This window comes from Mus musculus, chromosome 2 (genome assembly GCF_000001635.26).
Source record: "Mus musculus strain C57BL/6J chromosome 2, GRCm38.p6 C57BL/6J".
NCBI lineage: Eukaryota > Metazoa > Chordata > Mammalia > Rodentia > Muridae > Mus > Mus musculus.
Window position 1 is genome coordinate 127,424,399 of NC_000068.7, and position 140,030 is coordinate 127,564,428.

A 140,030-nucleotide genomic window follows, 5' to 3' on the forward strand; every position below is an offset into this window, starting at 1 on the left:
GCTGGGAAAGCATGGCAGAGGACCATGAGGCTGCTGACCACATCATAGCTTGGCAGGAAGCAGAAAACAGATAAGTGCTGGTGCTCAGCTCAGGTTCTCCTTTAAAAAAACACACGTCTTTATTTTGTGTATACAAGTGAGGAGGTCAAAGGATAGCTTGGGGTAATTGGTTCTCACCTTCTGCTATGGGTCTTTAGTTCCCGGGACTCGTGAGGGACCACTGCGCTCTTGTTAACTCCAATTCCAGATCCAAGCCCTCTTCTGACCACACATGTGCATACCCCCACAAAGCCACACATGCACATATATAGATCACACACACACACACACACACACACACACACACGTAATTTATTTTGAGACAGAGTCTCACTATGTAGTTCTGGGTGACCTGGAACTTGCTATGTAGATCAGGCTAGACTCGAACTCACAAAGATCCATCCGCCTTTGCCTCTCGTGTGCTGGGATGAGAGGTGTACACTATCCTCCCCACATCCTTTTTAAGACTCCCCTCCTTGGGTCCTTTGCATTCCACACTTCCAGATTAGGACAAGCAGGTTCCTAAGCCAGAATGTCCTCTCCCCAACAAACTCTCAACACTTGCAGCGAGTTGTGGGTGATGGGCGTGGAGGGAGCAGTGATCATGTGGTACAGGCAGCAAGTCCAGCAGAGCATATAGGGTGTCAAGGGATGGGGCTTCGAGCCTAGAGCGCGTTCTGATTGGCTGGCCCCTCAGCTGCTGAGGCGCATGCGCAGAGCCCAGTTTCCGGCTTCGTCGGCTCAGTCACACGGCTGTTTGGCGGGAGTTGGCGGCTGGTGTGAGGTGAGCTTCCTGAGACTCGTGTGCCGGATTGGACCAGGCTGGGTTGGGCTGGGCTGGGCTTGGCTTTGGGTCAGGCAGGGACTGATGTGGAACTCGGGCTGGTGGGCGTGTCTCACAGACAAACAGTCAGAGGCAAGCTGGTGGCCCTGGAGAGCCCCACTTTGCCCTTTGCTTGGCTTGTGGCACCTGAGACTCAGAGAGCAGGCAAGGATGGACTTCCGGTGCCGCCTCGGAGACAGGCCCTGCCCTCCATCTTGGTTTTGGCGAGAACCTTCCTTGCAGGCGTAGGGGTATTTGCTGCAGCTGAGAACTTTTTAAAGTTAAGTTCTGTGATGGTTAGTAGGGCAGGAACATTGGGGATGTGTGTGTTGCATTTTAGCCTTTGGTGAAGAGCTACATAAGAGCCAGGCACCAAGTGCCACCTGTGTAGTGCGGGTGGGAGGACTCAGAGTGGAAGGGACGTGGCTTCTGGGCGCCCCCGAGCCGAGGCCCTGTTGGGTATCTGCTCAGATACCACATCTCAAAGTTATTTTTACAGCAGCAGCTGGAAACCCCCGCTCTTTATATAACAAGCTCTCTGCTTTTAAACGTTGGCCTTAATTCCTAATGTTTAAGCACGTCATATAGTCAGCGAGAAGATGCCTGTGAACTGTACTGGCCCTCGGGGAAGAGTGTGCATCTACACAGACTGCCAGTGGCCCTCACTTAGGGATCTTGCTTGCCAGATGTGTCTGTAATAGTGGTGTTTGAGAAACAGAGGGAGGAGGATGGAGAATTCAAAGCTGGTCGGGGCAAAATAGCAAGACAGTGTCTTAAAAAGCGTGAGTGAGCTGTCCCCAACTGACCTGGATTTCATGAGCTAGGTAGTTGGCTTAATTGGCTCATGAGAATGCTCCATGCCTTGTCTTTTAATCTGTTATTTTAGGGCCAGCATTGGTCGGTGGGGTTAGATTTTGAGGTTAGGAGTCTCAAGCTGAGGAGTGTCAAACGTCTTCCTTGCAAAGGAGGCAGGCCTCCTTACATTGCAGCCTTGACCTTGGGCTTCTCTGTGCTTAGGGTCTGAATGGGGCTGTGAGAACATTTTTTAAAGTAGGGGATGCATCTGAAATGAGATCTCCAGGGCCTGTGTATACATCAATCAGGATCCGGTTACTGCTTGGCTTCATGGTGCTAAATAGCACCAAGGGGCAGAGGAGGAGCACCAGAGGAACCCTGGAAACTAAGCCACAGGCATCTGGCTCTCCTGGGCCCTTTCCATACCACTTAATTGCTGGGTCTACACATGAATTATTTGCAATTCTTACCCTCAGGACGACTTTCAGATGATGTGAGGGAAGTGAGATGGGAACCCCGAGGGCTCCACAAGGCTGCTTTTCTGGCTGCCTTGGGCCCTGGAACTCATGGAGAAAGAAGAATCTAGATGTATCATGAACTAACAATTTGTGGTCTCAAAACTCAAAAAGGCACTCTCAGGCTAGCGTGCAGTTAATGTGATTGAGTTGGGGAATAAAAAGAATATAAATAATTAGGCCAGTCTGTTCACCATGGACATGGTGGAAGATCAGGGTAGGGGACCCTTTTGGGCAGGAGTCTCTCTTCCACAGAAGCATAATGGATCCGAGGTTCTGCAAGAGGGCTGCTCAGCAGGACTTAGGTTTATGGAGAGAGTATCCTTTTCCTTGTATCCTCTTCTTGCTGGTATAATCCAGCCCAGCCTAGGCTTTTCCTTCTACACGGAGAGCCTTACGTTGCCATTACAATCACAGTTGCTGTTAGAACACATTGGGGCATGTGGATGGAAGATAGCCACTCATGTTGCCTGAGGGAGCCCCTGACTTTTCAAGTACAGCTCACTTCCTGGAGGGACCACTTGGGTCAGTGACAGGGATTTGATCAGACTGCCTCCAGTCTCCTGGCAATTGTCCTCATTGCTGATGGCTTAAGTGTTGTCTGTCTTGGGGTAGACTCTGGCATCACCCCACAAAACCTTGGATTATGGATCAGATTCCATTCTTTTAGTTTTTTTTCTAGGTCAGGTCTGTGTGGAGAGAGACACAGTGCTTGATTCACTGATCTTACAGACCTTCATGGATACCATGTTGAAATCCAACCCCCAAACCCAGCAGAGGAGTAACCACAATGGTCAAGAGGTAGTGTGGAATTCTTACACCCTTGCCCTCCCACTTGCCCTCTGTGACCTCCACTCCAGATGTGCTCCTCATTCTGTCAAAGACCCTGAGTTCGATCACCTCTCTTGTGGCCCTTTTCCAGACCAGCCTTTGGTCCTCAAGCTTTGGGATGAAGATGGAGGCCATCACTCCATTCCTGGGAAAGTATCGCCCCTTTATGGGCCGCTGCTGCCAGACCTGTACTCCTAAGAGCTGGGTAAGTGATGGTAGGGATGGGCCTCCCTTGGAAATCTTAGGCTGGCTTGGTCCTGGGAGTGAGGATCCTGGGCAGCTGCCTCCCTCTCGTCTTCCCAAGCCTCATCTTTCACTGCTGCATGCCTTTGCCTGTTAGAGGAATGGATATAGTGGGGTCTGTTGTTGGGATGGGGCTTAGGAGAGTTGGGTAGGAGGCCTCAGGAGAGCTAGGCTATGCCCACAAGGCTGGAATATAACTGACTCTGTTCAGTTTGGGAACAGTGCCCACTCAGACTCCCATAGCACTCAGCATCTCTTGCATGTCTGTATCATATGCTGGTACCAAGAAGGCTCAGCATTCTAATGGAGATTCAAGATGCACATTTTCTTCTCCAGATGAGGTAATACCCCTACTCAGGGCCTTAATGTGCTTAGCTCTAAGAGGGCAACTCCACACAAGGGGACAGTGGTGTCATTTTAAGCATGGAGCCCTTTTCTTTCTGAGCCAACATTATGATCTGGGGTAGACAGCTCATGGGAAATGTACTCTATACCTTCTTCTGGTATACTCAAAAGGCCACCAGGCAGAGGCTAGATGGATAGGGTACAGATGTGACTTGCAAAAGCACCCTAGGACATGCTGTCCTTCCCTCTTGGACAGGAGTCCCTCTTCCACAGAAGCATAATGGACCTGGGCTTCTGCAACGTGATCCTTGTGAAGGAGGAGAACACCAGGTAGTTGGAGCTGTTGGGGCAGGCAGTGGGTTGCAAGGGCCTTCTGTGGCATCACTTTCTTCCTACAATGGACAAAAGGAGATCCATAGCAAATGGAGGCAAGCTTTACTCCCCTGCAGTTCCTTCTATGGGCTGCCTGTAAGGTGTAGAGCCACTGTGCCCCCTCAGTGGGGAAGCAGGGTGGGACTAAGGCCTATATAGGCAAGTGAGTAGTTTGTTTGTTTGTTTGTTTTGGTTTTTTTGTTTGTTGTTGTTCCATGGTCGAGCTTGGTCCTGGGATATGAGACTGGGGTGCAAACCCTTCCTGATGAATAGACAGACCTCTGTGGGCTCTGGGGAGCACTTTCTGAACTGTCTTCCCCCAGGTTCCGGGGCTGGCTGGTTCGCAGGCTCTGCTATTTCCTGTGGTCCCTGGAGCAGCACATACCCACCAGTTTTGATGCCTCCCAGAAGATCATGGAAAACACTGGGTGAGGAGGCAGATCAGAGTCTGGCATTTGTGGGATACTTAAAGGGGTGACAAAGGCTATAGGTCAGGATGGCCAGGGCTGGCTGGGCAAGACTTCTGGAATGTTATCTCTGTTTGGGCCCATATCAGACTTTTCTGGCTGTGCACTGGAGGACTGACTAGGGAGACTATTGGTATTTAGCCCAACGCTGTCCCCTGACCTCAACAGGGTGCAGAACCTCCTCTCGGGGAGGGTTCCGGGAGCGGCTGGAGAAGGCCAGGCGCCTGAATTAGTGAAGAAAGAGGTACAGCGTATCCTGGGCCACATTCAGACCACACCCCGCCCCTTCTTGCTCAGGTAACTATGGTGAGGGGCATGCATCCTTAGGTTGAGGCCTCTGCCCCTTCTGGAGAGTGGATGCCGGCTGGGCTTGGACAATCACCAGATGTTCTTCCCGAGTATTTGGATGATGGTTACAGAATGGGCTACAGCCGACTGCAGCCCTTCCCTGGGTTCCTACAGAGCAGATCTGCATGCTTAGATGCTGGGGATTAAAGAGGTGGACAGTGATACAGCTGGTCAAAGGAAGGGACAAGGAAAGAGCCAGAATATCCAGGAGGGCGGACATTGTAGTTAGAGCCAGGAGGGAAGAAAGCCAGCCCTGGAGGCATAGGAGTAAAAGTTGAGGAAATGGTCTCTTTAGAGGGAAAGGCCTGAGTCAGGGCCTTGAGCAGGAAAGGGCCAGGCTCACTGAAGATGTAACAAGGTTGGGAGCTGTGGAAGCTGGTGAGTGAAGATGAGAGCAGCTGGAGAATCTGAGACGTGAAAGGAACCAGATCAGAGCCAAATAAGTAGAGGCTACTCTAAGGGTAGTCAGAACGGCTCAACAGTTTTAAGTGGAAAGTGGCAGAATGATGGGCTTGGCAACAAGAGTAGAAACCAGAGCATCTGCAGAGCTGACTGACAGGCTGGAAAGACTAGATTGAGAAGTTAAGGTGGTAACTCAGGGGACTCACAGATGGACCAAAAGTGCTGAGAGGAAACGGGAAAGTAGTGAGATAGGAAATCCGTTTCTGGCCTAGTACCCAGTGTGTATACAAGAGGGTCAGGCTTCATGAGAAGGGAGGTGGCCTTGGATGGATGTTTGGATTCAAAGAGTTCCAGTAACTGACTTAATGACTTGGTTGTCTGTATAGGCCTGGGAGCTCAGAAGAAGGGACATATATTTGCAGAGCTGTAATATACAGTTTATGGTTAAAGCCGGAGCATGAGTTAAGGTGCTGAAGGAAAAGGGCTCGGGGTTGGGTGTCAGGCTCAGCTGTCTTAAGTGAAAAGGAAGCACAGGCTGTTGGTGACCTGGACCAATCCTCCACTGTAACAGTTCTTCCCTCGATTGAGGTTTTCAGGCCCTAGGACTCATGCCCTTGTGTAGGAGCTCCCAAGCGCAATTCTAGTGGGCTTCCTACCTCCTCTGTACACCTAAGTAGTAAGGTAGGTTTTTTTTTTACAGTACAGCATTTACAGGGGCACGACATTCTCCTGTGTCCCCACATATTGCTGCTTCTCAGAATTGCCCCATTTAATGCTTCCATCAGATGTGGACTTGCTGCTTGTCCACCAGTTTTTCTGTTAACTTCTTTGGTAAGATGGTCCCCCTACCGGGCATATGAGCAAGTGCAGCATGCCTTGCCCTCCTTGTATCATTTCCCTTTTGCTCCACTTTTCCTGGTAGTTGGTAAATATAGGCTGACTGGGTTCTGTGTGGAAAGGGTCTGGTTCTTTGGTCCCCCTTTAGATAATGGAGGCAGAATTCGTGTCTGATGTGAGCCAGCTGCAGCATGAGGTCTTAGAAGAGTCTACCTCACAAGTGTACTCTGTGGCATGAGGACTTTATAGCTCTAGCACCCCCTTAGCAATGCCTACTGCTCAGCAGGTTGTAACCGCTCCACTCACTTTCCTCTTCTGTTCAATGTGGGCAATGATGTTGCTTGTCTTAGAGGAGTTCTGAGCAACCTTTTGGGGTGCTACGGGGATGAGCCTTGTAGAAGGTGGCCCTGCTGCACCTCAAGCTGGCATTGCTTCCAAGGCTGTTCAGCTGGGCACTGCTGTGGTTCCTGAACCGCCTCTTCCTGAATGTACAACTTCACAAGGGACAGATGAAGATGGTTCAGAAGGCTGTGCAGGAGGTAAGCCAGACCATACTGAATGGGCTTGGATGGCCAGAGTGTAGGTGAATCTAGGCTGCATCAGCTGTTAGAGAATCCACATTTCCTAAATAACCTTGCTGCCATGTTAGCCCTGCTGCTACAGGGTCTCCTGCTCAACCTTCAGTTTCAACAGCCATTGAAACAAGCCACTGTATTTCCTTTTAAAGTTGTGGAAAGGCTGCTTTACCTTAGGGAAGTTTACCTTGCAGAGGAGAAGCCCTTCCTCCCTCAGTGCTGCCCTGGGACTTCAGGTGCTGAAGTTTGGCTGTGTTTTTAGGATGGGCATTTCCTTCTGTCTCTGGAGCAGGGCTCTCCACTTGTCTTCCTTTCTACACACAAGTCCCTCTTGGATGGATTCCTGCTGCCTTTTGTACTGTTCTCCCAAGGCCTCGGTGTGGTCCGTGTGGCTTTAGACTCCCGCACATGTTCCCCTGCTCTCAGGTATGATGATGGGAGAGGGAGGCCCTAGCTGGAGAAGTGGGATGGAGGTTATTTTGTTTTCTCAGCCTATTTTCAGCTATGGCAGCCCAGCTTACAGACTCAAATGGAAGGGTGGCTACAGGTCGCTTGGGCCATGGCTACTTCAAGTTTCTAAACAGACAGGTGTGGAAGAATCAAGGCCTTTGCAGGCCTCTGGGCCCGGCCTCTCCTTCAGAGCCCCTTTTCATTACTGTCCTGTGCTCACAGAGCTCTATTGAGGAAACTTGGGGGACTTTTCCTGCCCCCAGAGGTCAACCTCTCCTTGGACAACTCAGAGGGCATCCTTGCAAGGGCTGTGGTCCGTGCAGTGAGTGTTCCCAGTGGTTATGCGTGGGGTGGGCCAAGGGTGTAGGGTCTGCTGCTGAGCTGGCCTTGATGTCCACCCTTCCTCTCCTCTTCTAGACTGTGGAGGAGCTGCTTACTAGTGGTCAGCCTCTGCTCATCTTCCTGGAAGAGCCCCCTGGGTCCCCAGGGCCCAGGCTTTCTGCCCTGGGCCAGGCCTGGCTAGGAGTGGTAATCCAGGCGGTCCAGGCAGGCATTATCTCAGATGCCACACTGGTACCAGTTGCCATTGCCTATGACCTGGTTCCAGATGCACCATGTAACATGAACCATGTGAGACCTGGGATCCGAGTAGATTATCAACCAGTTCTGGGTGGCACAATGTTCTGTGGCTGGGTTCCTTTAGGGCTGAAGTCAGATTGGGATGTGAAGTGTTTAAGAACTGTCCCTATAGTCACTATCCTAAAGGGTCTCCCATCTTTGCTATCACCATCTTTCAAAAGACCCCACAGTACAGACTGTAGGTGGAAAGACAGGACTCAGTGAAGAGCCGTGAACAGTGTGGAGGGCGGAAAGGGTGGCAGCCCCGAGACTTGCCCAAGAAAATACATGTGCAGCCTCTCATTCCCTGCAGGATTTGGCTCCCCTGGGGCTATGGACAGGAGCCTTGGCTGTCTTTCGGAGACTGTGTAACTGCTGGGGCTGCAACCGTAGAGTCTGTGTTCGGGTGCACCTTGCCCAGCCATTTTCCCTCCAGGTATGAAACCAGTTGGGAAAGGCTGGGATTAACCTTTGTGGTGGTTTGGCCTTCAAAGCATTGTAAGGATAGTATTTTCTCTTAGATGGTTTGTGTACAGGTTTCTTGGGGGTGGGGTGTGGCAAGGGCAGACCTCACATCTTTATCCTGGGCAGGAATACACCATCAATGCTAGAAGTTGCTGGGATAGCAGGCAGACCCTGGAACACTTGTTGCAGCCCATTGTGCTAGGTGAATGGTAAGGAGCACAGATGTATGGGTCTCAGAGGGAGGCAGGCGGCTCTTCAACTCTGACTATCCCAGAACATCAACACCAGATGTCCGTATAGTCCAAATGTAGGGTGGCACATAGGCCTGGAAGTGGGGAGGGTTATATGAATTCTCCTAGGACTTGGGAAAACAGCTGTAGCTTTGAAAAGCTTTTGACTCTTACAACATTTTAGGCCCGCTTCATTCTTTGATCTGTCTGTATCCCAGTAGTGTTGTTCCGGACACTGAGAAGGAGCAGGAGTGGACCCCACCAACTGGCCTCCTCCTGGCCCTTAAAGAGGAGGACCAGCTCCTGGTCAGAAGACTGAGCCGGCATGTTCTGAGTGGTAAGGGAAACGCAGAGCTGCACCTTTGGAGTGTGACTTGAACAGCACTTTCTCTGTGTAGATAATAAAGGGCTAGTTATCAGGACCCCATGGATGCCCGTACCTGACCCCCACCCCCTTCACAGCACACAGGGATACTGGAAGAGCGGGGCATCCAGGGAAGTGGGGAGCAGATGAGCTCAGTATCTGAGCCAAAGGCAGCTGTGCAGATCTCTGTGAGATCCCCCCAACCTCACCCTAAAGGTCCTTTTAACAGTGTCCTTAGCTGTGAGGATGACTGAGTGGAGGAGCAACATGTGCCTACAGAAGGCACGTGCTGACTGGATGTCCCTCTGGCATGCTGTTGGGGTGGCTCTGGCTCACAATGCACGTGATCCTGCTCTCCCCTGCTAGGGTAGAGTTTGGGTTGTGTGTCTGGGAACATCTGTCAAATGATGGAGGAGAGATCAAGGCTCTCTAGGCCCCTCCCATCAGCACCTTCCCCTCTCTCCCCAGCCAGTGTGGCCAGCTCCGCAGTGATGAGCACAGCCATCATGGCCACACTGCTTTTGCTGAAGCACCAAAAGGTAAGGCACTGCATGGTGGGTGGGGCCAGGGAAGGGCCAGGCGTGGCACTCTGCTCAGGCCTGTTTTGCCTCCAGGGTGTGGTCCTGTCACAGCTCCTGGGAGAATTCTCCTGGCTGACAGAGGAGACACTGCTCCGAGGTTTTGATGTGGGCTTCTCAGGGCAGCTGCGGTGCCTGGCCCAACATACACTGAGCCTATTGAGGGCACATGTGGTTCTGCTGCGTGTCCACCAAGGGGACTTGGTGGTGGTACCTCGGCCTGGCCCAGGCCTCACACACCTGGCACGCTTGAGTATGGAATTGCTGCCAACCTTCCTGAGTGAGGCTGTGGGTGGTGAGTCAGTGGGTCAGCAGGATTGGGATGCATGTGCAGGGGAGAGGGAGGGAGCAGGTCCCCTTCTTATGCCATCTTCTCTGCCAGCCTGTGCAGTGCGGGGGTTGCTGGCAGGCAGAGTACCACCTGAGGGGCCCTGGGAGCTGCAGGGCATAGAGCTACTGAGTCAGAATGAACTGTACCGCCAGATCCTACTGCTGCTGCACCTGCTACCTCAAGACCTACTGCTGCCCCAGGTCAGACCCCCTCCTGTAGCTCAGCAGGACCTTGGGCCTTGTCCTTATGACCTCCTGTGATAGTGACTTTGGCCTCCAAACACCTCTGGTCAGGATTCTGCCAGCAGCCCCTTCCCCCCATGGGTGTTCTCTGAAGGGCATTGGTGCTTCTCTTCCTACAGCCCTGCCAGTCTTCCTACTGCTACTGTCAGGAAGTGCTAGACCGGCTCATCCAGTGTGGACTCCTAGTTGCTGAGGAGGTAGGCTCCCACTCCAAGTGCCAGTGTCCTGGACTGTTTCTCTGACCCAGGTGTGCTCTGGGAGTGTACTGCCAGTGGCTGGGCACATGGAAGCCTGCCTGCACTGGGCATGTGTCTCATGCCACCTTGGCATGTGTAGCTCTAAGGTTCTCTCCATACTGTCTGCTTCCACATTTCTTAGTGAGCTTGGGTATTTGGCCCAAGTAGCTCTGAACAGCCTTTTGGGCTTCCCAGACCTGCTTTGACCTGCCAAGGCCAGGTATGAGGGCTATAGTGCTGCTTCCTGCCCAGCCTTACCAGGGACCAGACCAATAACTCTCCCCCAGACTCCAGGCTCCCGGCCAGCCTGTGACACAGGAAGACAGCATCTGAGTGCAAAGCTGCTGTGGAAGCCGAGTGGGGACTTTACTGACAGTGAGAGTGATGACTTTGAGGAGCCAGGAGGCCGCTGCTTCAGGGTGTGTGGGGAGGAGCTACCTGGGGAGGCAGGTGGAGGTGAGGTGCATGGGAACCTACCTTGCTCACTCTGGTCTCTCTCCAGCTTAGCCAGCAATCCCGCTGCCCTGACTTCTTCCTCTTCCTCTGCCGCTTGCTCAGTCCCATACTCAAGGCCTTCGCACAGGCGGCCACCTTCCTCCACTTAGGGCAGCTGCCAGATTCAGGTAAGGTTCTGAACACTCCCCTAGCAGTGTTGAGTGTGGGGCTCAGTCCCAAAGCTGAGGTATAGGTCTAATCTCTCCTGCAGAGGTGGCCTACTCAGAGAAGTTGTTCCAGTTTTTACAGGCCTGTGCCCAAGAAGAAGGGATCTTTGGTGAGTTCCAAGCCCCATCCCAGGCTCCCCAGGGGTAGGCTTGCTGGTGACTGCTGCCCCCTGCTGGGAAGTGGCTGCCTGACTTCAGGGAAGGGTCTTTGGCTCCAAGTAGGCCCGAGTTGGTCTTCCTCTTAAAGGAAGTCCTGCCTAGTGGCTCCCTGCCTGCCTCAGAGCTTTTACTGCCTTTCTTCCCTCCAGAGTGTGCAGACCCAAACCTTGCTATCAGTGCAGTCTGGACGTTCAAAGATCTGGGGGTAAGAGGCCATATCACCATCCTGTCTCTGACCTCACCCTCAGCCCCATGGGCTGCTAGAACTGCTCAAGGGAACCATCTTGTTCCCTTACCCAATGGGCAGGGAGGGGGTAGTGGTGGAGGCTCTAACATCCTAATGAATGATAGAATGGATAGTTTTTCTGCCTTCCTAATTCACAAAGGAATGTGTGTTATCAAGTAGTAACACACTATATCAAGTAGTAACACACTTAGGCACTGTGAGATATCTATAGGTTTTGGGGGACAAGCTTGTTCCCCTCAGCAGGGGTGCTTACAGTCCATCTTGTGGTTCAGGTACTTCAGGAGATGCCTAGCCCTACAGGACCCCAGCTCCACCTGTCCCCTACATTTGCCACCCGGGACAATCAGGACAAGCTGGAACAATTTATCCGACAGTTCATCTGCAGTTAGTACCAGGTGGAGCCTGATGGGACTTGTCAGCTTAAACTCAAGTGTGTGTCTCTGCTCAGGACACAGCTAACCTGAACCTGTGTTTGCTCATCATTTGGTGTAATAAATAGACTAGGTTAGTTTCTTCCTAAGTCTGAAGTACATGTCCAATATCTGCTCCCTCCTTAGCCCCGTGAAACGGCCCACCTTCAGGGACAGGGGAGGTGGGGGAGAAGTGTGTGGCTGTATGACTAAAAGACAGTGGAAGCTAAACTGCAACTCTGAGAGAAAATTTATTTCCAAGGCCTACCTAAGAGCAGCCTCAAGTGGACAGGGCCAGCAGTTAGCTGGGTGGGAGCAGAAGTCCCGCCTTGTGTCAAGTCCAGTGCTAACAGGGACACCATCACACCACCTTGTTGATGATGACACCAAGTTCTTCAATCTCACACTGGACTTCATCGCCCTTCTGTAACACAGTATGCCACAAGGCTTTTAGCCTTTGGCTCCTGAACACGCTTTCCCCTTTAAAGCCCCCAGGCTGCTTCAAGCTTTACAGGCCACCTAGCTTTCATCTTTCCACCATTTCCTCTTCTAAACTAACTTACCTTGAGGAAGACAGGAGGCTTCCTAAACATGCCAACACCTGGAGGCGTCCCAGTCAGGAGGAGGTCCCCTGGGTAAAGAGTGACAAACCTAGGGGAGTAGAGGGGTCAAGTCAGACAGTCGGCTGAGAGTGGGCTTAGTTCCCAGGTGTGCCAGCGGGTGGGGCTGGCTCTGACAGGTTCCATCCACTTACTGGGAGACCCAGGCTATCAGATATTCAGTCTTGAACACCATCTGGTTGGTGTTGCTGCTCTGGACTACCTCTCCATTCACTCGACAGCAGATCTTTAAATTGTGTGGATCTGGAATTCAAAATCAACACTGGGATTATCTACACCCAACCCCCAGCCCTAAAAGAAAGGAAACTTAGGGAGCATGTCTGCCCAGCCTGATTAGCACTTTACCCTGGGACTTCCTGTAAAGACTGGTCCCCTGAATTCCTGCATCAAGTGAGGAAAGGAGTAGTCTCCTGTAGTCTCTGAACTGGGAGAAAAACAGCTGATTTGCCTTTAAAAAATGGGCATGCAGGCCAGGCAAGATGGGTCACAGGTAGTCACTTACTGCCAAGCCTTGGGGCCTGAGTTTAATTCCTGGGACCCATATGAACCCAGGAAGAGAATCAACTCTTGCAAATTGACCTCTGACTTCCATCCATGGGCCATGGTGTGCACATATGCATATATAAAAATAGTGTTTTAAAAAGAGTACATTCAGGGGGCTAGAGAGATGGCTCAGTAGCAATGGCTGCTCTTCCAGGGGTCCCGAGTTCAATTCTCAATATACACATGGTGGCTCACAACCATCTGTAATGGGATCTGATGCCCTCTTCTGGTGTGTCTGAGGACAGAGTACTCACATAAAACTTTAAAAAATAGTACATTCACTTAGTTATGAACTACACTAATTCTCTATATATTTAACATATTTCACAGTAAAATAAAAATAATAGAAAAATAAAATAGGAAAAAACAGGCATCAATCCACAGCAGAGGCTGGTAATTGTAGATCTAAAATGACTCAGTATCTCCAAAGTGACAGAGACACAGCAGCAGATAATGGGGTTACCCAAGCTATCCTTCCCACCTGACAGCAGTTGGAATACAGCTTCTGAGGCACTGCTATCTTGAGGGGCTCACCCACGAGCCATGACAGACCCCATGGATGCATGCATAGAGGATGTGTGAGATCCTATTGATGCTCCGACTCCCTTGCAGAAATGAACAGGTTTCATCATGGCCATTCTCCAGCATGCTAAACAGTCTTACTCCTTCCAGCCTAAGGACTATTCCAGATGGAGGTGGGTGGAGGAAGCCCCTTCTCCCACGTGCAGTGTTGGCTGTAGTTCACACTATGGATGTAGTTTCACAGCAGTTGCAGCTGTGTTCCCTCTAAGAGGCTCATGGAAGGAAGTTGTACTGAGAGCTGGCTCATAGCTGAGGCTGGGAACAGCAGTGACACTGCAGCTCTGTGGATAGCTGTAACCAGAGTCCTTGCTAGAGCACCGCTTTGTCCCGACACTCAAAGGTATTGCACATGGAAGGGCATAATCGGCAAAGACCAGTGACCTACCTGCTATGGTATCCTTGGTAACCAAGGCAGGGCCCAGGGGGCAGAAAGTATCAAAAGTTTTTCCCAGTAACCACTGCTTTCCATTTCTCATTTGCCAGTCCCGAGCACTCACATCATGAGCCACAGTGAAGCCAGCCACGTGAGCCATGACATCTGTGGCCTATTGGGGCAGGAGATTTGGCCAGATAAGGTTACATCACAGGTGACACAACCTCTAAAACAAAGAATCTCAAAGCCATTATCACACATTAGCACCAAGGGTAGCTAAAGGTGGTATGTGAAAGCCCAGTGTGTTCCAGTGTAGAACAGTACCAGTGTGGGGGGTATGGTCAGGACTAGCAGAGGCGGGATCCAGGACTGCTGCTCCTCCCTGGTCTGGGACCCCCTTCCACCTCACCTTGATGTGTTTGCCTTTCTTCCCAATGACCACGGCCATCTCGACCTCCCAGTCAACTTCCTGCAAAGTGGGAGAGGATAGGTGAGCTGCAGAGGCTGTGAGGTAGACCTTAGCTTCTAGAACCAGGGTGAAGGGAACGACGTGTGGGCACGGCTTGCAGACCATAAGCTCTGGGCAGTGGTAAGCAGCAGCACTGGAAGTGACTAGGAGATGAACACATGTCTGGGGCCCTGAATTTACACTCACTCCTGACACCTGCAGTGAAGAGTGAGGCCAGTAAACACTGAGAAATGTGTAACTACTGTGTGCCTGACACTGTATGTACTATAATGCATTTACTCATTTTAATAGACTGAGATACTGGAATAAATGTATTTAAGGGGCTTAAGCCACAATAGGCCACAGAACTCACAAGAAGAAATGCACATGGCTACAAAATGTCTGCAAATGCCAGGCTCTGCAAGAGAGCAAAATGCAACCAGAAAGAACTTACAATTTACTCTTCCCTGGCTGTTTTTCATGATAATGAGAACTGGCAGAAGTTCACCTGAACCGGGGTGCTAGCCTGTGCTACCCATGCAACTAAAGGAAGAAGGCTCCTCAGGGAAATGGCTGACTCATGCAGGAGAAAGCACAAAGGAGCCTTCAGTGAAGGCCAGAAAGTAAAGATGTGTTCAAAAGTGAATAGAAGTCCACAGGATGGGTCCACTGGCCAAACTGAGTAAGAGGAAAAATGAGAACTCCAAGTAAATCCTAAGAGCACAGAGGGAAGGATAGGAGGTGGTGATGCAGGTGAAGGTGCTGGCCACAGAAGCTGATGACCCAGATCCAAAAGCTGGATGCAGCAGCACACATCTGCAATCCCAGCAGAGACAATCACAGCTTAGGAACCAGCCAGCCTGGGGTATGCACAAAATCAGGAGACCCTGCCTGCCTAAACAAGGTAGATGGGGAGAGTCCATAGAGTGGGGGTGGGGAGAACACCACAAACTAGAGACTAAAGAGACTCTCTTTAGGAGAGTTTCCTAGTACCCATATCAGGTGTTCACATTGTGTGTAACTCCAGCTCCAGGGTCCTCACCCACTCCAGCCTCACGGGCAGTCATGGCAGAGAGTAAACAAATGGTCACACTTGACAACCCTGGCATGGGAGCCCCCTGACGGGCTGCTGTGGGAAACAGGTCATTCCTGTGCAGGATGCCTCAGAAAACTGCCTCAGCTGAGTCTCATCACAGAGAAGGAAGGCAGAACTGAGCAAAGGGCACTCTGAGGAAACAGTTCTTCACAAACTGTCAGGAAAGGAAACCATTTAGCAACCTCAAACGTGTTAGGGAGAAGTCTGAGTGGGATGAGAGATGCTCTTGAAGGAATCTGGACAAGGTGCACGTGTGGCAGAGACACAGCTGGACAAGCACCACTGGGAGAATGCGAAGCAAAATGTGCATACCAAAGTGTGCCCAGCAGGGATGCTGGTGGCTTTATCTAGATTATTAATATACTTTCACTGTAGAAAGTTACTTTTGTAATTGGGAAAGATGAAAGTTAATTCCTCCTGTCACCTATACCTGAGGCTGTATTAGTACAGCGCAATCTTCTCTAGTATAGTATATTACTGAGTGACAGAGTCCCTTAAGACAACTGTTTTCAACCCTTGGGTCACCACCACCACTGGGGTTACATATAGGATATTCTTGCATATCAGAAGATATTTACAATTTATAACAGCAAAATAAGCAGCAACCAAATAATGTTCTGGCTGGAGGTCACTACAACCATATATGAAAGTGTTGCAGTACTAGGAAGAGTGAGAACCACTGCTCTAAGGAAACGACGCCTATGCTGGAGCCCGGTGACCTGGGTGGTAAGGAGCACAAACCTTGCTCTCTGGTGGGAGGATGATCTCATCGTAGGGCCCCACGATAGAGCTGGAGAACTTGCTGAAGATGATGGGGCTCTTGGGCACCCGCACATTCTGTTCTTGGCAGTGGTCTGCATAATTCAAGCCCACACATATCACCTTGTCTGGCCGGGTGACAGGGGCCAAGAAGGTCACCTGTGACCGAGGGATGACAGGCAGCTGGGTAGCCAGGGCTCTGTAGTGATCAAGCAGGAGAAGGGCTAGCTCGACCAGGTTGGGAATCCCAGAGCAGGCTGGGGCGATCCCTCAGCAGTTATGACTTTTGCTTTTTGCATTTTCTAGATCTTTCACCTATCAGTGTAAAGGACTCAGTCCTTTTATAGCAAACATGGTGGTATTCATCAAGTGCTCATTTCGTCCCCACTTGGGTAATTGTTGCACATGTGAAGGGTACACTTGGGAGTGAGTGGAAAGGTTTCCCTCACCTCTTCTAAGTCACCGTGTCCCTCCCTGGAGACAACTCCTGTGTCCTGCATAGCTCATACCAGCTGCAGTGGAACACCCTTCTCATCTCATGGTTTTGTATATGAATGATAGAGTATATTATGCATTTTAACTTTCTCTAGAACACAAAGTCCTTCCCCTCCCCACCCCACTTTGTTTTCTCTATATAGCCTGGAACTCATTGTAGACCAGGCTGGCCTTGGACTCAAGAGAGCCACATGCCTTTGCCTCCTGAGTATGGGGATTAACAGCATCCTCCTCCTTATGGCTGCTATTCTACACTGTCAACACATACTGGCTTCCTAATAACAGGAAAGGAAGTGGTTTCTAACTTTTAAGAAAATGACCATTTGGGGTCACAGTGCTCTGGGTCACTGTGCTGTCAAACATTTCTATTTCTGCCACTCTGCTGAGTGAAAACGCCTTCTTAAATGGCTTCTAAACTACTGCTTGACCCTTTAGACGGATTATTCCATGACTGGCTGCAGGGTCACTCCCAGTTAATGTAGCACAAACTTGAGGAATCTCTTTAATAGTCTAAACCACACCTACATCTTCCCAAGAGGGTTCTTTAGGGCCTTGTGCCAGGCTCCTCCAGTGGGAGGGACTTAGCCTCTTGACAGCCAATATAATGAGGTAAGGTCCTGACTACACAATCAAATAAATTAATCACCTCCTCTGAACCTCAGTTTCCCTCTCTTTAAATTGAAAGTGTTGTTTTATAAGGTCGTATACACCTCTAATTCAGTCCCAGCATTCAAGGGGTTAAGGCAGAAAGCTCTCCAGTTCAAAGCCCGCCTGGGCTACAGAGCAAGACCCTGTCTCAAAAATGCAAAGATTTATATTTCTATTAGCTCTTTACTAAAAGGACAAATGAAAGACAGACAGTGGGATCCCCTGCTCCTTTGCAGGGGAGCTAGCTACCTTCTGGTTCTGATTCTCGGGGCAGGAGAAGGGGATGGGAGGAGGGAGGAACTAGGGCAAGACTGCCTGCTTACTTACCTTCTTGCCACTGAAAGGGTGGTCTCTCCTTGCTCCAGGAACTGCACCATTGTCTTAGGGAGTGTTGAGTCAAAAGCATTTAAGTCTACAACTCCCCCACCAACCCCTGACTCCAGACCCAGGTGAGGCTCTTCCAGGTGAGGTGCCTGGAACTGTACCAGTCTCATGTTTCTGGAGGGTTGACAGGGCCTCTTCTGAACCTGCAGCAGAGCTGAGAACAGCCTCCTCCTCCCAAAGCCCAGCATCAAAGCCTAAAAGGAGAGAAGCAGCCACAGGAGACAGAGGACTATAGAACTGTCATGAAGATCCCTTCATGAAGGAAAGAAGCAGCCACAGGAGACAGAAGACTATAAACCGTCATGAAGATCCCTTCGCTCCTTTGCCCCAGCAAGCAGTCCCAGCATGCCACTTGGGAAGTGCTCGCACAGGTCATTTCACCCTGTCATACTTCAAAAAGCCAGAGTACAGATGACTAGGCCAGGCTTTAAGCTAGCTCCGGGGATCCCAGCCTTGCCTCAACCAGTGTTTCCTGAAAGTTCCCACCACTGCAGGCAAGTGGGAAACACAGCAGGCTAACTCGGACCTGCCGTCTTGCATGTGGGGTAACAGATATGAGCGACTGATGTACACAGGCCTCAGATGTTGAGATGATGTTATGAAGATGGCCAGGCCGCTACCTCTAGCTTTTAGAGGATGTCCCCCTTCACTGGGGAAGGCTAAGGTGTGCAGGACTAGGACTCAGCCCCAAGTTAGGCAAATGGCTATTGCTAGAAATGGCTTCCCAGCTACCTCATGCAACTTTTAAAAATACTTGGTCCTGTTGCCTTTTGAGTTAAACACTTTCTTCTGCTCACATGCTCAAGCTAGAACCCCAGCCAGCTTGGCTTAGGAGCTACCCTCCATCACCTCTAGTAGGTACCAGTTTCTGCTGCTGGTGAACAGGGAGACTCAGGGCACCAAGAGCCCAGATACTTGGCTTCACACATTGCTTAGCTATCTCCCTGGGTTCAGTAGCAATGTCTGTCTCTTTAACTACTGAGCCTACACTGTTGCTGCTGTGTATGGAACACAGGCTTGCACTGCCTCTGTCCACTGAACAGATGGAAGGTGCAAGGGACTTGACTTTTCACTTCTTGGAAAAGCCTAGTGATGATCAACTTTGGGACGTGGCCCATGTCTTCCTTCTTCAGATCCAGACCTCTTGGATACCATTGAAAAGGTTCAGGGCCTGCTATGAGTTCCAGGCTCCACCCAAAGTTAAGCTTCATTATCGTGCTGCCTTTGTTTTTAATGGTACAGGTGCCGGCCTGGAAGGCACATGCTAGCTTGAGCTATTCCCCAGATAATCTGCACTCTATATCCTCACTCATTCCCTTTCTTTGTCTTAATCTAGGTCTGGTCTTCATTCCCTGTCAGAGTCCTCTCCCTTCTGGATAGCTTTCTTTTAAAACCAGTGTGGGGCTAGGAAGACAGCATGGCTGGTAAAATGTTTCCACTGAAAGCCTGAAGATCAGTTAAATCCCCAGAACCCACATAAAAAAGTTTGTACACAGTGGTCTATGCTTGTAATCCCAGTGCCGGATAGGTGGAGACAGGTAGATTCCTGGGGCTTGCTAGCCAGCCAGTCTAGCCTAATTGTTGAGTTTCAGGCCAATGAAAAACTCTGTCTCAAAGACTAAAGTACGCGTACGCGCACACGCACACGCACACACACACACACACACACACACACACGTCTTTATACTAAAAATGAGAGAGACTGCTAGACGTAGCTCCGTCAGTTCAGGGCTCTTGGTCCTCACCTGGTTGAGCCAACCTACCCTGTTCAGGATCACCAGAGTGCCAGCTTGCAAGTCTGGCCAGAAAACCAAAGGCTTTCCATCTCCTGCTCTGTCGTTTTACACAAGTACCGCCATGCCACAGTCCAAAGGCTGGTCCAGCATATGTGACCAGTCACACCATACACTAAAACAGTACTGTCCCAGGGAAAGCCAAGTGTCTCACTTGTGAGGTCTACTATAATTCTCTTGACGGTGGCTTGGCAGGTGCTGCTGGTCCAGTTTTACAGATGAACAAGCCAAGGCTTGGATAGGGTAAGAGGGGTTTGGTTTGCCTAAGGTTCAAGGGTCTTACAGCTAAAAGAAAATTGGCATTTGAATCCATGTCTAGATGACATTGAAGTTCTTAATTCAAAAGCAAGATACTTCTCAAGCAAGATAATCTAGTTTCAATCCTGCCTACTCCTCTCAGGTCCTAACTGCTACCAGCCCATGGTCATGGCCGTGGAGGTAAGGCAGAACACCTGCTCTCTGATAACTCTAAGCCCCGCTGATGATGAATCTGTGACGGGCGCTCACAGGTTATTTCATTCTCTCGAATCACTATGACTCGCAGCACAAAGGTCCCTTAGCAAACAGCACAGCAATGGGCAGCTTGAGGCGCTGCGCCGTGCGTGTGACCCTGCTGATCTGGGAACCGAGGTCAGCCACTCGGCTCCCAACGTCCGGTTCAACTCCCTCTGAGTTGGCCTAGCCTCAGTTTACCTGGTCGTTGCAGCCGGACTTGTCCGGCTTCCTGCGCTGTCAGCGGACGCCTGCGGAGCCGCAGGACAAGAGGGGAGGGCGGAGAAGCCACAGCCAGTACCGCTGCAAGCACTTAACTCTTCTCCAAGGAATATAGGGACCGCCCCTTCGCAGTCGCGATATGGTGACGTCACGAAGCTGTCGCCACCAGGAGGACACCTGCTTCCTCCCGGAAGTCCGCCCTCCTGCTGTTAGGTACTTCTTTTAGCCACAGAACTTCCAGCAGGTGCCTAGTGTGTGCATTTGGGGAGACCGTGGCTGGCTCCAGGGTGACCCTGGGATACCCAGGCTCGGAGAGAGCGCATCCGACCTTTGAGCTTCTAATTCTGGCCAGGCGCTGCTTCTGGGCCAGGCACCTACTCATAGTTGTCCAGGAAGCACTCTGGTAGACAGTAACAAGTAGTTTTGTGCTCTAATGTTGACCCACCAAGGACAGGGATGTCTATATGTGTTGTATTCGTGGAGAAAACATAAAGGCTAGGAGTGATTTTGCCCATGATGGCTCCTGAGCCAGTAAGGGCTCGTCCAACCACTTATTTAGTTGTCTTGGCAGGTATGAAGCGATTCTGAAGGCAAAAGACACTTGTGTCCTTCCTTCAGCTACTGGGCTTTCCCCCATGAATCTTGTGTGCTGGGGGAAAGAAAAGACTGAAGCTTGTGTGTGCCAGCTAGAGGAGGAGTTTTGTCACCCAGTAAGCTATATCACAGATTTGGCAACTGGTCAGACTATCTTGTGGGATAGACTGGAACTGAGATAATGGTGGATCAATAACCGGCAAGACCACACCTTGACCAAGACTGCTTAGTTATGTACACCACTTGCTTTCTATTTGAGAATCTGAACCTCATGTCGGGACTCCAAAGATGGACTTTGGGGAGTCACTGAACCTTTTCCCCTTTCCTTTCTTGTCTTTTCTCTTTTCTTTCCAGTGTGACCACATTGGCAAAGTCGTAGCCAGCTTTTCACCATTTTTTCTTTAATGCACACAGTGAAGACAGATGGTGGCCTGTCTACTTTTTAGGCTTGTCAGGGCTCACCAACTTCACCTACTTGTAGCAGCACCCTGTTCTTCACGAACCTTATTTTAGGGGGAAAAGGGTGTGTGTGGGGTGATGGGCAAGTCCAGGCAGCAGGCATTCGGGTGGAAACATCCTCTACAACCACACCCCGAGTCCTCTGGCCTATGAAAATGTAAAGGGGACTCTGAGAAGGAGCCTCCTAAGTGAATCAAGGTCCAGACAGAGCATCCGAGGCTTCCATTGCCCCAGGAAGAAGCACAGGCTTTTATTAGATTCCTCTTATTTTTTCCCAGTGAGGCTTTTTTTTTTTTTTTTTTTTTTTTTTTTTTTTTTTTGGTTTTGGTTTTTTGAGACAGGGTTTCTCTGTGTAGCCCTGGCTGTCCTGGAACTCACTCTGTAGACCAGGCTGGCCTCGAACTCAGAAATCCGCCTGCCTCTGCCTCCTGAGTGCTGGGATTAAAGGCATGCACCACCACACCTGACTTCTTTTTTCTTTTAACACCAATGTTTTCAATCCTAGAAAAAGACCAGGGCTTTCCTTCCTGTGTGATTTTGTTTTTCTTCTTCATAGTTCATGATGTCAGCTGAGGTTGACAGCACAATGAAACCAAACCGATGTGACAGGAGCAGGCGATTTTGCTATGCTCTAGGTCTTGGAGCTGCACATCAAACCTGGGACTCATCACTCCATGGTTGCTTAGCCTGCTTGTGGGGTTGACAACATTCTTCCTAGCTCTGATATCAACGATTACAAATTCTCAGGTAAAATCAGGCTTCATCCTCACAGTTAGAAACTGGACAATAACTTCAGAGCATGCCAATAAGGGACTGACATCTGCTTCTTTCTTCAGTGTTGTTGATTGTCTTGAGAGTTCAGCCAGGACATTCATGTGTACTGTTGATGGTGGCATGGACGGCTGGCAGAAAGAGAGGAGGTGGGCTGGAGAGATGGCTCAGTGGTTGAGAGCACCTGCTGCTCTTTCAGAAGACCTGGTTTGAGTTTCAGGACCTACATGGTGCCTCACAACGAGCTGTAACTCTAGTTCTGAGATATCTGACACCCTCTCTGGCCCATATAGGTACTGAGCATGCATGTAGTAAACAGACATGCATGCAGACAAAACACTCATACACATAAAAATTATAAAAACTTGTAGAGAGAGAATAGGAGGGGCTGGCTCCTTGAATTCCCCACATACTTTTCTTGCTGCTGTAACAAAACAGCTGGCATAAAACTTAAGGAAGAAGAGGGACATTTTGGATCACAATTTGATCCAAATAGATCACCATGCAGGGAAGAGTGGTGACAGACACCAGAGAAAGCTGGCTATACCATGGTAGCAATCAAGAAGCGAAGAGATGAATGCTGGTGCTCATCTTTCTTTGTTTTTCTGCAGCCCAGGGCCTTAGGCCACAGCATGGCATCACCCAAAGTTAGAGTGGGTTTAACTAAACTTGATCTTGATAATTCCTGACAAACATGCCCAGAAGTTTTTGTCTTTTCAGCGACCCTAGAGCTGTCAAGCAGACTATCAGTACCACCCAGGCCTTATCTAAATGCACACAAAGCCTTTGGAAGGAACTCAGCTGAGGTCCCAGGGCCAGGCTTGCATTTGAGAAATCTAAATCAAGGAAGTTTGTCTGGGGAGGAGGAGTAGAGCAGATGAGAGCCACGGGCTGTGCTTCATGGTGGAGATGTCAAGTGCTCAGGAGTGTTCAGGAGGAAGAACTGGCTGTCCCCCACGACAAGAGGAAGGCTCAAGAGGGAAGGACATGCCACTCTGACTCTTTAGCCGTGGAGCCTCTGCCACCCGTGGAAATGCATCTTCTGTGGGGGGGGGGGTTGGGCTTGGGAGAGGATGACTAGCCTGGTTTTGGATAAGCTGCAGGTCACATACCTTAGGGACACCCAAAGGCACTTCAGGATCCTGGTCGGAGACGGGAATCCAGAGTGAGGCTTCGGCCTAGCTTAAAGAAGCTACGCCTAATTATAAAGGGGAGCCATGGAGGTAGCTGAGATGACGGCGTGAACTCAATCTCATACCAACCTTCCTCTAAGTCTCGGCCAGAAAAAATCTGAAAATCTAAGATGGGGAGTAGAAGGAAATCTTTACAACTCAGACAAATGGCTTGCCTTCTGCCTCCACAGAGAATGCTCAAAAGTTGGTAAGTGAAAATAGTCACACTGAATGGATCATTGGACAAGAGATTTATACAGATGATGTCACAGAAGAGACACCCAGAACGTTAGGATGGAAAAGATACTAAAACACGTGATCATCATGAAAATGCAAAGCACAGTCACAGCGTGACACCCCGTGCACCTACTAAAGTGACCAAAAATCCCTCTTAAGTATCCACAGCATTGGGAAGTACGGGAACTCGTGTGTACTGCTGACAGCATTAGAAACTCATACAAAAACTGTTTGCTTGCTTGTTTGCTTAAGACACGATTTTTCCACGTTGCCCTGGCTATCCTCAGACTCAGGGAGACAAGTTACCTGAAACTTCCTGTGCTGTGGTTAAAGGCACGCACACACCACCACCACATCGTCTTGCCATTTCTCTCCTGTGTATCAATGATATTGAATCTCACCTTTGCTCTGTGCTCCTAGAAATCGGGTCAGTAACCCTAGGGTTGGAGAAATAACTCAGCAATGAAGAACTCTTGCCGATCTTGCAAGGCTGGAGTTCAGGTTCCCACACTCACATCAGACAGTTCACAGCTGCCTGTAACTCCAGCTCCAGGATATCTAATGCCTTTTGCTGCTTCGACATGCACCAGCACGCACACACACATAAACACATTTAAACACATAAAAAAAAAAACTCTCCATTTCCTGTATTTCACAAAATAGCTTACTAGAAAGACTTCCATGCTCTTGTTTGCCCAAAACAAGGGCAGACCCACACCTTCCAAGTTCCCATTGCTGGCTCATGGATGATCTGCCTTGCTTGCTCTGACTGACAGTCATCAATAAAGCATCTGGCAAGCCTTGGGCCATCACCCCTCCTTCCCCAAGCGCCCAGGACCCTCCCTTCATTTGGTCCAAACCATCACACAGTTCTCAGCCAGGGAGGCCCGATGCTTCTACTCCTAGGCCAGTGCACCATTTGTAATCCTTTGCATTAAGCCAGTACTATGCATTTCTCAAGTCTGTGAGCCAGTCATGAAATTAATCAAATACAGGGAGGGGACTGAGGAACCAGAGTCCTTTGGTCCAATGCTTAAGTAAAATGAGCTTGGGCTCAGGATTAGCATGGGAAGTTAGGTGAGATTCTGAGGAACCAAGACCCCCATCCTCTGGGGTCCAGTGCTATCTTCAGATAGAATTGAATTGAATTGAATTGAATTGAATTGAATTGAATTGAATTGAATTGAGTGAGGATACCCCAGACAATGTTCCCTTCTGTAAAAACTGCGTGCTTGTTTGGTGTGTGAGATGACCCTCCATGGACCAGAAGAGATCTGTGTTGTGAACTCACAGCAGGAGAAGCCGAGTGAGAGTTGCTTTGCTCACGACAGCGTCGGTCCCCAGAATAGTGTGCTGCCAAAAAATGTTCCCTGAGGTCACAACAGCTTTCATATACAACGGAACTGGGATGAAGAGAAGAAGCAAATGGTGTCAGATCCAAATAAACCCACAAACAATGCTGCCTCTGCCTTCCAGCCACTGGGATCAGAGGTGCACACCGCCACACCGGGCTTATGTCAGGCTGGTGACCAAACACTTTGTACACACTAGGCACACACTCTACCAACTGAGCTACATTCCAAGCCCAGAGATAGTTTTTTTTTCTTGCAATCCATGAATGAAGTGGTGTGCTAGAGTGGGACCTGGGGTGATGGGCCCTGCAGTGAAGATATCTCCTGCTCAGCCAGTGTCTTGCTGCTTTTCCTACATCCACAGGAACAGAGAGTGGACAGAGAAAGAGGCTTGAGGCCAGCACCCCTTCCCTCTGAGCCACATTTGCTCTACCCAGAAGAAACTTCTCCTCAGAGCTAGGAAAGTTTGTCAACAAAGCAAGCAACTCCAGACCTTTTGAACTTGGTTGGCTGTCGGGAGCTGAATGTCGGCCTGCTCTTTGGGGGCCTTATTTTTAGTTTCTGTATGTTTTACTGTAGTGATTTTTTTTTCAAAACTAGGAAAAAGTGATGTCTCGTGAGTGTGCTGTGCACTGGAGAGGAAGGGCAGGGAGGAGGGCAGGGAGAAGGGAGGAGGGCTGGGTTGGGCTGGGCTTCCAGGAGAGGGGGCTGAGGCAGATAGGCCTTTCAGACTTGACTCTGCAGGTCCCCAGAGCTAGCTCTATGACCCAACACGGGAGCATCTCAGCCTCACCCTGGAACTCTGCCCAGGCTCCCTGGACCCTGGGGGCAGAGTGCTGCCCCTCCCCCAGCTTCAGGTGCGCTGCCTCTGGGGAATGCCTCGGACACCCTGGCGGTCCTAGACCCCCTCCCACTTGCAAGGCATTCCACAAACAGAACAGTTGGCTGGGCTCCCCCACCCCACCCCCTTCAGCTGGGCCACAGGAATCTAGAAAGCACACTGACCTTGACATTAGCAGTTAAAAATCTTCCAGCTAAGCGCGCTGGACATCCAGTCCCAACAGGCCGTGTCAGAGGGTGGGTACTGGAATACCCTTAGGGGCTTTTAGAAGTGAAAAAGTCCAGCCACTGAGAGCATTTACGATACAGTCAGAACTTTACCTCAGAGGGTTAGGCACCCCCTTTCCTTCCTTCCCTCCACTCCTGCTCCCTGGGATAGGACCTGCTCCCCCACCCCCGATCTGCTCCCACTTGTGGAATGGTGAAATGGCTCTGTCCACTACTGTGACAGCTTCCTTCCCCAGCATTCCAGCTAAGGGCTACCTGGGCCTCAGCTGTAATCACTTCAAGCGCCCCCCCCCCCAGCCAATCACAACCATCCAGGAGAGTACACCGACCAGTACTGTCAGGAGGCTTTTCCTTGTCCCCACTAGAGAGGGACAGGGGAGACACTCCTAGAGGATTATGAAGAAGCAGCATCTACAGAGACTGACTCAGTACGCAGCAGTACTGTGGAGGGATCGGTGTTACAGGTTCAGGGGCTAATTACTTTATCTTGGACTAGCTTTACCCCTCAGAATAGATGTGGATTTTGGATTGATAGTTCCATGGTGCTCATAGTTGCTCAAAGGAGTTGAACAGTGGAGGCCCCGAGCAGAGTCATGTGAGGCTGGGGCAGGTGAGAAGTAAGCTTGGTTACGGGAAGAGGACACAACAAAGGTGTCTAGCCATGGCCTGGGAGCCAAGTCTGAAGACTGACACCCTCAGCAGGTCTGGCAGCAGATGGAGAAAGGTGTGGGTTGTATGGTCCACTTGTGGTACCACCACCTCCAAGAAGAGGGCATCAGGCAGGGGCTGCTCAACACTTGTCCTTCGTTAGATTCTGGGGTAGTGGGTGAGTGTGGGGTAGGCTATGGGAAGGAGATTCCTTTGCATTTTGGTCCTCCTCAGACACAGGTTACTTCTGGCCACGCTGGCTCTGGATCTAGACCACACCCTCTCTGAGTGTTGGTGGCCATTCTCCTCTCTGTGAACCACAGGCTCTCCCTCTGCAGGCGAATAGACTCGCAGGGTCTATGTTTGATTGCACAGAAAGGATAATATTGTTTCCCATACTTTACACACAGGCACCATCAAATGAGTCGGTGTTCAGGCCACTGCAGAAGTGACGTGAGAACTACTCAGGGCTTTCAGCTTTCATGGTTCCCATGCTGCACCTGAAGCACACACACGACACACCACCCCTGTCACTGTAATTAAACAAATCTGTATTCAGACAAACTCTCTCACTGATGTAAGTGATGCAGTTTTAGAGACCTAAGTTCTGAGCCTCACAGACATTTGCAATTTTTAAATTATTCTCCTCTTCTTCCTCCCCCCTCCCTCCTCCCCCCCCCTCCTCCTTCCTCTGTGAGAAAGCATGATCCTAGTGATCTCTTCCCAGAGATGCTTCGATGGAGAGGAGGGACAGTCAGAACTTGGTGCAGTTAATTATTCTAGGATTTAGTTGACCCATCAGGAAACACACATTTCCTGTCATTTCTGACTTTTAGAACTGTTCATGAGGAACAGTTAATTATAAAACTGTGATGCAGTCTCCATTCCGAGACGTTCATCCTCAGTGGAAGACAAAGACAACTCAGTCTTAAGTGTCACTTAAGATGTGTCCCCTTTTTTCTGAAGCTATTGTAGTATAATTAAGGGTCCCACGCATGGACGTGCTGACGGGACAGTTACTCAGAGATTGCCCTCTGATGGTGGAGGGCATGTGAATTAGCAACAGACAGGACACACGTTTCCTGGGACATCACAGTGAAGCTGAATGACGGCTGAAGACGTAAGATAAGGCAGACGTAAAAGTATCTTTTACTCTCCTGCCCTAATTGTCACCTCTGGGGCTCACTGCCTCTGTCTGAGATAACCCAGTCCCCGTCCTTGAAGCTTCCTTCTAACCTCCATGCCATCTAATCTACGCCTGGAATGTTTCCAGCCTCTGAGACTTTCTGCTGAATAAACTTGTTCTTTCTGAGCTCTGGCTGGTTCAACTCAGCTATTCTGGCTCAAACTCTTCTCCAAAGCTGACTAATTTAATCTGGCTTCTCTCTTAGCTGCTCCTGAATTGCTCTACTTGGCCTTAAACTAACTTTAGCAATATGTTCTAACCTTCTGACTTCTCATTCTCTGGCTCATTCTGTCTTTACCTGTGTCTGGTTTGTTCTCTCTTCAACCCATCTCCATAAAACACACTTGATAAAAACGATCTCCTTCCCTTTCCTCTCTCTCTCTCTCTCTTTTTTTTTCCATGAGAGTTGGGCATATCCTATTCTCTCAAATCTTTCTCTGATTCGTCACTTTGTCTGCAACTCAATTAGACATCACTTTTAAACATGGGTACGTCCTTCTACAAACTAACCTTACCTTCATTGTTTGGGATTAAGGGAGTGTTCTACGGGTATGTCTGTATTCCAGCCAGAAAGATTAAAGATGTGTGCTAAGGGCTGAGCCACACCATAACTAGAAACAGTTTTTTTTTCCCAGTAAATAACACAATCTTGAGATTCACAGTGTGATCAAATATCCGGCAACCAGCAGCTGTCATGGTAATGGAGGGAAATTTAAAATAAATACTTATGAGTTAGTTTTGAATATCTAGAATTTTGTTGGAAATTACAGTTTCTAGGTAACTTGATTAAGTGACACACTGACCACATGAGTTTTTATAAAGTGACAGTTCCTGAGGCTAAGGTTGGGAGTCTGCTTTAGTTTTTTGAGACAGGATCTCTCACTGAACCTGATCTCACTGATTGGCTCTTCTGGCTGGCCAGTGAGCTCTCAATATCCTCCTGAACTGGCGTCCATGTGCGCCACGACACTCAGCTTTTTACGTGGATGCTGGGATCCGAACCCATGTCTTCACGCTTACACAGCCAGCTCTTTCCCCGCAGTACCATCTCTCTGGTGCCTGCTCTTGCCTAGACATGGCTCTTTGGGAAAGGCAGGTTCTTCTTACATCATCCCTGACAAGTGTGGTCTCCCAACCTGTGGCCCGGGTGTGTTCCTCAGAGCTCCACACAGCCTTGGACTTCCTTCACTGCCCTCTGGTGTCTGTCCAGCAGAGACTGTAGCCCACTCACCCACATCAGCTCAGTGTCCCCCTTCACTTAGGTTCAGGAACTGCGACTTGACAGGCAGGGTAGGAAGAGCTGGGTAGGAAGGATGTGGAAGCCCAGGCAGAACGGATGAGCGGATGAGCGGTGTTGAGACTGCGGAGGAGCACGTGGCCCTGCAATTGGCCTGCGGCTGTGTAGCCTCTGAGGGTGGTCATGGGACCTCTGTGAACTGGTGCTGCTGATGTTCCTGAAGGTTCCAGATCACTGAACAAAGGTCAGACTCAAGAGTCCTGAGACTGTGTAAAGAACTCTGCCTCTAAGGGGAAGGGTGCAGATGCTTTGAAGCTCAGTCCTGTGAGAACTACCTCTCTGCTCAGTGACACTTCTTCCTAAGGTCCCCGTAGACCGCTGTCTTCTTCCTGTCTCCTGGAGCTTATAGAGGCCCTGCTGGCAGACATAGCGGGAGTTCTCAAAATGTTTTTCCCCCAAGATTAGAAAAGGCCAAGTGGTTATGTGTGTGTGAGAAGTTCTCTGTGTCTTAGCTAATAAAACAGGAGGACACAGTATGGGTCCCCTATCCCCAACACCCACTTTGGTCTCCTGTGGATGCATTTATGGAATTGCTTCTTCATACACTCTATGCATGGTGCTTTTTTTTTTAAACCCCGATGAAGATGAGGCAGAAATAGGAAAATGTCTTTGGGACTTTGAAGGAAATGACAGATACTTTCTTTTCCATGTGTTCCCCTGGGACCTTGAGTCAGAGATGATGAAACAAGAAGCGGTGCTGTCTCCCCCTGGTGGTCAATACGGGGAGCGCAACCAGATTGTAGACTGGGAAATGAATGCCCTCTAAAATCAGGTCCCCAGTGGTCAGAATCTCTTTCTGTTTTGGTCAGATGGTGAGGTGAGTGGTACAAGGGGTGGGGCATACGGATATTAGGTCACTTGCTGTGGCCTGACTGGTGTGGACTGTCCCACCTTAGCAGGCCAGTTCCCACACTTGCTTTTGGAGTGACCAAGGAAATTGGAGGCCATCACACATGTCCTTTTATCTGATGGCTTATCAGTGTGAATTGTGTTTCTATACATGAAATGCTACTGCACAGGAAGGACAAAAACATCTGTTAAGAGGACACAGAGGGGGAGGCCATCCTGAGCTACATAGTGAAACCCAATTATCAAAAATTATCAAGGTTTTTTTTTTTTTTTCCTAGTCAAGGAAATTGAAGTTCCAGTCTGTGTGGCCCAGACTGTCCTCAAACTCATAGATTAATCCTCCTGCCTCAGCATCCTAGGGGCCAAGATGACATGTGTGACTAGCACACTCAGAGCAAGTGGTCAGAGCTGTCAGTTCTTCTGGGGCATGTGCCCTTGAGAGATGAAGAAGACCCTTTGGGAGAAGAAAGATGCTGCTCATGACAGAGGGGAGAGGGAGGCAAAGGAGCCACGGTTCACAGAAGCAGCCTTTGGAGCCCTGTGTTCTGGAATACAGAAGGGCCTGACCCCAGTTGTCAGGTTGTATGCTCAAGTAAATACGGACTCTGCAGTACAGTCTCTCCGTCTCCCTCCCCTCTCTCCCTGTGTCTCTCTGCCTGTCTCCCTCCCTGTGTCTCTCTGTCTCTCTCTCTCCCTGTATCTCTGTCTGTCTCCCTCTCTCTCCCTGTGTCTCTCTTTCTGCCTCCCTCTCTCCCTGTGTCTCTCTGTCTCTCTCTCTCTCTCTCCCCCTCTGTCTCTCTGTCTCCCCTCTCTCCCTGTGCCTCTGTCTCCCTCTCTCTCCCTGTGTTTCTGTCTCTCTCTCTCCCCCTCTGTCTCTCTGTCTCCCTCTCTCCCTGTGTCTCTGTCTCTCTCCCTCTGTCTCTCTGTCTCCCCTCTCTCCCTGTGTCTCTGTCTGTCTCCCCTCTCTCCCTGTGTCTCTCTGTCTCTCTCTCCCTGTGTCTCTGTCTCCCTCTCTCTCCCTGTGTCTCTCTTTCTGCCTCCCCTCTCTCCCTGTGTCTCTCTGTCTCTCTCCCTGTGTCTCTCTGTCTCTCTCTCTCTCTCCCTCTGTCTCTCTGTCTCCCCTCTCTCCCTGTGTCTCTGTCTGTCTCCCCTCTCTCCCTGTGTCTCTCTGTCTCTCTGTCTCTCTCCCTCTGTCTCTCTGTCTCCCCTCTCTCCCTGTGTCTCTCTGTCTCTCTCCCTGTGTCTCTCTGTCTCTCTCTCTCCCCCTCTGTCTCTCTGTCTCCCTCTCTCCCTGTGTCTCTGTCTCTCTCCCTCTGTCTCCCCTCTCTCCCTGTGTCTCTGTCTGTCTCCCTCTCTCTCCCTGTGTCTCTCTTTCTGTCTCCCTCTCTCTCTCTCCCTGTCTCTCTGTCTCCCCTCTCTTCCTGTGTCTGTCTCCCTCCCCCTCTCTCCCCATGTCTCTCTGTCTCTCTCTGTCTTGTTTTACCACAGAGAAAAGTGAAGCAGTGAGATCATGTGGCTTGTCTGGGTCACACAGCCAACTGGCACAATAGGCTTTGTACCCAACGACTGTCATGGAGTAGCATGCGGTGCTACTGACTGCCCTGTGTGCTTAAGGCTGGCTCACAACCCCCTGGGATTGCCTCACAGTACTTGCCTTGTTCTATTATCCACTCATCAATCTGCTGTCCAGTGGGGCCACTGACAAGGTACCACAACACCCCATCACCTCCCTGCTCCAAGCATCTATCTGTTCAGCCACAAACAACCTCCTGCCCACCATCCTCCAACCACTCCCTGGGCAGAAGTGAGCCCTCTCTCTCCTGTGCTACACATGCAGATCCATACACAAAGTCTCATGTAGCCCAGGCTGGACTCAAACTGGCCATGTAGCCAAGGATGACCTTGATCCTTCTGCCTCTACCTCCCAAGTGCTGGGATGAGAGGCACATGGTGCTTTAAGTCCCTACCCCCACACAAACTGGTCCCCAAACTCAGGGCTTTATGAATGCCGGGTAAGCATGCTACCAACACAGCTATGCTGGCATCTCTTCTCTGCTTCCTTTTCCATACGGCCTGCCTTCCCTTGCCCAAAGGACACCCAGAAGTGAATTTCTGGAATTGGGAAGAAAACTGATCTGGCAATGAAATATAAATGACATCTCAGAAAGCCACTGTGTCCCACAGCCTTATGTGTTTATGGCTCCAGCACTAGAATATCTACTGGAGGTCCCTAAGGCCCATGATGTGTGACATTTTTTCCCCTCAGTGATGTCACACTAGGATCCTGGAAATTTCTGGACATTTGTTTCCTCAAAGCCACCTGTCAACGTTCACCTCCAAGCCACCGGTGGGTCGGGAGTCATGGCTAACAGCAGCAGGGAGGGAATGGCCGACTGACTGTTCAGATGAAGCTGGAGAGAGTCCATCTCCTTTGTCAAGTTTCTTTTATTAAAATATATAGGACTGAATATTGGTGGGCGCTGAGACAGGAACCACCCTTCCAGGCTGCACCCAAGGGAGACGCTTCTGCCATGCGGACATGCGGCCAGTCTGTGTCCCTGCAAAGGGGACAGACCCCTCCAGGTTGGGCGTGCAGCCAGAGGCTAAGGGATGCAGCAGGTTAGAGTGGTGGCCTTTTCCCGTGGCCTTGGCTTTTCACAAGACAGGGACCTCGATGGGAAGAGTCAGACTGGGGGACAGGGGGTCCCTGAGCCAGGGAGAACTGGTGGTCTGTAGATCGGGTAAAGGAAGGCCCCGGTCAGGATGGAGATGGGGTCAGTACAGCCCTCAGAGGGGGGGGGGGTCCACCTGTGTATAGGGGTGTTGTCACCCTGTCCTTCCTCTAAGGACCTCCCTTATCTTGGGGCTGGCCTTCTGGGGAACACACGTGGACTTTCAGAGGCAGGCCTGAGCAGAGACCGGGCTTCAGATGATGGAATGTACTTTTGTGGGGATGTTCCTCCAGGAAACATGCTTCTTGGGACACTGTTCCTTCTGGGCGAGGCCTGGGGAGGCAGGAACAGCTCTCTCTCCTCCTGAGGGTCTGCTGACCTGTTGCCTGGTCACAGGTCCCCAGCCCTCAGGGCTAGCTCCAGCTTAGGGTTAACAGTGGCCTTCAATCCCCAGGGCGCAGCCCAAGCAAGCAGAATCCGCAGGTTTGTGCTTTAGAATGTTGGCGAGCTGGGCTGGGAAAGGGCTGTGAGACCCCCAAGGCTCCGAGGTACAGGATGGATGTCTGAGCGTCTTCCTCGGCCACTGAATCAGGGCTGCAGGGACCCAGGCCTTCCCTTGTGGGCTTGGCCTGAGCTGCTAGGAGTTTGTGCTTTTTTGTCTTGGTCGGGATGAGTCTGTTCAAGGGCAGCCACAGAGGTGTGGCCGATCCACTGTGTTAAGGAACTGGGTGGCAAGTGGCCAGGGAAAAGGAGGGGGATGCCCCCTACCAGACCTCCCATTTCAGCCCAGTTCCCTGGTTGTCAGTCTATGAGCCAGGTGATCTCCCCAGGGAATCAAAGAGGACCTTGGAGAGGCCATCCTGGTGCTGGAAGTTGGGAAATCTCCACCAGCCACATTCCCACTGGCCAGCAGTCTTCACCCAGTGGTATGGACAAATTGTTTCCTCAGTTTCTCCAAAAACCTCAATCCTGCCCCACTCTTACAGGAGGTCTTAGTCCAATGGCCCCTCACTATCTAAGCTCACGGCATAGTAGGTAGCCTGGCACTCAGGTTCCAGGACCCCAGGTGATCATTAGCATAAGGCTGCAAGCCCAGCTTCCAAAACCATTTCTTCCTATAGACCTCTCCCCTCTTTGTCCCCTTGGAGTTTCTGGGAGCTTCCTAAGAGCATGGGTCCATAGGCAGGGAGTAGTTTGATCTCCCGAGTGGTAGAAAAGACACAGGGACCTTAGCTTTGTAGACCTGGTCCTCTCGATCTCTGAGTTCCTTGTGGGTAACATCTAGCCAGGGCTGGCCATCCCAGAGGCAGCCTTTTTTATTGACCTAGGAATAGGCGGGGGTGCCTTCTGGCTGCCACTTCCTTGGCCAAGCCAGAGGAACCATGTGTGTGTGTGTGTGTGTGTGTGTGTGTGTGTGTGTGTGTGTGTCTGTATGTCTGTGTCTGTGTCTGTGTGTGATGGTGGCTGTGTCTTGGAAGTAAACTGCTCACTTTTTGCAAATATATTAGAAAAATGTTTCTCATAGAGGCTTCTCCTGTCAGGATTGAGGCTTCTCTGGGTTGAGAAGCAATGACCACCGGGGTCCCCTCCCACATGTCCTAGATGACGTTCTCAAACAGCTGCATGGAGTTCATGATGTTCTCATCCTGTATGGAGAAAAGGAAAGGTCGGTCAGGAGCTGGTTCCCCAATGCTGACTAACTGCGGATTCCTGTCAGAGACTCTCACTGGGTAGATGGGACACTGAGGAGCAGAGGTATGAAGTAGAAGGTAGCCCCAGAGCCCAAGTGGCAAGGTGCAACCTATCATTCCTAGGGATGGAGCAGGGTCCGGCCACCACTGATGCACACACACAGACACACACACACAGACACACAGACACACAGACACACACACACACACAGACATACACACATACACACACACACACACACACACACACAGACACACACACACAGACACACACAGACACACACACACACACAGACACACACACACACAGACACACACACACACACAGACATACACACATACACACACACACACACACACACACACACACACACACACCGGCTACGAGTCAGGTCAGAGACCAGGAGTGGTTCAGAGGTGGGAGACAGAGGAATACATTTCTTGTCCCCACGGACTCTGAGAGGAGACCTGCAGTAGTGCCAGGGAAGCTCTGGGGACCTTTCCTGTTGTGCGATTCTGTGTGTGGGGGGTGGGGTGGGGGGTGGGATACTGGGCTAATCACCCTCCTGCTGACCCCATGTCTTCTCTCCAGAGATACCATGAGCAGAGCTGAGCAGAGTTCTGGGGGTGGGGACTGGGAGAATGAGGGAGATGGCTCATTCAGGGGACATCGGGGAGATGGACTCAGGAAAGACGAAAGCTTCCCAGTAGGTGGGACCTGGGACCTGAGGACGGCTTAGGGCATCCTCCATACGCCCTAAGGAATAGAGCCCTGTGTGCGAGGGGGGGAGGGGGAAGAAGAGAGAGAGAAACACAGACAGACAGACAGAGACAGCGAGAGAAAGACAGAGAGACACTACAGAGGGCCCCAAGTCCAGTCCTCTAATGCCGCCTACCTTCTGACAAGTCTCCAGAAATTCATCAATGGTCACCACTCCATCCTGGTTCCTGTCCATTTTCTGCAACCCAAACCATAGCCAAGGTGAGCCTTCCCCTTAGGACCTTCCCCTGCTCCAGCCTGAAGATGCTGTGGGGTGGAGGTGGGGCGTTCCTCCAGTTCAGCTGGTCCCTCTATTTCCCACCCTTCCCTGCCAACCTTGCCCTTGGCATCTCCTCAGCTGGCCTTGCTTAGTGAGCTCCCTGCTGGCTTACCTCAGCTTAGCTTCCCAGCATTCTCTTTGACAGAAGCCAGAGCGTATGAGGGATGGAATGACAGGGTAAAATCTAAACCATTGGTTCCTTCAGCCCCTCCAGAATGGAGACAGCTTCAATACCAGGTAGGGTGGAAGGAGGGAGCTTGTTCCAAATATGTCCCAGAAGGCACAAAAACACTGGTCCCTTCCCTGGGCAAGTGCCAGCTGCCTCTGCATCTAGGCACTCAGGATGCTTTATTCCCAAAAAAGTTCACTGGGACAGGGCCTGGGTCTCCTCGAGGGGCTCTGACCATCAGCTAGGGCAGGAGGGAAGCCTAGTTGCATCTCCTCACTGGCACTGGTTGAAGACTCACTAGGGCTGTCCCCTCCCCTCAGCAAGGTCAGGGCTCACACACCTGAAAGAACCTCTCCACATGCTCCAGGGGTGCATCCTCCCGCAGGATGGGGTAGGTGTGGCGGCCCATCATGTCGTAGATGGACTTCATGATGGCCAGCATCTCCTAGGGAACAGAGAGCTGCATGAGTCTGCTTCCACCGCAGGGATGCCTGGGCCTTTGAGTGTTACCTCTAGGGGCCAAAGCTTTCTGCCAGGGCAGTGGTGAGTGAGTCTGAGGGGCCTAGAGAGAGTGAGCTGGGGCCTATCCAATGACTCCCAAGAGAAACTGGAAATGGATTTATGAACCTGCCTCCGAAACAAGAAGTTATGACTGTTTCAGATAAAAATGTTTGGGTCAAACCAACCACTTGTGAGGCTGTGTGGCAAGGCTGCAAGGCAGGGCTGAGAATCACCAGGTTAGTGGCTTCAGGAGAGAGAGGAGGGGCAGGCAGGCCTGCCAGCCCAGTACCTCCTTGGTGATGCAACCATCCTTGTTAATGTCATAGAGATTGAAGGCCCACTTGAGCTTCTCATGGACCGTCCCTCGAAGCAGGATGGAGAGCCCAACCACAAAGTCCTGCAGAGGAGAGGGAGAGTGAGGAGGGGCAGCCACAGCTGGGGTTCCCTTCCCAACCCACCATGTGACATGGGACTCCCACTGAGATTCATCCACACTCCTTCAAATGAAGTCCTCCTTCGTGGTGTGGTAGATGTGTCCGCTTAAGTGGTCAGCATGTGGGGTTGTGTACATTGCAATGTGTGTGTGTGCGTGTGTATGCACGTGTGTGTGTGTGCGCGCTCACACATGCTCGTGTGCATGTGTGCATGGTAGTCTATTCTGAGTCAAGCAAAGAGACTAAACTGTTAGTTTGACGTCCTGTGCTCATTTTGTACATTTCTGCTGTCTGGGATGGTCTTTCAATATACAGGGGTGTTCTATTTCAGTCTACTAAGCATCTACACGTCCAAGGTCCTTTGGCTGTACATGAATCCCAGCTGTTAATTAAAGCACCTGAAGGAAAGGTGCTTCCCCCACCTCCTGGAAGGTGTGAGAGGTAAGCCCTACCCCCACCCCCACCCTCAACCCTACCCCCACCCCCACCCCGGCTCGAGGATGCTCTTGGCTATTCTGAGAGGAAGGGGATGCCCTGTGGACTGCAGTTGGAGGCTGCAGAGGGACAGAGTAGATCCTCGAGGACTCAGTCCCTACTCCCAAGGAGCCGTACCACAAGAAGGAGGGACCACGAGAAACAGAAAAGCAATCTGGAAGGAACAGAACAGTCTAGAAGGGGAAAAACATAACAGAAACACAGACACCCCAGAGGTTAGACCCTAGCATGCCTTACAATAAAAATAGGATGCTGTTTAAAGAGAAGAGAGAGAAATAACCCAAAACCAGAGAGAACTGGTTGTTAGGGATCAAAAACAACAACCGCAAGAAAAAAAAAACGGTTTGGAGGAGCAAGGAACTGAAGAGAGACGGGGTGGGAAGGGGAGAGGTCGAGAGAGATACCTCCCAAGGGACAGTGCTGCCAGGACAGAAACTCCAGGCGGAACTAGAGAAAACGCAGCAAAGTGAGTCAGAGAAATAGAAAGAGTTCCCAGGCCCCACCCCCTCCCCGGGACTGCGAGATCAGCTCCAGCCGAGCCCATGGGCACAGGTCCTGGTGAGGCTGAGCAAAACTGGCTGCCAAGAGAGTGTTTCCAGAGATAAACACAAAGTCAACTGGGAAAACCAATCAATATCAATCATCCATCCATCCATCATCCATCCTTGTCAATAAGGTCCCCACACTCCTGATTAGAATCATCTGTTGACAAGCTGCCCTAGAGGGATGAGGCCTGAGAAACAGCTTCCCTGGAAGGTCTAGTCCATGTAACATACAGACGGGGGTGGGGGGTGGGGGTGAGGGTAAAGATGGCGTTACCCAGAGATACCCAGAGGCTCAAAAGTCCCTTCTCACATACGATTTCCAAGGTGCTGCTGGACTATGCACACTTGATAAGAGAGTCAGGAAGAAGGAGATAAAGGGATCCCCCAGTCTAGGGGACTTGACAGGAGGTCCAAGAGGGCCTGAGGGAGCTGGAACTCTCTCTCTGCGTCATATTACAATCCTGCAGTCAGTTGGCTAGAGGGGGATGGGAAAGGTGTGTTCCCCATGGAGGCTCGTGACATCACATCTAAACAGGATGGACCAGGAGAGTCATGGAAACGGTAAAAGGAGACTTGGCGCCTAAAACTTTGGTGTAGGGGTCACCGGATCTTCCCAAAGTCTGCCTCTGGTCTTGGAAATCATGAAAACATTTCAAAGGAAAAGCAAGGTGACATTTCTTACCCTCTTAAGCTTGAGGAATGATCACCAAAGTGTGGGTGTGGTTTACCCAAGCAGAGAAGATTCAAAGTCACCCCGAAAGCATGACCTCCACCCTGCCCATTCCACAGGCTTTCCCCGTGAGAGGCTGAGGGGTGCGGTGTCTACCTTGGGCTGGCTCTTTCTCAAGTAGACCACAAGAGGGCGGTAGCACCCTCCTAGTGTCACAGGAGGATTTAGCCACACAGCCTGCAGCTAACAGAGGACTGACTGTCCCTGCGAGGCCTCTGGAGGACCTCATTTGTCAAGGGAAGCAGCACAATTTCACGTGTGACCATCACTAGTCTTAACTTCGGGCACCCAGGCTTCAAAGGCAAAATCCCAAAGGATGAACGCAATGAAGCTGCCAAGGGTGACTGATGGGCTGCAGGCCAACCTGTGATAGCAGTGTTAACACCAACGGTAGGGAGGCCAACTCGGTCAGTGTCACAGAAGCCACCATAGGCTTAGGGTTCGGCATACAGTACAAGGAAGTGGCCACACCTCTAGACATTCTATGGCTTCACTCTCCCAATGAGCAGCTTGTCCAGTGCTACTTCCAAGCTGGGAACCCGGGAGGCATCCACAGTTACTGAAGTGTTTGGGAAGCAATGTGCCTCTCTCATAAGTTGCACTAGCTGAATTAGAAAGGGACTTTGTGTCATGGACCGGGAGGCTCATCCACGTCCAGCACTGCCTGCGGGAGGGACCTGGGACCACATCCACTTGGCTCTACCGGGGTTCGACAGTTTTTTGTTTTGTTTTGTTTTGGTTTGGTTGGTTTTGGTTTTTTTCAAGACAGGGTTTCTCTGTATAGCCCTGGCTGTCCTAGAACTCACTTTGTAGACCAGGTTGGCCTCAAACTCAGAAATCTGCCTGCCTCTGCCTCCAAAGTGCAGGGATTAAAAGTGTGTACCACCACCGCCCGGCAGGGGTTCGACAGTTTTAATGTTGCCATCCTCATTTTGTCAAGGGATGGGATGTTGTGATTTTTTTTTCCTGTAAGGTTCTAAGGCATGATGCTGAGTTGTGCCCTTCCCTTCCTGCAGCAAACTTCTTAGAGGAGAACGTCACAGCCAGAAAGTTCCTCAGGAGACTGGGATGTGTTTCGCACACAGAGGAGCGTGTGGAAGACTGGAAGATAGCAGTACTGGGTGACCTAGAAGGTGCCAGAGGCTCCGCTTCAGCCACAAACATACCCTGCTTCCCAGACATATCACCTACCCCAAGATCCCCTCTGTGTCATATGGGAAGGGTCCACAGGCAAGTGACAGTCATAGGAGGCGGTAGGCACTATGCCCTTCCTGGTCCATGGACACATCAAGGAATCCTTGGAAACTGACTGAAGGGCTCACTGATGGCTAAGTAAAGCTCTCCCATGTAGTCATGGCTGGATTCCTCACTGGATTCCTGTCCATGCTTGCTCCAGAACTCTGTGTGGTCTCGGGGGGGGGGGGAACCCCAGGAACAGGTCACAGGGGAAGCCTGGGAGGCCACACAGCTCCCCACTAGCTCCCTGTTCTTATTGTCTTTTCTGTCTACAATAACTTTGGTGTTTGAGGCATTAATGAAAATAAGCAGCAACAACACCCAACACCGTGTGTATACAGAGGAGATGGCTCTTCTGGTTGGGGCGGGGGCTGTGGTCATAGAGCCAAGCCCGGGCTCCCGGGCCCATCCAGTGTATCAGTGTGGCTGGAGCTGTGTAAAAATAACCCAGCGGCATTATTGACGAGTTATTATTACCCCAGCCTGGCGGTCCATGGCATTTCTGAGCTGTGTGCTTGCTAGACCGCTTTCCCGCTGGCCGCCCTTGGCCTTGGAAGCCAAGCTGGGGCACTTATCGATCAGGCTAGCTCTCAGTGAGGTCTCTCTCTGAAGAGGTTTCAGCTTTTCTCCTGCAGCTATTTTTAGGGGCCCGGGCTCCACAGATGGAGCCCTTCTCAAATGACTGCATGTGGCCAGGCCTGGGAGGAACCCATGATAACCACTGCTTGTGGGGAGCCCAGGCAGTCTGGAGTGATGTGAAGTGGCTGGCTTCTCCTTCCTCACCCTGAGCAACACTGGCCTTCACTCATGGTGTCTTGCTGGGATGGCAACTGCTTAGTAATAGGGTCATAGATCAAAGGTTTGAAACTCTGCTATTAAACCTTGATCCATTTGCGAGCCAAGCATGATAGCACATGGCTGTAATCCTAGCACTTGGGAGGCTAAGACAGGAGGATTATGAGTTTGAGGCCAGTCTGGATTATATAGAGAGACCTGGTCTCAAAAATCAAAGATAAAGGCTGATGACACATTAAAGGCACTTGTCACCATGCCCAACAGCCTGAGTTCAACCCTGGACCCACGTGGTAGAAAAGAATTGGCTTCTGCAAGCTGTCCTCGGACCTCCACGCACTTGCTATGGCATGTACCCCTCCCCAAATTCATAATAAACACTTTTTTTAATCCTTGGCCTCCTTAAAAATGTATATTCATGTTGGCAGCTTCCCCGGCTGGCTAGGTTGGATACAAACTCCCAGAATGGAAGAGATAGCTGAGACTGGGCCGTTGGTCCCCTACCCTTGCTAGCCAAGTGTCAACAGTGCACTTGTGTCCTGAGTGACACGTGGAAGGCTTTACCCCAGGACTGAGCCTGACTCTCTCAACAGCCCTAAGAAGTTGATCCTGGGGTGAGGAGACCAGTCTGGAGACCACAGGGGCAGGACATATGGGTCAGCAGGGACCTACCTCAAAGTGGATGGCCCCGTTCCCATCAGCATCGAAGGCATTGAAGAGGAAGTGTGCATAGGTGGTGGCATCTGGGGGGAGAAAAGGCAAGGCTGGAGTTGGGAGGGCTGCCTGGAAGACTGTTCCAAAATCTCACAGTCCCACCTGGAGCTTTGTGCTTAGTGGGAGTTCCTCTCTGGTAGGTCAGAGGCAACATCAGACCCTCCAAAAAGGAAGGTAGGAACGGTCATAGGGCACTCTCCACAGAAGAGGGGTGTAGTCAGGGCTTGGGGCTGGTGGGGGAGCCTGGCCTTGGACTTACCTCCCTGAGGGAAGAACTGGGAATAAATGAGTTTGAAGGTGTCTTCATCCACCAGGCCTGTGGGACACTCCTGCAGGGGGAAGTCATACCTCTCAGTGGCCTTGGCCACTCCTGGCTCCATGCCTCACCCCACAGGGCTGACCCCTCTCCACTCTCTTGAGGAATACTCACTACCTGAGGTACAGTTGTGAGCCCCAGGCTAGGGAAACTTTTTGTGGGGCAGGCAGAAGGCAGTGTAGACAGGGTTGTGGAGGCTGCCTGCTACATGCCAATGCTGTCCCAACTGATACAGCATCCATGGCTCCGACAGAAGAGCAGAGTGTCCTTCACAATATCCATACTGATGCCCTACCCCCCACCCCCAATAGCTCTCCCACAAATATGAGCCCTGCAAAGACCCTCTATGGTATTTACTGTACTCTGGAGAAATTTCTAGATCTCCTGGGTAGGAGACAGGAAGGTGATCAGTCTTTCCATGGACTCCAATGGGGACATGGGGACTCACATTCTTGAAGCCTCGGTAAAGGGACTGCAGCTCCTTCTTGGTGAACTTGGTCTGAGCTTGTAGCTGGTCCAAGCCCTCTGGCTGATGGCGCACCGTGGATAACTCCAGTTCACTGTCACTGCTGTCTGAGGAGGACACACCCAGCAGGGAGAGAGACATGTGGTGTGGGCAAGAACCAGGACACGGGCAGAGAGAAAGGGCACAGGGACTCTGCTTGTGTGACTGACTACCCAGTACAGCCAAGCCGGCTGTGCACGGCCCAGATGAAGAGGCTGTGATGGAATGGAATCCTTAGGAGTTGTCTTGTGGCTATTTTAGGTCTCTCTTCCTGTCACCCTGAGCATATCCACTCCTCAGACACATGGGGAAGGGGAGCAGGAGGGAGACACTGAACAGGGGAGACACAAGAGAAAGACCTCACGGCAAGATACTACTTTTAGACAATCTCTCCCATGCAGCCCTCCTTGACCTCCTGAGGAGTGGGGAAGGCAACCGCATTGGTCTATCCCAGTCTGATTGATAAACTTGCTGTTTAGCTGGGTAGGGGCAAGGTCTATTCTCATTTCTATTATTCCCACTTCTGTTAAAACAAAACAAAGCCGGGTGTTGGTGACACACGCCTTTAATCCCAGCACTTAGGAGGCAGAGGCAGGAGGATTTCTGAGTTCGAGGCCAGTCTGGCCTACAAAGTGAGTTCCAGGACAGCCAGGGCTATACAGAGAAACCCTGTCTCGAAAAACAAAAACAAAACAAAAAACAAAACAAAAACAAAAACAAACAAACAAACAAACAAACAAACAAAAAGCAGCATACCAGAATGTGAGCCAGAGCTGCCTTGGGGTGAAACGAGACTCTTGGTGAGCTTTCCTGATTATCAGACTCCACCCCCCACCCCCCCCACAACAGACGCACACACATACACACACACACACACACACACACACACACACACACACACACAAACGCATGCACGCTTTGTTAGGAATGCTTCATGTTCACAATGCAAAGCCAAAGGTGTGGACAAGAGACCTGCAAGTGCCTACCCCTTGTGGGTGACATGTTCTCAAAATGCTACGCTTTCCACTGACCCAGGAGACCCTTTTATCACAACTATGTTTCTACCAACCAAGTAGGTTACGGACTGCACAGCCATGCCTGCCAGGCCTTGGGGCAGCCTTCACACATGGCTCTGCCTGGTATCAGAAGCACCTGATGTTTCCCCGGCTAATTACATACCCTGGTTCCTCAATGAAGACATTATCTCTTCCTTCTCTTATGTGTCTGGTACTGTGTTCCTGCTTCATTTAGAATGATGCCATGTCCCAGACCTGTATGCTTCCCCTCCTGCTCCATGATGTGCCCCTGTCCCTAGTGAAGCTGAATTCTCCCATGAGGGTGGTGGGCACTGGTCTTTAAGCCCATGGCTCCTTCTAGTTCTTTTCTCCATGTCTTTCTCCTTCTCTTTGACAATTCCCAGCTTCATATGGACGCAGTGGGCTTTAAAGAATGTTTGTGGTACAGAATTTGAATGCAGCACTTTATGCAGGATGGACGAGCGCTCTACCACTAATCTCCAGCCAAGCCCTGGACACTGTTAAACATGGCTACCTATCAAGTAAAGCCTTGGTCAGCCACATGAGAGCTAGCAAGGCCATTCTGGTTGGGGTCCCATAGGGTTTGTCCCCAGATGGGGCCACTTGTACCAGGATGCTCAGGGCAACAGTGAAGCTCTTGTTTGTTTGTCTCACTTGGTTATCAGGTGGGGAGCCTTCAGTGTGATCTGCACAGAGCAGCATGGATGCCAGAAGGAACAGTGTTGCCTTGGATAAGAGGCAGACTTTTCAGACTGGGTGATAAAAAAAAAAAAAAAAAAACCAAACCAATCAAACAACAACAATTAAATGCTGTCAGGAACAACAGCCTGAATACAAAGGCACAGGCTGGGATGGAATAAAAGGGTAAAGGAAGAATGAGATGGTCAGAAATTTCATGATGAAAGGACTATTTCATCCAGAAGACACAACAATACAAAAATACACTGTACCACTTACACACAGCTGCTAAATACCTAAATCAAAATAAATAAGTATAAAATCAGAACTACAGGAAGGAACGGCCCAACCATAGTTGAAGATATGAACATTCTTTTTCAGCAAATGGCACAAGTAGATATAAAAAATTCAGAAGCCACTATCAAACAATTTGATCTAATTAATATTTATAGAACACTATATAGAGATTGTAGAATACACATTCTTTTCAAAAGCCTATCCTGTGGTTGCCAGGATATACCAGATGCTGGTACATAAAAACGGATTTGGCCGCAGTGGTAATAAGTTAAAATTCAAATAAATGCTTAGAAAAAAATCTTAAGTGTTTGGAAATGAAACAATACACTTGTACTAAGCCCACAGGTTGGAGAAGAAAAATTGCAAGGTAAAGTCTGAACTAAGCAATTGTGAAGACACAGAGAGAATGCCATATGCTTTAGATTCTTCTATCAGAAAAGAAGACAGGTACCCAGGCACAGTAGCCCATGTCTGTAATTCTAGCATTCTGGGGACTGAGGCAGGAGGATTGCTATGAGTTCCAGGCCATCCAGGGTTACAGACTAAAACTGTATCTCAAGAAGAAGAGGAGAAGGACAAGGAGGAGGACGGAGAGGAGGAGGAAGAAGGAGGAGGAAGGAGGAAGGAGGAGGAAGGAGGAGGAAGGAGGAGGAGGAGATGAAAACCAATGATTAAAGCTTCTACATCTAAGCTTTTTAGCATCTAAGGAAAATCTTAGTTGGTAAAGTACTTGCCATGAGAGCACGGGGACCTGAGTTTAGTCACGCATGCACCCCGTGAGGCAGCTCCACGAGTAAGGAGGCTTTGCAATGCAAGCCTAGTGACTTAAGCTCAGCTCTCGGGAACCCACATGTAAAGTCAGATGTGGCATAACACTCTTCTGTAGTTCTACTACTCGTATGATGAGGTTGGGGAGGGGACAGAAGAATTGCCTGGAAGCCACGAAGCTAGCTATCCTGAAGTCCACAGAGCATCAGAAAAAACAAGAGAAACTCTGCCCCAAAACAGGGTGGAGGATGAGAACTGACTCCTTCAAACTGACTTCTATACAGGCACCATGGCATGTGTACCCACAAGAACACCCACAGACACACACACACCCACAGAAAATAGTGACATAAATTATAAATTCAAGGTAAATAGAAGAAAGGCAATAAATAAATATATAGTGGTACTTGAGTTGAGCCAGGTATAGTGACTCATACCCTGTAAATCCAACATTCAGGAGCCTGAGGCAGGGGGATATCCCCCAGTACAAAACTAGACTAGGCTACAGTTCCAGACCCTGTCTCAAAAAACTCACTCACTCTCTCTCTCTCTCTCTCTCTCTCTCTCTCTCTCTCTCTCACACACACACACAAACCCCCCAAAATACAAAAAAACAAAAAATAAACAAAACAAAAATAAAAACAACAAAGACACAATGAGAAGAGAAAAACAAAGATTAGAGCCCAAGAAACAACAAATAATAACAAATAATAGAAAAAATAACAAGTAAACAGTGAAAGGCTAATAAAAACTGTCCAGTAGGAAGTCCTAGACTAGGAAGACATATTTCTAGTGCATATGAGGATTCATGTCCAGCACATGTAATGAACTTCGGTAAACCAACAATAATATACCTGATAACTCCATCTTGCCCAGGAGATCTGTAAGTGTTCAGTACAGCTGCCCTCAGCATCAGACCATCAGTCAAAAGATGCAAAGGAGCCGATGTAAACTGCAAGCCTCCCAATCATCTGCCATGCCCATGCAATGGGCACCACTGAATGTCGCTGAGGGTGTGACTCTCCTGGGAGCTCACGTTCTGAGACGCCAAGTACAAACCAGTGTACATAATGGACCACTGCTTGGTGGTTTCTTAGGAAACAGTTATCAAACTTGTGACAACAATCACGTGGGATAAACAGGATACACCAGGTCCACAGGAAGACGTGCGCAAGGATAGTCAAAGAAGCCTGGTTCTTACTGGCATATCCAGTGACAGCACTGAAAGCCGCCTGGTCAACAGAAGCATGGAAGTGTGGCCTGTTCATTATAAAGGAACAATCAACCTTCTCTATTAAAGACAAACAAGGGGGGAGTGGCTGGAGAAATGGCTTAGTGGTTAAGGGCACTGACTGCTCTTCCAGGGGTTCCGGGGTTCCAAGTTCAATTCCCAGCAACTACATGGTGGCTCACAACCATCTGTAATGAAATCTGATGCCCTCTTCTGGTGTGTCTGAGGACAGTGACAGTGTACTTACATAAAACAAATAAATAAATCTTAAAAATAATAAACAAGGATCCATCCATCCATGGCAACACAAAGCCATCTCACAAAGTTATAAAGAGATGGTTTTTTCACAGCCTCACTGTTCAGTAACATGACCCCATCTGGCCCCAGTTTAAGACAATTTGTTCTAGACCTAAGGGGAAGTAAACACAGATGTACTTGGACAAAGCCGAACAATAAGTCCTTCCATGAAGATCAAACGGGTCTGCCAGGAAAGAACTATCTGCCCTGTGTCTGTGCGCGTGTACCATGTGTGTGCAAGTGCCTACAGAAGACAGAAAGGGCCTGGAGCTAAAGTCATAGGTGGTTGTTAGAAGGAGGGAAGGGGGAATTGAAAATAATTTAATGACAACAGCCAGGTGTGGTGCTGTGTGCACGATATTGTGGAGGCGGAGGTGGAAGTGTTGTGAAGGCTAACTAGGGAGGCAGAGTCAGTCTGAGGCTAACCTAGGCTACCCAACAAGACTGTGTCTAGGGAGACAACAGAGAACAGTAATGCTTCTGAAAACCAAGTTCTCAAAAGATCGTCAGGATCATCACACCACCGATCCACACGGGAATTATGGTCTCAAAGTCTCATGACAGCAACATTACGAGGGAAGACAGACGGCGTTTCAGTGTAGAAGCGAGACACAAAATCTTGACCCAAGATCATGTTAGCCAGCTGTGCCCAGCTGTGCTTTTATTTTGTTGCTTTTTTTTTTAAAAATATGGTGATTTAAAATAGGATCTGGAAGACTGCGAGAGGGAAAATCGTATGAAGGTCTTGCTGATAACCAGATGTGGTGTTGCCCATGTGTGATCTAGCACTTGGGAGGCAGAGTCGGGAGGATGGAAGCTCAAGGTCACCCCTGGCTACACAGCAAGTCGAGGCCAACCTGAAGTGTGTCAGCCTGTGTCAAAAGAAGAACTAAGGAGAATGAGGTGGGGTGGGGGAGAGGAGGGGAGGGGGAGACTAATTCACGGAAAATCAATGGCAGCTCTCTGCACCAGTAATAGCCACCTAGAAAACGCACTAAAAATAACAAGTGACACTCGCACGAGGAGGAAAACTAAAAGGCATTGAAGTAGCCAGGAAAACTCAAAGGACCTCTACACAGACAGATAAACTTCCGTGCTACACCGGGCCACGTGACAATAACAAAATATTATAAAGTTGGATATCGTTACAAATATACCACTTCTCCTTGAGGTCATACATACGCACAGTCAATGCAGTCTCAGTCAACGTCCGGGCTGGGCTCAGGGGAGATGGGTCAGCTGGTGCGGGGATTGCAGCATCCCCAGCAGCCACACAAAAAGCCAAGTCAGGCAGCTCATGCTTGTAATCTCAGCACTTAGAGGGGAGACAGTGTGATCCCTGGGGCTCTCTGTCCAGCTAGTCTAGCCTACTTAGCTGGTAAGAGGCCCCATCTTAAAAAAACCAGGTGGCTGGTCCCTGAGGACTAACACCTGAGGTTGATCTCTGGTCCCCAGGTATACCTACACAGATACACACTGATACACACAGGTACACACACACAGATACACACACAAATACACAGGTACACACACACAGATACACACACACTGAAATCCGGTTAGATTTTTCTAGACCCTTGATAAACTTAGTCTGAGTAAGGCATTTTCCCACTAGGAATGCATCCTATCAGTCTACTGCACAGCTACCAAAGAGAACACTGCACAGCTGGAACCAGGACAAACCCACTCACCAGCCACCCAGGGAGCTCCTGGAGACAGACGTGTTAAGGTGGATTCCACAGTTTGTTTAGTAGGGAGTGTTAGGAACTCAACATCCATATGCAGAGAGCAAAGCTAAATCTCTTCCTTGTAGTGCACACGGCCAGATAACCAATGATCACCCAGGAGTAAAGGGAAGTGACGAGTTAACATCAGAAGATGGAAACGGACCCTGAGACCAGCACTAGTGGGGATGAGGCCTGGACCCATGTAATCCAAAGAAAACTCCTCCCGCAGTTTCCTCTTCCCAGGATGCTAGGGGAAGCAAACATGGTTGCCCCTTAACCTGCCATGTCTACTACAAAACCCAAAGTGATCAGACAGTGTTCCACCCCTGGCTCAGGCTTCACCTCTGACATCTCTCCCTTCCCTTTCTCCACTCAGCTCTACTGCCCCATGTCCCCCCCAAACCTACAGGCATCCTGTCTCTGCTGTGCCTCTGCTCACATGTCAGTCACCTTCTAAGAGATGATGACCACACTGCTAATCTACCCCCATCCTGGTTTTACTCCTTGGCTGTGACTTTTTAGCATACGCCCTATTTCTGGTTTTTTTTTTTTTTTTTTTTTTTGTGCTACGGATTGGATGCCCCACCCCCAAGTCCTAATGCTCTGTGTGGCCAGATTTGGAGATAGGGTATACTGCAGGGCATTGCTGTGATCTTGGTGAGTGTTGCCCCCAAAGGTTTGGCCCCAACGAGAGATGTCAAGAATGAAGCAGCCCCCAGCAACAAAATGGGCCAGAGTAGAGGAGGAAGAGTATTGGTTAGGATTCCTCAGAAGGGCAACAGAGCAGGCAGGTAGCTATATGGCTTTCCAATGTCACTTAAACTCCAGGGTGTTCCCAAATCTACGACTCCAGCAGAGCACTGGGACATGGGGAACCCTCTACCTCTGCCTGGAGGGCCCCAGCAACCCTCAAGAATCTCCCTGCTCTGGCCCCAGCAGTGGGACTCTTGCTCCTATGCTGAGCTTTGTGGATTAGAGGCCTGAATTCAGGCCCTCATGTTTTCAAGCCAAATGCTTTCCCAGTTTCCCCGACCTTGAAGCTTTTTTTTTTTTTTTTTTTTTTAATGTTTTAAGAAGTCTCAAGCCCCATGGTGTCTGAGACGTTACAGGCTAGGCTTTTTTGTTTTTGTTTTGAATTCTTTCTGAGAGTTTGCTTAGGGGTTCAAGAGAGCAACATAGTTATGTGTGTGCCCTTGACTTAAGATGGCTCCTTCTCTATTTGGTTTGAGGCCAAAACATGCAGGAGGGACACATATAAAATTGTGAGGGAGGAAAGGGACCCCAGCCTAGCCAGCCAGGTCAGCCTAATCAATGCTGGTGATCAGTAGGTGGCAGACATTGCCGCCAAATCACCCTCAAATTCAAGCTGGGATTCCTTATCAGTGAGTGCATAAGCAGTACTGACCGGGGTCCTGCCCTGCCCCCGTGTGGCTCTCTCTGTGTACCACCCACTTGTAGGGGCTTGGGAAATGTGGGTCTTGGATTCGCTGCGTGGACAAACCCAAGGGTCCAGGGAAGGGATTTTCTTGTTCTTAGCTGAAGCCATCCAAGCCTCCTTGGACAGTTCCTGAGACCTTAGAGCAACAGCCCTGGAGACTCCTGCAACTTGCCACAGTAGGAAAGAAGACAGAAACAAGAGCAGAGCCTTCCTCAAACCTCCTCTTGAGTCATCAGAGGATCCCAAAGTTACTTCTTTATAGGAAGCTCCAGAGGTGCTACCAGACCCACTGGCTTCAATCTTTCCCATAGTCTGTTGTGCCCTCCTCCCCAGTGCTGTTGAATCAGGGCCCCTCAGAGTTCAGAGCACACTCATCATCCCACAGAGACCTGTGTCAGCCTGTGTCAGCACCAGGGGCAGGCAGAGCTGGCACAGACAACAGACTTCCTTACATCACCATGAGACATGGTATAGTTAGGTGGTTAAGAATCTGGTGCCGCACGCCTTTAATCCCAGCACTTGGGAGGCCGAGGCAGGCAGATTTCTGAGTTCGAGGCCAGCCTGGTCTACAAAGTGAGTTCCAGGACAGCCAGGGCTATACAGAGAAACCCTGTCTTGGGAAAAAAAAATAATCTGGTAGTTAACAAGATCTCAGTGACCCCCAAGGGAGAGCCCATGAGCTCTTCACACGATGCCTTTGGATACAAAGTTTAATTTCACTTATTTTGGGATGTCACAGAACCATTCAAGTCCTTAATATGGTCCCCACACCAGTGACTTACATCATCCCACACTGTGGGAAACAGGAAAACTGGAGGCTCTGAGATAAACCCAATAAGGACTCTTGTTAATAGACAAGAAAGCGGTCCTAATTACAGCCTGGGCTTCACGCAATGGCTTCTCAGGGTCACCATGCAGGGACTCTTCTGTCACATGCTTGGCTTCTGCAGCTCTCCTTAACAGCGGAGGAAGAGCCCACAACCCCCTTTCTCACATATCCTTCTTGTCTCTGTAGCTAGAACTACAAGACAACATTGCCAAGTATGGCTGTCCACTTGGGGTACAGCCTGGTCCCCTAAATTTGCAGCAGCTTTCCTTTGTTTATTTGTTTTAGGAGCAGAAAATTCCTCAGATTTTTTTTTTTTCTTTGCACAAGTTGGAAGCTTAGCTGGGCGGGGTCGTTCCCTGAAGGCACTGCCCCCCCCCCACCCATTCCATTTTGGAACAAACCTTTTTAAATCTTATCTCTTTCAGGACAAGCCTTGGCTCGGATGTTAAATTTTCCTAAGTTCTTTTTCATTTAAAACTGTATGTTTTATATTTGGTTTTGCCTTGCTTGCTCTTTTTCACTGTAGAACTTTATAACAGTAATCACTAATAACAACATGGCAAAGTCAACATTAGGCTGTACTGAAATCTCTGTTGGAGGAAATCAATCCTTTTTAACTTAGCCTCAGGCAGACTCTTAGGACAAGGACGGAAAGCAGCCACATTCTTTACCAAAATATCCTGAGAATAGTCTCTATTCCAACTGCTAATATTGTTCTAAAACCTCTTGAGCTGGGCCTCCACAGACCACAATCTTGAGTTTCTACTAAGATAGCCTAGTAAGGCCTGCGCACATCGTCCAACAGCTTTCCAAAGTCCCAAAGCATTCCTCCACTTCCTAGTGACAACTCTTCTGTCTTAGTTACTTTTCTATTGCTGTGGTAAGACACCATGACCAAGACATCATATGGAAGAGTTTATTGGGGGCTTATGATATCTAAGTCTATATTTGGCTTTGGTTTTATATATATATGTGTGTGTATATATCATATATATACATACACACACACTGTAGCTGTCTTTAGATACACCAGAAGAGGATGTCAGATCCCATTACATATAGTTATGAGCCACCATATAGTTGCTGGGAATTGAACTTAGGACCTCTGGAAGAGCAGTCAATGCTCTTAAACCACTGAGCCATCTCTCCAGCCCATCTTTGTGGATTTGTAAGAGACCATAAATGAAACTCATGTAACTCATGAAACTCATTCCTAGAGAATGCTTCCAGTAAGAACCTATCACCAGACAGTCCTCAACCTGGAAAGCGTTGGAACAGAAGGTAAAGTCAACTTCCTGTCTTTATAACTTTCCCAGTCTGTGGGACTGTGATATAGACGAGACTAGATAGTCTAGTCTAATGGATACTAGACTAATCCATGGGACACCAGCTGTTTGCCAGGTAGTTCTGAGCCTGCTGAGGCCCTTAGTAATAAGCCCACAGTGGGGCGTGGACAGGCACGTAGAGACTTTGACGGTAGTACCCTTTTAAGTACAGACCTTGGTATCCTGTGATAGAAGGGCCCTGGGCCATGGAGGCAGACAAAGGGCTGAGAGTATGGATCTCTCAACCTTGCACTCAAGCTGCAGGGATCCTGGCTCTGAGTTGCCATCTCTACTTTCTCAAGCTTTATTATTTATATATTATATGTTACCCCAGAACCACACGGGGGGAAGAATCTGCTGTGATTCTTATTTCAAACACCAGCAAAGTGAGCCCTGAGGTCATAGTCACAAAGCAAGCTCTTGGCTAAACTAGGTAAGAAGGGCCTGGAGCCTTGGAGAGGCATGCTCTCTCTCTCTCTCTTTCTCTTTCTCTTTCTCTTTCTCTCTCTCTCTCTCTCTCTCTCTCTCTCTCTCTCTCTCTCTCTCTCTCTCTTTCTCTCTCTCTCTCTCTCTCTCTCTCTCTCTGTGTGTGTGTGTGTGTGTGTGTATGGGGAGGGCCACCTGAGTATAATACCTCCCTTCTCTTGAGTTCATACCTGGCCAGAAAGACTTTCTGTGGAGCAGGTGTGTGTACACTAACTAGGCCACAGCAGTGTCCACCCAGAGCTTCTGTTTCTCTGGGACATGTCAGGCTCCAGATTCTGGGGAAATTGCCCCTTCCCCTCTTCATGGGAGGGGCCTCCTCAAGGCATCTGTAGCTTTGCCCTTCTGTTGTCTTGATCACAGCATTTTCATTTTATCTCCAAGACTTAACTGTTGGCTAGAATACACTTCATATCCTAGCAAGACCTCAAGCCCTCTGGGAGGCTCCCCAGACACTTCCAGGACCTCACCACTGACCCAGGGTCCTTGATGACCCAAGTCACAGGGTCCTTGATGGAGGAGGTCTAGCTCCAGGCAACAGACTGCTGGAGATCTCCAAATCACAGAATGGACACACCACACCCCTCTTCAGTCAGGGATCTCCTGTGAGGTGCCTAGGCTGCCTCAGCTCCACACTGGGAAGCCTAGTGTCCTGGACAGGTCTGAGCAGTAGTCATGACATCCACTGAGTCAGAGTTCTCAGGCCAGGCCAGACAAGGCCAACTGGCAACAGGACGGCCAGGACTGAAAGGCAAGGGAGGCAGGGCTGGAGGACACAGGGATGTTGGGAGGGGCTCCATGAGGTGTTGGGTGTCATTCCCCAGATGACAGAGAACCTCAGATGAACGTGGGGCTCATAACCACCATGCCAGCAGCATCCAGCCTACCTGCCTGCTCCCTTGCCCTGATCACGATTTTCCTGTCATCTGTTAATGATAGCACCAGCCCAGTCCCTGAGCCTGGTTCCTTATTACCTCACATCCTTGGTGATGCCTTAATCTCATGCCTCACCGTGTGCCAATAGCAAAGCTCCCTTCAGGCCACACTGTAGGTGGGTACAACCTCTACCTCCTTCATGATTCCACGTGAGTCAGTCTTTTTCACTAGACCCCTGTGCTAGGCAGAATAATGGCTCCCCAAATAGGTCCAAGACTGATGCCTGATTCCAGCTGCAGATGCAGTTCATTAAGTTTGCAGTTCAGTTGACCTTAAAACAGGGATGCAACCTGGATCATGTGGATGTCTCAGAGTGAAGCAGAAGAAGCTGAGACAGAAGGCTCTGACCGATGATGTTGAGATGGAAGAAGAGGCCATGAGCCAAAGAGCCACCTCAAGAGACAGGAAAAGCCAAGGGAGTGTTATTCCCAAGTGCCTCCAGGAGGAGAGCCCCTATGTAGCAGGGAGATCTTCGCACTGACTTACAGAACTGTAGAGGGTTAAATAACTTTATGAGGGTTTGAGGTATCACATTTGCAGTAAAAATGCTTTTTTTCCCAAAGCTACCAGGTCTGGTTGGAACCACAGGTCATTCCTACAAACCAGCAGCCTCCTCCCTGTATCTCCCCAGTGGCAGCCCTCCCCCACCATGCCCCAATGGCAGCCCTCCCCCACCATGCTCCAGTGGCAACCATATCTCACCATGCCCCAGTGGCAGCCCTCCTCCTCCATGCCCCAGTGGCAGCCCTCTCCCCACCATATCCCAGTGGCAGCCCCCCCACCATGCCCCAGTGGCAGCCCTCCCCCACCATGCCCCAGTGGCAACCATATCTCACCATGCCCCAGTGGCAGCCCTCCTCCTCTATGCCCCAGTGGCAGCTCTTCCCCTCCATGCCCCAATGGCAGCCCTCCTCCCCCATGTCCCAGTGGCAGCCCTCCCCCACCATGCTCCAGTGGCAACCATATCTCACCATGCCCCAGTGGCAGCCCTCCTCCTCTATGCCCCAGTGGCAGCTCTTCCCCTCCATGCCCCAGTGGCAGCCCTCCCCCACCATGCCCCAGTGGCAGCCCTCCCCCACCATGCCCCAGTGGCAGCCCTCTCCCTCCATGCCCCAGTGGCAGCCCTCCCCCACCATGCCCCAGTGGCAGCCCTCTCCCTCCATGCCCCAGTGGCAGCCCTCCCCCACCATGTTCCAGTGACAGCCCTCCCCCACTATGCCCCAATGGCAAACCTCCCCCACCATGCTCCAGTGGTGGACCTCCTTTCTACCCCTTGACCATCTTTCATAGCAAGCTCTAGCTGTTCTTCCTTGGATTCAGAGCCTACCCACTTGCTGCATCCCTCCAGGATGGCTGCAAATGCCTCCAGTAGGACCTGGTACTGACCCCGTGGCCCCACATACACTAGTCAAAATGCTCTCCTACTGAGCTATATCCTCAGTCTGTTTTTAACTTTTTATTTTGAGACAGGGTCTCACCAAGTTGCCCGGCCTGGCTTTCAACCAACAATAACCTAGGGAGTCACTGATGTTCCAACCAAACTTTGCCTCACCTGAAGCTGGGTTTGTAAGTCTGACTGACTAGGCCTAACTGGATGTTCATGTCTAACAACCCTGGGGGATGTTCCTGCCACTGACATGGGACACACTGAGAAACCATGACTGCTTATCCTTGAAGGTCTTGTACCTGTGAGGTTAACCTTGCCTGCCTCTGAGAGTCCAACGTTGGTGCTCCACACAGAGATTCCAGACCTCTCTAAGAATAAAAGGCAGTGTTCCTAGAGGGGAATGTGCCTAGAGACCTCAGGCATTGAATGCCTGTGGTGGACATACTAAGCCTGCTTTTAAGAGCCCCCTCAGATATTACACTGAACGACCCTGTCCCATCCAGGCATAGTGGACAACACGTCTACAATCCCAGAATGGAGTGGGGAGGCAGGAAGAGGCAGGAAGATCACAAATTTGGGGCCAGTTTGGGCCACCTAGTGAGACCCTATTTAACACTTTTTCTCCAAAATACCAACCAGTGCCCCAATAACCTGGCCATCCCCCCCCTCACACACACACATCATGTTCCTTGCTCACCATTCAGTCACACGCACCCCCACTGACACTGAACACACACCATCTCCCAGCGTCTGTACACTCAGCAGCAGACCCCACCCTTGCCACTTAGAAGCCCCTTCACGACCCAGTTGGATCAGTGTCTCTCCTAGAATCCAGCCTCAGGCTCGGTGGGCAGCAGGGGCTGGAGGCAGAAAGAAGGCCCCAGTTTCTCTCTGTGTTGGGGAGATTCCCTCATGGAGTCAACAAGTCCTCACTAAGCAGCTGTCTGGTTCCAGGGACTCTAGTGGGTAGCACACGGCCACGCCCCCACACTGTTGGTGCCGAGCAGAGCCGAGTTAAAAAAATGACAAAGGAACTCAGGAAGCTGCCTTATGTGAGTGTGGATCTGTGAGGAAGCCCAGGTGTATGGGAGTTGAGGCTTCTGTGTGGGGGAGGCCAAGAAGTGCCTCACCAGTTCCTCAAAGACACCAGGGATGCAGCAACTGGGACACCCTCTACCAGTGCCTCAAGCAAGGCTCAGGGAGGAATCTCAGAGAGAGACTTGGGACTCCCTGTAGAACTGAATGTCAGCCAGCCAGGGAAAGCTACCAACCCGGAGATGCTGCTTTAAATTCAGGGCTTTTATGGACTCGCCAGGCCCAGAACCCACATGCCAGACACCACTTACACAAATTCTAGCCCCTCAGTCCAGTCTGTGCTGGGTCCTGGTCCCAGGGCCTAAATAGAGTCCCCTTCATGACCTTCTGAAAAGCTCCAGGCTCTTCAGTTCCTACCAGTCCCGAAGGACTTGTAATTCTGGTTTCTTACAGATGAAAACCACGGAGGCTCAGAGAAGTGAAGAGCTATGGCCCATTGCACATGCGCACATATGTCCCGGCCACGGACCTGGCACCTTTCACCCCAGCAGCATGCAGAACAGCTCCTACCCAGTCAGATGGCTGGCCTCGGGCTCTTCACAGCACATCGGATGCTCCCTTAGCTGCGGCTGGCCACTAGGTGCTTCAGGCTCTCAGCTGGCACCACTCCCCATCAACACAGAACATCTAGAACTTACAACTCCCCCGTTCTGACCCAAGCAGCGGGGAGGGGAAAGCTGTCTCCACTGAAGAAATGTGTTAAACCCTGAATCACTTCTGTCCTTACTAGTAACCACCCCTTTGCTGGTGGTGATAGCATAATACTGATCAAACAGGGTACTGACCATGGAAACCTGACAATGGACTTGGGGGGATGGCAGGGAGCAGGAGTTAAGTCATTAGGCCCATTTACAGATGGTGCAGTAGAGTCTTGGCACAGTTAAGGGGCTTTAGAGTTTGTAAGGATGACACAATCCCTCCCAGCCCTCACTGACTCAGGCTGTGTGTTCCCTCACCTGCATCAAGACTCCAGTACTCCCAAAGGCACGTGTGGGATAGAAAAGTGGGGTGTTCTGAGCTTGAAGGGGGCTGGCTAGCAGGTCAAACACACCATACACTGTCTTAGGAATACTGTCCACCTTGTAAAGACAGCTCTCCTGAGAACTCACAAAGTCAAACTTCAGACTGCCCCACACCTCAGCAGAAGTGACCTTTGCAGTGTTAGGGAAACGAGGCTGACTGGTGTTTCTGGGCATGGGCAGGGATGAAGGTCCAAGAAGGCCTGGGAAGCAGGGATTTGCAATGGAATGGTCATGGCTTCCTGGCCATCACACTACATACTCTCCAGGCTTCCAAAGGAGATGGCAGAAGATGACAGATACAGGAAGTCTTCTGGAGGCATGCAAACCCCTCTCCACCCATGCTACAACCCCAAGCACCCTCACATTGGTCCCCAACAAACTCAGTGCCAGAGTTTATTGCCAGCCAGGCAAGTTTGAGCAACTCTCCTGCTCACTAGAGCCTAAGTGCCCAAGGTGGTGGTGATTTAAGCAACTTTTTCTCTCTGGTCCTCATTTGCAGATTTAGAAAAGAGGAATGAGGGAGCCCATGGCTTCTGTGGGGCCCATGTGGTGATAGGTTTCTAGGAAAGGCCCAACTCTGCCCCTCAGGAACAGAGTAGGGCTATGCCTTGCATCCTGGACTGCCCTTTTCGGCCCTCATCAGCCCTTTGCATGGGGTTGGGACCCATTCGGGTGTCCAAGAGGATGCCAGGCAGCTCAGAGACAGGAGCAACCTCCCTCCCCCAGCCTCTGGGTTCCATGCTGAAGAACTGGGGCCTGGCAAGGTCGTGAGAGTGCTGAACCAGCAGGATACTCATCCTCTCATAAAGCAGTCAAGGCACCTAGGTGACCTGAAGCCAGCCCCCTTCTCTCAGTTCTGAGGAGCAGGACTACGCCTGAACCTTTGGCACAGCTGGAGAAGTTATATATCTGGTGTTCTTAGCCCAACTATTTGTCCAGAGACGGTCCCTCCTCCTAACCTCCCCAGATGTGGTAGAGTCCTGCAGTTGGCATTCATGTCGGAGGATATTTGTTAGGGGTCTCAAAGAGATGGTCAGGACTGATTTAGAGTAGTCTGTTTTCTCTGTTAATATTTTATTAGGACAGAAATGTGGCTGCGGATTTGGTTACTGATCTTAGGGACAGGAGCTCTGCGTGGAGACAGGGAACTGGACACCAGATGGAGGGCGAAAGGGACAGTTTCACCACTGGCAAAGGTCTCAAACCATTTTTTTACTGGTACATTAAATCCTGGGTCTTTCCTAGCCCTTACACCATGGGCCACCTGCCTCTCCCGGGCGGCCCAAGCCAAAGGCAGCTCGGACTCTCAAGCCTAGGTCAGCTAGGAATGCTCGCTCAAGATGTCACCCTGCGCATCCCTCCCATCTACGCCAACGCTGCAGTCCGGTTTGGTCGGTTCAGCCCGAGCTCTCTCTGCCCTCTAAGTCCAAGACCCAGTCCTCCCCAGCCAGGAGGGGGCGGCGTCTTAGCCGAGGCAGCTATCCTTCTACCGACCCCTGGCTTCCCCAGGAAGAGCCACAGAGGGGCGGGCGGCCACATGTTACCTTCCATGGACATGGGTTCCAAGATGCCGAACTGCTTGAGGACGGCAATGAACAGCAGCACCACCACAGCCATGGCGCACAGCTCCATACCCTGAATCCCCATGGCGAGCGCGACTGGGACCGGGGCGCACCCCTCCGCCGTGCGCTGCCTGGAGGCGCCGGGGCCGGAGCCTCCCGCCCGGCCTCAGGGGCGGCGGCTCACATGCCCCGGGCAGGCGGGGCTACGGGTGTTGGTGGGGCCGGGACCCCGTGGAGGAGAAGGCGGCAGTGAGCAGAACCGGTCGTGATGCTGGAGCCCCGGCTCAACTTTCCAAATTAGCCACCAAACTTCGAGGCGCGGCGGCGGCTGCAGCGTGGGGCGCTGCTCCTGGGATCAGTGTGAGCCAGCAGCGTCCCCATTCCACGCACGGGGCACCACGACTTTGCCGCCCCCTGTCCTGCCCCGAGGGCTCGGGGCCACACAGGCGGGGGGTCCCGGGCGCTCCTGGCCGCCCCAGGCTCCATCGCGGCTCCCCGCGCGCTCATTGGCCTAGGCGCAGCGACCACTCTGGGACTCGTCCCTTGCGGCCCCTCCTTGCCAGCCCAGGAAGAGGCGGGAGGGACAAAGCCCCGCCCTATACGGTCCAGCTCCAGACTGAACCTGGCTGGTCGCCACGACTCCCCCGCCAGCCTCGGGGAGGCCGCGCGGTCTGCGGTTTCCCCACCCGCTGGAGGGAACCGGGTGCTCAGGAGGAGGGGCGCAGTGGCCAAACTCTCTGCAAGAGAGTCAGTGGGAGGGGTGCGGAGGATCCGGGAAGCCCTGAGTCTCCTGGATGTTTCCTGCAACTCAGCCCACAGCTTGAGATTCAACTTGATGCTGATACACCAATCTTTGAAGATGGAGAAGTTGGTATCCAGAGTTCGCCAGTTCTGGAAACCTGCTTGCGCTGCCGAGGCTTTAGGAGGAAGCTCTGGCTGAACTGAGTTCAGATTCTGACTGCTGTATGACTTTGGTCGAGTCTCGGACATTCAGCTTTTTTCATAGAGAGCCGATATGCCTTTCTGGATGTCGGGAAGATCTAAGCAATTGCTGAGAGCTGTGCTAATTAGTTTGTGGGTGTATTTCTTCCCTTAGGGCGCTGGGTAGGGCCAAGGAAATAGCGGAAAGAAGGAGGAGGGAGGGGAAGGCGGGGAGTGGCAGGGCGGAGTCGAGATGCTCCAGGCTGCGAAGCGCTTTCTCGTGCTGGGCGCAGTGCTGACTCTCTGCTGCCCCCCCCTCCAGCCCCCCGCGGGCTCAGTGCGCCTCGGGAGTCCCCGCCAACCCCAGAAGGACCAGGTGGGAAGTGCTGCCGCCGCCAATCCCAACCCCTTCTTGCTGTTTTAGCAGAAGGGGAAATTGAGATCCGCTTCACGCCTAAGGGTGCTGTTCCCATCCCCAGTCCGAACAACTTCAGCTTGCCTTTAGGAGTTTACGAACTACTCGCCTATTTATTCAAAGAGCACCAATACAGTGTTTAGTCCTAGGCGCACAGTGTTTAGTCTAGTCTTCAGGTGGGGATGGAAACCCTAGCAGAGAGCCCCTGTGCCCACCCAACCTGCGCCGGAGCGCATATACCTGGGCCATGCTGTTGGATATATTTAAAAAGTTCCTACAGTGGGCATTTCTCATCTTCCGTTTTATAGACAAGGAAACTGAGCCCCAGGGGGGTGAATTACTCAAGGGGGGGGGGGCACAGGTGGCAACGCCAGCCGGTACATTCTGGACCTGCACTTCACTATTGGGAACCACACAGCCTCACTAATTTAACCTGCTTAATTAAAAGCCAGAGTTTGGGCAAGAAATTTAAGGAGCTGTAAGTGAACGGCTTTTAGTTCAGGTTAATCGGGCTGTAATCTCCATTGATCAAGGCCAGAAAGGTAGGCAGAGAGGCGGAAATCGCCAGACAGCTCTGCTGGAGAACTCGACTCGCTAAAATGTTTTTTTAAAAGGCCAGAAGGTCAAAGGTCTCCTGCCCTCTATAAATTACACACTTAAGAACCAAGAAATACCCAGCCCATGCCTCAGTTTCCATATGGAGTCAAAGTCCTGATAGACATCCCTAGAGTCATAACCTCTGTAAGCCTCAGTTTCCCTATAAAATGGGGACGGTGACTAGCCTCTCTGGAGGCTCATAAAAGATCGAATGAGACTACGGGTGGCACCTGAATGGCCTCCGATTCCCCCGCAGGGAGACAGATGTATCAGGTGAGGCAGAGAATCCAAGGTACATGGGAAGCAAGCTGTCCCTTGGAGCCTCCTGATCCTGCCACCCACCGCTGCCTCCCTGCCTCAATTTCCCTTGTGCTCCTGAGCATCTTCAGATGCCAGTGTAAGCGTCAGTGGCTGCTCATAAGCACTGAGCTATAAGCAAGTCATCGATCCCCTGGCTGTGCGGCGTAAAATATTAACGACGCCTAAGTGGATCCGAGGCTCGAGAGCGCAGTAGCCCCGCGGTATGAACAGCCTGGGCTGCAGGCCTAATGGATGGAAGTGGACTCTCCAGGTCGCTCAGAGTTGGGCCCTGTCAGCCTCGGGTGTAACCGAGATCCACTGACGCTAGGTGACGGTTCTCTCACATCCTTCTACCCTAGACTCAGCGCTCAAGCGGCTTCTCTTAGCTAGCAAAAGTCAGGCCACGCCCTCTGGCGGGCCACGCCCCCAGGGGCTGTCTGCTTTGGCTGGCGTTCAACCCTCATGCTCCCAAGCCTGCGGTCACATGTTGGGAAGTGGCAGCATTTGCATAGCCTTTGGGGAAAGGAAAGGTTGGGGAGGGTATGAGGCGGGGAATCTCTGTAGGTGAAGATGAGGGGGCCACAGAGAGGGAGCAGCCCGTGCTTCCTAAAGAAGTCGCGGGGCGAAGCTCACTTGAAGGCCTCAGGATGTGTAGGGTACTCAGTCAGGGGTGTCTGAAAGCCTGGTCTGGTTTAGAGAGTTAACAGACGAAGCTGGCTGGAATTCAAAGAGGTTGAACTTGAGGTCATAGTGTCCTCTTGGCCTGGAATATTGAAGCTGCTTCTTTGATGCTGTCTTCAAGAAGCCTACCAAGATGACACCAGCCCTGCTTGGTGGCCCTCACTGAACTCCCTATGCTTCCTGTCTGGCGTGTCTCCACCTCCTATGTCTCTGTCTCTTATTTCTCACACAGATCCTGCTGTTAGTTTTTCAAGGCTGGAAGTTTGACTGACATGACACGCTATTTCCTGCTCCAGACTCCAAAGATTCTGACTCTTGCAGGTCTGGACCCGGGCCATCTCAGGACCCATTCCCTGGGAACAGCTCAGCAACAGACTGGTCCTAGCTCTCAGGGGAACAGGGCTCCGTTAGCTCTAGATCATTCTACTGGGCAGAACAGGCATTGTTCAATGAGTTGTTCTTATGCTTCACGGGAACTAAGCTACCTGGGAGTGGAGTCCCACAAGCAAAAGGTACCTCACACATGATGTCCTGGGTGTGTCACACCCAAAGCTGGGCTCTCCATCCCCTCTAGGCTGTGCCACCCCCAGTCTTCCTCCCTAAGCCATCCTCTTCCCACCTACCTCTGTGCTCTGGTACCATGCCTCCATCGCTCTCTGCTCTACCCAGCAGCTCAGCCACACCCCTTCCCTCCCTCCTGGACTCCCAACCTAGATCCCCAAACCCTCCCAGCCACACTGCTCCACTCAGCCACTAAAGCCATCGTCTCAAAATGGCCATGGGATTCTGTCCTTTTTACGTTTGACCCTCTGACTGTGGCTGTGCCTCAACAAAGGCCATGTTTGCCTGCTCACCATCCCCATTCAGACTTGGTAACTGCACCAGGATTGCATTTGCCATTTTCCAGGCTCTTTGCTTCTGAAGCCACAGGACGGTGGTTTTGGAGATCTGAATGGAACTGGTCTGTGGCCTGACTCCTCTGTTCACCTCTGTGCTGCCTTCTACAGTGGGCAGCTCAGGTTGGATGTCAGATGGGACCTGAACCACAAGAGCCCTACAGGAGACTTATGGAGTCACTGGGCACCCTGAGGTGGCAACAAGGAGCCTGAGAATGCTGTCCCCTGGGGAGATAAGAGGAAAGAGAAAAGAAAAGGTGGCTGTTGTGTACCTGGATCCAGCTGTACCTGATAGCACTTTCAAACTCAGTTATATGAGCCAGTAATCCCACCAGTTATTGCTTAAGCCAACAACTTGAGTTGGGATGCTGTTACTTGTAACTAAGATAATCCTAATTAATACGTTACTTACTAGTTATGGAAGCCAGACTCTCAAAAAAGGGGGCAAGTGAGAATACAGAACTGGAGGTCTAGGGCTCAGAGAGATGACCCCTCTTTTTCATTTAGTTAAGGCCTTCAGTGTTTAGGATGCTGCTGCCCACACTCAGGGTGGGTCTCCCTCAGTTAAATCTCTGGAAACACAGGCACAGGCACAGGTGTGTCTCCCATGTAATTCCCAGTCCAGCCCTGTTGACAAGGAAGGTGACCCAGCACAGGACAGTAGGTGAGCCTCCCTTCTGTTCTCTTAGATGGAACACACACAAGTTGAAGAAGGGCCTCAGGCATGCAGCTCAGTCAGAATGAAGTCCAGGGGAAGGGAAGACAGAGCCACAAGGAAGAAAGGATCTCAAGTGACAGCTGCACAGGGCAGCTGCACCAGCGATGCTCATTTGAGTGTTCAGGTAGAAAAGCCAATACAGTGCTTGTATGTGTGTGTGTGTGTGTGTGTGTGTGTGTGTGTGTGTGTGTACATGCCATAACATATATGTGGAGGACAGAGGACAATTGTCAAGAGTTGGTTCTCTCTTTCCACCATGTGGGACTGAACTCGGATGATTAAAGTCTTGGTAGCAAGCACCTTTACCGACTGAGACATGATGCCAGCCCTAAATCTATATCTTCCACCATTCCTTGGTACCTCAACCCTCTTGAACATGGAGAAAGAGAACCTAAGCAACGGAGGGTCTGGCAGCAGCCTTAGCTCAGGACTGAAGCCCCCCCCCCAGGCCTACATAGACTCCACACTGCAGCTCTCTAAGAGCACTGGAACAGCAGTGGGCACAGTTATCCTTGTGAGAAGGGAGTACATGAAAAGAACATGGCATTTATTTCATCATCTGACTCAGTATACTGCCCTAAATGATTGTGCTCAAAACTACCTCGTGCTGGTGTTCACAGATGGAGGAAATAGATCAGAGTGCAGGGGTGGGTTGAGAGGTTGGGATCCAGGGAAGGAGGGAGCCACAGAGTCATGGGATGGATGGCAAATGTCTCCTGAAAGGCTCATGTGCTAAACTCTGATTGCTTGTCTGTGTGCTATTGGGAAGCAATGGGGCATTTAGGAGGCGGGGCTTCACTGGGCAAACTTATGCCTGCCTTTGTTAGGGAGTCTATTGCTGTGAAGAGACACCATGACCGTGGTGACTCTGATAAGGAGACACTTAACTAGGGTTAGCTTACAGCTCAGAGGTTTAGTTCACTGTTATTGTAGAGAGTATGAAGACACGCAGGCAGACTTGTGCTAGAGAAGTGGCTGAGAGTTCTACAGCTGGGCCAGTAGGCAGCTAGCCTGGGTCTGGCTTGAACATTTGCAACCTCAAAGCCCAATAGGCCCTGAATCTGACAACTCTAAAAACAAAACTCAACATTTTTTCTTTTTTTCTTTTTTTCCTTTAATTTTTTAAAAAATTGAGACAAGATCTCATGGAGCTCAGGTTAGCCTTGAACTTCTGATCTTCCTGCCTCTATCTCCCAAACTCTGGGATGATAGACACGTGCCAGCATGCCTCGTCTATGCAGTGGTTGTGATTGAATAGAGGGCTTTATACATATTATGCATATACTTTTACAATTGAGTTAAACTCCCAGCCCAACATTCACTCTGTGTGTGTACGTATGTGTGTGTGTGCGTGCCAGTGTGAAGTGAATCTATGAGAGCTAGATGTTAGGTGTCTTCATCTAATGCTCTCCGCAGTGGTTTTTGAAACAGGGCATCTCACTAAACACGGAGTTGACAATTTCAGCTAGGCTGGCTGCCCAGAAAGCCTCTGGGACCCACCTGTCTGTCTCCACGTGATGGGGTGATTGTCAGCTCTCATGTGGATGCTGGAGATCCAAACGTAGCTCATCATGCTTCCACAGCAAGCACTATGCCCAGCAAACTTTCTCAACAGAACCCCACCCCCCAAAAAAGCCCTCTTCAGTCTTTATAGGGGAGTAACTTAATACCAGGCCTCTTAACAAATCACGATGCCCAGCATGTGACAGAAGGTCTCTAGTGGTGAGGATGAAAAGGTAGCTGACCATGATGTCTACTCAGATCCCACGTTTGACCAGGAGGTTGGAGCTAAGCAGAAAAGGGCTTCAAAATAGCAGATCAGTATGTCTTTAATCAGATCAAATTGGAGCTCTGAAGGACAAACTCTGGTCTGTCTCTAACTCTGTTATTGTGAGTGACCCCTAGAGGCTTGTGTGGCGGAAGACTGGCTCCCCAGCTCATGGCTCTTCTAAGTGGCAGAGAGCTGGGGATACAGTTCAATGGTAGAGCACCTGCCTAGCATGAGCGAGAGACCCTGGGTTCTCAATCCCTAGTACCTTCTAGCACCCCACCCCCACAGACCAAGTTGTAGAATCGTTAGAAAGTAGGGCCTAGTAGAAGGAAATTAGGTCACTGGGGGATGTCCACATTTGGATTGTGATACACACTCTTCTTTTTGCTCCTTGGCTCTCCTGAGGCCTCCTCTGCCATAGGTTCTGGCCATGACACATAGTACCACCACAAACCCAAAATGACAGGGCCTAGAGACCATGGACTCAAATCTACAAAACCATGAGTCAACCAAACCTTTTCCCTCACTGAGTCACCACAAGTGCTTTGCTGTAGTAATAGAAAGCTGACTAGCATAGTTTCACTATCTCTGAGCACATTGTCCAAAATGCTGAGATTCAAAACCCTGAAAAGAACCCAGAAAACATCACCTGGAGCAGGAGATGACATAGCTGGACACATGTTTAGATCACTACTTAACCAAGAACTATTAAAAAAAAAAGATGTCAAGAAATAAGAGAGTATAAACACAAGACATGGCAGTAAAAAAGTAAGAGAAGAACACAAAAGGCATGAGACAAAATGATGTCAGTTGTAAGTCCAGCCTCCTGAGGGATTATATTAAATGTAAGTGGACTAAAATGAATGGAAGAAAAGTAGAAATGAATATGAGATTTTTTTTTAAAAAAGCAAAGCCTAAGAAATGTATAGTTGGAGTCCCAGGAGAAAAGAACAAAAGCAAAACAAAACAAAAACCTAGAAAAAATACTAACAGAATTTGAAAAAATTTTCAGAAATGGTTCAAAGATATCAAATGGATTGAATGAGCTGAACGAATCCCATTCAGGAGAAAGAAGACGAACCACAATTAGGCACAGCAAATAAGAGAAACCAGAGTGCAATACTAACAGTTTTGAAAATGCTCAAGGAAGGAAAAGTAAATGGCTAATTTAGAGTGTCTTCCAGATGAGGACGGTGCCAAGCACGGTTGTGCATGCCTGCAATCCTATTGCTCAGGACAGGCAGACAGAATGACCAGGAGTCTAAGGTCAGCCTCAGCTATAAGAAGCACTTTATCAAAACAGAAGAGAAACAGGAGGAGGGGCAGAACACTAGTCCTGTCCTGGTTCCATCGTATGCCCAAGGCTTTCTTTTTTCTGTTTTTGTTTTTGTTTTGTTTTGTTGGTGGGGGGAGAGGAGGAGGTCGAGTCCTGGTTCCTTTCTGTAGCCTTAACTGGGATTAAAGGCATGAGCCACCAACAACCAGCTTTTTTTTTTTTTTTTTTTTTTGGTTTTTTGAGACAGGGTTTCTCTGTATAGCCCTGGCTGTCCTGGAACTCACTTTGTAGACCAGGCTGGCCTCGAACTTAGACATTTGCCTGATTCTGCCTCCCCAGTGCTGGGATTAAAGGTGTGTGCCCCCGAAGCCCTGTCTGAGGATTTCTATTCCAGGGATAGACAGGGCCAACAGTTTCTATTCTCTGTGAAGCAGCTGGAGTCAGGTCTTCATCCTTCAGCATCTCCTCAAGATTAGGAAGAAGAAATGGTAAGTGGGGAGCGAGATAGGAATAGGAGCACGCACAGGGACAGGAGACACAGGCTTGATATCTTCCTTTGTCAACAATGTACACACCTTGTCATATGAAGAACTTGCCAGGTAGCAAGATAATGTTGCATGTCCCCAGGGACAAGATGGCAATTGGTCTGTATATTAAGTGGGAGAAACCCTCTTAATTCATGAGGAAACTCTTTTCTAAAGCCATCTTAATTTTTAGAATTGTATTTTATTTTTATTTTGCCTCAGGAAGTAAGAGATGAGTGTTTCTTAAGTGATTCTGGTTTCTTTGATTCTTATGGCTAAGAAGGATTTGGAAGGCCTGAGAAGTCTGAGTGACTTGGCTATGTAGGCATATTCCCAAATATCATTGTGGTTCTAGTGCCATTGCTGTCGTTTAAAGGAGAGTTCTCTCATAGTCCTGTGTCCTAGTTAACATTATCTATTAAGTATTAACTTGACACAGCCTGAGAAGGTAATCCAGTTGGGGGATTTCCTTGGTGGTTAATTGATGTATGAGAACCCAGCCCTCTGTGGGTGATGGCATTCCCTAGGCAGATAGCTGTATAAGAAAGATACATCTGGGTGATGGTCATGCCCGTTTTTAATCCCAGAACTCAGGAGTCAGAGGCAGGCACATCTCTGTGAGTTCAAGGTCAGCTTGATCTACAGAGTGAGTTCCAGGACAGCCAAGAAAAAAGTCAAAGACAAGAAACAAAACAAAACAAACAAAAAAAAGAAGAAGAAGAAGAAGAAGAAGAAGAAGAAGAAGAAGAAGAAGAAGAAGAAGAAGAAGAAGAAGAAGAAGAAGAAGAAGAAGAAGAAGAAGAAGAAGGGGAAAAAAGAAAAGAGTCATTAGAATAAGCTAGTGAGCAAAGCCAGCTATCAGTATTTTTCCATGGTTTCTGTTTCAAATTCCTGCCCTGACTTCCTTTAATGATGACCTGTGACCTGGAAGTGTAAGTTGAAGTAAACCCTTTCCTTCAAAGTTGATTATAGTCACAGTGGTCTTTGTTTGTTTGTTTGTTTTTGTTTTTATCACAGCAACAGAGAGGAAACAAAAGCAGCCAGTGTCCTGTTTGACTGTCCCTTGGACAGAGGATGGCTTTACCTGTCTCCATCCCCAGTAAGATGAAGCCAGCCTCCATCTATCCCTCATGAGAGCCAAACATTTCTAAACAGGCGATAGGAGGAGGGACATGAAATCAGCTTGTCCCCTGGTCCCTGCGGTAATGAACTTTCCCATTATCTTCCACGTGAAGAACATATCATATAGGGCAGATAAGCAGCTCCAACATGACAGAGTCAGACCAACCACCCTTGCTTTCTCACCAACTTTACTTCGAACCCAAGTTTGTGCAATGCTCACCATGTTGGTCTGTGAATTTCTTTGGGTAAATTTCTGTTTCTTGAGTGCAGTTGGCTTGCCCATCTCTTTGCTGGTTATAGGACATGGTAATGATCAGAAGGGAGATCAGAACCAGGGTGACATAGGCTGCAGTGCTCCTCGTCTTCAGTGTTGGGGAAGCACTCCCTCCTTAATCCTTTCAGAATGCATCCCTGCCTGCCCCAGAGTTCTGTAGAGCATCAATCTAGTGTTAACCAGTACAGTGTTATTCTAACCTCCATCAATCCAGGCCAGAGCCCTGAGCGCAGAAGATGCCGAGGAAGCTTCACTGGCTGGCTCAGAGGTAGCTTGTTGCCTCTGGCATTCCTCCTAGTCACACATTGCCATCAATCTTCAGGATGATGACATTGACACAAAGTGCTCTCAAGTCCCAGCCTTGTGCTGATCTGTGAAGATGTCCAGGAGATAAGCATTTGGTTGTTGGAACTAAAGCTGAGGGCCCTGGGGTGTCTCGGGGAATTTCCATCCCGGATGCTTGTTGCCAGCATCTCCACCCCCGTGGTGTCCTCTGACAGCTCAATGCCTAAGTACAGATGTCCTGCATCAGCTGGAGGCAGCAAACAAAACCTCAGGCTCTTATACATGGAGATGTCAGAGAATGCACTAGGGGTGAGCAAGCCTTAGGTGTGGTCCTCATCCCTGGTCCTCAGTGAGCTGAGGAACCTCCAGCTCCAGTGTCCTAACCTCTCTGAGCCCAAGGCAGTGTGGAAGTTAGACAAGAGTGGTAGTGGTAACAGATCCAGTTTGCTTGCCTAATGTTTGTATGTCTCAGATGTAGTCTTTGGAACTCATATACAAAATATCAGGTAGCAGTCATGGCCCTCCCTATTCACACACATTCTAGGACTTGCCTTAAGCTGTCTCCAGAAGCGTCAGGCTTGGATGATCACGCTCAGAGATGTGCCTCAAAAATACTCAGCATCCCTCTCCCCACCTTTCCTCAGAGGGTAGGGGAGCTGCCAGTGGGACATGGGCCATTAGGGAAGTAGAGAGGAGACACTTCGTGAAATCTAGAGGGGAGGTGGTTTTAAATTCTCTCCATCTAGTAAGATATACGATTCCAGGATCTTACCTTAGTACACGCAGGTATTTGTTTAACAGATAGTTGTTGGACTTTCTCCCCCTGTCTACCAGATACAGCACTAAAGATGGCAGATCCAGCCCTGGCCCCAGGGGAATGATTCCACTCCAGAGGAGACTGGCCATTAACTAGTCATAACTGGAAATGATTTGCTTGTGACGGAGAAGATAGAAGAAGCTGCTATCCCAAACAGGGGGCTAGAGGAGGTTCATGGAGGGAGCTGGAATATTTCATGTTCAGGGTTGAGGTTCAGGGTTGGCATAAAGGGGATGCCAGGTGAATGGGACAGGGACACAGTGAGCAGGGACAGGCTGGGGACAGAGGTCTCTACTGTAGGTGACAAAGGAAGAGAAAGACAAAAGCCAGGACCCTCACACAGAGGTCCAGTTGGCATTATCCCAAGGCCATGGATCATTCATATGGTCTAGGTATTTCTTTTTTTCTTTTTAACGGTCACTCTAGTGGCAGTGTGACCAGAGATGTAGCATCTACTGTCACTCACTGCCACTTGGCTTTCATAGGCCAGATGGAACAAGCAAGCTCTAGCCTGGACTATCAGGTCACACCGCAGTACAGTGGGGACCAGAAAGAGCAGAATTCTCTCTACTTCTTGACCAAATCGGTCCCGCAGACTCACTTCACTGGGACATTTAAACAATGTCTGTAGCCAGGAAAGGGTCATGTTTGTAATCCCACCACCTATCAGGCTGAGATAATGATGGCCTCCCGTTTGAGGCCATTCTGTGCTATAATGTGAAACATTGTCCCACCAATGTGTGTTTTTAGGGGGCATGCTGCATGCCTCAGAGTGACCCCGTGGAAACAACCAGATTCTAGGTTGTCTCAGAATCTGGCATCCTCCAGCCATAGCCTATGTCCCTGCAGGAGCTGGAGAAATTTCAGTTTCTGTCTGTCTGTGGCCTCATCTGTAAAATCTACCTTCTTTGGAAAGTAATTGAGAAAGATAACACTGGCCATACACTTGTGTGAATAGTACTTGCCAACCTGCACATATAAGTACACATGTGAACTAGGGTACACACACACACACACACACACACACACACACACACACACAACTTTCTTACGGACAGGTCAATGAAACACTCTCCTGTTTTTTCTGAGTTCCCTCCGTTATTTTCTTTTAGGCAAAGGTTAAACTGGCTTTCCTCCATGACTTTAGAATTCTATTTATTTAATTTTAAAGATTTATTTTGATTTTATGGGTGCTTACTTGAATGTGTGTATGTGTACCACATGTGTGCCTGGTGACTGTGGAAGCCAGAAAAGGGCAGCAGATCCTCTGGAGCTAAATGTACAGACAGCTGTGAGCTGCCTGGTGGATGCTGGGAACCAAACCCAGGTCAGAGCAGCCAGTGCTCTTAAGCATGGAGCCATTTCTCCAGCCCTAGCCTTTGAATTCTTTATGAGTATCTGTTGCTTTTGCTGCCTTGAGACAGGCTCTTGCTACATAGCACAGGTTGACTTTGAACCTGCTGTGTAGCTCGTCTTGGCCCTGAACTGGTTGCTGATTTTTCTGTCTCAGACTCCTAAGTATTGAGACTACAGATGTTGGTTATCACACCAGAATCTTAGATTCTTTTTTTTTTTCTTCTTCATATTTTTGGCTTTACCTTTTAGTACAGAATTGGGTAGAATCTCTAGGCTGTTGGAGTCAAGTCCATTAATCCACTTTGCATGGTGATCATTTAGCTTGTTTATGAAATTTTCTATATTTCAACAACTAGACTGGCACTTCCAATATTGTAGACTTTTTTTGTAATGCATATAATGTGCTTCAAGGTCTCTAGGGATATTATATTTATTTCAGTCTATATTATTGTATTTATTCTACATTCTTTTTTCTCAGTGACTGCCTCTATTTGTACCATGTCTTTATCTGGATAAACTTAAGTTGTATTGATGCTGTTTTAAGACAGGGTCTCTAGTCCAAACTTATTTGACACCCACTATGTAGACCAGGCTAGCCTTCATTTCATTTAGCCTCCCAAATGCTAGGCTTATGGGTGTGCCTTTAATGACTTTTGATATGGGTTTCCCTGGGTGTTGGTAGCTTCTAGATACATGTCTGAGCCCTGTTATAAAAATGGCCATGGCTCTGATGTGGCAGAGGGTGTGAGGGAAGGGTGGATGGGTGATATGTGCTGCATGCCAATGGCTTACCTTCTGGGACCCACAGAGGTAGAGGCAGGTCTCCCAGCCGCGTGCTGACCTTCTGACTGGGTTGCTTCTGCTCTCTGTTGTTTCCCGCCCACATCTGAAGGCTGCAGCTGTCTCTGAGCACTTTAGTGCTGGGTTTCCTGGTCTCCGCTCAGTGTAAACCCATTATGGGTTTACTCTGTGGATCTTCTCCCCCATTCTGGCCACAGAGTGAGAGTGACACCACTCCCTCGCTCTAGCTAGTTGTTTGGTCCATCTATCCTAGGAGCTGGGAGGTACTCCCCAGTGCTTCCTCTACCCAGCTCCAACTCCCTCACCCAGTCCATGCCAAGGAGTTGGAGCTCAGTGCCTGTCGCTCTTCTCTGGGTAGACATGCAATATACACTCAGCAAGTTGAGTCATATCTCTCTCTCTCTCTCTCTCTCTCTCTCTCTCTCTCTTACTCTCTCTCTCTCTCTCTCTCTATATATATATATATATATATGCATCTCTGTGTGTCTATATGTATGTCTGTGCATATGTTTGTGTGTATCTCTGTTTCTCTCTCTGTGTGTATGAGTGCCTGTGTATGTGTCTGTATATATGTCTGTGTGTCTCTGTGTGTGTGTGTTTGAGTGAGTGTCTCTGTGTGTGTTTGTGTGTGCGTGGCTTGAGCAGAGCTGATGTGACCCCACAGAACCCTGTTGTGCAGTTTGTCCATCTATAGAACTGATACACCAAATGAGGTTTTCACAGAAGATCTCAGAGACTCATGAAGACCACAGAAGAACTTAGAGCTCAGTGGGAAGACACAGACCCTGAACCATGAACCCCAAACCCACACTGAGTTGGCTGAGTTGGGGACCTGATCAATAAGTCATTGTTTCCCTGAACCACAGGGGAAAACCTGAAGAAAAAAAAAACTCAAAATGAAAGAAGTAATAAACTCTCCACAGAGCACCTAGAGGGATACATTTAAGAATTTTTGGATTAGAATAGAATCTGACTGCCACCTGGGCCACATCCATCCTGGTCTCAAAGGTCACTCACATCACTTGTCAACCCTAGACCTGCTCAGGCAACCTGCTGGTTAGGAAATCCCAACGTTCCTTGGACCCCTGGCTACCTGAGTTCTGAGAAGCTGTATTAGGGGTCAGTGGTAGAGCTTGCTCAGTCAAAGGGGCTTAGTAGACCACAGAGGGAAGTCACCAATTCGAGCCTAACCAACACCTCTCACACAGACTTCTTAGACCAACTTCGCCCTTCCTCAGTGTACTCTTCTGTCTGGAACCTGGACTACCAGACACCACCGGGCCTGCATGGCACAGTCTCTTATCCCAGATCAGGGCCTGCTGTTGTCAAAAAGTCTACAATGGAGGGGAGGGCCTGGAGAAATGGCTCATTAGTTAAGAGCACTTGGGATCTTGGGGAACCTGAGTTCAGTTCCCAGCACACACATGGTGGCTCACAACTGTCTGTAACTGCAGTTCTGGGGGACTCACCCCCTCCTCTGGCCTTTGCAAGCACTCCACACAGACTGATACACAGATGTGCCTGCAGGCAAAGCACCCACATACATAGAATAAAAAGAAATCTTAAAGAAATAAAAGTCTAGGAAGGGACATCATGTGTCTACCCTGGGCAGTGGAAATTCCTGCCATGGTGCCCTGCAACTTCACAAGGACTGGGTGTGTGTGTGTGTGGGTGAGGTGGGGGGTAGGTCACTGCAGTATGTGATCTCAGTGGTGGCCTTAGCTAGGCCCGGCCCCTTGGCTTTGAAGATTTCACACCCCTAGGTGCTCTGCAGGAGGCACCAAGAATCTTCTATGACACCCACTGAGTTACCCTGCTGGGCCTGTCTGCCAGGGACACAGAGCTCAGACTGGAGCTCTAGATGACCCCTGGTTATCCTGCTACAGGGGCACAGCTAGGGCACCATGTTATTCCCAGGACCTTACCCTACACAGAGATGGAAATCCTTGGAAGGCTCTGGCGAGCATCGCCCACCAGGAGTGGCAACACGTACAGCCACTACGTCAATATTCATTTGGTCTCTCCCACTCACCGACCAGTTGTGGCAGGTGTGGTCATGGCTGGAGGCCTGTCTCAGCCTATTCGGCTTTCCTGTCACCTTAAGGTGCCCCATGTCTTGCTACCAGCAGCTATTCAAAGTGCCCTGGGGAGCAGCGGCCAGAACTTCCTGTTGCTGGCTCTTCTGGCTTTGGCCCTGGAGCTCAATTACACTCCACTCTCCTCCTGGCTTCAACACAGTGCAGGGACTCCAGAACCCACCAGGCAGGTCCCAGGCCCTCCCCACCCCCCAAAAAGGGCCAGATCTGCAGCAGGGACAAGGTGAGATCCCTGCAGGGAGGGTGAGAGGGGACCAGGGTGGGGATGGAGGCCCTGAGTTGGCATTTTTAAGTTTGCGTTCGGAGACAATTAGGAGCTGAATTATTAAAGCGGCTCAAGGGAAGAAGCTGTTTTTAAGAAAGCATGACTAAGCAGGGCTCTCTCACAGCTGCGCACAGGATCGAAGGCGATCAATTGCCATAATGGCTGTAAATATTTACTCGGTAAAAAATGTGTGAGCCACCCACATACTCTACACTGGGGTCTGTATCACCTCCCCACCACCACCACCACCACCATCAAGTTTACCAAAGATGCACAGTTCCAGGCCCCTCCCCTCTCCCTACCTCCTCGGCAGCTAGACCAGTGCTATGTGAGATCTGTGGTGAGGGACCCTTATGGTACAAGGACTGGACCGGAGTGCAGGGTCACACACAGCTTGTCTGCAATAGCCTGATTGCAGTGGGACAGATGGTTGGATGGATGGATGGATGGATGGATGGATGGATGGATAGATAGATATTGTTAATCTCCTTTGTCCACAGTCCTAACCTATAAAATGGGCTAGTGATACCCACCTCAGTGCTTATTAGTACGCCCTGACACACGGCAGTGCAAGCTATGCTGGCCGGTGGTCTAGCAGGGCCACAGGTGGAGACAGATGCCTGGCACCATGGTCTTATCCCAAGGCTCGGGCTTAATTAAAACAGAATTTACTTACATCTCTATAGCATTCTCCCACCAGGAGCCCCTCCCCTTTTCCAAGTATGAGGCAGCTTGTGTGTGCTGGTCTAAGACTCAGCCTTGACCCAGGGCCATGGTGTCTCCTACCTGCTTATTGTGACCAATCCTGGTTAGTTTTTATTGACAACTGAACACAGCTCAGTCACCTGTTAAGAGGGAACCGCAACTGAGGAATCGGTTTTTGACCAGAGCTGCCTGTAGCTCTGTCTGAGAGAGACTGTCTTGACTGGTCAATGTGGGAGGCCCCAGCCCACCATGAACAGCACCATTCCTGGGCTGGTGGGCCTGGGCGCTAACAATCCAGTGATCTAACCAGCAGCTTTCCTCCACGTTCCTGCTTGGGTTCCCATCCCAGCATCCCTCAGGAATAGATCGTGACCTGGAAATGTAAGCTGAACAAACCCTTTCCTCTGGGGAAGGTTGGTTAGAATGTTTTATCACAGCAACAGAAGAGCAAACCAGGATGTGCGCCAAGTGCCCTGGCTGAATGCTACGGCTTCCTTAATCCTCACAACTGCAGGGGAGTTCTGTCTACCACCACTCTCCTTTCTTTAAGGTGAAAAAACAGGCTGAGAGATGAAAGGACTTGCTCTGGGTCACTTGGGTACAGCTCAAGGCCTCTCCAACCCTTTCTGGAAACCCTTGGGCTAACCCTAGGACCATCAACTCCCTACTCCCCCATCCTCCTCAGGGCTCCCCCTTTTCTCTCTCAGAGGGAACCCTTCTCTAGTCCACTTGCCTGAAGGCACATCTAGTGATTGGGCAGAAAGGGGTCCTGACCTCCATCTATGTCTGCAAGGATCTGCCCCCAGCAACCCCTGACGCCTGGTACAATGGGGCCCATACAGGCTAGGATGTATCTGTGTCAGGCAGGATCTCCAAGGATCCTTCCATCATGGGCTGACAGTGCTGCCACAACCGGCCCTGGTCTCCAACACACACAGGCGTACTTAACACTGAGCCTGTGAAAATAGGGAGCACGAATGTGTTTGTGTGTGTGTGCTCTTACACATGTCACTGCATGTGTTGCAATCTATTCTCGTCACCCCTCGCTCCCCACACACAGTGCTAAGTCTGCACACAGAGCTTTCCCGCTTCCCCACACATTCACCTCAACTTATTTCCTTGTGAGATCTGTGCTTAGAAATAGCTCAGCCACCCACTGTGCATCCGCCTCCCCTGGCAAGTGCTAAGGTGGAGCCCCTAGCTCTTTACCTGAGCCCGTTGGATTTCACAAGCTGGGACACCAGGCTGGGAGAGCTGTGCAGAGTAGAGGAAGAGCCCAGTGCTTAGTGTTCCCATACACACACACCCAACCTCAGACATCTCACATCAGTGCTGCAGGTCTGAGACCAAGGCCCGAGGAGTTGGGGGAGGGGTGAATGGAGACTGCTGCTATGTTTGGGCATTTCCCTAACACCAAATAAACTTGCAGAAGGAATATACAGGGACTTGAGATCCTCACAAAGGAAGGGCTAAAGGGATAAACAGTGCCTAAGTCCTTGTCTATGCCTTTCTCTGCCAAGGGGATTGCAACAGATGGGGAGCCTCTGTCTAGTACAACAACAACAAATTCCCCAACCACAGTCAGTTTCCAAACATGTATGGGCTAAGAAAGTAATCTGTCTGGTGAGGACTAAGGAAAGGATCTCCTGCCTCCTTTGTCCTTCTCAACCAGACTTAAGGTCCACTCTATCTATGCCAGACATTTGTGGAGTTGCTATGCAAGTATGAAATGTATGGGTGGGTAGACTGATGCATGAATGGATATATGGATGAGTGAATGTGTGGATAGATGGGTGGGTGGACACATGGCAGGAAAGACAGACAAACAGGTAGATGGATGAGTGAGTTGATGGACCAACCATTTCCTCTCTTAAACCTTAAGCTCTCCCCATGGAAGGTGGTACCAATGGCTGCTGATGGCATGGGTGTGGGTTCCAGTATCTGCCTGGCTCAGGACGAGCACTCAGCTCACTCCCCGTCTTTCTCACCATGGTCAGCCCCTCTCCCCAGCCACCAGAAGTGTTTAGGAGCCAGGCATCTCCCCATGCTGTTGGTCAACCCCTGTGTGTTGAGAACAGGAGATAATGGCTTCTTGGATCCCTATCTCATCCTTTCCTGCTTTCAGAGCAACCCAGGCTGCTGCTGGCTGCTGCCCTGGTTCCTGCAAATTCACCCTATCACTGTGCCCTTCTTGAAAGTTAGAGGCCGTGTGGCGTGTTCATGGAATTTTGTCCCCGTTGAACTAACCAGTACATCTGCTGCTGACATCTTCCATTCATCCAGCTGATCCCTGCCCCAGACCCAAGGTTCTGGTCACTGCTTAGGCCTGAGGGCCATTTGCTGACTGTGGGGGTGTGTGTGTGTGTTTGGGGGGGGGGGTGGCTGTGACTGTCACCAGCCTAACAATACCATGTGCTCTGCAGAGGGTCCATTTGTCTTCTGCAGCGCCCGGCCAGGAAGTGTCCCTCAGTCTTGCCCTGCTGCCTGTCATAAGCCGCCTGGCCAGGAAGTGTCCCTCAGTCTTGCCCTGCTGCCTGTCATAAGCCGGTTCCTAGAACTCTCTTTGACCTCCTGGATCATCAAGGGTTTTGAGCTGTAGTCTTTGGGCTTTAAACAAACAGACAAACAAACAACTCTCACCATTTCCTTCCATGTTGGAAAAGTCCATAGGTGTGACCCCTTTGTTTGCAATGGAGAATCCTTAAAACTAGCTTTTTTGAGCCTGCTGTGGTGGAGCACTTCTTTAATTCCAGTATGTAGGAGGCAGGGGCAGGTATATCTTTGTGAGTTTGAATCTAGCCTGGTCTATATAGTGAGCTCTAGGATATCCAGAGATACATAATAGAGAGATACTGTCTCCAAAAAAAGTAAATAAAAACAAACAAACAAACAAACAAACCCCCAACTACTCAGTCTTTCACATTATTTCCAAAAAAACAAGAGCCACGCATTTGGAAAGAGGATGCAATTAGTTCTCTCTGGTCTTCATTTTACCTCAGAGACACCTCCGTCTACGGGATGAATGTCAGAAGCTGACATATGTCCAGAGGAAGACTGTAAATGTAGATTTTCCTTTGCTCCCACCCTGACCCTTTCAACTCTATTCCCTCTCTGTCACCTGCGCCTGCCCAGTTATTCACACTGGAATGGGGAGTACTGCAAAGGCAACATCCGTCAAGGAGACCCACCCACCCCCTTGAAGCCTCTGGAGTAGCACAGGATGAGGCCACTGCCATTCTTACGAACACGGAGTCCTAATGACTAGCGTGAAGATTTCATACACAGCTAGGGGTGGGTGGACCGCCAACTGGAAGAGATGCTTAGTCTGTTCTTGGCTTGGCTCAGGGAATCGGGAACCAAGATGCATCCCGAGAGAGAGCTAGCAGCCCATAAGTGCCAGACCCTGTGCCTTTAATCCTCAAAGGTGTGAAGTGGATGTGCGTGGATGTGTCAGAAATTAACAGCTCATGTAAGATCTGTCCAAGAGGCTTGCTGCCCCAACCTCTTCTGCCCCCTGGTGGGCAGATGGAGAAATGCCTATTAAGTGAGCTGCTTTGGCAGGTGTTGGGAGTGGGGAGGGGCTTGGGATGTGTTGGTCCAGGGTGAGAGAGAGGGATGGATGGGGAGGTTGGAAAGGTTTAGGGGCGCTTTCCTGAGAGGTGCCCAGGCTCCGCTATCCATGAACATCTACCTAGGAACAGTAATTCAAGCCACCTCCTCGGCCACAATGGCTCTGCCTTTCCCCAGAGCAGCCCCAAACATGTTCTTGTTCCATTCTGGAACATTTGCTGTCTCCATTTCCTATCATTTCAAAGAATCTTCAAAACCTTCTACCTGAGAGGCAGAGACTGGGGCCACCTAGGACTGTACAGGCCAGGGAGGAGTCTGGGTCTGGGAAGGTGGGGATGATGCTGAGACCAGGTATTTAACACACCTTTGTAGAAAATCCCAGCCTACCCCATCAGTTAGTGCTCCAGCAAGCCCTTCCCCCTCTCCCCTTTATCTGGACTTACAGAGGAAGGAGACAGAATGGGCAGAGGTTGGAGCAGGAAGGAACCTGGACCCTGAAGCCTTATCAGCCCAGAAAACTCACATCTCTCTGAAGAAAGATGGCTTTAATGGGGTCCACCTCGCTAGAAAAAGCCTGGGAAAGGTTTGTCGGGTGCATAGAACAATGATGGAGCATGGGACCTCCCGGAATTCAGACAACAGCAGCTAGGGACAGGGCTACCAAGAGGCGAGAGATGAGAGGCGAGGTCAGCCTTCCCTGTGGAGGTCTGGAAGCTATAACACACACAACCACCCAGGCCTTGTGCCTGGTCAACAGAATGGGGAGAAATTACAATAGGTTGACTTTGAAAACTCACCCTCTCTATCCTTGGTCACAAATGAGGACACTAACTTGTCTGACACATGGAAGTAATCCCGCCTCAGTATTACAAAGTCAATTGCTTGCCCAGCCACCACTGTGGTTCTTTATAGACGCTGGTGGGGGTCCCAAAGAGCATGCTGCTGTGTCCATTTGATGCATAAATAAACTGAGGGACTTGCTCAGTGTCCAGCATTGGTATAAAACAGAGCCAACCCAGGAGCCCGCTCAACAAGGTGAAAGCAGAAAGCCGTGCATGGAGTGACTCCTTTCACACACACCCGATACGATCATCTCTATGACCTCATTTTTATATCCATTTCATCTTACAGATGAAGAAATGGATGCGGTGAGAGGCTGGAGCATGGCCTGGCAGATGGGGCTCTGTTTACAAACTGTGCAAATGAAGCCATCCAGTCTGCCCTCAGAATCACCTGACTTGCCAGGGAGAACTGGGTGTTGCTATGACTGGTACCCAGATGCACATTTCTAAAAGGCATTTTAGAAATTTCTTTTCTGTGGTAGAGAAGATGCCCTCATGAGTGGTCTGTTGTAGTCCCTGGCCTTTTCCCCATCATTTGTGTATAACTGAGCCATCTTGCTTGTGCCCTGTGTGTCCCAAGCTCTCCCTGAGTTTTCTTCTGATTGGAATCAGCTTTGCCATTTGGCTGGCATCCTCAATTAGGAGTTCAGTGGAACCTGGGTATGCACTTGCATCTATCTGTGTGGGGCGTATATTTAGGGCATCAGAATGATACTTGGACAATTCAGGTCAGATGGGTTCTAGGACAGGGGTAGACAGCTGTTGCTTTAGCTGACAGCCCTCCCTGGCCTCTGTTCTGCCCCTACCTTGCCTTGAGGAGCTCTGAGATGAGAGTCCGTACACAGGGCTCATCTCTCACTCTCTGGGCTCTTTGTATCTTTCCCTGTGAGTTTCAGCAGAAGTCCAAAGGGCAGCACAAAGGTATGACTCTGTAGGTCACACTAAGGAACCAGGGAGGTAGCCTTGCTCTGTGTCCTCCTTACAGCCTAGAAGAGTATCTTGGGAAAAGCTGATCTCTTTCCTCCCCATCTAAGCCTGAGGTGACCTGAGGGGAACTTGGGGATGTGAGACCAGGGTGAGGGGTCTAGCAGAGGGTCAAGGCAACGGCTGTGACTTCCCTGGTTGTTCATGGACATGGCCTGGATACCTGCTACCTCTCTGGAGCCAGAGAGCATGCCCTACAGAGTCCTTGTGCACCTGGGGAAAGAGAGCCAGGCTCATCTTCCAAGTTCTTCTCACTCCTGTCTTACCATTTTCTCATCACTCTGATGGTTTATGCTGTTATTTTTTTTTCCTACAGATTTGGAAATGGGCATTTCTTCCTATAAATGTTCTTTATGGGCTGGCGGAGTGTCTCCACCAGTAAAGAAAGGCACTTGCCAAATGAGTCTGGCTTCCTGAGTTTTATTCTTGTGTATCATTCATATGGAGGTGGAAGGAGGGAACAGACTCCAAAGAGCTGTCCTCTGGTCATTACACCCAAGTCACAAGCTGAGCATACATCCACCACCACCACCACCACCACCACCACCACCACCAACAACAACAACAACAACAGCAACAGCAACAACAACAACAACAACAACAACAACGATGTGCTATTTGCTAACCTGACAGCTCTTAAGTATGCCTGGCTCTTCTTTTTGTGGACACCCCACACTGGGCACAACAGGCTCCACCCCAAAGTGTGAGGTTGACAGCTTCAGTCTGGCTTGCTCACTGCTTAGCATGTCACCCCTCTGGGTCAATGACAGCTCCCTGAAGCAGAAGGCTGCTTTGTGTGTCACACGCCTATGAGAAGGTCCATCTTTGTTTTATGGATTTAATTATGTCTCTATGGGGAATCATGTGACTGCCTTAGCCTAGCTAGGTCCTTTTCCTCCAATAAGAGAATAGGAAAAAAGAGCCCGGGGGGGGGGGGTCCTGAGCTTCAAGGTCTGAAGCTCTTCACACCCCAGTTCTCAGATCCCCATCTGCAAGATTCCCTTCCCTTCTGGGTAGGAAGTGCCCCTGCCAGCCAGCAGGCCCTGCCAAGCTTGGATGAGAGGCAGAGAAGCAACAAAGACACAGCCTTCTGTGACGCGCCCCTCCTCCCACTTCCAGGCCGGATCTAGGCCTCCTGTCAAGTCTTCCCGGTGAGTGGACTTCTGAAGACTTTAAGAAGGCTGTCATTGACAAATATCCTCTATACACAGTCTCAATACACACTGCCCCCCTTATTTCCTCTCTCTCCTCTGCATGGCACAATAGGTCCATATTGGCTCTGATGGAAGAGGACTTCTCGGGGAGGGAGGGAGCTGGGGTTCAGTGAGGATAGGGGGGCCCACATGTGCCAGGCAGGGAGGGCTTTCTAGAGCAGTTAGGAGGGCTTGGGTCTATATCCACTATGGAGATCAGGATCCTGGCCACCCATCTCTTTCCAGGCTTATGAGTCTGGGAATCTTGGCTTAGCTTTCTGAGAGTAAGGGGTCCCTATGGGAATGTACAAGGCACAGAGCCTTTATCCCCAAAAGGAGGAGCTACAGTCCCCATCCCCAAATGACATCTTCCGGCACCTGGTATCCCTGTCCCAGCCAGGCAGCCCTCACCTCGAGCCAGGTTCCCTGAGATGAAGCGGAAGAAGAAGCTGATGATGTCTCCCAGGTGCTTCTTACAGCCATGCTGACACTCCTGCAGTCTTGGGTAGCAGCCCTTGCCACACTCAGACATGGTGCTGCCCGGGTCCTGGTTCTCTGGTGGCCTTTCCAAACCTAGGCTCAGCACCCTTCTTCAGGGAGGGCTTGCCCTCTCCACACCTGCTTCTAGCTTGTTTCTCTTTCAAATCTCTCTCTCTCTCTCTCTCTCTCTCTCTCTCTCTCTCTCTCTCTCTCTCTCTCGGTGTCTCTCTTAGTCTATCTCTTGGCCTGTTTCACTCTCTCCTGCTCTTAGGAAAGTGCCAGAGACTGAACAGCCCCTCAGTCCAGGATCTGCTTTGTCTCCCTGAGCCTGCCTGGTACCTGCATTTATCTCCTCAACCTCCAGGACCCAGGAGCTCACTGTTCCCCCAAATAAGTGTCAGCAGCTGTAAAAAGCCCAGATGGGGGTGAGCATTGCTCTGGCACCTCGGGAGGAGGTGGCACCCAGTGCGACTTGCCGCTCAGGGTGTGAACCTCACAGGCCCAGGGACTTTCCACAGCCTGTTCCCACCCTGCCCCAGCCTTTGGCCTCCTCTTGACTCCTGGCTTCTACTTATTACCTAGAGCCCCATCCTCCCTGCGTGTCTGAGAAGTAGCAAACAGAGAGAGGAAGTGGTCTCTCTCATGAGGAGAGGGAACAGCCAAGAGCATGCTGGAGCAGGAACCAGACTCCCCACTCCCTTTACTGCACACTTGGTAAATGCCAGACAGCTTGCTGAGGTCCTCTGGTCACCAACGAGGCACCCAGTCCCCTCTCTGCGTTTACTTGTAGACATCAGGGTTTGTCAGAGGGAGGGATATGTTCAGTAAGAAGCCGCTATTCTAGGGCTAGGGGTGCAGCTGACTTAGTAGAATGCTCACCTGACATGCAAGAAGCCCTTGGTTCAACCCTCAGCAAAAACTTGTGGCCAACACCTTAATCCCGCTATGCAGGGATTGGAGACAAAAGGATCAGAAGTTCAAGGTCAGCCCCAGCGGCATTGCAAGTTTGAGGCCAACCTGGAACATACGAAGCAAAACAGAAAAACAGTGCCATTCTCCCGTGTTCCTTGCAGTCAACTTGGCTTAGTTCTGGCTAGTGAAATGTAAACAGCCTTCTAGAACTTTCTGTGCTCACCTTGCTCTACTGACACCATTGGCCGAACTTTCTCCTCCCAGGTGTCTTTCCCTTTCTTTTGCCTAGGACGATCCCAGAACGGCTAGAGCGGAAGTAACCACTTTGCAACTGAGAAGGAACAGGCCAAAGAGCAGAGTTTGAGATATTTTGCAATCACTTCCTAACTCAAATGCAGCCACTGTTGCTCAGGGCTTCTGTTCCATACAGAGGTAGGCAAGTCAAACCGCCTCCTCTAAAGCAGAAGTGAACTCGTGTGGGTTGCACACTCTGCCAGGTGAAGAAACTGCAGGATTTGGTGACACTTGCTGTGTACCTGGCCACGTCTGCTGCTCTGAGCTATTTACTGAGCACACACAAAGGCTGTGCAGCAGGGCCAGCAGGCAGCTCAGGCCTTGTGTCTATTAACCCAGTGTTTGCAGCAACCGTAGCAAATGTGTCTAAGGCAAGTTGTGACACCTTCTGGGTCCATGCAGGTCCCGACAAGAGTTTCCAGAAAACATGCTTTTTTGGCAATAGTCTCTTTCCCTCTGCACACAGCTAGTTGCAGGCTACTGAGCTATTTGTGGAGATAGATTGAAGTCTGTAGGTGCTGGGTAGCTGTGGGCCCTGAGCTACCCCTCCCCAGGAACTGGGAATCTATTGCTGGCCTCAGGCCTAGAGGGTTGTGTGTGTGTCTCTATCATCAGGTGTGCTGATGTGGGTGAGACCTAAGCCAGGGTGTGGGGTGGACAGGTAGGCAGGCAGCTCAGCCCTTGATGCTTCTGCCTCCCTTTCGACCACACTGAATTTCTGTCTGAGGGAAATCACATGTGACTGACAGGGTGGCAGGAAAGGTGACACCAAGCCGTGTGGCAAGGGCGGTGGGAAGGGACATCTTCCCCATCCTTGTGGCACGGAGAGGAGAATGTTCTCTACGGGTGCTTCTTACGCTGCCCGGGAGGAGCGGTGGCCGGAGGAAACCTTTCCCATTGATCATGGACTATGGTTAACCATGGGGTCAGGTGTCAGGGAGGTGGAAGGGGACATAGTCGGAGAAGGACCTACTGGGGCATGCATCCTTTCTAATGGCTTTTGAGAGGGTGCCAGGGCTGGGCAGGTGCCTGACAGCCCAGCAGCCAGGTGGCCTCTCTTCCTAGCCATGGCAGCACCTGCCCATAAACAAAGTACCATTTATCCTATTTGACTTACATTGTTACTCAGCATTCAGGCGCCTCCCCTTCTTGGCTACCCTGACCGCATGTTGTCATGTGCACAGTTAGCCAGCAGGTGGCAGACAAGCTCAGCTGTAGCCTTCAATGGCAGACAAGGGCCACTCTTGATGAGCCCCTGGTTTCAGACCCTCCAGCACTCCCGTTGCTCTGCATACCACACTCAGAGGTCACATTCGTCACTGTCATTAATCAAAGAGCTTGTTCCACATCCTGTTTTTTCCCCCTCTCCCAACTCCTGGCACCACTGGGACAGTAGAGATGCCTACTAAAGACAGGGAAAGGTTGGAAGCAGCTATAAGATGGATTCAGTCACGACCATACACAGGTCACAGTACTAACACGATCTACCTCTCTGTTCAGAAGGTGACCCAGGGGTCAGATGAATCCAGCAGGTGGTCCTTCAAGCACTCTACCTACTCAGTGCTTTTCTTGTCTCCATTTGAGAGAATTGAGACTCTAGAGGTAGAAGCTCCAAGGGGAGACGTCCAAGGGGCTATTGCCCTAAAGCCTAAGATGGTCACCTGGCCCCTTTGGGCTGCTCTTATCAATTAGAAAGGGCCAGCTGATAAGAGCCAGGTAGGTCATAGACTGGTCCTGGGGGTAGCTTACAGAGTGGCAAGGACAGTGTTTCAGCTCAGTGGTGTCTCTGGGGCTCCTAATAACACTCCTCAATGGGGATTACGGTCGCTTCCTAGGCAAGACCACAGACAGTGTAGACCTCTAAAGAGTGAAGGTTTGGTTTGCACTGTTGAGAACTCTTTGGATTGGATTAAAGATGGCCACTCCACGCTGCAGCCTGAGGTTCAGGGAGTCCATAAGTCCTTTCTTGAATCTGAACTGAGCCTGTGACTTGAATGGCTGATGAACCTGTGAGTCCACACTTCCGGAGGGCGGGGAGCACAGCCTTGGTTCCATGAATGGTGGGGTTGTGTGACTCAGAAGCTGCGTAGTGTGACAGCTGGGATGTAGGCTTTGTCACACTGTGGTTCCCTGTTCCTCTAGAGTTTCTGTGACTTTCCCCACACCCAGGGTCTCAGTTTTTTGCTTAACTCAGGACCCCAAGCCATTTTGGAAGGATTTTATTCTAACTTAGATAATTAAAGAAACCCAAATCTCTCTGACTTCCAGGAGAGGCAGACTTGAGAAGCAAGTCTGTCCAGTCGGTGGCTTCAGCTGAAACCACGCCTCCTTCAGAAGGCACTCTGCCAGGAAGGGCCACCCACAGAGAAGGCCAGAGTCACAGCTCTGGCACACTGAGATGTTCCTAGGGTCCTGGGCTGAGAATGGCTGTTTCTGGGTGGGGAGTCAAGCTGCCTGCCTTGCCCCCACCATCCGGACCTGTGCATCTTAAAGACCCTGCTACTGGCCCCCTGCTACCTCCCAGGGCACAGCCACAGCTGGACCAGTTCTTGCAACCCCACCTTGAGGTCCCTGAGTCTTGCCCATTCTGTGTTGAGATCCCGACTCACTCAAGTCTTGGGGACGCCATGCTGGGCCTTGACCTATACTTTCAGCAATCCCAGATACCTGTTTTTCTGATTCTGGGGCTGAATGGAAAAACCCCAACAAGGGCAGTGTCTGGGCTGCTGGACTGAACAGGCACCCAGTGCTCAGGATACCGTGGCAGGCCTCTCGGGACATGTGATGGAGATCCCCTGAATGGCGCTTATTGTTCTGTGCACCCAGAGCCTGAGAAGCAGACGCATCAACCACAGTGTGGCATTTCACATGCACACAAAATTGCCAGTGTGGCCACACCAACGGAGTCCTCCTTGGGGGACATAGATGGACGTGTTCCGACTGAGTTGCTGAAGCTCAGGAGCTCACCCCAGGGAATCAGGGAATATGGGATCTTCACTCCTGATTCTCTGGAGTCCCTGGAGGTGGGCTGCAGCTTCTGATTCACACAGCTTAAAGTGGCTTGCTTCCCATCAGCCATACCTCCTCTCAGTGTTTGGTAACTTTTGATAAACATGTCCATCCATGCAAATACAGGCTGGGCTGGGCTGCTGGGTACTCTCCTGGCCTTACCCTGTACTGTGTACTTCTGAAGGGAGTGACTAGGAAAGGGCTCTGGCTTCTAAGAAGCCACCCTGAATGGGATGTGAACACACCCTGCTTTCTCTTGGACTCAGTGCACCCAGTGCACCATGACATTGCCATCAGAGGTGTATAGTCCCAGCCAGAGCCACCATTGCCCAGTGCCTTGTGGGTCAGAGTGGCAATTATAGAGGAGAACAGAGGCCTGGACTATAGCTGCCATATTCTATCTGTTCAGGGAAACTCAAGATGACAGATATGGGGGAGGTGGGACTCTGAGTTGGAAGGGGACAGAAAGTTGAGCCACCTTGGTTGGAGCTGAGTCCTGTGGACACACTTAGAGGCCACACCAGAGTGCTACAGCTCTTGGAGCCCACTCTGGTGGACAATGGGAAACATTTTCACGTGAGTGCAAACCACACATGTTCTGCCACCTGCAAGACATTAGAACAGCGGGGGCCCAGGAAGGTGCCCCACATGTGTTAGTGCTTCCACGGGAAAGGTTCAGAGACAAAAGTCAGGGGTGGGTCAGTTCCGTTGGTGGAATGGAATCCAGCTAAGAGCAAGTCAGAATAGGCTTTGCCAATAAAGATGAGGTCTTAGGATGCAGCAACCTTGTCCCTTCATGTACACACATGCTCAGGCCCCTGTGCTTGCTCTCTCTCCTCCATTCAGGAATACTGGCTAACCCAGGAGTCTAGGAACACTGACTGTACCCATTGTCTGTCAAGGAGACTAAGGCTCCCTGGAGATCACACAGCAAGACTGTGTGGCTTACGAAAACACACAAAGCATCTCTTCCGGCTAAGCGTGTACCTCTTCCTGGTGATGGATTCTCATACAAGCCTCTATGCCATCAAAAAACATATGTGATATAGGCAGAGATCTTGCAACTGATCCTGGGATGCTGGCATGGGATTGCACTTCCACATGCATGGCATATGTACATGTGTGTGTATGCACACTCATGTGCAAAGGTGTGAGTATGTGCATGAGAGAGAGAGAGAGAGACTGCAGGGGCTCTGTGAGGTTATCTCTGCATTTTCTGTGCTACCATTCCTCGTAAACACCCCAGATAGCTGTGAAGAAGCACAGCACAGTTATTGGTGCTAGCCTCACTCCCATGCCATGAACACCCCAGAATGCCAGCCTCAGTCTCTGGGTACATGGGGCAAGAACCCGGAGGTACTAGATCTGCCCTGTGGGTAGGTCCAGGGCCCTTTTCTATGGAGGACTTAGAAAGGATTCATAGATGTTCAAGATAGCTCTGCCAGTGAGTGCTGGGTGAGGTACAGCCTGCCTCCTCAACCTCCAGCCTGCCTCTCTCTCCCAGGCTCTCTCTGGAAAACCTGTGTACGGTTCTGGTCTGCTGTCCCCATGTCCTGTACTAGAGCTCTGGTATTAGCGAAGGGAGAATGTGAATGAATGAAGACATGTTTCCCAACAGAGGTGGAGGCAGTATGGCCCAAGGTGGCCTCAGAGAAGACAGAGCTCAGCGTGATCTCTCTGCCCCCGGTCACTCTTGTCCTACCTGAGCCTTGTGGGGCAGCACTGGACAGGATCCACTTGATTAAGCAGCAACGCATCAGGGCCTGGCGGGTGAACCGTGGCCTTTGCCACTTGATGCTTTCCCTCTTGCTCAGTGGTATGCGCCCAGGATCTCCCAGGAGGTTGCCATCTGATGCCTTCACGGCTTCCTGCAGAGGAATGGAGGGAGGATTCATAAGCTCAGGCTCACGGGAGGGACCTCCAGAAGGTCCTATCGGCCACTCTGATATCCTGGGTGAGGCCAGTCCTAACCCTCCCAGGAACCTGCTCTGCGAGCTGCAGCAGTGCTGGCTGGAAGACCCCCTTCAGCCCCACCCCTTGAGCCTTGAGGTCCCCCCCATCCCTCATGGTTTCTTTCTGTCCTGCACTCAGGCTCTGGCATAGGGCGGGGCCCCAGAAGAAGCGTCCTAGGAAAGCAAGGCCATAAGTGAGCCCAGACTTGTTCGTCTTAAGCTCTTTCTCTCCCCCACAGCCCCCCACCAGCCTGGCTGACACAGCTGAATAGCTCCTGAGAGAACTCACTGAAGCCTAGAGAAGAGAGAGGTGATATCTTGAGGTAAGTGCGCTTCCTTTCTCCCAGTAAGGGCCTTGCATGGCCTTGACTGGAAGCGAGCCTGACAGTGAATGCAAATCTCTGTGACCACCTAAAGCAGCCTGCCCCGTGGCCATCTGGCCAGCTAATTAGGGGAACGGAGTGGGGTGGGGGGTGTTGAGAGACAGTGGGGCCTAAATTTGAGTAGGTGTGAATCGGAAAAGGTCAGCCTGGAGCCACTGTGGAACAATCAGAGCAGAGAGGTTTGTTTGCCTATGGCAATGCTGGCTTCAGTCCTGTCAATCAAACTGTCTGCCATCATTAGTCCCTAGTGGTGGCAGGGTAGCTCCTGGCTGGGCAGGCTGCAGTCAGCCATGACAGCCCTCTAGGCATCTGGTTTGCTTCATCTGTGTCCTGTGTCCACCAGCACATCAATGGAACAGGCATGTCTGGCTCTCAGTTGTCACCTCATATGCTCCAGTAACAACCCCTGCCTTTCCCTTCTCCAGGGTTCACTTGGTAGTGAGGAACATTGGTGTGGAGGGAAGGGATGCCAGGGATGGGGAAGGAGGCATCTCCCTACACGTATTGTGCATACACACTTGCATACTTGAACACACCTGTGTGTACACATGCATACATACACACAGGCACATGCTCCCACACACCCTGCCCTGGCTGAGTCAGAGGCACCTTCTACATTTTTAAGCATCTCATTCAGGAAAGGAATGGCTTTGATGGATAAAATCTGTATATTGGTCAAGGGGTAGGGGTAGGGTGGGTCGGGCAGCTGGTCCTTCGTTATCTCATGAATTCATTGCTGAAGACTCTGAATGTTGGGGTGGGGAAAGGTGGGAGCAGAAGCTGAGATGGACCTCAGAGCTTCAATGCCATTAGCAGGGGCGCTTCATTAGAAGCCCACCTTCACCCTACTCCCACTCACAGTGCTGACACCAGTAGATTTTGTCTCAAACCCTAGGCAGGTGTGACAGACCCTGTAATCCCCCAGGGTAGACTGAGACCCAGAAGTGCGTGTTACACACTGTCTTGACACACTCCTGTGAGGTGGGTCACACCATCTTTTTTACAGGTAAGGAAACTAAGTCCCCGAAGAGTGTGGGGACACGATACACAGTGGTGTGGCATTCTGACTCCAAACCAGATAATCTTAATCACAGGCTTCCAAACTGGCTGTTTATGGATCCTGGTCCCTGGAGAGATTTCAGAAGGTGGGTGTTGGAGTCCATTAACCAGATCTACAATCTCCCGAAGTAATTGTTTATGAACGCCCTGGGCTAAGGGGGCCTAGTGCCATTTTTCTCCCTGGTAGAGAGTCAGGGTGATATCTAGATACCTGCACTGGCTTCCTCTACCTGGCAGAATGGCCAGAACTCTCAGTTTGAGCCCCTCGAGGCAAGGGTTGTGACATTTTCCCTTCCTGAGGTAGCAGAGATCTCTGAAGAGAAAGAAGAGCAGAGAAAAGGGATCCTGCCCATAGTCCCTCAGAAGAGTCAAGCCTGTGGCCTGGGCCCATCCCATTGTGAGGGAGGCAGGAGCAGAGATGGGTGAGCGCAGGTCATCTTCATGAATATTTGACACTTGTCTGTCTGGGAGAGGGTCTGATTGAGCTGCCAAGGAATGTTAAATCGCTCTCCTGACACCCTCTTCTTGCCTCCCAGGCTCAAAGGCATTGAGGGGAGGTAGGTGACCCCACAGCCCCTTCACTCTTACGGGCTCTGTGAGAGTAGGTGACAGAATGAGGGCTGCTGGGTCACTGAGGACAGTGGAACAGGCATTAAACATCCGTTTGCCCCTGCTCGGAGTTGATGGCTTCCTGTCACTTTGCAAATCAAACCATGTCCCATGCTTGCCCCCAGCTCACTGTGCTCCTCACAGGCTGCCTCTCTCCACAGCACTGCCTGAGTATCTGGTATCTGCTGATCCCTGCACTGGAAGCTTGTCCCCTGGATGCTCAAGGCCACACTCAGGTGTCAGACCCCTGAAGCATTCTCTAACTAGGTCACTCCCTTGTGCCTCCACCTCAGCCTCTGTGGCGGCAGCTTCCGGGCAGCATTGAGTAGCTTGTTATTCTGCTTTCAGCAGAATGTCAGCTCTGACACTACGTGTGTGTGTGTGTGTGTGTGTGTGTGTGTGTGTGTGTGTGTGTGTGTGTATTGCTCATTCTACCATAAAGCCTGGCCTATGAGCCCTTAATTTTCCAAACCCTACAGTAAAAGGATAATCCATCCAGAAGAAAGATGCACAGACATGTCACCAAAGGGAACAGAGATGGCACATAAACACCTGGGAAAATGCCATCTTCTACCACCACAGAAATGCCATTGAAAACCACCATGAAAGCCAGCAAAATGGTTCAGTGGCTAAAGCGCCTATAAGCTTAAGGACCTGAGTTTGATTTCTCGAACCTACACAAAGGTGGGTTTCACAAAGGTGGTGAGAGTGGGCTCAAAAAATTGGTCTCAGTACCCACCCTCCCACAGACACAGACAGACACACAGACACACACAGACACAGACACACACAGACACAGACACACACAAAGACACAGACACACACACACAGACACACACACAGACACACAGACACACACAGACACAGACAGACACACAGACACACAAAGACACAGACATACACAAAGACACAGACACACACACACAGACACACACACAGACACACACACAAAGACACACACACAGACACACACACAGACACAGACAGACACACACACACACAAAGACACAGACACACACACACAGACACACACACACATACACACACACACACACACACACACACACACACACACACACACAAATGCATTTTTAAAGAAAACCACCATGAGAGGGCTGGAGAGATGGCTCAGTAGTTAAGAGCAGTGGCTGCTCTTCCAGAGGACCTGGGTTCAATTCCTAGCACCTGTATGACAGCTCACAGTTGACTGTAACCCATGTTCCAGGTGATCTGAAGCCCTCATACAGAAATACGTAGTCAAAACACCAGTGTGCATAAAATGAAAATAAATAATTTAAAAGAAAGAGAGAAAATAGGAAGAAAGCAAGCCACCATGAGAAACACTTTGTACCTGAAATAAAAACTAAAACTAATGCTGTGCAGACGGGGACCCTGGGCCACTTCTACTTGGTCACTGGGAACACAGAGTTCTTTAGCCACTCAGGAGAACAGCGTGGCAGGTTCTTAGCAAACAGAACACACAGGTAACACGTAGCCTGGCAATATCAGCCTCTGGTGTTTGTCCCAGGTGGTTGAAAATGTATGTTCAAACAAAAACTTACTACTGAATATTCATGGTAGTTTTATTTGTTAGAGCCCCAAACTGGAAACAGCCAGATGTCCCTCAGTGCAGGAATGATGAACCTGAGGGTGGTAGAGAAGGGTGTCCCAGAAATTCCCACCCATAAGAAGAGAGGACCCGGACACTCATCACAACTTGAAGAGCCAGAATTAAGCAGAATGAAAAAGCCAGTCCCGAAAGGTCACATGCCACGTGAGTCTATTTACATAGCAGTTTGAAATGACAGCATATTAGCAATGGAGAACAGATTAAAAGGCCAAGAATTGGGTGGGGGAAGGGCAGAGGAATGAGAAGGGTGAGGTTATGAAAGGTGGACAGAAGGACCTTTTGGGGACAGAGCTGTTGTGTATCTTGATGGTAGTGTGGATACACGAATTACAGGTGTCAACGTTCTAATGGCCAACACACACAGACACACACACACACACACACACACACACACACACACACACACACACACACACACGTCACATCAGTGTCAGTGTCACAGGTGTGAGATTGTACTGGTTGGGTTTTGTTTTTAGACAGGGTCTAATTATTTAGAGCTGGTTAGCCTGAAAGTCACAGCGATCCACCTGCCTCCACCTCTTGAGTGCTGCCTTTCCTTCTTGAGTTCAAGAGTTAAAGGCCTGTGCTGTAAACTCAGTTTGTACTAGGGTATTGGGGTTTTGTTTGTTTGTTTGTTTGTTGATTTTTGTCTGTCTGTCTGTTTGTCTCTATGTCTGTCAGGGTCTTCTATATTCCAGGGTGGGCATCAAACTCAGTTTTCTAAGAACGGCCTTGAACTCCTGGTGCTTCTGCTCCTACCTCCCAGACACCGAGACCACTGGTCTCACTGGTGTGACCTTGATGAGTGTTCCCTAGGAAATTTGGGCAAAGTAGGTGTGGGGTGTGTGTTCCTTTTTTATAACCATACTTAGCTCAGTAAAAGTTTCCTTTGGGCTTAGTGTGTGAAAGCACTTGGGGGTCACCCCTGGGGACCTGAGTTCAACCCCAGGACCCACATGGTAGAAGAACTGAATTTTGCAGATTGTCCTCTGATCTTCTGACTGTGTACCTGTGCATGGGGGATGGAGCAGAAAGGCTAATGTCAGATGCTGAGATGAGGACAGTGATGCAGGTCTCAGGGTCAGAAAGCTGTCCTCATGGAGACAGAGGGGCAGCATGCTCCTCGTGCCTCTATCTCCCCTGATGGTGGTCCAGCTCAGCACCAGACACTGTTGTCCCGAGTTTTCACCACATTAGCCCCCTGACCTCCAACATCCTACTGTACAGTTCCTCACCCAACACAGGCTCCCTGAAAGCCATGATGCCTGTGTGGCAGTTGCCTGGCACACTGCTCATGACCTGCAGGGAATACCTTCTCCTCTGAGGGCCTGTCTGGGAAAATGATGGAGTTAGATTACTGAGGAGCCCAAAGGTGAGACTCTTGGTATCTATTATAGTCCATAGACTGAGAGAACCTCAAATATCAGCCTAGGGGGAGATAAGTAGAGATATCCAGTAGGCATATGCTAGCCGAAGGCATATGATAGCTGAAGGCTGTAAACAGTTTTGACAAGTTTCTATTAAAATACCCAGCAGTTCACCAGAGGTATATCTTAGGCATAAATGTGTATGCATAGTGCATAGATACACATGCACACATGCATGCACACGCACGTGTACACACACACACACACACACACACACCACAAAAGAAAACACGTACACTGCCTTATGAGTGGAAACAACAGTGAAAAGTTTTCTAAAAGCAGCCAGGACACACTGGATGCTGGTGCAGGGGCCACACGTTGCTTTGGGAAGTTGGGGGAATCCAAGACAGGCTGGTGTTATTTCAGGTAGAGTGCAGAGGCCTGGCCCTGGCCAGCCAGGCAGAGACTGGAATGCTGGACCCTTATGTCCTCAGTGGGAAATCCTGGACAGAGTCCTTGACTACTCCAAACCTTGGCTTCTTCATCTGTAGATAGGGTTCATAGCATGCCCTTCCAGAGTTACAGGAAATATAAGTGAAGTTATAAATACAAAGATAAGCGTCCTCCCACCATTGCTGTCTTTCTGGCCCTGAGTTAGGGGTCTTACTGCTTGTGCAAGGCAGCAAGAGGAATCCTCAAACCCCTAACTCAGGAACACTGTGTCTGTAGATTTAAATAGCCGAGTCCACCTGAACAGGAGGGGTCTGCTGCCTCGAGACCGTATCACCTGCTTGCTCATTTTTATTAAAAAGCAAGCAAACAAAAAACAAACCAGCAACAAAACAAACAAAACTCCAAAACCTCTACTTTGTAGAGTCAGAAGTGCAGCTAGGGGTTAGAGTACTTGTCCCACCAAATAGGCGATTCTGGGCCTTGATAGGGGAAGGGTACTCAAGGCTCTCAGAGGCCCGTCTCTGAGACAGATGCGGGGTTAACCTGCACCCCTCCTCTGTAGGGACTGCCTAGATGCATCCTGGCTTGCCCAGCACCCACGAGTTGTTTGCTCTATTTCCATCGAATGGGACAGATGGCAGAAAGCAATGGTGGGTGTTGTGTCGTGCAGGGCCCCCAGGGACTGGAGAGCTTTGAGAGCGGAGTTCTCCCCCACCCCCCAGGCACAGACAGATGTGAGCTAGGTAGTTCATCCTGGCAGGAGAGGCTGAGACAGTCACATGTTCCTGTAGGCGGGAGCACGCACATACACAGAGGGATGCACATACCCTCACATGTGCACATGTGTGTATGCACACTTCCCTGGTCCTTACATTCAGGGCACTGCAGCAGCAGAGGAGAGAACTGTGCTGTCCTAGTCTGGCGTCTAGCACCTGCCAACCTGCCAGAACATGAGCTTTGCTCCCCCTGGCAGTGAGGACACCCCCATTAACTGAAGAATTAACTTAAACTGCTCTTCAGAATGCCTTCTTCAGTTATTCTCAGCAATCAGGTAGATAAAGTCCAGGCTAAATGTGTTGGTAAAGGATTTTATCCTTCTAGAAGGTTAGTGATCTGAGACCGTGGCACAGAGGAGCGAAGGGACCTGTCTGTGGACACACAGCTGATATATGAAGGGGCTAAAGCTGAGCCCAGACCCATCGATACAGAACCAGGGCTCTCAGACAACAGGGCCAGCCCCAAGCCCTCACCAAGCCTCTGTGGCCAGGGCTCTCCAGTAGCACATCACAAGGGTAGGTGCTGATGGGCTAGTGGGCTGTTCTATATATTTATGGGGCACTGGGGATAGCTGCAGTGTGGTATTTCCAGCTTCCAACAGAACAGCATAGGGGGCTGAGCCCATCTGGGGCGAGGAAGGGGTTATGGTCATATCCTAGACCCCAGTGGGAAGGTGGAGGAGGCCCAGAGAGGGACAAGTTTGCCTCAGAGGCATGGGGACAGAGCCCTAGCTAGAACTGAGTTTCCTGAGACCACTGCCCTGAGTGCCTGTCTGGAAAGAGGCCTTTTCCACAAGATCAGGAGAAGACATGTCACCAGGGAAAAGGATTTCATCTTTGTCCCAGAAGTCACCCATAGTCTGGAAGCATGGGAAGGCAGGGGTGATGCCCTCAGCCTAGCCTCTCTGCTCAGCCTCTCTGAGTGTGAGTGGAGCACAAGCCTGACCAAAGGATAGAGTGCTGAGATAGCCCAGAGTGGGAGAGGCCAGGGACAGGCCCCTCTTGGCTGTCCTCCTGCCTGTTAGCTCTCCCTGCTCTGACTCTGGCACTGTCACATGGCTGCTCTGTGGCGTTCTAGGATGTGGGCTGATCACAGCTGACAGATGCACCTGTTCAAGGGAGGGGGAGAACATCAGTCAGCTGGGAGCTGGGGGGAGTCGTGAGTCACCCACGCTGTGCACACATCCTGCCTGGGGCAGGGCTGGTCAAGGCTGATGCTTTCCCCTTTTCCCTCCTTTGCTTTCCCTATGAAAGCCCTCACAGAAGCCATATCAGGGAGCTTGCAACATCCCCTGAGAATCCCAGTGAGGACCAGGGCGCTGAGGGAGCAGAGGGTGCCCCTCACGCCAGCCTGGTTTATCCAAACAGCTTCCACTTTGGGGGAAGATGTGACTAAGAGAAAGGGACTGGACTGAGTTGAGCTGAGTTGGTAGAATGCTTGTCTGGTGTGTGTGAAGCCCAGGGATTAAGCCCCAGCATGAAGTGGGTATGGTGGCAGACACCTGTAATCCCTCCCCTCAGGAGGCAGAGGCAGGGGATCAGAAGTTCAAGGTCATCCTATGGTCCCTAGCAAAGCCTGCTTGGGCTATGAGAAACAGAAAAGGAAGAGAATGGGGGGAGGGGGGGACGACTTCAGGTTCTTTCCTTTTCATGTCTGGATCCACAGCCAAGCAAGGGGAAGTAGGGGCTAATGCAGTCAGGGTCATGACTGGGGCAGAGTCCCTAGTGCCATTGAGTGACAGGCTAAGAAGGCACAAATAGTCTCCAGTCAAACCTCCTTGGCTGCCTGGTTAAAGGCACACCTCTGTCCCCTGGAGTCTGCGCCTATCACTCTCCACCGGACACCCTCACCTAGAGCTTGGTGTCTGTGCTGCAGAAGGCAAGACCGCTCAGATCCAGTCTCAACACTGCATGCAGTTCAGGACCCACCTCTGTTCCTCACCTATAGAGTAAGAACAACACCAAGTCCTGGGTGCGCTGCATGAGGATAACGGTTTAGGAGGGGAGGTCCTGTCTGTGCTCAGTTACCGCTTCTGCAAACAGGGCAAATTAAGGTCAGACTTGCAAGAAGCTGGGGAGGCTCCCAGAGCCAAACTGACCCAGTGTCCACTTTACCACCTCTGAATCTGGATGCTGCTGGCTCTCTCCTCCCAACACAGGGTTTGGCCAGGAGGCCTGGCATTGTGGTCAGTGCCCACTCTGCAGGGCCAAATGAAAGCTACTAAAGGGACGGCTAGGGTATGGTGAGAAGGCAGGGACAGAACTGGGTCAGCTAGTGACTGTGACAAGTGTGGCCATCTCCCAGCCTATGTTAGTTGCTGTCCGTCCTGCTACCTCCATAATCTCCTACTGGTAGGGGACAGTAGGGACTTTATCCAGCTCCACTGTCACTGTGGTGCTGGCTTCCATCTTGGGCCAAGCTACACATGGAAATCCAGGGGGCAGCCATAAGCCTAATGAGTTCCATGAGTGCCCAGGAGCCAATGGTGGGCACAGTGGAGGCCACAATGGCCAATAGAACAGCCAAGTGGACTATGGGACTCTGACCTCACACTCTGCTCATCTGGTAGGGGAGTAGTGGTTAAGGACCCAGGAAGAATTCTGGGAATTAGAGCCACCAGAGATGGGTAAAGGGAAGGGGGCTATGCTATCCCCTGCTGATGGACAGTGCCAGCTGTGTGCAGGTCTATGCACACATGGCTGTAGAACTCCCTGTATCTGTGGACACACAGAGTCACGTTGCTGGGCTCTGTGAGGGAGGGGTACAGTCATAGGGTATCTGTGTGTCCAATGTCTGTAGATGCACACAGCTTCACCTATCATCTGAGTGTGGATGTGAGTCTGGGACAGAGAGCTGTTTATGCTTCTGCTGTGCCAGTCCAGAGCTTTCTAGAGACAGGTGTGACAAGAGAGAAAGTACCTTTCAAGGTACCCTGCCCTTGTGCTCAAAGGGCTTTGTTCCATCTGCAGATCCTTCATGGTATTCTGGGAACTGGACCAGAGGACAGGGATAGTAACCTGGACTCTGGGGCAGAATGGCCTGAAATCAGTCTCCAGCCCTCTCTGGGCTGCTTGCCCTCATTGGGAGTGGGGCAGGAAGACATCTTTTGGGAAGAAAGACTGTAAGATGCCAGCCCAATATCTATTTTTTTTTTTAAATAAGACCTTGATTTCCTTATTTGGGGCATTCAACCGGACCTGGATCTGATCCTTTCTCCCCCTAAGCAAGATTACCCTGGACTTGTGTGCGGCATCCAGGTCAGACTTTCTGAGGGTCGGTGCTAAGCTGGAGCACACCTTTTGTTTTTTTTTTAATTTTTTTTTTGTCTCTCTTCTTCCCCTCACCTGGCTACTATTTCTTGAACTTTGTACCGGGTGCCTCTTTGCCTCCCCTCTCTCTCCATCCCCCAACAGCTCCACAGAGGCAGAGATGTTTGTGATTTTATTAGGGGTCTCATAGTGCTTTAAGAAGAAGGGGGGGTCTTCATTCATTCATTGATGGATTACTTGAAAGCTTTGCCCGTTGGCTTGCCCACACACATAAGACATCCTTTTCCATGCTCCTGTGTCTCACTAAGATCTATGAGGCTAGGGTCAGGGTCAGCTACCCCAGCCCCTGCCCCAAGGACCTAACTGAACAGGACCAGCCATGGAGCTAATTTCAAGCTTCTCTTCTGTCCACAGACACCCAGAGCCTCTTCCATCCAAAGGCCACGGGATTCCAGCCTCCCAGGCAGGAATGCTCTGAACAATTACTTTCCCTTATATGGATTAGCGAGAGTAGGGGCCAAGGACCACTGTGAAAATACTCTCTAGTCAAGACCAACATCAGAGCCCCACCTTCCCCAAGTCCAGGCAAGTCCTCAGCCCCTCAGCGCCTACCTTGGTCCTCTGCATCTCTGCTGCTGAAAGGGACCGTCACTAATCTTCCCGCTTTGCAGCCCGAGCAAGCCAGACTGCTTGGTCCGGCTGGCAGCTGCCTCATGTTTGCTTGGACCCAGACGCAATTGTCACTGGAGGTTTCTCTCCCGCCCCCTGCCCACTCCTTCCACCCTCCCTTCCTTCCGAGTCTTAGCTCCACCTCTCTTCCTCTGCCTCTTCCCTCCCCCTCTTATCTCCCCCCTCCTTCGCCTCCATCCTGACAACCTCCAGTTTCTCTTTTTCCTGTGCTCCTAGTCCTGGCCTCTCAGCCTATCTGGCCCCCAACCCCCCTTGCTTAGTTAGGCTCAGGGTCTGTCCCTGGTTCTCATCTCCCTCTAGTACAGGGTCTGTTCCTACCCTTCCCAGTCACAGGGATAGAAGGGAGGGTACTCCACCACCAGTCCCTGCGCAGGACAGAGAGGAGCCCTTGGGATTACGTCACTAAGGTAACACCTGGGGTCCTAACACCTCTTGTTGCTCTCCCCTATCTGTTAGTCACCTCTGTGCGACCCCTCATAGGCCTTGCTGTATGAAAACCTTCCAAGCTGGAGCGAGCACTTCACACTTTCCCAGTTTCACTGTCCTTTGACTTGAGGTTGGGACCAAATTCAGGCATTCAGAGCAACCACGGGACCTCCCCTAGATCTCCTGGCGTGGGACCTGGGGATGGAGAAGGGATCGAGGGTCCTGACCGTCCTCGGGAAGGCTCCTTCCTGCCCTGTGGGAGACAAGCTCTTGGGCATTTTCTAATGCCCAAGGGAATCCACCAGGAGCCAGGTACGGAGACCAGCGCCAAGTTTCCCTTTTTGGCGCCCGGAGGAGCCTGCCAGTGCCAGTAGTTCCCATGGAAACAGAGCCTGAGCCATCCCCTCTTTCCCAGAAAGCCCAGGAGCACTTGCTTGCCCTTCCTACCCTGTCCCACCCCCTTTTTATTGAGTCAGCCAATTAGCGGCAGCTGCTAGACCCTCCCCGGGCAAAACCCTGGGGCTGTTGATCCCGAGGCAGGAAAGCTGTCCCCAGAGGGGAGGGGACAGTTCTGCCATCTGCACAGCAGGACTTCACTCCGGGCAAGAGACTCTCCCACAGAGGGCTCTCTGGGAAAGAGGACGACAAGGGTCCCAGAGGCTCCGGGGTCAGTGCCAATCTTCCAAACTGACTTGGCATTAGGCAAATTCCCATAAGGCCTTGGAGTGGCATAGTGGGCTTAGAAGAAAAGGGTCATTATCCCAGTCTATGTTAATGATGGCAAAACTCAGGAAAGCTGAGTCTTTACCTATCCAACAAAGCAGTATATCCAGACTGTGTTCACTCAGAGCCAGTTCTGGAGGAACTCTCTACCCACCAGTTACATGTCCACGATTCAGGAATCAAGCCCTGTCCTTACTTGTGGCATTTTTTGAGAGGCAGGGTTGTCTGAGCACTCCACTCCAAGTCAGTGCCTCTTTCTAGAGAGCCACAAGTCTCTGCTTGGCTCCCTTGCTGAGATTCCACTCCTCTGATAGGAGCTCCTTGGGAGTAACAGGCTGTGGCAGAGCCAGCCTAGAACAGAACCCTTCCGTCCTGGGCCTACCAGGGAGCCAGCAACCTCCCCAGCCCTATCCAGCAGGCCCTCCTCATAAAACGTATGAATGGGCATCTGTGCCCTGCCAGGAGCCTCAAGTCACCTGACCCCCTTTCCTTGGGTCCTCTCAGACTTTCCCAGGGCCTGGGCATTGCTGGGGTCCTTCCAGGGTCTCTGGGAGATGGAGGAACGAAAAGGGCTGAAGCAGATCTCCTCAAGTGGACCTCAGCCTTGCTTTGCCACATGGGCACAGGCTGACTTCCCCTAAACTCTTGGAATTTGAGAAGATTGGGGGCCTGCTGACCCACAAAAAGGTTTAGGATGCTGAAGGAGGTCCAGTGTGGTTTGAAAACTGTTAGGGTGATGGATCTTGGCTGTGGCTTCCTCGGGTGGGCCGGGGGTGGGGTGGGGTACAGATTGCATGAGGAAGAAGGAGGGATAATTCCATATTTCAGGAGGCTGTTTTCTTCTTTGTATTATAACACTCGAAGACTCAGCTGTGGGCCACTACAGCTGACTGGAGCCCTTTCCTCCTATGCAAGAGAGAAACTCACAAAAACACAACCAAAGACCTTGGAGTCCTCTGAACCCTCCCCAGTTCCTGCTCAAGACCTCTCCCGACCAGACTCAATTATTTCCTCCTCTGGCCTCTCAGACTTAGCTCTGACAAGCCTCTAGTTTCATGTCTTTCCCTCAGGCCGTTTCTGTGTCTGGGCCTTGGAGAGCAGGTAGGGACATCTCTCAGGGCTCGTGCTTCACAGCCCTTCCTTGTGAGAGGGCCACCGCTGTGTGCAGTCAGGTCTAATCTCGCAAGAGCTCCAAAAATGTCTGTTGCCCTAAAAAGCCTTCTTCTGGGAGCTGCAAATCTCAGAAGTGGACACAGCCTGGAACTGCAAATACCCAGAGTTGATTCTGCCGCCTTTCTCAGACCCTTGAAATCTTTTCTGCCACCAGCCACATGGAAACCTGACAGGCAAGGACCCTTCTTGGGAGGGGAACAGAAGAGATCTTAGTCACTTCGGGCCACCCAGCACAGTCAGGGCTCTCTTTTGGGCTCACTCATATTCAGCACACCTGCCCTGAAGTGGGGGCCACTGGGCTCAGGCTGAGCTGCTGAGGGCAGGAGACCTGCTCCTAGGTCAGCACTGGCTAAGCTTCTCCTTGGGTTTGGTGGAGTTCCTGGCTCCCCCTTTTCTGTCGTGGGCAGCTCCAAGGGTCCTCAGGGCCCAATGTCCCAGTTTGTTTTCTGTTGCTGCGGTAAACCACAGGCAACTTGTGGGTGGAAAGGGTTTATTTCAGCAAACAGTGTAGCATGGAGGGAAGTCAGGGCAGGGACTGAAGCAGAGACCATGGAAGAACACTGCTTCCTGGCTTGTTCAGCCTGCTTTCCTTATACAGCCAACACCCACCTGGCCAGGGGTTACCCTCTGTGTGCTGGGCCCTCTCACATCAGCCATTAATCAATACAATGCCCTACACACGTGCCTCCAGGCCAGTCTGACAGAGGCATTTTATCAGTTGGTGGCTGGTTTGTGGTTGGGGGATCATGACTATCAAGGAGCGTCCAACACCCAGGGGTAGATGCACCTGCTCTTGCCTGAAGCCTGTGCCTTCGCCAGGCCTGGAGCAAGGCCAGCCAACGTGGCCCTGTCCCAACTCTCACAGGAGCCTTCATTTGAACCAGTAGCCCTCCCCCAAGCTCTGCCATTTATACAGCTAACAGTGACTCCTAAAGAGGGAGAAGGAAGCAGCTGCTTCCTGTATTTCTCAAACTGCAGGGAGTCCATGAACCCCACTTACTCGCTATTTATTTATTTATTTATTTATTAAAGGAGGAAGGAAGTGGACATGGGCCTCAAAGCACAATTTGTGGGAGTTGATTCTCCAACCACTTGGTCTGAGAGCTCAAGCTCAGGCTTGGCAGTAAGTTCCCTTCTTGATCACTGAGCCATCTTGATCACTGAGCCATCTTGCTGACCCTCCTGCTCTTTTTTGATGCCTCTTGCTTCTGGCTTTAGTAAAGGGAAGACACCCCCACTTCACCCTCAGGCCTAGCCTCCCTCCCTCAAGTCTCCATAGGCCCTGGCTCCTTGGTACCCTCAATACAGATGAGGGTGTGGCTGCATCATCCCTAAATCCCACATCACCTATGGGCAGCAGCCAGGATAGGTCTCACTTCCCATCATGCCAACTCTCCTCACCCAGGTCTACAACTTTCTTACTGTCTATAAGACTAAAGAGTGTGAAGTACTCCTCATGGCATAGCTGAGATACTCAGGGAAGAAAAAGTTGCAAGGAGAGAAAGCTTTGTTCCATCGGGCTGACTGCCAGCATCCTAGCTCAGTACTTGTCCTGAAGAGGTAAGGAAACTGTTTTGGCTCCTGGACAATATGGGGAGGGTCACTGTCCATTTCAAACCTGAGTGGGACTTCAGGTTGAACCCAGGGAATTTCTCTGGTTGTATCTTGCTCACACCCAATCCCTGTGTCTTCCTAAACCAAGGAGATAAATGGTTGCCTCTTTCTTGGCTAATTCATAGTACCTAGCACGCTTCCTGGTTTACAGTCTTAGCTCAGTGAATGAATGTTTGCTCACTTTGCTGGGCCCCTAGACATGTGGCCCTTGCTTTGTACCCTGAGCTGCCCAGACCTGCTCACCTAGAACCTCAGATGCCCTAACCCACATGGTACTTTGGCAGAATCTGCCACAGGGCCTTGTACTGAGTAGCCAGGTGGAGCACCTGGCAGAACTCCTAGGGCCCCCAATCTGCCATCCCTCCTGTTACAGAGACATCAAAGGACATCTGACTCAAACTTCCCTGAAGACAGGGCTCCCTCCCATGTGATCACAGGAGATGGAGACCTGCAGAGAATCCAGGAGAACATGTCCAGGGTCAGGACCAGGGGACCTGAAACTAACTTAGATGACGCTGAAGCAATCAGGTAACTTCCTAGAGCTTCATCAGGCTCAACCAGATAACAACTTGACCTCCTTGGAGAGTGTGGTGGTGGCAGATAACAGCCAGTGTGAGGGGTTTCAGTCTTTCTACGAAGCAGGTGGAGCCAGGTACCACTCAGCATTTTAAACCAGGAAAGTAGCCATGTTTTCCTCTATAGCTACATCTGTCTCTTTGTCAACTGCTAACACTACTTCTTTCCTGAGTGTCTCTGAACAACCCCTTCTCCAAACTAGTGTTCCACGGCTGTGACAAGGTTTCTGGGTGCTAAGCTGGAGGAATAATTCCCAGTTAGACACCACTTATAAAAGAATGTGTGATGTATGTGCCTTTTGAGCATTTGAAATAGTATGTGTATGTGTGTGTGTGTGTGTGTGTGTGTGTGTGTGTATGAGTATGTGTATGTGTGTGTATGTATGTGTGTGTGTATGTGTGTGTGTGTGTGTATGTGTGTGTGTGTGTGTGTGTGTGTGTGTGTGTGTGTGTGTATGTGTATGTGTGTGTGTATGTGCATATATAAAAGCTGCAGAGAGCAAACAGGCCTGAAAAGAAACACAGAACTGGAAGGAAGATGTAACTCACTTGATAGAATGCTTGTTTAATATGAATGAAGTCCTAGACTTGAATCCCAGCACCACAAAAAACCAGGCACTGTGGGAATGGTGGCTGAGTTCTTATCCCAGAAGATGCTGAACAGAACTTTAATTGACACCTGGTTCGAAGCCAAGCCCACTGAAGAGAGGTGTAATTTACCCATGCTTTTGGGGTGGGCTTCACCCTAGGAATGTGAAATGTTGGCATTGACTTCCTTTCCAGGGAACTTTGAGTTATTTGGTCTCTGCCAAAGGATTAAGGTGACCCTGTTTGCTGCGTCCTCCACCACTGCTGGATGTACACAACATCCCAGGGAAGACACTGTCATCTAAGGCCTCCAACAATTCTGACAGAGTTTCAGATACAAGAGCTCCAACATTCAAGCAGCCCTACCACATAGGAGAGGCAAGATGAAACTAAGAAAAACAAGGGATACAACCACCACTAGAAGCAGATCACCAGGGACTCTCATCTACAAGAGAGAATCAAGTTTAAGGCAGCTTTGCTTAAATGTGCTCAGGTGTATAGTAGATCAGATGAGCAGCTCTGACAGAGAACTGGAAATGATTTTTTTTATTGCTTTTATTTCATTTGTTTAAATCCAATCAGTTGCATTAAAAAAATCAGGGTGTCACTTCCTCACCCCCAAGTTAACAAATCAGTAACAACTGAAAACAAACAAACAACAAAACAAAACCTTCCAACTTCTGGGGATAGAAAGCACATCCCAGGATGCCTGTTTGAGAGTGTGCTTGCTGGAGTCTTTGTACGTTCGTACTTTGGGTACCACCATCCTTAGTCCTAGCAGCAAAACTTGCTTGTACATTCATAATGTAATTCCACATCAACATGCCCAGAGATAGGGAGAATTACCACCATAAAGGGCACTCACCCTCTTCACACCAAACCCTGGCTCTGCCCTCAGCCTGGCTCTCACCTCCTGTGCTGCACGAATTGTACTTGCTTGGCACCAGGCCTGTCAGGGGGTTCTGCCCATCACAGTGTTTGACTTTCACAACCCTGCACACAGGCCCTGAGGAACCTCTCCATTTTATAATAAAATTAATCGAGGCTGGGCGCCTATGTCACGTGTTTGAGGTACCCTAGCGAACAGCATCAGGCCGTGAATCACATGGCTAAGGCAGGCTCTGCTCCTCCTCCTGAATTGCTATAGCAGTCCCAGGACGTCTGCAGTTAGAGAGGCCTTGCAGTTCTTCCCACAAATGCTCATTAAACACCAATTGTATGCTGAGCCTTTGCCTTAGAGACCCAGCTTCAGGGACCCAGAACCAAAGCATAGGAAAGTAAGAACCTGTGATTGGAGCAGAGATCGGTCCATATTGTCTCTCTTTTCTTTGTCCTTTCTGGACTTAATGCCCAGCACATAGGGACCATCCAGAGATAAGTGAGGGGTGGTCCCAGGCCATATGTGCAGTATGGCAGGGGAAGTGCAAAACCCTGTTCTTACCACCAGATCCATCCTGGGAAGACAGTGGGACCACCCATGCTACTGTCTACAAGGCAAGGGGGAGCCCCAGCATGGCCCACATCCCTGGTTCTCTCTTAGGAGGCAATATTCAGCACTGGTATTTCTAACCTAGAATGCAGACAGGACAGCTCAGCTCTCAGACAGGCCTGTCTTACCCCACTGGGAACAGGAGATTCAGAAGAGAGCTGCAGAAGGTTCAGAGGTCACAACCTCAACCGTGATGTTTGTTCTGTGTAGGGAGGCCTGGGAGCCAGCAAGGTGGCAGTAAGGGCAAGGTAAAGGGGACAAGGGGAGGAGGCAGGACCTCCATGGAGAGAGCAAGCAATGGTCTGGGGAAGGGAGCAAGAAGGATGTTGGGGCAGGTGGGGGGACCAAACTTAGACAAGGGGAAAGGAGCTTAGATAGGAGAGGGGGGAAAGAAACAAGGCAAATGGAGGGGGCTGGAGAAAGAACTCCCATGGGTAGTGAAGAGGCCTTTCCTGTTGCTGAGATACCACAGTGAGGAGGACAAGACTAGACACGCAGAAGAACCTGTTAGCTCTGTAAAGACTGGGAGTGATTGGGGTCATGAGGAGAAAGTGCAAACGTGAACTGGGTAAGCTAGAGAAGTGGAGGGGACAGCCCAGCCCTAGAGGCCAGCCTGGGCTCTGGGACAGAGGTTACAGATGTCTTCTGGTCCAGGCTGAGACAAGGACAAAGGACAGGAAGCCCCCAGGAATCACCTTGCCCTGTTATAAATCCAAAAGGAAACAGGTGGCTGTGGGGTATGGACACCCAGACAGAGACCCCAAGCCTTCCTGTCCTCCTCTATGCTGAAAATCCCAACTCTCAGCCCCTCAGCTCAGGCATCAAGGGATTATGGAACTCACCGGTGGGTTCTATAGCTTCAGAGAGGTGACCCTGGGGATATGGAAAAGTTGTGTCTCTTCAGAGCTGGTGGAGCTGTGACATCACAGAACTAAAGTGAGTCCCTAGCACAGACCTTCAACCCTGACACAGGGACACCCAGAGCTCTGATGTCCCTGCCTCAGGAATCCTCCAGAGGACGAGAAGTCCTAAGCTATTCCCCCAAGTGGATGTGTCGCAGCAAGAAAGACACGTGGCCGGCTTATGTGGGAACTTTCAGTCCCCACCACTCCTTAGAGTTGGGCCAGAAGCTATCTCTGCCTGGGAGGTTTCCGGGCAGGGTGTAACCCAATGGCTGTAAAGACTTCCCGAATACCTGATGCCCACAGTGATTCTGGCAGCCCCTCACCTGAGGCGTTTCCGGATGGGACGGAAGTACTTGGAGGTCTTGACAGCGAAGATGATGCTGGGGATGAGGAAGAAGGTGCACCACCCCAGGCAAAACCAGAAGGCGTTCTGGACAGGAGCCACGAGGTCAGCTCCCTGAGCTGGGCTTGTTGCCTCCCCACCAGCCCCGTTCCCAGAGGCCCTACTCTGACTCCACATGACCTGGGCTCACGTCCTCCTCCTGCCCTCTTCCATTTGCTCTGTATCCATGGTGGGTTGGGGACACTCACCCAGGGGTCAGCCATCATGTCACACAGGATCACATGACCATTGTCCAGGGCTGTAGAGAAGGGCTGGCAGGTGGCGATGCGCTGAGTCACCTGTCATGCCAACATGAGGCAGGTAGACATGAAGTCACCTGGACCTACAGTTGTGTACCCCATATTCTGAGGAACACCTCATGCTTGCTCATAGAGTAGTGGGCGCGCACACAGACATAACGGCCATGGGTTCTCAGGAAGGTTGGACACTGAACTTCCTGCTCAGCTCTCCTTCTTTGCATCTACTCGCCAGCCTATGTGTAAGTCTCACCATGTCCCCTACCATGGCTTTAAGCCATCCTCGCTAGAGAGGCACATAATGCCTAACTTTACATGTATGCACATACAACACACACAGATACTCAAGGTCAGCTACCCCCCTGTGACACCTTTCCAGAAGTTGTGGCCCACAGGGTGTGCAGGAGGAGGTGGGCTTTGATGGCTGGCCTTAAAGAAGCAGGATGAGGGACCTGTTCATGGAGAGGCATAGAGTCCATACTTGGGTCTCACTAAATGGCTGGGGGTAGAAGTGGAGTAGACAGTATTCACTCTGTGAGCAAGGATACAGGTGGCAGGTTTGGGAGTTTGGGTCCAATCCCAAAGGCCTTTGTACCCCAGAAGGGCTCTACAGCTTGTCCACTGAGCTGGGTATGCTTTGAGGCCCAGGCAGACATCTGTACCCTTACTTACCTCTGCTCTCACCCAGGTCACATACTGAGAGAAGTAGCCCATTTCCCTGGTCAGGAAACACTCAGTGGCCTGCAGGAAGGAGCAGTCCTGGGTTGGCAAGAGTTCTGCCTCTCCACACCCCTCCATATCTGGGATCATCAGGACAAGCCTGGCTCTCACGGGAGCCACAGTGAGGATGAGCTGGAGAAGCCTGGGGTAGATGCTTCATGTTTGGTTTAGAGGCCACACCCTACCCTCAACTCACATTCCTCAGGATGTGGTTGATCTGCACAGGCAGCTCTCCTTTTAGACGAGTGACACTGTCAAGAAAGTCTGAGGTATTCACCTGCAGGAGATGAGAGCCTAGATCAGCCATCCATCTCTCTACTCACCATCCATCCTACACTATACCACATACCACCTTAAGGAAGGAGGAGCAGGCTCTAGGACCAAGAGGCCTAAGAAAGGGATCCTTAATGATCTGACCCCGCCCCCTTCACCTTCTAATGGGGCAGGAGGAGCAGAGATCTCAAAGCAGCCATCCTGTTTTCCTCTATTGCCCACCTGTTCGGACCGCCCCCCTGTTCCCCACTCCCATTAGCCACCTGCAGACTTGGGGCCAAGGACTCCAAGGTCTTGACACTGAAGTTGAGCTTGGTCTGTGGAGGAAGATTCAGGGCTGTTACAGGCAAGAATTCAGAGGCAAGAAATGGAGAATGTGAGCTGGGCGTGGTGGCGCACGCCTTTAATCCCAGCACTTGGGAGGCAGAGGCAGGCAGATTTCTGAGTTCAAGGCCAGCCTGGTCTACAGAGTGAGTTCCAGGATATCCAGGGCTAAACAGAGAAACCCTGTCTCAAGAGAGAGAGAGAGAGAGAGAGAGAGAGAGAGAGAGAGAGAGAGAGAGAGAGAGAGAGAGAAATGGAGAATGTGGCTGTCCCCTCCCTCATTCCCTGTCCTCTCTCCATTCCTCCTCTTTCTCATTCCTCAGAATCCCTCTGAGCTTACCACAAGGCTCTCCTGGGGGACAACCTTCTCCTGGTAGAGGCTTCGAAGTTCTCTGGCCTCCTCCCGTAGCTGCTGCCTCAGTAAAGAGTCATTCTGAGGGTAGACAAAGGGATCAGAACGGGTCCCACCCCAATAGGAAGAGCAGCCCTTCAAGGGGGTTTATTAAAGGGATGTGGAAAGTGCTGGGCTGAGACAGAAACCCCCCAGCTCAGGCTTGCTCTGCTCTAGGCCAGCCGCAAGCTGGATGCTCTACATATGAGCTGTGGATACCACTGCTAAAACTGGGCAATGCTCCCTGCTCTTCCCAGGGTCAAGATATCCGAAAGGGATCTTCAGGAACGTGGGATGTCTGTAAATACTGACTGCACGACGTGTCCATTCAAGGTCCTCACAACACCTGTCTCAGCGGACTCTGAGGCTGGCCCAGCTGTGTGAAGTTAGGCCAGATACTTCATCTGATATGAGACCTGCGACAGTCTACAGATGGAGAGACGGATCTGAAATGGCCTGCCTAAGGCCACACAAAATTGGCAGCAGGGCCTGAATGGGAACTGAAGGTGCAGAGCTTCAAGCCCAACAGCAGGGTAAAAAGCCTCAGCCCCATGTGTCCCTGTCCCCTCTCCAATCCTAGCATTCCTAGCCCCTCCTGCCCAGATCTTCTTCTTGATGACTGTCTGGCTAAAGGGTCTCTGCTCCCTTCTTACTTGGGCCTGGGCCAGTCCTTCCAGCTCCTGCGCCAGCTGCCACATGTCAGTGTTCACCACAGGCTTCTGGATCTGAGGAAAGACAGGAGACACCAAGAAGACTGAACCCAGATGTCCCCAGTTACCCTCAGCCTCTGAGTTTCTAGACTCATTTCCACCACCCCCATCACTCTCTCTGTTATCTCAGGGAAGGTCTCGTACAGCCTAGGCTGAACTCAAATTGCACATTCCCCTCTTTCTGTATCTCAATCACTGGGATTCAGCCATGTGTTACCACATCAGGCTTCATGCATTACTGGGGATGGAACCCAGGGCTCTACACGACAGACAAGAACTTTACAAACTGAGCCATATCCCCAGCCCCAGGAAGTCCATTGTGAGGAGTCATCTTCAGTTTGAACTGAAGCTGTGAGGTATTTCAGAGTTTCCAGTGGAATAAAAAAAAATAAAAAGCAAGGTGCCCTCTGGAACGACTGGAAGAAAGTCATTGTCTGACTGTAGAGTTGATTGGCTGCTCTTCCAGAAGTCCCCTGTTGGATTTCCAGCACCCACACAATGGCTCACAATTATCTGAAATTCTAGTTTCATGGAATCAGCTTCCCTCTTCTTGTTTCCACAGACACTGCATATATGTGGTGCACAGACACATGCAGGCAAAACACCCATTTGTGTGGGGAAAAGAAAACAACAACAAAATCAGTGTCACCCTGACTTTTCTTAGTGGCAGTGCGTTCTTAGCAGCGGTGCATTCAGGACCATGAACAGCGACACGTGCCCTTGCTTGAGGGACAGGGAAAGTGTGTGTAGGTCCTTAACAGGAAAAAGCCCCAGGAGTGGAGAGAGCTGGAGAGATGCAGAACACACCCAGGATGGCCCTTTCACGGGGTGTCACGTGCCGCTGGGGCACCAGATGTCCCCCCTCGCTGACCTGCACAAGGAAGCCTCTGTAGTGGATTTTCTCCAGCCCGCTCCTCTGCAAAGCCTCCAGGTCCTGGCGGGCAGTGGGGCTCAACAGGTCTAGCTCCTTCAAATCTACTTGGAAGCTCTGAAGCTCCTGCTGAATCTTGTGGGTATACTGGGGGAGGGAACAGGATGAGGTACATTGTTGAGCTTGGTTGCTTGGCTTAAGGGCCATTACCTGCATCTGCAGGGCTCCAACTCTAGATACAATATCACAGGCTCCCAAGAGACCTCTACTCAGTCCCAGCCTACTTCCATGGACCATGTGGTAACTGGGCTGTGGCACAGACTTTCTCTGGACAGCTGATACAAAATAGCTTTCTGGAACTTCTTCATCACAGCCTCTGTAGTAAGGTCTTCACAGCATCTAATATACTCTAAAATCATTTATTCCTGGACTTGTTAATCCAAGCTCATCAGCTCAGTAATATCTGAGGACTTTGATTATTCGACTCTGAGACACTCTCATCTGCAGCAGAGTCTGTCAAGTGGTAGGTGAGATACAAGTTTGTAGACTTATAAGTGAGTGAAGGAAGGAAAGAAGGAAGGAAGGAAGGAAGGAAGGAAGGAAGGAAGGGATGAACGAACAAACAAACAAACAAACAAACATACCTACATTTCCAGAAAAGACATCTGGCATGCCTATCCTGTGGTCGTGACACCCAGCTTCAATATCAGACAAGGCAACCCATCTCTGGTCACTTCTCCCCATCTTCCTAGGTAACCTTCCTCCAGGGAGAGGGCTCCCCAACTGTCTTTGACAGGGAGGGGGCATGAAGCCGCAGATATTCTGGTACTCTGGATGGCACAATTTATTTTCTGTTTTATGCATAATTGGCCTTTTGGTGTCTTTTCCGAGAAGTTTTTCAAGGTCACATTTAATAAAGTACCATGAAACCTCAAAGAACTTCCTGGTCCCTCAGAAACAGAAGCCTCATTGATCCATACTTTTCTGAAAGCTGGACTCTTCTCTGGGGTGAATATCACTTAAGGCTGAGACAACTTCCAACAAGCAGGGTTGGTGGTCCACTGTACCCAGGACCCTGTTGCAAAGCCTCCAGCCAAGGGGCAACTGTCTCTGGCTAAAGACTCTGGAGGGAAAAGATGCTGACATTAAACAAATATCCCTGGCCATGGTTTAAGGCATAGAGTTGGGACTGGTCTTATTTGATTGTGTCACCCCATAACTAGGGATAGAGATGAATCCAAGAGGTTTCTTGGGTGGATCAAAATGAGTGAACTTTGTATGGGCAGAAGAACGCTAGCCAGTGTGTGTGTGTGTGTGTCTGTGTGTGTGTGTGTGTGTGTGTCTGTGTGTGTTAGGGGGTGTTTCCTAGGACATGCTTAAAGGAATGGTTCCTCAAGGCTCTTTCCCCACTTTACCTAGGGATGGAGAGAGGGCATGTTTCATGTACCTTTAGAACCACATTCTAAAACGATCCCTTGTCCCAGGTTCTGAGGCTCTTTTGTCAGCATTGACAAGTGCATCTGTTCTCCACCCCTTCCATTCTACCTTGGCATACTTCTGCACCCAGGACCTGCACCATCTCCAGCAAACGAGTCCTGGGCGGACAGCCAGCCTGAAACTACGAGGTCAGTCCGGGTGGGGAGGTGGTACTCAGGGGAGTGGGGGAGAGAATAGAATCTGCCACTGCCACCTACTGGCTCTGAGGGCTCAGCAAGGGTCCCAGAGAGTTTTCCACCAGTGTCACTCAACTGGCTCTGGAACACTTCCACGCCACTCCCAGCCAAGACATGGTACCTGTCCCCGTCTGGACACCCCCACCCACTGTCACTGTCCCCTCCTTCCATAACTGGTGCTGTATTCAGCTTACCCTGGAGCTCATGCTTAGAGAGACCCATGGCGACCAGACACTCACACACCTACCCATACCCCTAGAATCTGCCAGAGTTCAAGCCCTGGCCAGGCCCTGAGTTGGTTGCTCAGATCTCTGCCTTGGGTACCTTGATAAGAGCTTTTTTGTTTTGTTTTGTTTCTTAGTTCAGAGGTAATTCCCCAGAAGAACAGAAGAACGGGATGTAGGGGTTCCCTTGCCTGTTTGATATCCAGGTGCTTATCCAGGTCATACGAGTCATTGAGCTGTAGAACCTTCCAGAGTACTGCCCCTGCCTTACACTGTCTATGGAAGAGAGATACACATCAACAAAGTGCCACCAGGGATGGCAGGTGGGGTTGGCATCACCCTAAGGAGACATCCACTTCTGCACCTCCCTTCTCTTCCCCGATCCTAGCCCCAGGCCCAGGACACCCGCTCACCGATAGGCCTGGACGATGCTGATGTTTTTCTTCAGGCCAAGAAGATAGGATAGGTTCATGGATGGTGGCAAGTTCCCCGGAGTGTCTGCAAACTGCAGGTGGGCAGGAAGAAGTGGAGCACAGACAGGTGAGGGGCAAGCCTTCCCTAATGCTTGGTGCCACCCGTTACTTCAACCAGACCCATTCTCCAATTCAAGTGACTCCAGGCACCGACTCCTTATGGGGACTTTGCCCGTGAATCTCTGTCAGTGATACAAGCAGGGCCTTCAGTACAGTGTCCTTCTCAGACTCAGAGTTGGGTTCAGGTGGTGTAGGTGCCACCACCTGGAGTGCTGGGGAGCACCTTAGGAGCTCGGGGCTCATGGGTGTCTATCTGCATCCCCATCTCATCCTCCTCCCTCCTGGCCCCATCTTCCACTTGCTCCTCTGGCTCCCACTTCCTCCTGACTCAGTCTCTTGGCCCAAGCTCCCTCCGAGCTGGAACAGGCCCAGGCCCACCTCATACAGCTCTCCACTCTCCCAGCTCCGGCACACCAGCGTCTGCACATTGCCACCCACCAGGAAAGTGACGAAGACGAGGAGGATGAGGGGGACTGCGAAGAGGAAGCTGAAGGCCACACCTCTGGAGGTGAGAGACATGGTTGAAGGAATGTGGAAGCTGAGTGCCCTGAGCTATCCTTGTCCCCACCCACGTCCCGGAGACAGCATAAACCACTTGTTGGCAACAAGGCATGTCTCCTGGGCAAAGGAGAACCCAGTACTCTTGACAACTTCTTGGCATCCACATCCATCTACCCCCAAATTACTGTTGGGTTCTGCTATCATGGTAGCCTAGAGGAAGGACACCTGCTCATTCAAAGAGCTATATCTGAATGTAGGGTTGATGGAAGAGACCTGCTCCAGTGACCAACCTTTCTACATAATCACTGTCGTCTACATAGATAACACTCTGAAGATGCTGGGCAGTAAGGACCCTTTGACCGGTGTCACTGACTTACAGAGTGTCTTTGTGAGTTGGCACAGCCCCATGCCAGGTCATGAGTCCTGGAGAGTAAAATGTAGGGTGGATTTCAACTCCTCACTAATCCCTTTGACCAGGTACCTTGTATGAACAGCCTGGCCAATTGTATGTGGCAGCCCTGGCCTTAAGGGCCATCCAGTTTAAGGATGACAGGCAGATTGTGCCTTTGCTGTCTTTGCTGCCTTTGGGACTGCCTACAGGCTGGGTTAAGAAGGAATTTGAGGCGGTGTCTGGGCTTGGTGGGAGTACTATAGTTACTATTGGTGTTGCGCTTCCTTCTTCAGCCCAACCTGCTTGGAGGACACTGAGACCCAGGAAGGTCATTGCTTTGCTCAGAGTCACTCAAGGAGTGGGGAACCAGGTCAGCATCAGGGCTCATTCCCCCACCTTGCCAGGCTCCACTCCTGTAGTTCTACCGGGAGGAATCTGGCAACCCAACAGCGGAGCCCCTTTCCCCTCCCCAACCTTTTCTTACGCCATGAGGAGGCGGGCTCCAGCCTCGCCCTTGGTTTCAGAGTGGCTGGGGTCCTCCCTGGCAAACAACCCCCAGATGCCCAGGCTGAGGCCCAGCAGGTTACAGATCACCACAAGCAGGATGGCAGAGCACAGCACGCATCCCAAAATCCACCTGCCACAGAGAGAGTATGGGGCTCACTGAGAAGGAAGCCATCTGGTACTGGAGGACTGGCCTAGGACCTAGGCCTCTAGGCACCAGACTGGATCTTTAGAAGTAGGGGTGCGAACATTTGCTGAGGTCTCATAGCTTTTACAGGGCCCCCAGGCTCAGACTTGGACATACACAGCATGGGGAGACATGGAAACCACAGGGGTTAGGGTTCTTGACTTAAAAGGAGGTAGTAGTATTGTCAGGCTCAAAGCACTACCCACCTGTATGTCTCATATTGTTGCACCTCCTGCAAGTAGGGGCGGCTGCGCTGTTCCAGCCCCTCCAGTGCCTGGCTCCAGCGGGAGGCTGCCTCTGAACCTGGGAACGCTTGGGCCAGCATCCTCAACCCTTCAGGCTGCTCAGCCAGTGCCTTTTTCACATCTGCCCAAAGCCATAGGGTTTCAGAGGATAAAGAGGGCACCCAGGAGTCAGGGCCAGATCTCTGGGACTCACAGAGAACCTAGCAGACAGGGAACACAGCCATTCCCACCACTGCCCAGCTCCTCTTAGCAAGCCTCCCTGGAAGGGGTGTGCTGGGGGGTGGGGGGCAGGTGGCATTCCAGGCAGCCAGCCAGGTCCCTAAGCAGGGCCTCACCTTTGACCACACTGACCGCCTGCACTTGAACCAGGAGCGGGAGGTTATTGAAGGTGGCTTTCTCCTGCAGAACCAAGCAAAGCTGTGTCTATTGCTGTTTGGAATTCCACCTTGGGGTCTTAAAGTCACAGGCCCAGAGGGAGGGTGCTGCTATTCAATGCTCCCAGCCAAGGAAGTGGCCTTGTCCTTGTAAACATGGCTTCTCTTGCCTGACTCAAGCCTTCCACACATGGCATGTTATGAACTCCTCCACCCCCTTCTACTCGAAGTCACTTCCTAGACAGCCCTGGCTCTCATCCTCTCACTGTGCACCCATCCCATGCTAGCAGCCGGCTCTACTCCCTCAGTCCAGCTTCCAGCCTTCCATCTGTGTTAGCCTGGCTTCCTTCTTCCCAGCCTCCCAGCACAGCTGACTCACTAATTCTCCAACTCCAGGCCCTGGATCACAGGCTCTGACTCACGAGGTGCCACCCCTGCCTTGGCTGTATCCACCCAGAGAGTAGGCCTGTCCTCTGGGATACAGCCAAAGCACCTGTTCCCTTGTGGCTCAAAGACCCTGTTCCTTATGGGAGCCCAACTCTTTCTGAGCTGCAGATCAACCTCTCCCATCTGACTATGTCCAGTAGAGACTGGCACAATGAGCCCAGGCTGCCACAGGGTGAGGGTGGACTCAATTTAATCAGGTCCCTCTTTTGGGTCTTTCAAGACAGGGTTTTTCTGTATGACCCCGGCTGTCCTGGAACTCACTCTGTAAACCAGGCTGGCCTCGAACTCAGATCTGCCTGTGTCTACCTCCCAAGTGCTGGGATTAAAGCTACCACTGCCCAGCTTAACTGGGTTCTTCTTCTAGAGAGTGAAACTGAGCCCTTTCCCTTGTTAGTTCCCAAGTAGGTGGAGCAAGAACCCAGGCAACCAAAATAGGGTGTACCTCCTGGACCATGCTGGAGAAGTTGGTTTCTGGGACATCCTTCAGCCGATGCAGGACATCATCCACAGGGGGCGTCTGTGACATGAGAAAGATGTCTATAGGAGGAAGGAGGTACCTCTGACCCCTTAGTATACTCAAATGTAAAATGGGGACCACAGAGTCCCTAGCACTCTGGGGGGCAGAGCCTGAGAAGCTAATACGCATGAGGCTCAGGGCTCAGTGTGTGGCACACTGAGAGCTTCAGCTCACTCTAAGAATGAAGGGTCATTAACCCTGGGTGCTCCAGAAAGGAAGGCATAGCCCAAGGAAGGAAAGTCGTCTGGTCACTAGGATGCCAGAGGGTTCCAAAAGTGCAGGCTAGACCCATCATTCCAAGACCCGGTGGTTTTGTTCAGGGCCTGCACCTGGCTAAAGTCAGCGCCCAGTTGCAGAGCACCGGCCTGGCTGAGCACCCGCTTGCAATTCTCCTCGTGGCACCAGCTGTCCTGAAGCAGGGCGAGCAGGCGTTCCCGGTGCGCCTGCACAGGTGGCTCCAGGTGCCGCTGAGCCTCCTGCAGCTCCACTGAGGTGGTGTTCAGGGCTCGAAGGTGGTCTATGGAGACCTGCAGGGCTAAGAGAGTTACACACGGCCTGAGGATCTCCTCATTTCCTGGTGCTCTCAGTCACCTAGGAAAAAGAGGCACCATGCTCCCTCCTCCTGGCTAAAGGGACATAAACTGTCTGTAGCCACAGTGGAAACTGCCTCTGGGCACATGAGGCCAGAAGGTAGGCAGGGGTACCACGTGCAGATTCCTGGATAATGGGTGGAGAAAGACTTGGGTGGAGCTGGGGTAGTACATGAAATGCAGGGATGGGGGCTGGGAGGATTGGCTCCTAGAGGACACCTGCTGGACCCACCCACATACAGGGCACTGGTCCAACTCACCCTGGCCCAGGCTGTGCACTGAGGCTAGCACTGGGTACACTGTGCTCTTGAGCCGGTTATGAATTACGTTCCCAAGGTTCTCACCAACACCTGGATAACATAGGGCATTTGGCAGGATTGGTCCCCCCCAGGAGCTGAGGACACCCCCATGGTCACCCATGAGCCATGGTCTCTGCAAGGTGGGGTCGGCCTCCTCATCCTGCAGTAATACGGCTGCTGCACAGGGAGATCCCTCTTTGTGAAGTGGTACCCTGGTGGAGTCCAGGCTAAGGGAGCTGAGAGGTTTCCCTGAGGCAGACCAGGGCAGAGGGACCTGGAGTTGGCCAACTGTATCTCTCACCATCCAGCTCCTTTGAGACTTGCTTCTGAGGCACAGAGAACTGCTCAGCAATGGCCCGCAGCTCCTAAGCAAACACAGGGGCATTAGCCATCTTCCCTGTCCTTCAGCAGCCCCGTCTTACAGTTAGGTATTTCAGGGACTTTCCATCAGGGGGCAGTCAAGTGCACGTGGGAAGGGACACCCTCTCTGCTTTGCAGGTTCTGAGGCTTAAGGCTGGGTACTCAGACACAGGTGAGGGCTTGGATAGTACTCACTTCAGGGACATCAGAGACCAGGCCTCTTAGGCTGAGCAGGGTCTCAGGGACAGCTTTCACACTGGGCCCCGTCTGACTATGTGTGTGTTGGTTTGTAGCAAAAGCACAGACCATACCAATCCTGTGGGGAGGGAGGCAAAGGAGAAAAGGGTTTGCAGTGTGCCCAGGAGCCCGGGTGCCACCATCCAGCCCTCCCTCCTGACCTAGGGAGCCTCTCACAGAAGCACGAGGGTGGTCAGCAGCAGGAAGATCATGAGGGTACCACGTTCACAGGCCATGGCCTTGTGCTCCGTCTTCACTCTGCCCCCACAGCGCTGGCGGCAGCGACAGCAACAGAAGCAGAGCCCAGTGATGGGCACCAATAGGAGGTAGAGGCCAGCAATCACAGCACACACCACGTAGCCTGCCTCATATCGAACCACCTGGGCAAGGCAGCAAGGCATGAGGGGGCTCACCCTGCCTTGCCCCTGTCCCAGTGGAAGTCAGAAGTGGAGAGAATGCTTGTATGCCTCCTCTCCCACATGGAACACACAAGGTGATGGCACCCTTACCATTGCACAGATGAGGCAACTTAGGTCTAAAGACACTGGGGATCACTGCCCACCCCGCCTTGAGGGGAAAGGATGCCTAAGACCCCACTCTGGCAAACACTCCTCAAGGTGGGCAGAACTGAGCAGGCGCATGCCTTCTGCTCACCCTTAACTCCCTCCCCAGCACCTGTAACTCTCTCCTCACCTCATCTGTCTTCACAGAAGATGGGTCATTCAGCAGGGTCTTTATCAACTCTGAGGAAAGGAAGCAAGCTGAGGGTTGGGGGACAGCCACTGCCTTGCCCCTGTGTCTAACCTCTCCCCACTGCCAAGCTAAGGGAGGTTCTTAGAGAAGGCAGTGTCATGTGGCCGTGACATCTTGCCAGGCCTCATCGTGCTGCAGGAGAGGCAGCTGGTAGAAGGCCTCAAGCAGACCTTTCCGTACTCTTCTAGTAGGTCCTGCAGCTGGCCTGGTAGTCCTTGCCCTCCTCCTGCCTCTTCTGGCCCTCCTGAACCCTGACACCATGGCGCTGGGACAATGTGCCAGACTTAACATAATGGACGCGCACCTAGAGGGGAAAAGGGGCTGGCCCAAGGTCAAACAAGAGGGCTGGCTAGCTGCTTCTCGAATCTAATAACGTGTGGAAGAAAAAAAGGCTGTGTAGTACCAGAAACCTCACCCTGCCTGTAGACAGGATGTGCACAGAGGCTAGTTGGGGACCCAGTGCCCGCAGACGTCCACTGGGGGGTGGGGTGGGGCGGGCACTCACCTGCCGGGAAGGGGTTAAGTTGAACCACGGAGAGGAATCGTCGCACGGTGCCATAGAGGGAGTTCAGGGGCCCCGACGCGCGAACAAGAGGGGCCAGCTCTCGTGTCCTGGGCACCCGAGCGAATGCCAGGTGCTCCACGCGCCCGAGGGACCCGCAGTCGTCTGTCACAGCTTCGGGCAGGCTCAGGGCCAGTCCCAGGCTCAGGCCCAGCAGGGGCACCATGAGGCCGGGTGAGCGCGTCATGAGTTCGGGCGGGTGGGCGGCACAGGTTCAGGCAGCGGACAGTGCGGACCAGCACGGGGCAGGCCGTGCATCCTTCTGTAGCCTTCTTCCCTCCGTCCCTGTGGCTCTACAAACCGGCCCGACAGGTTTGGGCTCCGGAGCTACCAGGTCGCCCGCCCGGAGCGTAGGAAGGGCAGGGGCGGAGGCCAGATAGGGGGCAGGGCCCGGCCCAGCCGCCCTTGGCTTTCTCAGTGAAGTCTGTGCCTCTCTCCCTCCTAACATGCTGGGCAAGGGCAGTCCGGAGTCCGTCCAGGAGTACCTCAGAGTCTCTGGATTATCTAGGATGGTCCAATTTCAAATAGAATTTTCCACACTCAGTCCCAGCAGCCCAACCTGAGGGCTGGTTAAACATGACCACCTAGTGAAACCCTGGCCCACTGACTTGGTCCTAAGACCAGACCCACAATGCCCAGAGGAAGCAGAGAGAGGAACTAGCCAGGCTCTCTCTGTTTCCTCTGGGCACTGTTTTGCTCCCAGGAGTGACCTCTGGCAGGCCAATCTGGAGCAGGTACTGTCCTTAGGGAGAGCAGAGGGTTGCCCTCTGCCCAAGCCATGCCCATCTGGTCACCAATGGCAAGAACCTGATACCAGTTATGCCCAGAGATGTGTCTCCAAAGGTGTGTGATTTTGAAGGACTGAATACACAGGAGCCTGTAACTGAGCAGGCGATGAGAAACACTCCTGATGGATGGAGGATATTCCTAGCAGCGTTATTCATGGCACCAGAAACAAACTGGTCCAAGAGACATCCCCCAGAGCACAACGGGCAGTCATCAAAATGAACTGAAAATATCCCTGTGACCTGGATAGATCCTCATGCATTAATAAGCACAAACAGTTATCACAGAGCAGTCTGTGACATGAAGACACACAACAGTGATCTTCTCCAGTAGAATCATGGGATATATATGTGTGTGTGTTTACTCCATATATTATATATAATAGATAACAGTATGCAAAAATATATTTAACTGATTTTGAAAATTACTCTCTCTGTATGAGTGCAGAGTGGCATGGTGTGAGTATGGAGGTCAGGGGACAGCTTTAATAAGCCACCTCACTGAGAGGCAAGGCTTTTTGTAGTTTCTGCGTAGTTAAGCTCTCTGAGCTTCTGGGTAGCTCTGTCTCAACCTCCCATCTTGACTCTTGCCGCCACATCTGCCTTTAAAGCCAAGTGTTTTATTCTGTGTATTTATTTACTTTGAGCGTTTGTTTACATGTGTGGGCATGTGGTGGTTAAAGGACAACTTGCAGGAGTCCTGGGGACGAAACTCAGGCCATCGGGGTTGGCACCAGCACCTTTACCCTCCCAGCCACCCCAGTGGCCATATCTGGCCTTTAAAAAGTAGATTCCTAAGTCAGGTTGTCAGGACTGTGCAGCAAACGCCTGTACCAGTGGAGCACCAGGGTCTTTTGCTCAACTGTGCATCTTCGATTCTGTGACTGAAACATAGGTCACCTGGCAGGTAAAGAAGTAACAGAAGGGGGTGGGGATGTAGTTTGGTTGGTAGAGTGACTGGCTGGCACAAAGCCTTGTGTTCCATTCCCAGCGTTGTATAAACTGGGCATGGTGGTGAGAGCCGGAAATCCCAGCACTTGGGGATTTAGGTGGGAGGATGAAGAGTTCAAGGCCAGCCCAGGCTACCCGAGATTCTGCCTTTAGAAATAAAAGGTAATAGAAATGTGTGAGTTTCCCTGAAGGGAGCCCAGCTCAGTTTACTACTGGTTTGTGGGGTGGGTGGGCTGCCCTGGTGGGGTTACTGGTAAGGAGGGATATAAGTGTGAGTTAGGGCTGAGCTCACAGCAGTGTCCTGGCCCTTCCCACTGTTACCCCCACAGTTCTCCTAGAGTTGGGGGTGGGGGGTACAATAGTGCACAGTCATGGAAGGAATGGTCCATTTAATAGCCGGCTGCAGACTGGAAAGGGGACCTCATTAAAGGATGATTCAGAGATGAAGATCAAGGCTGTGGTGAGGAGTGGGTTGTGGTGCTCTGGTACCCAGGCAGTAGACCAGACACACATGTCCTCTGCAGCCCAGCTCTGGTATGTGGAGGAAGATACCTGACTAATTTAGCCCTTGACTACTGAGAAGCTGACTGCATGCTGTGCCCACCCAGCTCTGCCTGTCACCCTCCCTGCTTGTCCACGTTGTCGTTCTCCCTCACCTAGATTGTGGCTGTTGGAATGATTCCTGAGCTATATCACACTCTAAGTCTATCCCCATCTCCAGCAGGGTGGAAATAGCTTCTCACCAAACCTGATACCGCCCATCTGTTGGACCAATAGAAGCTGTCACTGAAGATGTTAAAAAGAGGGGTGGGTGTGTGTATGTGTGAGTATATGTGTGTGAGTGTGTGTGAGAGTGTATGCATGTGAGTGTGTGTGAGTGTGTGTATGTGTGCGTGCATGTGTGTGTGTGAGTGTGTGTGTGTGTGTGTGTGTGTGTGTGTGTGTGTGTGTGTGTGTGGCAGATCAGTGGTATAGGAGTTTATGTCCCAGCTCTGGGGCTTTGGGGGAGGGTGGGGGAAGACTGCAGTCTTTGAGGACCTTTGAGGGTTTGGAAAATAAGCAGGTCTTCTCTACCCACTCTCTCTCTCTCTCCTTAATGATCATAATTAAGACAATCACTGCCTGCCACCATTGTTTTCATAAATGTCTGTAATAAAAATGCAGTACTTTGAAGGTGAGACTTCCCCAGGAACAAAGCAAAACAAGCCTCTTCCTCAGCCTGGGGCAGGAAGGCTGATAAAGAGAGCCCGCTTATTTGGCAGGTAGAGAAATTGAGGCAGGGAAGGGACTTTCCCCAGCCAGGCTCCAGATTGGAAGCCAATGCCACAACCAAGCCAGATCTTAGTGGAACAATGTATCCTCAGCCTGGCTCAGGACCATGTCCTCTACCCAAGCCATACATGGTTTATCTGGGGTGCACAGGGCAAAAGGATGGAGTTCTGAATATTTAAGGTGGTCTATAGTTGGGGAAAGATGACTTGTTGTTGTTGTTGTTGAGACAGGGTCTCACTATGTAGCCCTGGCAGGCCTGAAACTCTATGTAGGCCAGGCTGGCCTCAGACTCACAAAGACCTATCTGGCTCTGCATCCCAAGTGCAGGTTAAGGTGTATACCATCACGTCTGCCTAAGATTCATTTTTATTATTTTTAACTACATATGTGTGTCTCTGTGAGGGTATATACACATGGGTACAACAGGTGCCCACAGAGGCCGGAGGCATCATATCCTCTGGAGCAGGAGTTACAGATGATACTGAGCCACATGGTGTGATGGTTGGAACTAAACTCAGGTCCACTGCAAGAGCCGAATATGCTAGTAACTGATGAGCCATCTACCTTCCCCCCAACTTTAAAAAATTATATTTACTTGTGAGATGAGGACATGGAAAACATGTATGGAGGTCAGAAGACAGCTTTTGGGAGTTGGTTCTCTTCTCCCACCATGTGGATCCTAGGAACCAAACTCAGGTCATCCGGTTGGGGGCAAGTGCTTTTCCTTGCTGAGACTCTTTTATAATGAAGTGTTGAATGACTCACATAATTTGCTAAATACTGAAAATGGAGTACAGGATGGCTATACAGGTTCCCTTCCACACTGTCATACATTGAAAACTTCTGGCACACTGTCTTCAAATGAGGGATTGTCTTGTCTTTGCACATAATGTGAATCTGGAGTAGACAGTAAAGTCAGGTGGCTGTCCATATCTACACAACTGTAATTCCACCATGTGGGAAGCTGAGGTAGAGAGATGAGGATGGTGGATTTGAGGGCAGCCAGGGCTATAGAGTAAGACTCTGTCTGCAGGAGGGGAGAAAAGCTGGCTATAGGCACATACCTCTACAGTCTCAGCTGCTAGGAATTCTGGGGCAGGAGGATGATCTGAGCCCAGGAGTTTGAGACTAGCCTGTGTACAACAGTAAGATCCCTTCAAAATAAGCAATTGTAATTTAAAAGTATATAAACAGATGGGCAAGTTCCAGACTAAAGTTCTGAATGAAAGCGAGAGCCTGGGAGGAAGGGGTCAAGCAGGTGGCACAGGGCAGAGAAGGCTCTTTGATGAGCAGCTATGCCTGGGGTTGTGTTCATAGCCTCATCAGGCAGTAAAGGAAGGCCTCTGGGCTCGGGAACATGCTGGAGAGTCCCTGACAATAACCACAGACGAAGTGTGACTTCCATGCAGCTTCTGAGCATGTGCTGGAAGGTGTCAGATATGCAGAGGCCATAGCAGCTTAGAGTTGGGAGACAGGGCCCATGCAGGCAGAGATGGCCAAGCTTTGGTTACTCGTGGCAAAGAAGCTAGAAGCAGCAATCTAATATTAAATAGATCCTCTAAGCTGATTTCGAGGCCCGGAGCCAGCTAAAACCTCAGACCTATAGCAAATTCACTGGGTATACTCTGTACTCTCTGCATGGCCAAGTAAGTCCCTAGAATATGTCACCATGTCCTCAAAATGGTGTCAGATGGAAGGACAGCACCTTTTGGCCTGAGCCAGACCTCCCAAGGGCTATTTGCTTGGGAACACATCCTTCTGGTCACTCAGAGCCTCCTCTGTTGCCTCTTTTTTTCTCAGTCATGGGAGGGTTTGGCTCAGTATCAGGGCGTAGGTTGCATTTTATACCAATGTTATGCCTTCCTTCTCTCATGGCATCTGTGGAAGAAGAGAGAAATGGAAGTTCATTTTGTAGAGCCTTGCCTTGAGGTTGAAGAGCCACATGCTTCCCAGTATCACCCCTGAATCCCCTCTGAGAGCCCAAGAGAGACAATGAACACATGCTGAAGAGGAGCCACTAAGCCCATTCTAACGTGGTCTTAGTTCATTTGGGCTTACCATTACAAATTGCCTGAAGCCCAATAACTTGTAAAGAAAAGAGGCTTACTCCTCTTCCAGTTCTGGAAGTCTAAGAGCCTGGTGCTAGCATCTGCCTGGCTCCAGTGAGGGCCTCTTAACAGGTGGCACCTCAATGATGGAAGCTCATGCAGAAGAGATCGCATGGAGAGACAGGAAATGAGGGTCTCGAGCGAGACTAGACATTCTTTTATAAGAACCCACTCTTGAAAGAACAACTCCATTGGATCAGTCTTAATCCCATTCAAGAAAGCTACGGCTTGACTCTGAAACATTACCAACTGCCCCATGCTTTAAACACATGGTTCTCACATGGTTGTGCTATTAAAATAGCTTCCAGAACCTCTGAATCAGAATTGGGGCCTAGCTGGTAGAATGCAGGTTCCTGGTTCTTATCTTGCTTTCTGCTTCCTGGTCTGTCATGCTGTGACCAGCCTTCACCCACCCTAAGTGGAGCTGGCCTGCCATGGTGGGCTGAAACCCCCTTAAGGATCTGGAGGAGCCATCATCTAACAACTCCATACAAGGTTTGCAACGTCGTAGCCATCTCTTTGTAGTTGTGCTGCTCCAAGATGACCGTATAACCCACAGAGATGGCTTTCTCACAAGTTTTGGGACTCACCTTTGGGTTGGTTTTATGTCTTCAGCAGACACACATTTTCAGAAGATATTTAGTATGAGCCAAGACCGTGTAAAACTGGCCCTCCTGCTGAGGGAGAAGTCATCCAAGTCAATGGCCCTGGTGGTAAACTCTGTGGAGAAGTAGCCTTGGATCCGTGGCTGTCTTTATGTACCAGGCTGAGTCTAAAGATGGATCCCAGAAAGCAATGAAGAGAGAAGACACATGTACTTTAGATGAGAGTTGACCAAGACGGTAAAAGCAGCCACAGCCTCTGACATGTGATTTGAAGATACTTTGTAAGGGGCAGATATAAATCCAAGGGGAGAGAAGGAGGCAGTGTGATTAGGCTCAAATGGGTACATGGAGGGCCTGGGTATCACACTCTCTAAAATGAGCTCTTTCCAGAAGTGTTGGATGAGACAGGGATTGATATAATGCAGCCACAGAACAGCTTAAACCAGAAGAGAAAAGACAAAGGGCAGCCTGGAATTATACTTTGAGTTTCACTGCATTTGGGTGTCTGGGTGCGGAGGTAGTAGATCAGGCCTCCAGAGTCTGATGGCCACATAAACAGAATAGACACATTCTTTGCCTCTCTCATCTGATTGTCCTTCAGCCAGTTGTTTGATTGCAAAGCAGCTTAAGAAGTGAGGGGAAACAATGAACAAACCACTAAGAAAAGCTACTGTCAGAAGAATGGATACAGAAAATGTGGTTCATTTACACAATGGAATACTACTCAGCTATTAAGAACAAGGACATTCTGAGTTTTGCAGGCAAATGGATGGAACTAGAAAATATCATCCTGAGTGAGGTAACTCAGACCCAAAAGCACATGCATGGTATGTTCTCACTAATAAGTGGATATTAGCCAAAAAACAAAAACGTACGGAATACCCAAGATACAGTCCACAGAATTCAAAAAGCTCAACAAGCTGAAGTGCCCAAGTGAGGACGCCTCAGTCCCACCTGAGAGAGAGAAGAAAGCAATCACAAGCGGAGAGGGAGGAAGGCACCTGGGAGGGAAAGTAGACAGGGTAGGGAAGAGGGGAACCTGATCTGGTATTGGGTGAGAGAAAAGGACTGAAGCCCAGAGGGTGAGCAGAAAGAGTGTAAACAGGCAACCTCAAGAAATGGGAGGTTGAGGGGATCCCCCCAGAATGCACCAGAGACCTGGGAGGTGAGAGACTTAGATGAAACACCCACCCAACAGTAGAGAGGGGGAACTTATAGAGCCCACCTCCAGCAGGAAGATAGGACATCAAGTGAGGGATGGGGTTGCCATCCCACAGTCACACCTCTGACTCATAATTGTTCCTGTTACAGGGATGAAAATGGAGAGGAGCCTGAGGAAAAGAAGGTCCAGCAACAGGCCCAAAGTGGGATTCAGCTTAAGGGGAGGTCCCAAGGTCTGACACTATTGCTGAGGCTATGGAGCAGTGCTCACAAAAATGGACCTAGCATGACCACACTCTGGAAGACCCAACAAGCAGCTGAAAGAGTCAGATGCAGATATTTGCACAAACTAATAGACAAAAGCAGCTGACCCCTGTTGTTGAATTTGGGAAGTCTGAAAGAAGCTGAGGAGAAGGGCGATACTGTAGGAGGACCAGCAGTCTCAATTAATCTGGACTCAAACACTGGACAGCAAACAGACAGCATACAGCAGCTGATATGAGGCCCTATACACATACAGTAGATGACTTCCCATTCTGTGTTCATTCAGAGATGATGCACCTAACCCTCAAGGGACTGGAGGCCCCAGGGAGTATAGAGGTCAGGTGGGGTGAGGGGTGGGGGCATCCACTTGGAGACAGGGTCAGGTGGGGAGGAGGCATGGGATGTGGAGCAGTCAGAGGGTGGGTGGGGGGCGCAGGGAATGGAATATGGAATGTAAAAATAAAATTAAAAATAAAATTAAATTTAAAAAAAAAAAAGAAAGAGAAGCCACTGTCAGGGAAGCAGCAGTCTCTCTCTCTAGCTCAGGTCCCTTTTTGGAACATGATAGTGGTATCTCTCCCCAGCACCTGTTGGAGGAACGTTGTCACCCATGAGGAAGGGTGATGATACATACATTTCCGCAGTCAGGCAAGTTCTCTTGCTCATGTGTAAGTGGCAGTTTCTATAAAGCATTAAAAAACCCAGACGGCCTGCATGGTGTGATTGGATTTTCCTGTGTGTTGTTTGCAGTCCCTTGTACAGAAATTTTCTATTTCTTGGTATTCCTATTATCTTTGATTGTGTCTGATGAGAGCTTAGCTGCCCTTTTTAAGATGAAATTTTTGGCCCTTAAAAAGAAATTCTTATGAAGTCTATGGGCATTTTATATATTTAAAGAAGAAAATCTGGGGCTGATATTTTGAATACTTCACAATTGCTGTTCTGAATAGATACTTACAAAAATCTGTATTTATTTAATTATAAGTTTGTAAAATTCGAATTTAAACAAATATATTTTGCCATATAGTCTGAACTAATGTAAGTTTTCTTTGTAAAACAGCCTGGAAATGTACCAGTATATAAAGAAATTTAAATTTACAGTTTTTCCTTTAAAACAAGCTGTTTCTGTTTAGTGGTCACAGTGATGCTAAAGGAAGGGTGATGATCCCAATGACTAAGTCACTTCTGTGTGGGCTCTGCTTCTTAAGGTTTCTGTTAACCCATCATCACCACACTGGGGACCAAGCTTGCAAAATATGAACCCTTGAGAACAGTCAAGTCTACTGGAACCATAGCAACATCTTTAATCTACTGTCTTCCTTCACAACCAGGGCAAGGGTTTGTCTGGGCCCATGCGTTGTTTAACAGTTTTCTCTAAGATTGATACATTCACTCTGAAGGAACTAAGGTAAACAACTCAAAATAGCTTCAGGAAGTCCCTGAAGCTGAACAGACTCACTAGGCCCCTCCCTGCCAGAGTAAGCAATAAAAACTGAGTCCCTCTCAGATGAGTACATCTGAGCTGCAAAGAAGACTCTCAGACAAGCCCAGCTGCAAAGCAGACTCTGAGACCAAACCAGCTGCCTGGAAGAAACAGAAATCAGCCAAGCAGACTGGAAGAGGTGTAGATCAACTGAGTCACTTGGAAAGAACACATTCCAACTTGTGGAGCTGCCTGCAGGCTGTGCAGTGTGCTCTAGTAGGTTCCCAGCTTTGTGAGCTGTCACCCATGCTGGGGTGATACAGCTGTCTTTGAGTCATTTCTGCTCTTGTAAGTAACTCCTGACCTATATTCCTGTAAGTAGCCTCAATAAAACTCATTGGTTCACCAAGTTGGACTTTGGTAGTATCCATGCTTGGTCTGCTGTGGGTTCTCCATCTGGGATGAGTAGACATGTGTGTGGCGTCTCCCAGTAAAAGTTCTGTTGCACAATATCATGGCAGCAGCATCTCTCACACTCTCAGGAGCACTGTCCTCTGACCATGAACTACATTAGGAGATGTGCTATTATAGCTGGTAAGTGTCAGCCTTGCTTTCCTTGGTGTGCTTGGGAAAAGACACGGGATGTAGGGAAAGAGGTTCTTCTTTCAGAGGGAAAAGGCAGACAGGGTTTATCTTACAGACAAACCCACCCAGATAGAGTGGGGGGATTAGGTTGGGAGCAGCCAGCTAGGATGAAAAAAAGGGGGAGGGAGACAGGGAGAGGGAGAGGTGGAAAGGGAGAGGGGGAAGGGAGAAGAGGAGGGAGGGAGAGGGAAGTGGAAAGGGAGGGGAGAGAGAGAGAGAGAGAGAGAGAGAGAGAGAGAGAGAGAGAGAGAGGAAAAGCTTGAGATCCAAATCTCTCAGGAAATTCCTGGTGGCACCACCATCTGCTCTGCCTTAGAGCCTGTCTCTGCTCAACACCTAGAAAGTATTTTAAAAATAGCTAATTACACAAACAGGGGTAGGGGTACAGAACAGGACAGACCCAGATGGCATAACAAAAGTCTCAAAGAATCCTGACCAACTGGAAGGATGGGTTCAAACACACAGCAGTGCACAGGGGCCTGAGAAACAGAACGAATGACCTAACCACAGATTCCTAGATTCCTAGATTCTACTGTCTGTGGAGACAGAGTCTATAATGGGTTTGCTGACCACAATCCAGAGTCGATAATGAGACACCTAAGACAACTCTGTAATACTAGTCTACTGAGATGTCATCTCTCAGGCCACAGAGCCAGGGCTGCCCTCTGGTACAGGTCAGCCCTGCAGTTTGTGTGCCCTCCACAGATAACCATGAGCAGATGTGGCAGGGTACAGGCAGGGTCAAAACGCACTAAGCCAGGAGAGGATGCTTGGCCAGGGGCTACCCGAGGGTCAGAGCAAGGACAGGAAGGTCTGCCCTTACCCGTCTTCTCTCAGCCAGCACTCACATCCATTCACATACCTGGCAGCCACTGAGCCTGGGGCATAGCCACCACTGGTGAGGACAGGCATGAATCCCAGAAGCCCTTACCTTCTCTTGTAGCTAGTGCCCTCTGCAGGCTGAGATGAGTTGAAAATGTTAGGCCCACTTCCCACCCTTGCCAACAGACCATGACCATAAACACAGGGGCACCCAGCATCTAGTGCAGCAGACACCCCAGAAGCATGCACGTGTGTGCACGCACATACAAATGAGGGTCTTTTTGGGACAGATGTACTTATCTAATCCAGAATTACTGTTCACTGAAACACAAGCATCTCAAAAAACCAAAGTGTGGGCACATTCCCCTGAACGTGACAATGTAGTGTATGAATTGTGCAGCTTTCTGTGATCCAAAACATTAGGGAGGGAGGGATACAAAATCTGGAGAGGCTTTTGGGTTACACGCCATTACCTAAAGAAATGCCAGGTGTTAGCGTCGGCCATGGTGGCAATCCCAACATAGAGGCAGGGAAATCAGAAGTTCAAGGTTATCCTGAGCTACATTGTGAGTTAGGGGCCAGCCTTGGCTACATAAAACTCTGTTTCAAAAATCAAAGCAAAAACCTCAGTGCTGTTGAGACCACAGAGAGTGGCAAAGGTACCCATTCCTGCAGGCCCACCTGTCTTTTCTGGGTTATTCCCCACACGAAAGCCCTCCACATCCTTAGTTGAAGGGCAGGTCCTTTGGGGGTGGGGGACATGAAGGAGCAGACCCCTGGTTGCTCAGCCAGAAGGAAAGGACAGACAAGAGCAGATAGAAGGCCTGGCAGCCATGGAAGGGCTGGGGTGCTTACCAAGTGCCCCACTTTTTATTTTTAATTTAATTTTTAAGATATTTATTTTTATTTCATGTGTATGGGTGTTTCTGCCTGCACGTATGTCTGTGTACCAAACGCAAGCCTGATGCTTGTGGAGGTTACAAGATGGCATGGATCTCTTGCAAGTAGAGTCAGACAGTTGTGAGCTGCCACGTGGGTGCTGGGCATTGAACCCAGGTCCTCTAGAAGAACAGCCAGTGCTCTTAACTGCTGAGCCATCTCTCTAGCCCCTCTCCCCACCCCCATTGAGACAGGATCTCATATATTCCAGGCTGACTTCCAACTTACTATGTAGCAGAGGATGACACTGGGTTTCTGCAGTTCCTGCCTCCACCCTTGAGTACCAGGATTCTAGGCATGTGCCACCTTGTCCAGTGTTGATGTACTGAGGATTGAGCCTAGCGATTCTCAGATGCTGGACAAACACTACCAACCGAGCCTGGAGCCCCATCTTTCAATACCATTCCATCAGCCACTAGGTTTTAATGCCTGGACTCTGAAGGAAAGGCCATCGAACAGTAGCCATGCGCTAATTCTTCCTCCTGTCTTACATCCTGGTAGTGAAAGCCCAAACTTGTATAAACACAAGGGAGTTTTATTTTGGGCTAGAGCTGACACCTCCACAAGCGTGGTCTTTTTGCTTGTCACTCTGGGAGCTGGGTGTGGTGCACTCAATACCACTCTGTGTTCAAGCTGGCCTTGGCGTATTTATGGAATACCTCTATCCCTGTTAACCACAAGACCCTCAACTTCCCAAGAGCAAATCTGAAGTCTGACCTTGCTGACCTCTAGGGTTTGGACTCCGGCTTCACAGATCTACTGCTAATTCCACGGACGGAGGAGAAAAGCCAGCTGCCTGTGTTTAGGGAGGTGAGGAAGCGTGGTCCTTCCAGATAAGGCAGAGCTGAGGGAAATAGGGACAGGTTCTTTGCTCTCACAACCAGGTCCTCCTGGCCCCACCGGCACAGGACAGGAAACACAGAGACTTCAAGGTCAAGTCTTTGGGGGAAAGGTCACCTGGATAAATGGTGGTATACAGAGGGGGAGCTGTGGTGTGACTGGCTGCAAGCCGGCAGAGGAGATGGCATCTGGACGCCCAGGAATGCGCTTTGGTGAGGAAGGTATGTGCCCACATGAAGGTGGGACCCTTCGTATGGGGGTGTCAGCAGACAGAGCCCAGAAAGGAAGAGCTATGAGCTGAGCTCAGCCAGGGGGTGGGCATGGGATACAGTGTCCAGACACACAAATCACTTTCAAATCAGTGCGAGGTGATGCCAGTGCAGGGGTGCACACAAATTTGGCAAGATGGGGTGGCAGCTGCTTGGCACAGCAGGAACTAGATAAGCAGGTGAGTACAGATACCAGAGCCCCATCGTGGGCAAGCCTCAGCAGGTAGCAGGCAGCCCCGAGAGGCTAAGCAGCAATGGGCAATACAGAGCCCAACAGCAAGGAGAAGGCCTTGGCCCCGGGGCTTGCGGGGAAGCCAGGAGAGCAGGATCTGGGCAGGAATTCTGGAGGCAGAATTCTTGAGCTTCCAGAGTTGGCTCACGGATTTAGGCTCAACCAAGTCAGTCTCTAATATGGTTCTTTGTAGATGAGTGTGTGTCACACTCCCTGGGGTACCTTGTTTACAGGGGTCTTGCTGGGGTTCCCTTTATGACTCTTTCTAGCAAAGGAAATTCTCAAGGCTAAGCCGCATCTGCTGCATGATGGTACATCTCCAGGCTCTGCAGTGTCCGGTGGGTCCAGGCCAATCACCTGCCTGTTCTGGGGTCCAAATTTTCACTTATGTGCTGTCTACATCATTATGAAAAACACTCTGCTGACACGTGATAACAACATTTCCTATTCAAAATACTTCAGGGCTACTGTGTCCTCACATTAAAGTTCTGCCCCTGGCATAGTGGTCCAGATCTGTGATTCCAGCATCAAGAGACGCTGAGGCAGGAGGATAATGTATTCATCCTGAGCTACCTAGTGAGACTGTCTGCGCAGACAAGTTTTATGCCATCTTGACACAAGATAAAGTCATCGGAGAGGAGGGAATCTCAATTGACAAAATGTTCCATAAGCCTGGGCTGTGGGTAGGCTGGGGAGCATTTTCTTAATCAGTGATTGATGTGGGAGGGCCCAGCCCATTGTGGGGGGTGCTTCCCATGGGCTGACCAAGTGCTATAAGAAAACAGGCTAAGCAAGCATGGGGAGCAAGCTAGTAAGCAGCACCCTCCATGGCCTCTGCATCATCTCCTGCCTTGGCTTCCCTCCGTGAACTGTGAATCTGAGTATGTAAGCCAGACAAACCGTTTCTAAGTTGCTTTTTGGTGATGGTGTTTCATCATAGCAATGGTAACCTTAACTAAGATATTGTCTCAAAAAAAAAAAAAAACAAAAAAACAAAAACAAAAACAAAAAAACCACCAAGCCAGGTGTGGTGGTGCATGCCTTTAAATCCCAGCACTTGGGAGGCAGAGGCAGGTAGATTTCTGAGTTCGAGGCCAGCCTGGTCTACAGAGTGAGTTTCAGGACAGCCAGGGCTACACAGAGAAACCTTGTCACGAAAAAACAAAACAAAACAAAACAAAACAAAACAACAACAACAGAAAAACCCAAGAGATCCACTAGTAGAGTACTTACACAACACACAGAAGACCTTGGGTTCTATGCCCAGCACCATAAAAAATTATTTGTTAATTTTTTTTAAAGGTCTGGGCTGGGAAGGTGGCTCAGTGAGTTAAAAGCATTGGTCACACAAGCCCAGGCAACCTGAATTAGAAATATGGAGTATAGGTATAAATCCAGATGTGGTGACACACATCTGTAATCCCACTACTCCTATGCAAGACTGGAGATGGAGACAAGCCCCCAGCATGGAGGAAGCGACACAGCAGAGGTAAAAGGGACTCTGCCTCAACAGGATGGAAGGAGAGAACTATCTCCCAAAAGTTGTCCTTTGAGCCATGTGCACAGCCACATTCGCACACTTCATACACACATCAAGAACAACAATAATAAAAATTTAAAAAAAAACAATAAAAATAATTATCTTCCAAAGATCTGGTGACCACTGTAGTCAAGCCCCAGACCCCATTTTGTTCTTCTCTCCCTCCCATGCGCTGGGAAGGTAAGCAGTTACAGCCTCTTACAGCTGGGTTGAGACTTCATGACCAGCACTGGAGAACAGTCTTTTGGTGGAAATGAAAAGTGCACTCTCTGGCTAAAGCGTAGCAAAGCAAGAGTGAAGTCCTTATTATTCCATTACTGTAATGAGCTATCTGAAGCCGAGTTCTTAACAAGAGTCTTTTAGTTCACAGTTTTGGAGGTCAACAATCTAACCAGCACATCACTGACTCTGGTGAGGACACTTTGGCTGTGTGACATCACGGCTGATAGAGTCCTGGGGAAGATGCTTGTGAGCATGATCGCATAGTAGTTGAGTTTGGAAACTCCAGTGGGAATCAGCTGGTAATGACCTCCCACTGAGCCCCACCCCTTGAAAAATCTCATTACCTCTTAACCAGATCACACTAGAAACCAATCTTTCAGTAATGGGGCGTTGGGATACAAACCTCAGCCAGACAATAATAATGAGTCCTAGCTCCCTAGTCCTGTGGGGTCCCTAAAGCTGCATGTTATTATAGACTAGCAATGTCTCTGCCAACTGGATCCCAGGGTCTCAGCAGAATTACCCACGGACACCAAACACCCTCAGTCCTTGGGAAGGGTGGTAGAGCATGCCACCCACACAGCATGCCGCTTTGATGGGGGAGGGGCGATGGGAGTGGGGGTGGGGTGGGAGGATCCTCTCAAGGACAGTTTAAGGAATAGCAGAAGCACACAAGGCACACTTTCTCTCTGTTCCTCAAGATGGCAGATTTAAAACCCCTGAGAGGAAGGTGCTTTCTTCATGCCAGGAAGAAAGGAACACACTTTAAGGAGTAGTCCTGGCCGAGAGAATTCTCTACAGATGACTTTGTTGAATTCTGCGCATCCTCCTTTAGCCATACTCTTCCTGCCCCACTAACTTAGTCTCTTTTCCACAACCTGCTTCACACTGTTCAATGTTATATCATACAAAACATGTTCTTGTAAAAAATATTTATAGCTGGGTGGTGGTGGTACATGCCCTTTAATCCCAGCATCTGGGAGGCAGAGGCAAGAGAATCTCTGTGAGTTCAAGGCCAGCCTGGTCTACAGAGATAGTTCCAAGACTGCAAGGGCTACACAGAGAAACCCTATCCTGAAAAGTCAAAAAAAAAAAAAAGTGTATGTGCCTGAGTGTATGTGTATGAGTGTGCACCACATGCATGGGGTAGTCTGCAGAAGTCACAAGAGGGCGTCAGACCCTCTGGAACTGGAGTTACAGGCAGTTGTGAGCCCCTCTCTTTGCTACTACTATACAGGTGCTGGGAACTGAACCCAGGTCCTCTGCAGGAGCAGTAAGTAAGAGCTCCTCACTGCTGAGTCCCACATACCAACTTTGTTGGCTCTTCATTTCCTTTTAAAGGCTCTGGTGTCATGAAGCAACTTATATCACATCTGCAGGCTTCCTTACTATTCACTTGTCTCTGTCAATCTACCTCTAGAGCTGGGACAGCAGTGGAGAAACCTGTTCCTTCCTCTCATCTGCCAGCATCAGCCACGACCCTGACCCAAGAGCATATAAATCTGGCTGAGTAAGGCCTGGAGCTAAGTAGTTCTTGAAGCATCCCTAGACTCTGGACTCTTGGTGGAAGGCATTCTAGGTTTCTCCGCAGGCTGGCAAACCTCCCAGTCTGTCACCAGTAGCAGCCACACTGAGGCTGTCCCTGTCCCCAGTACACCCCAGTCTTTCACGCCTCTTCCCCTCTGCAAGTGCATGCTGTCCCCTGACCCAAATGCCCTCCCATAGTTTTCTACAAGATAAAGTGAGTATGTGTGTTTATGTGTGTGTAAGAGTATATGTGTATGAGAGAGTATGTGTATGCGTGTGTGAAGGAGTGTGTATGTGTGTGTGTGTGTGCGCACACACACGTGTGCGCATGTATGTTTACAAAGCTAAACCAAAGAGCTATAATTTGGAGTCTTTTAACAACCCCTGGACAAAGTGAGGGTGGCAGGGGTAAAGCCAAAAATGTGACTGGAGTCACCCCTTGGGAAAGGGCGTCTTTCAAAGACAATTAGTCTGTCAGGGAACAGGACTTCCCACATAATAAGGCAAGCAAGGATTAGAGAACTAAAAATAAGTCCAGGTTCATTTTGCCAAGAATCAGCAGGCCATTCCACGCGCACACCTTCCTTTAATCATGATGCAGCCACTCCCGGCTGAAAGCACGGGAGGACAGGGGAAGCTTCCGAAGCTCTGATCCCTTAAATACAAAGGATGAGCAACCCACAGCAGGGCTGTTCACAGGATCAGGGTTTGAAGCTGTGCTAAGAACGCACGTGGGAGAATCACGTTCTGCTTTTAGGGTTTGCTTGATTTTTTTTCATTTCAAGATTATAATATAATAACATCATCTCTCTCTTCCCTTTCCTTCTTCTAAAACCTCCTTGCCATCTTTCCAATTCATGGCCTCTCTTTTTCATTAATTGTTATTGCATGCACATATGTATACACACATATATTCCTAAATATAACCTGCTCGGTCGGTATAATGCTACTTGTATGCATGTGTTCAGGGCTGACTTGGTACTGGATAACCGACCGGCATGCTCTTCCTTGGGGAAGACTCTCCCAAGCTCAGTGTTCCTTAGTTGCCTGTAACTCTTTGTGCAGGACCGAGGCCTCTCGGTCTACCCCCCAGTCTCTTTGGCCTGTCTATTGGTGTCCTTCTTCAGCTCACGTGGAGGCAGTCTTGTTGATGAGTTTGAAAGGGTCTTGTGTTGCTCTGGCTGTCCTGGGTAGCACTAAGACAGAGGGGTGTGGAACTGGAGCCTTCTCCAGAGGTTTTAGGAATGGACCCCACAACACTGTGAGGGCAGTTATGTATCACTTGTTTTCCCAGCAGGTAAGCCAGGAGCACCTCAGCCTGGAGCATCTCAGATTTTTCTGTCCTGGCTGCGCCCCTGTCAGTCACGACCAAGCTGTCCTGACACTGGCACTGGACACAGAGAGCCCCTACCTACCTGTTTCTTAGCCTCAAAATTGAGATATCAGTAGTCCCTACATCTTAAAGCTATCAGGTGTGTTCAGGGGACATGGTATGTTCTCAGCAAAGGCCAGCGATCACTTATGGAGACCAGAGCTCTTCAGTGCAGCTAGGAGGGGAACTATGGACCTGTGAGTTTGAGCAGGGAGACAAGCAGCTTTGTTTTAAATTGATTTACCCTTTCACAAGTTCTTTTAAAAAATGGTTGTAGTGTTTATATATTTGATGGGGGCATGCCATGTTACACACATGCAAGTAAAGGAAACTTAACAGGAGTTGATTCTCTCTTTCTATCATGTAAGCTCCTGGGATGGATGGAATTCACATGGTTAGACTTGGAGGCAAGGGCCTTTACCTGCTGAGCCAACTCACCAGTCCTGTCTTACAGTCCAAGTTGTCCTGATACTTGTGATACTCCTGCCTCTACCTCTTCAGGATATCCTACTGGTGTGAGCCACAAGTGACTGTCATAATCTTTCTCTCTCTTCACACACACACACACACACACCCCACACACTGTACTTTGATCATATTCCTCCCTCCATCCCTCCTCCTAACCTTTCTCCCTTCTCCCCAGCGGTACCCTCTTTCTTGCTCTGCTGTCCTTGAGCGTGCCCCACGGCTTTGAACTTGCATTGCATCCATGAATGGCTGGTGGGGGGCAGTTGCTTGAGGAAGGGCAACCTTATCAGCAACCACACCACTAAGGATATGCCTTCCCATCTCCTAGCAGCCATTAAGCACTTGAAGCTCCTCTGGGAGGTCGAGGACTTCATGAGCCTGTCCCCCATTCACAATGGAAGGCTGGTGGGCCAGTCTTGTGTGGGTGGCCATCACTGCTTTGGAGTCCGACTTGAACACATAGCTACTTAGCAAGTACTCCATCATTGAGATTCACAGCCAGACCATTTCTAGCATTTTTTAAAAAAATGAATCAGGGAACCACTATATTGCCCAGGTTGGCACTGGACTGTTTCTGTAGACCAGGCTGGCTGCAGAGGGGATCCCCCCTGATTTCCCAAACCCTTCCACAGGGCTCTGTGCTGCACGCGTGCCAACTGTCAGGAAGCTTGTGCCACCGCAGTGTCTGTGAACTCTGCTATTGTTCAGTCCTCCACAGGGCCCTAGGGTTCCTACATCAGAGCCACAGATGTGTTCTAGACAAACAGATAAGTCATTTCCTGCTGAGACTGCTGGATTCAGTAGGCAATCGGTGAATAACTCGGTCTACTTAAAAGTGACCGATGGTATCAATGACCCTGTGGAGCTGAGCAGCTGCAGAGGCAAAGATCTCCATGGAGCAGCCGCAGGAGTCCGACAGACTGGTCGACACTGCCACCCGGTGACAAGTCTGAGAACTACATAGAAGTTCTTACGCATAGGACTGGAGACCCCTGGAGCATCCTCGGAGCCAATCAGTGTGCAGGCAGCCCCAGGGAGCCAATCACTGTGTAGGCAGCCCCAATTACCCCAAATTAAACCAATCTTGGGCCGTTACTAGGTTATTGTTATTTTCATATTCTTGTTTTGAAACAGAGCTCCATTTTTAGCACAGGCTTGCCTTAAACTTGTAATCCTTTTTCTGCATCACGAGTGTGAAGATAACAGGCGCACACCGCCTTACCCGAGGCTTCTTAATTTCTCTTTGAAAGACCTTAGAAAGCTCGCTGTGCCTGTCACAGATATTCCTTCCCTAACAACCAAGGCCTTTCTACTTTCTGTTAATATCCATCACTTTGGCCTCCTTTCAAGGGTCCCCTGAAAGTCCTGTAGCATTCTTCTGGTGCCTTCCACTGAGCAGGATGTTTGTGAAATTCATTGTGTATCCACAGCCCATTCTTTTATTGTCGACTAATGGCCCACTGCATGAACACTCTAGTTTGTTTTCTTTTATACTAATGATGAACATTTGGGACGCTTCCAGCTTGGGCTGCTATTACGGTGAGCTAGTAACATACTTACAGAAATCTTTTTGTGAATGTGTTTTCACTCCTCTTGGGCACACACCCACAAGTTGGTGTGGTACTGAATTTGTGTTATTTGACTTGGCGGTAGATTCCTTTATCCATTAAGCCATTTCCCTGGTTTTTGTTCTTTATTTTGAAATTGCATGGTGGGTGATACTATAACAGTACAGACATTGTGGGTCTCACATTTTGAAATTTCAAGCACCATCTGAAAATATTAAATGAGAAGTGCCAGAAATAATCAATTCATATGTTTCCAGTTGTTTGATGATCTGAGTGGCATGATGAATTGTCATGGCTTCTGCTCCATCCTCCCCAGGGGAAGCCCGTGCTTCCCCTCTAGGTCCAATGTATCAATGCTGTATACACTACTTCTTCTCAGTCACTTAGCCATCACAGTTACTATGACTGACTCCCAGAGTAACACAGTGCTTGCATTTAGAGAACCCCTGTTTTTATCAATAATGGCCCAGGAGTACAAGACAAGTGATTCACATATAACAGAGAGGCTATGAGAATAAAGCACACACGATACAGAACTACGGGAGGTTTCATGCTCCACGGGGGACATCACAGAACACACCCTGATAGATAAATACAGCTGTATCTGAGAACAATGTTATGAGAATGTCTACTAGGCTTCTAAAGGTGAATAACAATGGAATGTTAAAAACAGAACACTCAGAGGCACTGTGGATGTAGCTCTATGGCCGAGTGACATATATATTGAGATTTTATATATATATATACATATATATGTGTGTGTGTGTGTGTGTGTCTGAGTATGGTTTTGCGCATGAGTTCAGTGCAGAGACCAGAAGAGGGCATCGCATCCCCAGAATTTGGAGTTACAGTTGATTGTGAACTATCCAAATGATGGCTGGGTGGTGTCCCCTGCAAAAGCAGCAAGGTCTTTTTTTTTTTTTTTTGGTTTTTCGAGACAGGGTTTCTCTGTATAGCCCTGGCTGTCCTAGAACTCACTTTGTAGACCAGGCTGACCTCAAACTCAGACACCTGCCTCTGCCTTCCAAGTGCTGGGATTAAAGGCGTGTGCCACCATGCCCGCCCAGCATGTTCTTTTAACCATGACCATCTCTCTAGCCCACTTGCAAGAAAGAAGGGGCACATGGAAGGGGGTGGAGGGACAGGACATGGGAAGAGTTGGAGGGAGGAAAGGGAAGAGTGATGTAGTTAGATTTTAATTTAAAACATTTAAAATGTAAATGCAGGGCTGGAGAGATGGCTCAACAATTGAGAGCACCGGCTACCCTTCTAGAAGACCAGGGTGTGACTCTCAGTACCCACGTGGCAGCTAACGACTGCAGCAGCTAATGTCTGTTCCACAGGATCTGACACCCTCTTCTGGCCTCCATAGGCACTGTACAAATGTGGTGCACAGACATACATACAGATCAAATATCCACATACCTAAAGTCAAAGTAAATCTCAACAAATGTTTAATGTGAATGTAAAGGAAGTTCAAGTGTGTTGATGTGTGAGTGTTGGTGTGCACGTGCCATGGTGTGCATGTGGACGTCAAAGGACAGCTTTTGGGAGCCCAGTCTCTCCTTCCACCTTGTCAAAGTGGGGTTCTTATATCTGCTGTTATATGGCTTAGTCCAGGTCAGCTGGCTCATGAACTTCTGGCGCATTCTCTCATCTCCACTTCCCAGTAGGAATGCAGGTGTGCACCCTCTTTTGACACAAAAACTAGCCGGCACAGTTAACTTTCAGAGTTGTGTCCAGAGTGACCCATTCCAGTTAGGCTCTGCCTTCCAGGCTATCCCCATCCCCTCAATCAATTTAACTGGGAATCCACCAATGAATTAGCCTGTCAGCATCCTCATGAGCTAATCACTTCCCCAAAGTCTGACCTCTGATCATTGCATTAAAGACCCAGTCTTCTAGACAGGAGCTTTTTGGGGGTACACTTGAGACTCTAATTATAGCAGGTAGAAATGCCAATTTGGGCTGAAAGAGACTACAAGAGGTGGGCAAATGAACACAATGTATGCCATTACTGACTGGAAACAGGATGGGGGACAGCAAGTGGTATTTTGGGGAAACCATGGATAAGCTAATGCTCTATGGCAGAGAGTATTACACTGGCATTCGATTTCTTGGGTTGAGTAAGGGTGATATGGTTAGACTGGCAGACTCAGTCAAATGTAAAGGAATAAGAAGCTCCATAGAAATTACTCCAAAATTAAAAATGGAGCTACCAGGTGATCTAGCAAGCCCACGCTCTGGCATTGCTATGGTTTGGGTAAGTATCTGCCATTAACTTTTCAAGCTTATTGAACACTAGATGGATAAATTTTATTGTATGTAAAGTAAATATTGGCAAAGTTAACTTTCCAAATACCCCAAAAATTAATTTGAAAGGCCTAATAAAGTTGATGAACCTCTGTAAATAGAACTGAGGGAAAGACTATAAAGAAGCAATCTCAAAAAGCACACAATTGTAAGCGAAACAGAGACTAAAAGGAAAAGAAAATTAATTCAATGACAAAAGAAAAAGTTTAAGAAAAACTTTTAAAAAATTAAGCAACAGAAATAGGACTAGTCCTTAAAGGTAATTAACAAATTTACAAACACACCAATTCCAATTTAGCAGGGAACATAGACACTCAGAGAATACAGACTTCCTGAGATGATGGAAATCATGACATTGGGAAATCTCAGACATGCTTGGATTCTTTAACATTAAAAAAAAATCAATATAGTTTGTTACGTTAGTAAGGAACAGCTTGGGGCTGGAGAGATGGCTTGGCAGCTGAGAATGTGTGCCGCTCTTACAGAGGACCCGAGTTCAGCTCCTGGCACCTACATGTGTAACTCCAGTTCCAGGAGAGCCGATGTATCCAACCTCTGTGGGCACCCACAGGCATGTGTGCATATCCTCACAAAGACACATATAATCACATCGATTAAAAAATCAAATGCTTTAAAAATGAAAAATATGCCTATTACAAAGACACACACACATATGTTTACTACTGCTTAAGAAAACAGTTAAAAAAACGTAAAACTCTATTATTTTCACAGCCATTTTTATTGAACTACACCATCATAACAAATATGGGATAGACAGGTCATATAAATGACTATACCAATTATATCTAACTATTTCCTAACACCTAATAGTTTACAAATCACTTTTGTATCCACTCTCTACCTAGTTCTAGCCACTCTCAAGTAGGTATGGCATTTTCAAAACACATATATAAAGAAACATTTCAAACACAAAGTGACTTGTCTCAAATATCAATTATCATCTTAATTTTGTTGATTCTCTATAATAACATATATCAAATGTTCTGATAACCATAAATAAGTAATTCATAATTGGAAAAAATAAATCCAAGCGACAAATGTAAATTCAATTTGCCAGTGGCTCTTACACATCCTTGGAATAAAGATAAAAATATTAATGTTACAGTTTATATTCATGATTGTAGTTATCTCTCATCAAGTTTGCAGTGCACAAATTGAACACTGCTATTTCAATTGAAAAAGTATAGTCCTGTGGGCTGGAGAGATGGCTCAGAGGTTAAGAGCACTGACTGCTTTTCCGAAGGTCCTGAGTTCAAAATCCCAGCAACCACATGGTGGCTCACAACCATCCGTAATGAGATCTGACACCCTCTTCTGGAGTGTCTGAACACAGCAAAGTGTACTAACAGATAATAAATAAATAAATCTTTAAAAAAAGAAGTATAGTCCTCTCAAAGTTAGAGGAAGCAGTGCATAGTTCCCACACAGGAGCCTATCTGTAGAACCAGTGGCCATTCCAGTTCTAGCTGACTATTCTGTACTGCTGTCTATATGCCACAGACCCGTGGGCTGTGCTCCACAACGTGCCGTATCCGTGCCCAGTGCAAGAATGGCAAGGGAAAGATAGAGTAGCTGTTTTCCCTAACAGTTCAAGCTCAGATGGAAATCTTGGGAAGAGAAACACAAGAAGGTTCTAACAGGTGGAGAAAGATGAGATGGACAAGGACTTAGACACCTGAGGGACCCACAGCAGAATTTCTTGGCACTTCTTCTTTTGCCTTGTATCACAAACTGCTTTTTGGAGAAGCTGACAACCTAAAACTGTGGAGTTGTGGAAGAGACAAAGAGGAGAAAAAGAAGAGGGGTAGATTCATAAAGGCCCAAGAAAAATCTACTTATTCTTTCTAAGAAACAGGTCAGGAAGGGGATAGACCAGCAGGACAGAAAACTTTTAGACAATATTGTCCAGTTTTAGCACAAAAGAACACACAGTCCTTCCCCTACCAGC

At 50.1% G+C, this 140,030-nt stretch overlaps 4 protein-coding genes and 1 long non-coding RNA gene across 22 annotated transcripts; 2 read left to right on the forward strand and 3 right to left on the reverse strand.

Annotated features, from left to right (window-relative positions):
* The first annotated feature begins 755 nt into the window (after nt 1-755).
* On the forward strand, nt 756-11,695 carry Gpat2 (glycerol-3-phosphate acyltransferase 2, mitochondrial). Of its 8 annotated transcripts, none has more exons than XM_006499132.4 (22): nt 756-823; nt 2,905-2,973; nt 3,095-3,208; nt 3,848-3,921; nt 4,287-4,391; nt 4,599-4,727; nt 6,457-6,556; nt 6,882-7,018; nt 7,265-7,364; nt 7,460-7,672; nt 7,974-8,096; nt 8,252-8,334; nt 8,574-8,692; nt 9,188-9,258; nt 9,334-9,592; nt 9,680-9,828; nt 9,990-10,067; nt 10,394-10,525; nt 10,609-10,729; nt 10,813-10,878; nt 11,077-11,132; nt 11,447-11,695. In XM_006499132.4, the coding sequence occupies exons 2-22, from the start codon at nt 2,911-2,913 to the stop codon at nt 11,561-11,563; spliced, it is 2,409 nt and encodes an 802-aa protein (XP_006499195.2). In that variant the 5' UTR covers nt 756-823; nt 2,905-2,910; the 3' UTR covers nt 11,564-11,695. The 8 variants fall into 8 exon arrangements, with proteins under 8 accessions (XP_006499195.2, XP_006499197.1, XP_006499200.1 ...); XM_006499134.4 differs by having other exon boundaries at nt 769-823; nt 2,855-2,973; XM_006499137.4 differs by having other exon boundaries at nt 770-823; nt 2,844-2,973.
* Nucleotides 11,696-11,816: 121 nt separating this feature from the next.
* Fahd2a (fumarylacetoacetate hydrolase domain containing 2A) lies at nt 11,817-20,173 on the reverse strand. 3 transcript variants are annotated; one of them, XM_006500090.2, is made up of 8 exons: nt 20,019-20,173; nt 17,476-17,726; nt 15,988-16,100; nt 14,112-14,171; nt 13,715-13,874; nt 12,339-12,447; nt 12,148-12,235; nt 11,817-12,008 (listed from the first exon to the last, which is right to left on the reverse strand). In XM_006500090.2, exons 2-8 carry the CDS (start codon nt 17,552-17,554, stop codon nt 11,946-11,948), a joined length of 672 nt encoding a protein of 223 aa, XP_006500153.1. In that variant the 5' UTR covers nt 17,555-17,726; nt 20,019-20,173; the 3' UTR covers nt 11,817-11,945. The 3 variants fall into 3 exon arrangements, with proteins under 3 accessions (XP_006500153.1, NP_083905.1, XP_006500154.1); NM_029629.2 differs by having other exon boundaries at nt 15,988-16,204; nt 20,019-20,167; XM_006500091.1 differs by lacking the exons at nt 15,988-16,100; nt 17,476-17,726 and having other exon boundaries at nt 20,019-20,159.
* An 11,926-nt stretch (nt 20,174-32,099) lies between these two features.
* Kcnip3 (Kv channel interacting protein 3, calsenilin) lies at nt 32,100-97,696 on the reverse strand. 5 transcript variants are annotated; one of them, NR_110989.1, is made up of 9 exons: nt 97,378-97,696; nt 86,431-86,596; nt 41,456-41,576; nt 40,951-41,020; nt 40,650-40,720; nt 36,035-36,142; nt 35,585-35,689; nt 34,932-34,994; nt 32,100-33,990 (listed from the first exon to the last, which is right to left on the reverse strand). NR_110989.1 is itself a non-coding variant. In NM_001291005.1 (9 exons), exons 1-9 carry the CDS (start codon nt 96,940-96,942, stop codon nt 33,943-33,945), a joined length of 855 nt encoding a protein of 284 aa, NP_001277934.1. In that variant the 5' UTR covers nt 96,943-96,994; the 3' UTR covers nt 32,100-33,942. The 5 variants fall into 5 exon arrangements, 4 of the variants coding, with proteins under 4 accessions (NP_001277934.1, NP_062763.2, XP_011238012.1 ...); NM_001291005.1 differs by lacking the exon at nt 97,378-97,696 and adding an exon at nt 96,840-96,994; NM_019789.4 differs by lacking the exon at nt 97,378-97,696 and adding an exon at nt 96,840-96,994 and having other exon boundaries at nt 41,456-41,580.
* Gm35478 lies at nt 79,781-109,297 on the forward strand. 4 transcript variants are annotated; one of them, XR_003953902.1, is made up of 4 exons: nt 79,781-79,991; nt 86,920-87,003; nt 101,227-101,381; nt 107,015-107,417. It is a non-coding gene; the product is annotated as a predicted gene, 35478 (long non-coding RNA). The 4 variants fall into 4 exon arrangements; XR_001783454.2 differs by lacking the exons at nt 79,781-79,991; nt 86,920-87,003 and adding exons at nt 99,030-100,362; nt 100,645-100,799; XR_001783452.2 differs by lacking the exons at nt 79,781-79,991; nt 86,920-87,003 and adding an exon at nt 99,030-100,799 and having other exon boundaries at nt 107,015-109,297.
* Prom2 (prominin 2) lies at nt 102,555-117,019 on the reverse strand. 2 transcript variants are annotated; one of them, NM_178047.4, is made up of 24 exons: nt 116,679-117,019; nt 116,114-116,163; nt 115,598-115,800; nt 115,379-115,499; nt 115,125-115,188; nt 114,785-114,874; nt 114,264-114,469; nt 113,860-113,934; nt 112,932-112,995; nt 112,558-112,717; nt 112,145-112,297; nt 111,147-111,270; nt 110,649-110,740; nt 110,427-110,511; nt 108,339-108,485; nt 107,411-107,482; nt 106,707-106,799; nt 106,306-106,359; nt 105,966-106,046; nt 105,722-105,790; nt 105,002-105,091; nt 104,734-104,840; nt 104,348-104,378; nt 102,555-104,206 (listed from the first exon to the last, which is right to left on the reverse strand). In NM_178047.4, the coding sequence occupies exons 1-23, from the start codon at nt 116,920-116,922 to the stop codon at nt 104,357-104,359; spliced, it is 2,466 nt and encodes an 821-aa protein (NP_835148.2). In that variant the 5' UTR covers nt 116,923-117,019; the 3' UTR covers nt 102,555-104,206; nt 104,348-104,356. The 2 variants fall into 2 exon arrangements, with proteins under 2 accessions (NP_835148.2, NP_620089.2); NM_138750.2 differs by having other exon boundaries at nt 104,348-104,420.
* Between the last annotated feature and the right edge of the window lie 23,011 nt (nt 117,020-140,030).

Excerpts from the sequence above, each read along its gene's own strand:
- Gpat2 (XM_006499132.4), top strand. The coding sequence starts at position 2,911 with ATGGATACCATGTTGAAATCCAACCCCCAAACCCAGCAGAGGAGTAAC. Across the intron at positions 7,019-7,264 it reads ACATGTTCCCCTGCTCTCAG|AGCTCTATTGAGGAAACTTG; the intron begins GTATGATGATGG and ends CTGTGCTCACAG. Across the intron at positions 10,730-10,812 it reads AGGGCAGCTGCCAGATTCAG|AGGTGGCCTACTCAGAGAAG; the intron begins GTAAGGTTCTGA and ends TCTCTCCTGCAG.
- Fahd2a (NM_029629.2), bottom strand. The coding sequence starts at position 17,720 with ATGCTGGGCTTTGGGAGGAGGAGGCTGTTCTCAGCTCTGCTGCAGGTT. Across the intron at positions 16,205-17,475 it reads ACCCTTTCAGTGGCAAGAAG|AGCCCTGGCTACCCAGCTGC; the intron begins GTAAGTAAGCAG and ends TGATCACTACAG. Across the intron at positions 12,236-12,338 it reads CTGATAGCCTGGGTCTCCCA|GTTTGTCACTCTTTACCCAG; the intron begins GTAAGTGGATGG and ends CTACTCCCCTAG.
- Kcnip3 (NM_001291005.1), bottom strand. The coding sequence starts at position 96,942 with ATGAGGCAGCTGCCAGCCGGACCAAGCAGTCTGGCTTGCTCGGGCTGC. Across the intron at positions 41,577-86,430 it reads TGCTGCCCCACAAGGCTCAG|CAGTGACAGTGAACTGGAGT; the intron begins GTAGGACAAGAG and ends CTCCTCAGACAG. Across the intron at positions 40,721-40,950 it reads CCAGTTCTTCCCTCAGGGAG|ATGCCACCACCTATGCACAC; the intron begins GTAAGTCCAAGG and ends TTCTCCCCCCAG.
- Prom2 (NM_138750.2), bottom strand. The coding sequence starts at position 116,922 with ATGACGCGCTCACCCGGCCTCATGGTGCCCCTGCTGGGCCTGAGCCTG. Across the intron at positions 106,800-107,410 it reads AAGGACTGGCCCAGGCCCAA|AATGACTCTTTACTGAGGCA; the intron begins GTAAGAAGGGAG and ends GTCTACCCTCAG. Across the intron at positions 106,360-106,706 it reads TCCCCCAGGAGAGCCTTGTG|ACCAAGCTCAACTTCAGTGT; the intron begins GTAAGCTCAGAG and ends CTTCCTCCACAG.